The 144,179-nt window shown below is 43.8% G+C and overlaps 3 protein-coding genes across 7 annotated transcripts in view; 2 read left to right on the top strand and 1 right to left on the bottom strand.

Annotated features, from left to right (window-relative positions):
• EEPD1 (endonuclease/exonuclease/phosphatase family domain containing 1) overlaps positions 1 to 12,021 on the top strand; it is a 91,768-nt gene extending 79,747 nt beyond the window's left edge. Inside the window, exons 4-7 of the mRNA XM_045007311.1 lie at positions 1,529 to 1,663; positions 3,113 to 3,245; positions 10,976 to 11,170; positions 11,421 to 12,021. Of these exons, the coding sequence (XP_044863246.1) occupies positions 1,529 to 1,663; positions 3,113 to 3,245; positions 10,976 to 11,170; positions 11,421 to 11,620 (663 nt within the window). The 3' untranslated portion in view covers positions 11,621 to 12,021. The remainder of the gene's footprint in view (positions 1 to 1,528; positions 1,664 to 3,112; positions 3,246 to 10,975; positions 11,171 to 11,420) is intronic.
• Positions 12,022 to 25,119: 13,098 nt separating this feature from the next.
• On the bottom strand, positions 25,120 to 90,641 carry KIAA0895 (KIAA0895 ortholog). Of its 5 annotated transcripts, none has more exons than XM_045005516.1 (8): positions 90,537 to 90,641; positions 77,675 to 77,898; positions 52,810 to 53,498; positions 41,738 to 41,881; positions 39,931 to 40,063; positions 38,525 to 38,830; positions 37,806 to 37,903; positions 25,120 to 27,296 (listed from the first exon to the last, which is right to left on the bottom strand). In XM_045005516.1, exons 2-8 carry the CDS (start codon positions 77,697 to 77,699, stop codon positions 27,135 to 27,137), a joined length of 1,557 nt encoding a protein of 518 aa, XP_044861451.1. In that variant the 5' UTR covers positions 77,700 to 77,898; positions 90,537 to 90,641; the 3' UTR covers positions 25,120 to 27,134. The 5 variants fall into 5 exon arrangements, with proteins under 5 accessions (XP_044861451.1, XP_044861450.1, XP_044861452.1 ...); XM_045005515.1 differs by lacking the exon at positions 90,537 to 90,641 and adding an exon at positions 80,130 to 80,521; XM_045005517.1 differs by lacking the exon at positions 90,537 to 90,641 and adding an exon at positions 80,154 to 80,521.
• Positions 90,642 to 93,985: 3,344 nt separating this feature from the next.
• ANLN (anillin actin binding protein) lies at positions 93,986 to 143,658 on the top strand. Its single transcript, XM_045005518.1, has 24 exons — positions 93,986 to 94,211; positions 101,012 to 101,165; positions 101,748 to 102,044; positions 103,020 to 103,360; positions 104,133 to 104,352; positions 106,016 to 106,209; positions 106,367 to 106,474; positions 107,244 to 107,364; positions 108,360 to 108,476; positions 109,004 to 109,239; positions 111,000 to 111,151; positions 111,805 to 111,952; positions 112,690 to 112,825; positions 113,227 to 113,409; positions 117,008 to 117,134; positions 118,769 to 118,817; positions 118,899 to 118,958; positions 123,264 to 123,302; positions 123,663 to 123,684; positions 124,440 to 124,552; positions 129,780 to 129,866; positions 133,243 to 133,350; positions 142,087 to 142,259; positions 142,749 to 143,658. The coding sequence occupies exons 1-24, from the start codon at positions 94,194 to 94,196 to the stop codon at positions 142,870 to 142,872; spliced, it is 3,327 nt and encodes a 1,108-aa protein (XP_044861453.1). The 5' UTR covers positions 93,986 to 94,193; the 3' UTR covers positions 142,873 to 143,658.
• The last annotated feature ends 521 nt before the right edge of the window (positions 143,659 to 144,179 follow it).

Raw genomic sequence — 144,179 nt, 5'->3', positions numbered from 1 at the left:
AAAGAAGTTAAATGACCTGCACAAATCACAGAGGAAGTCTATGGCCAAACTAGGAATAAAAACTGTATCCGCTGACTTCTGCTGTGGTGTGCATTATCAAGAAGCAAATCTGACTATGCTACTGAGCCACTAGCTATACCAAGACATACATCCCATCTCTTAGCTTATTTAGTGGCTCAGGAACATAGTAAGATTTGAGCATTCTGTGCACACACAATGCAATAACATAGGCTAGCCATACGTTGTGTGGTATCTTTAGCACAAACTGCATCCCAAGACATTTTACAGTGTTTAATAATACAAAATAGTGGATGGGGAGACCCATGCTCCCACACAACCCTTTCATTTGACACAGGCACCTTCCATTGCGTTTGGTTTCTCAGCCCTTCAAATACTGATTTCTGGCTGTGAGTGTAATGAGGTAGTCTGAAGCCAGAGAATGGAGAGAACAGAGAGCTGTTTTTTCCCTCCTCATCTTACTTATTGATATGGAACAATAGTCTTGTGCCAGATGAAATAGTTGTGGTACTATTTTAAAGGTTTAAGCAGTGTTTAACTGAGCTAGCAAAGAATTTTAGTTAATCCTAATGTCTGCTTACAAAGCCTATGGAAATATAGCACAGTGGATGCTGCTTTTTTATTGCAGCCGGGAATGGAAAGCCATTTCTACGACTGGCTGTAGCAAGGATTCATTTGGAAGGAGGTGTTTAAAAAGGGTCAGGGAGAGCCAGAGGGGTGTGTGCGTGTGAGAAAGAGAGACAGACAGACAGTAGTGACCCCAGCAAGAGCTCCTGGAGATATTATATCTAAATCAGAGTCGTCTCCTAGAATACCCAGCGAACCGATCTCAGAGTTGCCCATACTATACCCTTTGAAAGGATGCATCTTACACTGCTACCAGCCCATATCGCATGCAGCCATATTACCAGTGGAATAGTTGAGGAGGTTTATTAAATTCAGAGACTGTTGACTAAATGTAGCAGTGCTGTACGTTACATGGGCCTCAGTTGGCCAGAAGACAGGTACAAGCGGCTGTAAGTAGTGCAAAGCTGTGTAAATTCAGCCCTTGGTGTAAGCAGTTTTCGCTGAGGTCAGTGGAAGTTGTGACTGAAGTGCCTTGCCACATCTGGGCTGAATTTGGCCATGGAACATTCTTTTTAGGGTGTTGTGGGCATAAATTCAAGTGACCGGGTAGAGGAGCGGTTTTACTCTCACATTCTACTGTTTGTAGCTTTGCTCTTCCTCCTCCTCCTCGCCTGGCGTGTGTGGCAAGTTAAACTCATTCTGCGCCTCCACTGGATGCTAAATCAGCACAAGTTGCCCCACATTGCCATGTGTCTCATGTTTTCTGAACAGCTTATGCCGCCGTTGATACTACTGAGCTTGAACCATAGACGCTGGTGGGAGTGACACGCTCCAGGCTGCGTTGGGCTGAGTATAGCCCTGTGTGCGAGTCATGGAATGATGAAGGGAACGGTGTCACAATGTTTCCGCTTTCGTTACCAGCTTTTTCCCTTTTTAATTGTAGGGTGTCGAATATTCTGGCTTCCTCTGGGACACGACGGCTGGCATCGAGCTGAAGGATGCCTCCTCCCAGGAAAACGCACACACTAATGGCAATGGGAAACACGCCTACCCTCACCCTTACCTTGCACATTTCAAGGTAGTGGCATCGTGTTGAGTTTACCTTTTTAATTATGCTTCTGTAAAAACGTTGTAGATAGAAAATCTAAAGGAGCAACATTTCCTTTCTAGTGACTAAATGTTGCCTGGCCTTTAATGGAGGCCAATACATTGACCTGTTGTATCATAAGCAAAGCAGCTTACTCTGACTGTGGTAAGGCATTAGCGGGCCTTATCCCTCTGTACTGAAGAGGTGAGAGCAAACGCCCTTCTGCTCCCATGGACGGGGGGTAACAACAATCAGCAGATCTCAGCAGCATGGAGGATGGTGTGGAATAGGCATGCTGACTCTCTGCTATGCTCCACTTCTTTATCAACCCAGGGGGAGCACCTCCACTCCCACTCCGCAGGCTATGCATGGTAGGAAGGGAAGGTATGGGGGGGCTCTGTATATGGCAGTGTCCTTTTTAAACTCCATGGGAAATGTTGATATAAATCTATGCTAATCTTGTTCCACCTTCACCTTTGAGGGTGGGGCAGGTCCAGTAGAAACGACCACAGGACCAGTGTAATTATGCCATAAACTCTGGAAGGGGTATGGGAAGCAATGCGGAAGCACAGCGGCTCCAGTAGTCCTGAGATCTGTAGTCTGAGCTCCCCAATGCCTGCAGGGGGCGGGTCAGGCTCAAATCTTTCCCTTAGTGGAGAAATGTAAAGTCAGTTCCACCAGTGAGACCTTACAAAGTTTCTAAGCTTTCACTGGCACAGCCCCTTTAGGAGTGTCAATAACTCTAGAAGCGTTGTCTGTCTGTCTGAAATGGGGTTCTGGCCTGTGTGTGTGTGTGTGAACACAGGAGACCAAGTGTCAACTTGATGCACCTGCCTTCACATAAAATAAACAGGGGTACAGAGGGATCATGGTTTGTGACTAGGATGCCTTTGATAATATTTTAAATGATTTCTAATATGTACAAAAAAGGTCAAAATTAGGGAAATTTAGGGATACTACTGCTTGCTTTTTACACACACCAGATGGTGATCTGAGTACCAGCTGCTAAGTACGTGTGCGCTAGGCAGAGAGACCAATGAACAGTTTTCTTCAAGGAGTTGCATTCCCTGTTTGGTCTCTGTGACATTTTAGTACTGGTCACAATACGAGATAATTAATATGTGTAATAACTGAACAAAGCTGGCATTAAGTGTATTTTCAGTAGTAACGTGTGTTGGGTTGGTACACAAAGTAAAGAAGCTTATTGCTTATGAAAAGCCGCTTGCTTCCCAAGGCCTGAAAGGCTAGAACTATATTGGAACTAGAGCTGCAGAATGTCTGCCCTATTTTTAAAAGAAAAAAATAAATCATACCCTCATCCAGGTAACCAGTCCCAAATGCTAAATACATGTGCTCTAGGTGGTAGTGACCGCATGAAAAGCTTATGCCTTTGTGAACCATCCTGATTCTTTCTTTCTTATGTTGTTTGCTCCTTTTTAGATTGGAATGAATGATCTAACACTGGTTAACCTTCATCTGGCCCTGTCACCATTAGCAGGAGAGAATACAGAGAAGAATCATGATAGCCACAAATTAGCAGCCTTTGCACAGACTCTGCAAGAAACACTGAAAGGTATGACATTTTTATCCAAGGATATGCACACAGGTTAGCTTATCTAATACAACTAATCTAAAACTAAGGTCCACAAACACCCACATCAACTTTATATTCTCACCATCCCCATTTCAGTTTAAAAGTTCTAAAGTATTTCCACCCCATGAGTTTCTCAGTATGACTTAAGGCATAAGCTCCTTGGAACTAGGACTGTCTTATTGTGCTGGGCAAATTGTTGATCCTTAACAATTACTGATAGTTAACAAGGGGCCTGATTCACTTTACACTGGTTTCCCATTGATTTATATGGAATTATTCCTGATTGTTAGCAAAGCACTATTAATAGAACATCAGGATTGGAAGGGACCTCAGGAGGTCATCTAGTCCAACCTCCTGCTCAAAGCAGGACCAATCCCCACACAGATTTTTGCCCCAGATCCCTAAATAGCCCCCCTCAAGGATTGAACTCACAACCCTGGGTTTAGCAGGCCAATGCTCAAACCACTGAGCTATCCCTGCCCCCCCCCAAGAAATCAATTTTCCCTGCTAGCAAACAATCCACCCAAAGCCACTGGTAGCACGAGGGGGAGGACCCAAGCTATGCATCAACCTCCCATTTTAGAGTTTACTCTCACTACCCTAGTATAGCACTTTCCATGTGAAGTAAGCTGGGGAAGCTACACAGGTAATAGAAACCAGTGTTCCAGGTAAGACTTGAACTCATAACCCCAGTAGTATTCCCCTTTGCACTAACCAGTTGCACCACTGCAGGTGCTTGATGCTAATGGAATACTCACATGCTAAAGTGTTTTGCTGAAATGGGGCTTATGTGAGATCAGAATCAGGGCTAGAGATTTTTCATGCAGAAATTGATTGTATACACTTTGGAAAAAAACAGTGCATCTCTCAAATCATTTGTTGTACATTTAAAAAGAAGAAGAAAGCCAAATCCTAAATTGTTGTAAATTCAGAGTACCGTATATACTCGTTCATAAGCCGAATTCTTTTAGTAAAAAAGGGAAGCACCAGAGAAGGGGGTTGGCTTATGAATGGGTATAGAGAGGGAGAGGTGGGACACAGCCCCTCCCCCCAACAGAGGGAGCAAGGAGAGGCAGCACAGCACAGAAGGGAAGAGGCGGGGCCAGAGTCTCTTCGCCTCTGGCCACGCTGCTCTCCCCCCAGCCTCCGAAGCAGTTGCAGCTCCGGGGCTGGCAGGCTGCAGCCGTGCCGCTCGGCCCCGCCCCCCAGAGCAGGCTGTGGCCGCGCCGCCCGGGCACCGGGGCACTCTGTAGCCGTGCGGCCTGGCCCAGCCCGCTGGACATGCTGCAGCCGCACTGCCTGGTCTGGCCCACTGGAGCAGGCTGCAGCCGTGTTGCCCAGCCTGCCAGTGCAGCTTCAGCCGGGCCAGAGATATCCTGCCCTGGCCCTCCCCAGATAAGGTGGGAAGGGATGGGATGGGGAGAGCGTGGGGGCCCGGGCTAGGGGTGGGGTCATGTGGGGGGTAGTCACAGGGGTTACTCCCCTGACTCCCAGCTTCTCCCCCCCCCCCACAAAAAATTTCCCCACCAGTTGCTGTCCCGGCCCGTCAGGGTAAGCAGCTGGCGTGCCGGGACACTTTGTTTACTTAGGTTTACCTCCATGCCTGCAGACGTTCGAGGTAAACAAACCATCTCGGCCCACCAGCAGCTTATCCTGATGGCCCAGGAGCCAAAGTTTGCTGACCCCTGAATTATAGGGTCAGCTTATGAACGGGTTATAAAAATTTTCCATTTTTACTTATCCATCTTGAGGGGTCGGCTTATAAAGGAACTGGCTTATATAAGGTAATAAGGTATATAAGGTAATTCCACTGACAGCATGTAAATCAGAGTAGATTTTGGCACTGAATATGTAATTTAATAAAGAGAAGCTTGATTCTGTCCCACTTCTGATAACCTGCCTGCTTCCTGTCTGGGTACTTGTAGGTTGGGCTCAAACAGTTTCTTATGAGGCTAAGCAGTGATTTTCCAGTACTTATTGTTTTTGATATTAGGGCTCCTTACAGGGATAAGGAAAGTGAGCATGTTGTTTACTGTTTAACAAAGACCAAACAGTTACAAGGTTACATATGTGATGATTTTCAGTTTGGCCCAGTTTTGCAAGGTCAGTTACATGAAAAGTTCAGAATCAATACCAATCTCCTATTCCAGGAGAGGTGTGGGTAGTTTTTATGCACACTCTCTTGTTTTCCTTTGAGGTGCAAGATGTCAGTCAATGTTTTTAAATCATACTGTGTTAAGTATTTGTTCACATAACTTGAAATTTGAAAGGATTCTTTAAAGAAAAGGATCGTTTATGTAACCCATGTGGGCCAAATTCAGACCTGGCATAACAAGATACAGCTTTATTGAAGCCAATAGAGTTGCACCCACTTACTCTGAGTCTGAATTTAGGTCATCTTGTTTAGAGTTTCAGTTTAGTTCTGTATTCACTTATTTTAACCCGGGTTTAATATAAGAAGGGCCATGCTGTGTCAGACCAAAGGTCCTTCTGGTTTGGAGCATTACAGAGGAATGGTACTGCTGGGGTGTGTTCAGTTTTTCACCTAAAGCAGGAATTCAGACTCTTTGTCCTGTGTGAAGACTGTCATGTATCTTCTCCAAACGTACAGCACACAGGTCCTCATTCATGAAGGAATTTAAGCACAAGCATAACTTTGAGCCTAACCCGGGCTGAATTCAGTCCCACTGAAGTCAATGAGATGGCTCATGTGCCCTTTTCCTTCCTTTTATCAGACCATAATATGTGGATAGTAAAGACAGGATTTCACCGGGATACTCAAGTCTGTCACTTAGTTTATGAGTTAAAATGAAGTAAAGTGGGACTTTAAGGAAAAGTTTTCTGCTTTCAGACTCCTTTTGTGAACAAATGGCAGGTTTGTCGTCTTGCACACGTGTGACGTGGTACCTGTGCACCGGAGGAAGCTAGTTATTAAGCATATCTCCCTCATGGAGCACCCTGGGTCCTCAGGAGCAATAGAGTGTCCTTGTTCCTCCCTCATCAGTGACCCTATGGTCTTAGGCCAGTGAGTCCTGGATTCTTTGTGCTCTTCCCTCCGGGAGCGATTGAGAAGTGTCTCTCCTACAGCCCCATGCACCCAACTCCCTTTTTTCCTCTCAAACACTGTGCCTGTCTCGGTCCAGTGCACAAGTCTGCGTGGTCCCACCCATATACAAGCCATCCTGGGCCAGCAGTTGGTTGTCCTAATATGTCAGTCAGGCTCCATGCCCAGTAACTCCCCCTCGCCCTTGCTGGCCAAGCCCCCACAGGCTGTCCATGTATTGGGCGCCCAGTTTAGACAGATCTTTGAGGTTCTGGGAGGGTCCTTCTTTCTGGAACCTCCTCATAGGTTCCCTGCTCCGTGTCATGCTCTTCTCATGATCAGGCCATCACTTCCTTCAAGATGAGGTCAGGTCTTACCCTAGCACGTGGTGGAAAATCTATTTAATTGCTATGGGACTGATCCAAAGCTCACTGAAGTCAATGGAAAGATTACCATTGAGTTAGGTGGACTTTGGATCAGGCCCTGTGAGACTGCTGGAAGGAAATGAGGGCGTCACAATTCTCTGAGAGAAAACAGCGTTCAACACTGCTTATTATCTAGTAGGAGATGGTGATTTATCTTTCTTTGACTATCATTGCAAGGGCTCTAGACATGCCTTCACTAATCACTTTGGCATACAGATGATCAAATAAAGAAATTGGGGAGGGGAGTAGAGCATTGATAAGGGTCTTCTTGCCCTGAAATTGCAATGTACAGAGGTTTTTTGCATTTCAATACTGTGGCTATCAGGTAGGCTAAGAAAGTGTTCTTCTCCACTGCCATAAAGTCAGCCAAGTAAAGCTCAGGGAAACTGTTCCGAGTAGTGGACAGCTTAATGAATCTGCTTTGTCTCTGTTTGGAAACAGAACAAAGTGGAATCTTTCTCACTAGGAAGACTTTTCCATCTATTTAATTAAGATCACTTTGATCTGGATGATTCTGGCTATGGTAACATGAGAACCCAGAAAACTGGACAAGCATGCCATCATCTCAAAGCTGAGTGCCACCTGATCTTGCCAGCTGAGATTCTGGAAGTGCAAGGCTCAGACTTGTGATAGGGACCTTTGTTACTCACAAATAGTGAAAACTGTACTGGTGAGGGGCTGTTTGGAGTCCATTTTTTATGAAGGTTACTAATACCTCCTTTTGGGGAGAAAAAATGTACTAGATTCTCTCAACTGTTAGCTTTTTGCTCAGGAAGCCATCACCGGACGATAGCAATCTTGCCAATTACGGCTCAGTCTCAAAACGTCTTTTCTTGAAGAGAGTGATTGGGAAAGTTGCAGCAAGATGCTTCTGGGATCCTTGTACTCCTTTTCAGTCTAGTTTCCAGCAGGGATGTTGTGATTGCGTTAGTTGTCTTGGCCAGTAACTTTGGCCAAAGGCTGCATCTCTAGGTGGATTCTTTTAGCTATTTCAGCAGTTTTTGATATCCTTGCCCAAGAGCAATTGTAAACCTCATATGAGACTGGAGAGAGGTGCTTTTGATGACTCTGTTCTTCCTCTCTAAAAAGGGGAAGGATGGTCCAGTGATTAGAGGTAATTAGCATGCTCTGCCACCTACTTCACTGCAACACTGTAACATCATGACCCAATGTCATCTCATTCATTTCCCTGCTCTTACCAAGACTGGGATCTTAGTTGGTTGTGGGACAGACATGCGAAACTCAGGACTGATGGATACCATCCTGTGCATCTTAGTGCAAGTGGTACCCAACCAGATTGGATATAGGCTGCAAGGTGGGAATAAAAAGGATTTAAAATTTAAAAGGATGCCTTCAAGCATTTGTTTCATAAGATGTTAAAATGGTGTTTTCTATTTGTAGTAATGAGTTAGAAGCATGAAAGTAAACCGATTACTTCCAGAGTGGTTCTGACCTCATCCATCAGGCAGGCATTGATTTCCCTCGTAATTCTAATGGAGCTGAAAATAGAATGATTTTTTCTTTTAAAGGGAGGAGGCACTGTCACAAACACTCTGCAGAGTAACTACTGAATATCATGTGGTTTGTGATACTCTTAGAAGATTGAAAATAATGGTGGTTTCTTGGTTTCATTATTTTTAATCAGGTAAAGGTTGATCCTACCACGCTCTTTCTTATGGGGCAGCTCGGTTTTGCAGTGGAGTACCTTTTCCCCTTCTAAAGCATAAGCAGAAAGATGAATGCAGTGTAGCTGTAGCTGTGTCAGTCCCCGGATATTAGAGAGACGAGGTGGGGGAGGCAGTATTTTATACTGGACCAACATCTGTTCATGAGAGAGCTTGTCAACTGCTTGTCTCTCTCACCAACAGAAGTTGGTCCAGTAAGCAAAAAGATAGGAGGGAAGAGATGAACAGGGTTTGTTGTTTAATTTAAGCTCCCTCTGCTGGCTGACTGCTTCTACAGCAACAGAACATAATTGTAACCAATTAGACCAGGGGCCTTCAGACCTAGGGGAGAGTTCAGCTACTGGTTAGAGCTGGATCTAGGGTGGGCACGGTCCAGAAAACAAGCCGAGGGTCAGTACAGGAGGGGCAGAAGCCAAATGCCACAGCCTGAGGGTAAACCAGAGTTTGTAAGCCAGAGGCAGAGCCAAGGACCAGTACCAGAGAGACTGAAGCCGAATCCAGAACCAGAGGGTCAATCAGAGCAGTAAGCCAGAGACAGAGCCTGGGATTGAAGCCAGAGGAGAGCAGGGGCTGGAACAAGGGCAAGCACAGCTGCAGACGTGGTGCACATTGAGCAGCCGCTGATCTGCTGTGGGAACCAGGCTTATAAGCAGAGTTGCGAAACCAGCAGCCAGTCGGGGATGTGGCCACTCTGTCAATCCCAAGGCAGGGCCGGTGCAACCATTTAGGCGACCTAGGCGGTCACCTAGGGTGCTGGCATTTGGGGGGCACCATTGTCTTCGGCAGTGACCACGGCCGGATCTTCGGCCGCCCCGGTTGCCGCCGGCAGTTAGGCGGAGGGAACTCGGGCAGGGGAGCGCGGGGAGGGCCGCCTGCAGCAAGTCAGGGGGGCGGGGGCGGCACGCAGGGGAACTCCCCACCCCAGCTCACCCCTGCCCCGCCTCCTCCCCGAGCACGCCGTGGCCGCTTCACTTCTCCCGCCTCCCAGACTTGCGGAGCCTAAGCTGATTGGCGCCGCAAGCCTGGGAGGGGGGAAGTGAAGCAGCCACGGCGTGCTCGGGGAAGAGGCGGTGCAAGGTGGAAGTTTTGCCTAGGGCGCGAAACATCCTTGTACCAGCCCTGTCCCAAGGCAGTACAATGGGCTCCCTGGCTGCCTAGCAGTGAAATTAGTCAGGGAGCAGGCCAGTATCTGGACCTAGCTGATCTGGTCTGTGACAATAGTTGTAGGATGGTACATCAATAGCAGATATTTGAAATAAACTCATTCTCCAAGAGTGGCAAATTCTAACAAACACACATATTTATAATGTGCACGATATTCTCTATCAGATTTTCTGAGGTCAAATTTCTGGCTATTTTAGCACACTTGTGTCCTTTTTAGCAGTTTACTCATAGTCATTCACCAGGTTATAATGCAATGACTTCTTTGGTTGGATACCAGCATCATTGAGGTCATCACCACAGCCCTGGTAGTGGTCTGAGTTAGGTATCAGAGGAGTCTTTTATCAAGGGATGGAAGAGACACAAATATCTAGAGACTGATTCTCTTCTTACATTAGCATACATCAAGGATATCTTCAGTGATAGCCTTGGAGCTACAGTGGTGTCAAAGCAGCAGGATATTTCAGGAATGGGGATGAGGTTTAAAAATAAAATATTTGGAATCTAGACAATTTTCCACATATATTTAAGGTGAGATTTTTAAAGGAGCCTAAAGAAGTTGAGCGCGTAACATCCTTAGTTCCTTTCCATAATCTCAACCTTAGACAAACTCTGAGGCATCTCAAAGTTCCACAAAATCCATTGAATCACATAGGCAAATAAATACAAGTTTCATTTCTTCTGTAGATTTATAGAGTCCTGGATTGTGAATTTCAAGGGGCCGTGACTGCTGCTTCTGCCACCAGTCTCACAGGCTGCTACACCTGGTGGTTTTTAAAAATTTCTTAAATCTACAATTTTAGAATGAATGTCCTGTGTTTTTCTGGCACTGATCCATCCTTGAGGAAAACAAACCCTTCTTTGTATTTTCAAAAAAATGTCTTGTTGGCAAAACTGTAAAAGGACAGCATCAGGGCATATTTGGCCCAAAATGTAGATCTTGTTTAAAACAAAACAAAACAACAAACAAGCAAACAAAACCCTCCCACCTTTTACAATGCTTAAGATTCCTAAGATCTACAAGATCAGACTTACCACCACTTGGTGGTAGGGTCAGTCTGTCATTGTGTACAAATGGATAGTTCCCCAGACATAGTTGTGATGAGGGAAATTCAAAAAGGAAACAAGCAGCATAAATTGTGCAATGTATATTGGATTTCCAGATTCTTTTTATGAATTATAATAATCCGCGTGGCTATTAGTAAGATAGGTAAGCTAATGTGTGTGTTCACAATAGAAGATTTTTAACCCTATCATGTCATGTTAAAAAAACAAACAGCGCTATGCAAAGTAAATTCAGCATCGCTACTAGTGATTGCATTTCTTTTCCCACATCCCATATTTAATCACTGATTTTTTTTCTCTGTTCTTTTCTTGTCCTTTTAATTTTTCTAGGAGAAAAAGATGTGATCATTTTAGGAGATTTTAACCAAGCCCCAGACAGCAGTGACCTCGATCTTTTGAGAAAAGAAAAGTTCCATCACCTGATCCCTGCAAATACATTTACAAACATCAGCACAAAGAATCCTCAGGGATCTAAGTCGCTGGAGAACATCTGGATCAGTCGAAGCCTGAAAAAGGTCTTCACAGGTAAAATGTCTCTACCAGCGGAAACAATGTTTGAAAACACCTTCTTTATATGACCCCTTCTAGACTGGCATCTTGACTCACCCATGGATAGTGTTACCTCAGCAGCAGCCCCATTGATGTCAGTCGGAGGGAGATTCCGCTTGTGCATAAGCGTTTGCAGAATTGGGCCCTAGGTCTTATGTGAATTAAGCTTCTTTCCTCTGGCCCCTTTCCATACTAATCTTTGTCTCTGCAATTGTTCTACATACAGGTCACTGGGCTGTTGTGAGAGAAGGCCTTACAAATATATGGATCCCTGATAACTGGTCCTGGGGAGGAGTGGCTTCAGAACACTGCCCTGTATTAGCTGAATTTTACATGGAAAAGGACTGGAACAGAAAAGAGGTGACCCGAAATGGAAACGGGGTGACCGTGGAACGCAGTGACTCAAACATTAAACATGAACGATGATGAACTAGAGGTTGACAGGATCCAGTCAGAAGATCCCATCGCTTGAGGCTCAACTGTGAAGCAGAACTGCCTTCCCCCCCCCTCCATTTAGAAAGCATCAGCCTCTGCTTCTGATGATGTCTCTCCCCTACCCTCCCCCCCCCACCCTCCCAGTGCCCCTCATGGGTGTTTTCGGGTATCTCACTGCAGCAGAGCGATTTGTAACTTTTTACGGACGCAACGGACGCTTTCACGCCTGGGGACTTGGAGGAGAATCATACAGAAAATAAAATGCACTTTTACTGCGGCACATTATCTCTGTTAAAACCCAGCGGAACAGGGCTTTTGTTGTTGTTGACGTTTTTAATTGATTCCTTGTAAAGTGAAGCAATAATGGAGACCATAAAAAGAGAAAAGAGACACCTTGGAAACTGTCAGTGATTTGTCGAGTATAGTTTAACACTTGCAAAAACTGCCATGACGTAACTTTTCTTTCCAACCAATACATGATCTGAACTGGGGATTACATAGGGCTAGTTTGAGTCCTTTGATCTCGGAGAGGCAAACGTATTCCCCAGTTCTCCCGTTGCTCTTGAAGGTGGAGAGTAATTTACTTCATTCTTTTTCAGATTCCAGCTTACTCCTCCTGTGCACCCAGCCAGCTACTCAAGCTGGCAATGAGTGGGCAGAGCCAAAGTTGCTGCTCCTCTCTGCCTCCTCGCTCACAGGGTAAAATATTGGTGGAGCAGCCCCTGCTTCCCAGCCTGCAGATGGAGCTGTAATCTGAGTAACCCTAGTCCGGCTGAGCAGAGAATTTGCGGTGGTTTTGGAGCCAATCTAGCCCATAGTATTTATCCATGAGTTTTTAACAAACAGCTGTCTCCATGGTGCAGTGGTGCACGTCAGTGGGCTGTGAATGCTAATGCTAACCAACATTCTCAGCCAGGACTAAATTAACATTCCTGAGAGAACTTTGAGTGCACACCAGCAGGGTCTACACAGGCCATTAGTTTGTGACACTTTGGTGCACATTAGAATTCACACCCCACTGAGACACACTACCACCTCAGGTAGGCAAGCCCTTTTTCTTTCCTGAAAGCAGAGGGAATACAGTCCTAGAATTGTGAAGCTTAAGGCCAGAAGAGACCACAAGCTCATCTAATCTGATCTCCTGTATATCACAGGCCACTAATACCACCCAGCACCCACACACTAAACCCAACAACTGAAATTAGACCAGAGTATTACAGCCCACTAGAGACTGGACTGTTATGGGCTGCAGGCAGAGAACAGGAGGGACTGAGGTGCACCAATACCCAAGGCCACCACCGTCTTAGGGGAAATGATTAAATGAGGTCTGTCTGGACAGTCCTTTCTTGAACATGGTGTGAAGTGTGGGGCAGTGCTGGGGGAAGTTTGTTTCCCTTACCTGTCCTGTGGCGAGAGGACTTCAGTCAACAGGCTGTCAATCTAGTGGCTGGAGCCAAGCACTACATTTGCACATATGCACAATTCTCAAAGTAATTATTGAAAAGCAGGAGACATAAAGCCAACCAGGATATGAAAGAGCAAATCAGCATTTACCGAAGGAATGTGTTGAGTTTGAAAGGAGCCCTAGCCCTGCCAAATGGCCTGCTAAGATGCACTCTGTTCTAGGCTCTAACAGATGATCCAGCACATTTTCACGATTCATGAAAAGAAAAGGTTTATAACATTGTGCTATGGAGAAAAAATAAATCACAGCTTTCTATCTGAGTGGTTTATTATCAGTGAGTGCTTAAAAGCAAAATACATTAATCTCCCCACACCACTTTCATTGTACTGGCTTTTGCAAATAATGTCTGAACACTTAGTTAGTAGTAAAGTGATATCACTCGCACCTTCACATTGTTCTTTTGCAGAAACAATTATTTTGAACAGATTTTCTTAAATAAAAAAAAAGGAAACTGGAATAAATAAACCTCGTTGGACCTGATTCTGAACTCACACCACTCTAAATCCTGGGTTAACTCCACTGAAGACCGTGAGAGGTATGTCAGAGTAAGTGAAGTCAGAACCAAGCTCTTTGTCTAAAGAGAATTTGCAACAGGCTGGCCAGGTTCTTAGAAGAAATTTGTTGTTGACTCTCCCTTTCCAGTTTTAGCTAATAGATACAGCTCAAACACGCCCAATTCAATTACACTGTTGGTTTAAGGTTGGGGAGAAAATAAACCCTACTCAGAAAAATGAACTTTGAATAGCAAATAGAAGATTACTTCATGAAGTATTCTTAATGTTTGTTACAGACTCTTCTATTAGCTTTCAAGTTAAGGGGGAAATGTTAAGCATGAAACATACTGTAGCGTAACCCTTTCCTAAATGTTTCACAAAGCAAAAGATTTAATACATAGTTTGCAGTTATATCGCACCTTCCATTCAGAGACACCCTGGTTCTGGAAACCCTGTGCACGTGCTAAACTTTCAGCACAGGGGTAATCCCATTGACTTCTTAAATCCATGCATGAATGTTTGCAGGATTGGGGCCATAGATCTCGGAGGATTTTACAAAGATATGTCCTTTGATTCCCATTTTCACACATACAGAGAAACTGAGGCACAGTGACTTGCCCAGAGTCACAAAGTGAGTGACCAGCAGAGTTTAGAATAGCATCCAAGAGGCTTGCTAACGTCTAGTGCTGCATGGACCTGATTCTGGCATCTTTACTCATGATGAGTGGCACCTAATCCCTCAATCCCACTGAAATCAACTGATCACTTGAAGAGTCAGGTATTACTCAGCATGAGTAAGGGTGGCAGAATCCAGGCCTATTTGAACAACCTATCAGCAGGAAAAGATTCATAGAGTTTTTCTTGCTTTTTTTTAGTTCTTAATATTTTCCTCCTGTAAAAATGGCTGGAGACTGAATTTACCTTTTAGCTAATGAAATAAAAGTTAAATGGGCCAGATCCTCAGCTGGTGTGAATCAGTGGAGTGGCACTGAAGTCAATGGAGCAATGTTGATTTATACCAGCTGAGGATCTGGCCCAGCATGTTGATGGCAGCCTTTAAACTGTGGTGGGTACAATCAGAAAAGTGGCTATAAAATGGCCTGGGAGGAATCTCTAGGGTCACAATGTGCAGAGATTGCAGGCAGAGCAGGTTTAACTCTAGCTGAACATTAGCCTTCCTGCTGTACAGGCACTCCAGGGAAAGTTGGTGAGGCAGGGCTGCAGGCCAGTGAGGTTCCCCAGGAGAAAGGCAGGAAACCAGGCAGAGGAGCTGTTTTGGAGCAAGGAAAAGTCTACAGCATGGAGGAAACAGCCCAGATGCTTTTGAGTCCTGGCTATGTACAGTAAGTGAATTTCAGCTCTGTGTGAGGGGGCATGTAAGGTACAGGTGGGATAGCTCAGTGGTTTGATCATTGGCCTGTTAAACCCAGGGTTGTGAGTTCAGTCTTTGAGGGGGTCATGTAGAGATCTGAGGCAAAACTCTGGGGAATTGGTCCTGCTTTGAGCATGGGGGTTGTACTAGATGACCTCCTGAGGTCCCTTCCAACCCTGATACTCTATTATGTCTCCATGGGGACTTATGGAGATATAAATGGTGCATAGGCCTCTTGCCCTCTGCACAAGGGATTGTAGCAGCCATTAAGGGGAGTTTGCTCAGTTTGTTGTACATGGTGCTCTCTAAACACGCTGCAGAGGATGGGGGTGGCATTAATAGCTTTTGTTTGGAGTGGGGGCCTTGGGATGTTTTGCTTTCCAACACTTTCACAGCCTGCTCTCATGTAGTTCTCCTCTCGATAGCGTTTCCATCGTGTTTGCTCCGCTTCCAAGCCAAACTAAACCCTGCAAATGCAGCCAATTGTCTCCAACTCACACTGTGATCCTTCCTGTTGCATTCATCTTAACCAGCAACTCAGAGGAGAGAAGCAAAAACGTAGCAGACAATTTTTGTGTGTGTGCCCCTAAGGCAGATGCAAAAGTAGCTCACCTTTCCATAGCCACGTTGGCTCCGCAGTGCTGACAGTAACACAAACTTGGGCCCGTCAGCAAACTAAGCAGATGGGATTCAGCCAGTGCAGAGAGGGGCTGGAACATGGTGCCATCTTTACAAGCCATTTGATTATACAGATAGGTCCAAGCTACAAACTTGAATAAAGATCTGGATTTTGACACCCCCCCCCCCAACACCTATTCAGGATGTTTAGCTATGGAGGGGGAAGGGGGAGTGTTTGAGCTCTTAGGGACACACAGGTCAGGTAAGACATTCAGATCTGGAGCCAGTTGTAGATTCTGAACCCATCCAGCCTTTGGTGGCGTTTTGTGGATCTGGGTTTGGTTGGAGCCTATCACTACTTAATCATTATAACCACACACTTTAATTCAGTTAGTGTCTGAGATGCTGTACTTTCCAAGTGAGCAGCTCATATGACTCTGCATTTTACCCTTTCAAAGGAGGCACTATTCTCAGAGCAAGTTGTGAAAACCAACAAGGCTGCTTACTATATATGTCAAGCTAGAGTAGCTCCGTTGGAGCCACTCTGCATTTACACCAGCAAGTGAGATCACAAGTGACTCCACTGAAAGTGAATGGAATTAGTGACACCAGTCTAAATACAGAGTAAGAGCTAAAGTTGGTCTACAGTTTTCTTCCATCCTCAGAAAACACAATCCATGTATTGGTGAGACCAAGATTCTCAACGTCTTTGTTCACTTTTAACTGAACAAATGAAAGCAAGATTTTTTTTAGGCAGCTATGAAAATGACCCACCTAGAGTGAAGGTATGTGGATAGCTATAGCTCAGAGCTATTCACCTCAGTTGATTCTATCTGCCACCAACCTTTTAGATAGGGGCCCAGTAAAGTTGTCTGACTATCTTTTGTAGTCAAGTTTGCTGTGTGATAGACACTAGTATTTTCCTTTTGGTTCCACTTTAGGGTGTGTCTATTGTTTTGTGAACCTAGTTTATACCCAGCTTTGGATCACAGTTAAGAAGAATTTCACTAGACAAGACTAATTATTGAGGTGTTTAGTTCTCTGTAGTATCATTTCTCTCTTCATTTCCTTCCTCCCACCACATACCCGAATTGACAGACATCTTAGAACACACAGGATTAAATTCTCCTTGATTTCTTCAGCTGCCTTGTCCTGTTGACTTCAGGATCTGGCCTATGCTGTGTATCAACAACATGTGTTGTGTACTGGTTACCAGCTTGTACAATTAGGAGTGTGTATGTGGTGTTTAGCTGTTGCTTGTAATTATTAGAACTGGGAGCACTGGCTGTTGGGAGTCTGAAAGGACAAGAAATAGGAAGGAGGGGGGAGGAGTTGAGGAGGCTGAGTGAGAGTTACAGAGGGTGCAGCAGCAGCTTGGTAAAGGGGTTTCCACTGTAAATAAAGTCCTGTTGAAGCTTGTTAGTACCTTGCCTGCTTGATACAACAGTGTATAATACACATCAATTGGTCAGATGACTTCAGTGACTTATATAACAACACAGGGTTCTAAATGGTCCGTCTCTGGGCAAAATGTTTCCTGGAAAGTCTCTCAGGCCAATATAGCCTAAAAGAGTGAATGCCAAAGAGTGATTAAATGGGTAAATCTGTCCTAGAGATGGGTTTTATCAAGCTGGTTGAGTGATCAGTGGCTAGAGATGAATCATGCCTAGATAAAGATCTAATGTTAATCAATCAAGCATATCTTCACTCTGAAAAAACCATCAGATTCAGTGTCCTTTCACAAGGCTTGACCATGGAACTGGCCTACTGATGCTATGTACTGCTATGTAGCCGATTCAGGTTTGATACCGACCATCACCTGGGTAGGGGATATGGGAGGGCTGCAAACATTTACTAAATAAATCATAAGTAGCTCGATGGATTTTAAGACTCTTGTGGGCAACTTGTATATTTCCCCCTTGATTGAAATGAAATATTTTTGATCTATGTATCTCATAGGACTTGAACGACAGTGCAAGAGATTGAAATTCTCTATGCAGAGAATAGGTAAAGAAAGCATGGCTAGTGCAAACTCCTCCACGGTACTGAAACTTTAAAACTAACGTTTTCTGGTCACTGTCAACCTTACTATATACTACATCAAAAAATAGCCTGTGTTAAAAGACCATTACAGTTGCAAAGTCAAGCACTCAAAAATAGTAAGTGATCATGTTAACTAAGACCTTACCATAATGCGTAGGCACGAGGGAGGCAAACTGATGTGGCCTGGGCAACCTTAATGTTGTATTTCCTGACTTTGGAATACTTGACTTTTGGGTCATCAGCACGAACCTCTACTGGCAGCAGTAGCAGGTATTCATCCTGAATGTGTCACTACAGAGGCACTTTACCAATGGGTTTCCCAGCTATGTAGGGTGGATGTGAGGATAGGTATGCTAGGTCTTTAAATCTGTAGCAGGAAGGCAGGCCAGAGGAGCCTAAGGAAGGTTCTAGGCAGAAGCTCTGCAGTGACACTGTAAGTGCAGCTTTAAGGACAATACTATTTCCTGTCTTCTAACAAAGTTCCTTGTTCAGTAGAAGAAAGTGACACTGTGATTCTTGTTCTCATGACTGTTGGCAGCAGAGAAGGAGACTAGTGCAAGGGGAGGTGGGGGGGGAAGGGAGACTTAAGAAGGGCTGGAAATGAATGAAGGGCAGAAAGATAGACTGGGGACAGGGAGAAAAGAGTGTAGTGAGGGGTTGGGGGGTGAGGAGGTGGAACTGAGGGCAAGAAATGAGGATTGGGGGTAGGATATAGATTCAAGGTAATATAGAGTGTAGAGTGGGAGGATGGAAAGAGATGAGATTGCAACGGAGGGGCAGGGGGAATAGATGAATTTAAGAGACCATGGCAGAAGGGAAGAATGTGAGACTAGCAAAGAACAGGTGGGGCAGGACCAGAGACTAGGAGAGGAAGAAATGAGAGATGGGGGAAGTGGGCAGGAGAATGGAAGCTGAGTTGGACGGAGTGGGGCAGAATGACAGCTCCCCCCACTCCCACGGGTGAGGGCAGAGAATGTGGTGTGTCTGTCATTGCACTCCTGGTTGAACACCGCCAGCGTGTGTCCATTGAAGAATCAGAGACATACTGGGGTTGGAACAGCTTCCTTCCTAAAAGCTCCAGAATCAGAAGGCAGGGCAAAACCCTGGGTGATTTAAAAACACACAAACCCCAATGTGATTTTAAGCCAGTCTCATGTGTTTTGGGTCTGGCTCAATTTTGGAATACTGGGGATTAGCAATCCTGCAGGGGCATGGAAGTGAGCATGTTTCAGGGGTGACAAAAGATTGGGAATGAACAAGTGCAGCACATGGTGTGATGGGCAGGTAGCAGGGAGAAAGGAAGGGAGGGAAGAGAAAAAGTGAGCAGATTGAAGCACAGGGATTGAGCAGTAACAGGTGTCCTGATTATTCACTTTGAAAATCTGATAGCCCTAACTAGTGGAAATTTGGCTACAGCAGGCAGCGTGGAATTACCTGAATTGGAATCAGGCCAGGACATTGGGGCAGTATTCCTAATCTTGTGACAGGGATCACAAATGACCACCAGTGACAGACTTTAGTTATGTCTCCTCAGATAGATGGCACCTCGCTCCAACACCACAGTGTCCCCAGTATCATGCTGGGGAATTGATACAGTACTGACTTGGAGAAGAGCGCCATCTGCTGAATCGCTAGCATCGTTTCCTGCATCACTTGTCTTTTTCTTGGTGTTTTCCTATTCAGACAGATCCTTATGTAGCATGATCCTGCATGCATTCCTATGATGGCTTGTTCTCTCACTGTAACATCACAATGGTGCCAGGGACCTCTGTATTTTCATCCCAAATGCTTTGAAGAGCCTGCAGATCCCCTGGACATTTGGGACAAAATAGTCTTAAGAGGAAGAGAATCCCATAGACACTGTGCACTTGTCAAAATGTTTGACCTTTTTCCAAGTCTTCATTATGTTGCTTGCTATTTTCATTCCCCATTATTTTTAGGTCTGTATGATTAAAAATGGGGAACATAGTTATTTTAACAATGTCAATAAGGAATTAATTTAGATAGGATTAAAGCTGGAGGCATAACTTTACATGGCTATCTCTTTTGATTTACATATTGTATATTAAATATAAACATGCCATTAAAATTCAATAGTCAGTCACATGCAGGCCTTAATTTAATATAGACCGTTTTGAGATATAGTCTATAATAGTACATAAAATTGCCTAGTGACCCCAAAATACGAATAGATATTTTTCTACTTGTGTCAGTCTTCCATTATGGTGAGTTGTTTTTTTTTTCCCCCCAATGCTACAATGCACCATCTGGGACTATTTAAATCTGAACCAAACTTGGTTCAATTAACTCATTTTATATTTATTTATTTAAAACATTCCCCTTTGTCTTTCTTTCTCTTCTCTCCCCCCTAGTCCTAAACTTGTTAATGATGACCCTTCAAATATCTTTTGCAAGAGATGAACTGACTTAGTCTTGTGATGTGATCCACTTAATCCAGCATCATGCCAAATATGTGGCAATGAGTATTTACTGTCTTTACATTGCTAAATAAGTGGACACCTTATATTATAATGTGTTTTGTAATCTGTGGTTGTGATGTTTCAATTCTCTTTCGTTCGACCTAAAAATATTGATACTATTTGTATGTTTTTTGCAGTGCTACTAATCTATGAACTTCTCCTTATAGCAGGTCCAACCTGTAGAGCAGTCTAGATTAGGATCAAGGGCAAGATTTTTACAAGTAACTAGTGATTCTTGGATGCCTTGGTATTTAAGTGTTCAGACGGAGACACCTTACAGGGACCTTTGTTTTTGCTAGAGGAACTTTCTTATTTTTATTTTGCTCTTCCAGGCATTTTTCTTGAAGACATCTTTGCACCTCCCAGATTCTGTGCTGCTTGAGGGGCCAGCATAGCCCTGGGCATGAGCAATCCCTGTGATTTACTTGGGCTATAGCTGCTCCACTGCCGATTAACATTTGGAGCATGGTGTGCTCCAGCCAGTCCCTTAGCATGCACTTTTGCTGCCCGTGCACGGTGCACCTTCCCCCCTGCCACTGGTGGTATTGTCGTAAGAGCCATTTCCACAACCTCTAAGGCAGGGGTGGCCAACCTGTGGCTCCAGAGCCACATGCGGCTCTTCAGAAGTTAATATGCGGCTCCTTGTATAGGCATCGATTCCAGGGCTGGAGCTACAGGCGCTAACTTTCCAATGTGCCGGGGGGTGCTTGCTGCTCAACCTTGGCTCTGCTACAGGTCCTGCCTCCCTCCCCTGAGCCTGATGTGCCCTCATTTTCCACCCCACCCCCCCCACACGCACACAGCCTCCTGCATGCCACAAAACTGCTGATCGGGAGGTGCAGGGAGAGGGAGGCGCTGATCAGTGGGGCTGCCGGTGGGCGGGGGGTGCTGGGAGCTGGGGGGAGGGCGGGGAACTGATGCGGAGCTGCTGACGTATTACTGTGGCTCTTTGGCAATGTACATTGGTAAATTCTGGTTCCTTCTCAGGCTCGGGTTGGCCACTCCTGCTCTAAGGAGTCCAGTGTGGTGTAAATGCTCCTTAGTGGGGGGATAGAGTCTGCCCCCTTACGCCTTTCCTCCTTCATGTCACTTTGGACCTTGTTCTCCTCTCACATACATACTCCAGTTTCACACTGACTTCATTTGAGTTACTCCTGATTGACACAATTTTATGTGAGTGGAGGTTCAGGCCCTTTGTTTTTATTTTTAAACTTGCCCTCTGTCCCCCTGTACCACTTGGCTCTGTGATTGCTGTCCCCTTACACAAGCTGAACAGGATTAGGGCAGCTCAATACTTGGCTTGGCGACCTCCCCAAGCAAACCCTGCGTGTTCCAGAAAGTGGGGATGGTGTCGATTCAGTAGAGGGCACACTACTGTTAGAGTTCCTACTGAACCAAGACCCCAGCCAGCTAAAAGCTATTTCCTCTATAAGGCATTTTCCATACAAGCTATTTGCACAGCCAGAGCTGTTTCTGTCATTGACAAAGGGGGTGGGAGGGACTACAGTGCTGCCTGCAAAAATAATTAGTTTAATGTTAGGGCTGGTCAAACATTTTCCATCAGAACTGTTTTTTCAAGAGAAAACTGGGTTGTCAAGTAAATGAAATTTTTGGTGAAAAGTGTCTGTGGTGGGCTTTTTGTCTAAATATTTAGAATTTCGACATTGTAGTGCCTGATGGGTGTTGTAGTTTGCTCCTTGTGTCCTTCATTCTTTTTTACTGGCCAGGATCCATAGCTGGACTACATCTCCCATAATGAACCACAACCAGGGACTCCGGCACTCACCAAATGGGGAGATTGTGAGCTTGTCTACACTTACAGCGCTGCTGTAGTGCTTAGTATGTAATGTCTTCAAGTGTGCAGTTAATCCACCTCCCCAAGAGGTGATAACTATGCCAACAGGAGAAGTTCTCTTGTCACCATAGTGCTGTCTACAATGGGAGTTAGGTTGGTATAACTGCCACTCAGGGGTGTAGAAAATCCAAGCAATGTAGTTATACTGACATAAATTGGGAATGTAGACCAAGCCTACAGTCTTACTGGGGATCCTGGCCATGGAGGAGACTAGGACGTGAGGAGCAAACAACTCCCATGAGGCGCTACAACTCCCATTTTTGGCCAAAATGTTTTGTTTGTGATCAATTGAATTTTTCTGTGGAAAATTTACGTTTTCATATTTGTTGAAAATTTCTAAGGGGAGGTGTGGGGGAGCACACTTTCAAACCAGAGCTATATAATAGTATGGGGGAGGGGAGAAGGTCTAGAAAGAAAGGAGTTCCTCTTTATTTGGCAGATTACTGGTTCCAAACTGGCTCGGGCCCCTAGGAGTAAAGCACCTAGACATTAGTATCATCGGGTGACTTGTGGCGATCAATGTAAAATCAATTCCTGTGGTCAGTCTAGTTTCCAGTGAGCAAGGTCCACATCCTGAAATCCACTGGACTTGGCTATACTGGTACCCTCTGGGCATTCTTGGCAGAAATGCCACAGATCAAATGGACATGGAAAACACCCTGAGAGATGGCCCCTCCAGAGCAACATTGGTGCTGCAGTGTGGAGAAGTTTGCACTGCTGTTGTCCGTGATGTATCTGTTGTGTGAATTAAGAATGATGGTTAGGAAGCTTTACAAACTGATGACTTGCACCAACACAACTCAAATGCTGTAAAAGAGATCTAAGATATGTTCTTGTTGTAGATTTGCCACTGGAGTGTGTCTAATGAATTTCAGATTGGTACTGAGAGCAAATGGGAAACATTCCACCATCTATGTTCTATCACACTGAATTAGAGTTGGTAACGTATACGCTGCTATTTCATGAGAGTACAGTATAGAGAAGAGGAGGAGAGAGAGGTATGAGAAATCCCAACTACAACTCCTGTGAGACAGAGTGGCTGCACTTTGCAACTGAAGTTTTGGCAAAAAACTCTTGGGTTTCAAATTTTGCCAAAAAGTCAGAATTTTGCATGGAAAATCTTTAACTTTTTTTAACTCATTTTTGCCAAAATTGTCCCCAGTTTAAAAAAAAAATCTGACTTGCTCTATTGCAGCGGTTGGTAACCGTTCAGAAGTGCTGTGCCGAGTCTTCATTTATTCACTCTGATTTAAGGTTTCGCATGCCAGTAATACGTTAACATTTTCAGAAGATCTTTCTATAAGTCTATAATATATAACTAAACTATTGTTGTATGTAAAGTAAACAAGGTTTTTAAAATGTTTAAGAAGCTTTATTTAAAATTAAATTAGAATGCAGAGCCCCCTGGACCGGTGGCCAGGACCTGGGCAGTGTAAGTGCCACTGAAAATCAGCTTGCATGCCGCCTTTGGCACGCGTGACATAGGTTGCCTACCCCTGCTCTAGAGCTAACAGGGCAGTGAGACCCACAACTCTTGTGTGTTTACATTTGCAACTTTTTTGCATCTAAAGGCCTTAAAAGTGATTTTAAGTTAGAGGTGTGACTTTTCTGATGGTGCTCAGGCTCTGAGTGTGAAAGGGGAGGGGGGAGAGAGAGAAGGAAGGGCATGTGGGACACTTTGGTGATATTCTTCACTTTTCAACTTAATTATTGTGGAAGCGGAGAAAGAACTGACAGGGATTTGTAGGGGATTTTAATGCAAGACAGTTTTGGTTAGCAAGAGTTAGGCTAGCTGTAATTTTAACAACGCAAAATTTGTAGAAGCGAGGATTGTGTGAGGTGGGTGGGAAAGAACTGTGTGAGAAGTTGTTGCGACTTTGTGTTGATATAAAAAATGTATACTTAATAACTAAAATTAAGCAATTAAAAGCATAAATCATAAACCAAGCAGCAACTCAAACCTATTAAAGCTCAGAAGTCTGTTTTCACATTAAAGACATTGTGAGACTTTCTGATGTGAGTTTCTATGCAGTATCATCCACATACTTTATTACAGAACTTCAATACTATGACAATAACAAGATCCATCACAATAAAAATTTCAAAAAGTTTACAAAACTACCATTACAAATCTGAAACACTGTTACAAAGGCGGCAGGACAAGCTTGGTGTTGAGAAACAGAGGTTGACATTTGTGCCTGCTACAGTACAATTGTTATGCTGACACATCATGCTGACACTTCCAGAATCTAAGCTTGTACTGGAGTACACCTATTCGCATAATTGAGAATGGTAGAAGTGGAATGGGAGCAATTTCTGTGGGGAAAATAAATCCAGGTCTTTTAAAGAAGAAAAATAAGCCCCTGGAGTTTACATCAGCAAACCCACAGAGCAGTAATGGAGTATCAGCAGGCAGTTGAGAAGGGGCGGTAACTATCATATTCTGTAACAATAATTACACATAAACATAATGTTTTCCAGTGACTCCATTATTGTAAATATAATATTCAAGACTATTCTCATGACTATATTGGGTTGCTTAAGCATATGTTTGTATTTACTACAGAAGTGATCGGAGAAATGCAGGGGCTATTTCAGTTAAGAAAAGTTCACCTCTAATTTATGGCCCTTTCACTCAGAATGGGACATATGTACCTCTGCTTCAACACAGTGGGCCAAATTCATCCCTGGTGTAATTCCACAGGCCTCAATCCAATTACCCCCAAGGGTGGATTTTACCTGGAATCTTCACATTCAACCTTTGACATGTGAAAAGTCTGATCTGCACTTCTGCTGCTCGCAGCAAAATAGCTGAGCTAACGCATTCTGAATGTCTGGGTGCATTACTGGGTACTGCCGTGCAAATATTTCCACCAGGTTGATGCAGTCATACAGCAGCTCCACAGTTCGCCTGAAGGGCTTTGAACAAAGCTAGGCAGGCAAGGTTAAGACTGATATTTTGGGTGCAGGGGGGAAGTTTCACCCACTAGAATGCAGAGATTAAAAGAGTTTGAAGCTGTTAAACAATACAAAATTAAGACTACTGTGAGGTGTTCTTGGTCCATGTTTTGTAAAACAGATCAGCAAATTTGCTCATTGAGTTCCTGGAGCAGCTTAAATGTTTTTCTTTTTCTTTTCTTTTTTTCAAGCAGGCAGCCACCACAGCACAGGCGTGTAATAGTACTTTAAAGGCAGCTGGTTTGATGGGTTATTCAAAAACCTCTATGCTAGGTGAGATTTCTTTTCCTCGCACTGGTCACAAAATGTGTTGTTTAAACTTTAAATCTGGAATGGACACCATCGTACTTGGTGTAAAGTCAGAGGCTTTGGGAGTTATTCCATTCCTTAATCAAAAGCCACTAAGTTCCACACAACTCGATGCCAGAGGCTGGATTGTCATTCAGCCAGATGCAGCCATGCCGGGGAGTCAGACCTCCCTGCCGCCATGGTTTGTCTGCATTAATGCGCCACATATTGCAGGCAGTGCCTGCTGTATGGGAGGAGGGGAAGATTGTGGCCAGTATTCCCTCCGCAAAGCAGGGGAGTGGAACTTTGGCTCCAATTCTCTTCCCCCCATCCGACAACACACTGACCAGCAGAGCTGAGCCCATGTGGGGGTAGGGAAGCAAGCTGAACCATTTTCACAGCTTCGGTACGGTGCTCCTGTCCCCACTCCCCATAGGCACAAGGGAAGGAGTTGTGAGTCTGGGACTCTTCCAGAAACCCAAGGGCCTAATGGCTGCATTTAGCCTTGGTAAAATGATCTGAATTTAAAGTAAGCCCAATACTTTAGGTGCAAAGCTCGATTCAGCATGTGCTAGGGAGCCACTATTAGTGCTTTCCTAATACTCTGGACTCAGAAAATGTGGTCTCTGCAGTGAACAACCCTCTTGCCTTGCCTAAGTTATTAGTTTGAATAGATGATCCTACAATTATGTGCTTTCGCTACTTGTTTTGTATGGCACCCACATTCAAAACAGAGCTCAGGATGCTTCAGATGTACCAGAACTCTTCAGTTGCTTTGAATATTGGAATAGGGCACTTGTGAATGTTGTCCCCTCCCGTTAAAGTTCCCAATCCAGCAGTGAGCTCCATGAGGGCAGAGCTCCTGGCAGCATTAGGGCCGAAACCACTCCAAGTAACCAAACCCACACAGGGTTCAGGCGTTAGAGCGAAGGGGTGCTTTTACTTTTTGAAATGAAATATGGCCCCCTATCTGGATTCATTGCGTACATTAGTCAGAAAACTCAGTTCATCCCAGTCCTTCTTCCAAACCACTAACACGTTCCATTTGCTAAACATGCTAAATGAGTCCTCACGGGCAAAAAAAGGCCCTTTCCTGCAGCTCATCCTCTTGAAACATGTACTGGTCTCAAGGAGGAGGACAGTGAAAGGCATATATTCAATGCTGCAACAGCACAACACCTCTTGGGAGGAAGAGGGCAACTTTCTAGTCTGTTCACAGCCATTTACACAGCAACCTTAACTGCTGCTATTTGAAATGTGAAGTGTGCAAATCACCTCTTTCTCGCATGTCCAAACGACAATGCTGTTGTGCAAGGGAGCATGTCTGCGCATTGTGATCTTACAAGGAGGGAAGCAGTATACAATGGGGTAGCGTTAAGAAGATGGTGGCATAGTCTATAGTAGTTCCATAATTTTGCTGCTGTGGGGGATTGTCGTGAAGGCCATGACCAGAAATGAAGCCAATGCGAGTGAGCCAAGGGGAAAAATTACAAAACGCAGACTTTAGAAAGAATAAAAAGCAGCATATCATAAAAGCAAGACATTTCAAACGATCCTGCTCAGTGTACAGACCATTTAGGGGACAATGGGACTGACCAGTTACAAGGGAAATCCTAAATGATGTGTCTATGTTCAATCCATAATTTAATTTGGAAGAGGCACAAAACCTTAAAAAAACAACCCCACCAATATATACTATGGGAGTGAGGAAAGAATCTCAAAACTTTTTTTCAAAGAAACATTCCTGAATCGATAGTCTGAGGTTTGTATTTTTTCTTTTTTTTTTTAAAAATTAACAAATCTAAATAGTCTAGATTTTTGCCAGAAAACAAAACCAAAGTTGATTCATTCTAGTTTTGCAAGCTGTGGTGAAGTCCAGTTCTGTATAACCGGCTGCATACAGAACAGATTTCTGGTAAAAGAGACTGACTGTTACACTATGAGATCCTGGAGCTCTTGGTCAGTCAGCTCATTCACCTCCATGATCTTTTCCAAATGTTCCATGTATCTGATATGGTCCTGCAAGAAGTGTGGTATTCTCATGTTCTCGATCACCGCAAATTCCTTCAAGCGATCCACATCCTCGTAAGAGACCTAGAGGAGAAGACGGGGTTAAGTCAAAGCTGTACCCATTTTGCAAATTGACATGTCTAAAACACACAGTTTCATTCCCCTCTCATAGGTGACAAAAGGATTCCAGGACAAAGGTGTTTTAAAGCATCTTGTCAGAATCCTTCTCTCGAGGTGATAGTAGAGTCTGGTTTTATGCATGGTCCAGTAAGGTGTGCATTAGAACATGATCCCGGGGAATTACTACATCCTTTCAAAGGAGGCCTGGTTCTGCTGCCACTGAAGTCAATGAACAGACTCTCAGGGCATGTCTACACTACAACTTAAGTTAGGTCAACGTACAGACACCACAGTAATTAAATCAACCATTGGTGTCCGCATTATGCTCCTTCTGTCGGCGGTGCGTGTCCTCATCAGGAACGCTTGCACCAACTTAAGTGGGGCATTTGTGGGCACTGACAGCCAGAGCCCTGCCGCACCAGGGCTGACAGCTGTCAAAGGCAGCAGCAGATGATGTAAGTAATGCAGTGTCTACACGGACACTGCGTCAACTTAACTAGATCGACCTGTGCTATGCCTCTAGCAAAGATGGAGCTGTTAGGTCAGTGTAGCGGGCAAGTTAAATTAGCAGGAGGAACATTGTAGTGTAGACGCTTACACAGTCTACTTACTCTGTAGTGTAGACCAGGTCTTAGTAATGTCAAAGGGAGCAGGATTGGTGGCTGTTAAGGATGAATGAACTAGTGTGGAAAAACTGATTTCCTTCCCATCCACAAGGATGGCCTTTCTTCTTTTTTGACAGTCCTGTTGTATGTACCAGCAGACATCCAGTTTCTTACACTGGGGCTCATTTCTCCTTGCAAACCTTATGTGCTCTGGAGCTTTCCTGACAGAGATGCAGAGTGTAATTGGGACACTGACAGAAGCCACCATGTGAGCAAGATGTGAAAGACAGAATGAGCTTGCGCACATGGAAGATCAGGGCTGTTGCAGGCCTCTTAGCTGAGGGGGGAAGGGATGGAAAATTTGCTCTTACGCATGTTCCCATGCAAGGGGAGGGGCAGGCCCGATGGGAGATTTGAGGAGGGAAGGGGGGGCTGTTATGGCCAAGGTTTGGGAAACTAGAAAGGGAAATGAAAAGGCTCTGTGGATGTATGGAGACTGCAGGGATGGGAGGAGTCCTTGTATGGTTCATAGACGTTTTGGGGAAGCAGCCAGACTATCAGTGCTAACATGACCCAAGCTTCCAAAGCTTTAGTTTCACCCCCAATAATTCATCTGTGCTTGTGCAGAGCAAAATAAAAATGTGTCTTTCTAGTACGAGAGTTGCCACTTCTGAGTTACAAAAATCTGGGACATACAGGATGATTTGGGGCCCATACAACTGGACAGCTGGCAGGGTGTACTTAGCTGTCCTAGGAAATCAGTATCTCCAAAAAGGAATGATACTAGGAAAACTTACATAGGTGGCAACCCAATTAGTAAGTAACTTGTTACAAATTATGATTGCAGTATTGGCAATCTAAGCATTCCAAAACAATGAGTGAGGTCTCAACAATCATGAGATTGTTACAAAATAATAAATTTTGGGTTTATTTTCTTAGCCTTCTGAGCCTTCAGAGTGCAGGGGGATCATTTTCAAGCATTTCTCCGCTACCATACAGACTATAGTTAATTTTTAATGACAGCTGAGATTCTCACATAATTACTACACTCCAGGAGCTGGGGCTTCAAGAAAAACCCCAAATATCCCAAGACTCATGATAAAATTGTGAGAGTTGGCAGCATTGTGATTGAATCGTGCAGGGAGAAGAGTGGAGGGATGCTGGCTTGGGTGTTAGCTACAAGAGCCATTGGGGCAATGTCCAGCATGATTGCCCCTGCATTGTTGTTCCACAGGCAGGCCTGAGGCATGGATGGTTCTATTAACTGGCACACCACATTTCTCTGAGACTGTGTTGTGCCAGATCCTCTTCCCTAGAAGTCTCTTAAGTACAAGGCTATAATCCTGCTCTGCTCCTGCATGGGGATGGGGAATGCTCTCATGAGCACTTTTGAAAGATCTCACCCTACACAACTACCTGCTTCTCTTTGCTAATCGATAGGGCCCTACCAAATTCACAGTTCATTTTGGTCAATTTCACAGTCACAGGATTTTTAAAAATTGTAAATTTCACGATTTCAGCTATTTAAATCTGAAATGACACGGTGTTGTAATTGTAGGGGTTCTGACCCAAAAAGGAATTGTGGGGTGGTTGTAAGGGTATAGTGGGGGGGGGGGGATTGCAGTACTGCTAGCCTTGCTTTTGTGCTTCTGCTGGCAGTGGTGCTGCCTTCAGAGCTGGGCAGCTAGAGAGTGGTCGCGGCTGGCCGGGAGCCCAGCTCTGAAGGCAGCACAGAAGTAAGGATGGCATAGTATGGTATTGCTGCCCTTACTTCTGTGCTGCTGCCTGCAGCGCTGAGCCCTCAGTCAGCAGCTGCCGCTCTCTGGCCGCCCAGCTCTGAAGGCAGCAGCACAGAAGTAAGGGTGGCGTGGCATGGTATTACCACCGTTATTTCTGTGCTGCTGCTGGCGGTGCGCTGCCTTCAGAGCTGGGCGCCCGGCTAACAGCTGCCGCTCTCCAGCCACTCAGCTCTGAAGGCAGCGGAGAAATTGGGTTAGGACCCTCAATTTGAGAAATGCTGGTCTCCCCCCTGAAATCTGTATAGTATAGGTTAAAAGTACACAAAAGATCAGATTTCACAGGGGAAGACCAGATTCATGGTCTGTGACGTGTTTTTCATGGCTATGAATTTGGTAGGGCCCTACTCATCGAGCATGTGCAGTTACTAAGTTAAAATAAAACTGTCTTTGTAAAATTAAAACAACCTCAGAAATGAAAATGTTTCTGCAACAAGGGATTTCAGCTAGAGCTTCTTTGTTTCATTTTTAAATAAGGAACAAATACAGTACGTACCATTTGTTTTTACAAAATGTGGTAGGGTGGCCAGAGAGCTTTGTAATATTGCATAGATTTCTCCCACTCCCACAATTCTCCCATGTGCTATTGCAGGGATGGAAAGAAATGTAGCTTCTGTAAGATCCAGCTTTAATCACAGAGGAACAGGCTGGCAGTGATGTAGTAGACTGGGAAAAGAGTTAAAGAAAGTTCTGCTGACTCCCTGAGGCAGGTGGCTTGTTAATCCATCTATACATAAGGGGGTGGGGTGGAAAGAGAGTTTAGACTGAGCAGTCTGGAGGAAGACTAGGAGCAGCCACGTCTGGGGAGCTGCTCTTACGTTATCCTGTTGCTGTTACTTAACAACTCCACACTCCAGGAAAGGGGTGAGATTGGACTTCATAGAGCATGCAGACTGTGTTTGTAGAGCAGGTTGGGAAAGGCACCTGTTTGTGCACAGATATGCCTTCTGAGCTACAGTGGAAAAACAAATCCTGATAAAGAGAGAACAAGCACAGGCTAATCCTGGTCAAATGGGAGACTTACTATTTAAGAGGACCACAAAAAGGGAAGATCTACATTACAGCCTGACTAGATAGATAGAAACATCTAAAAGCCAAACCCTAGCTCAAGTTAACTGTCTGTGTGCAGAGAAGCTATGTGGAAAGTGGCAGGGAATGGAATCTTTCCCTTCACGCTGGGGACACGGCCCTGAGCACTGCTGTGTACAAGGTAGGATGGCTGAGGTTAGAGGCCTACAAGATGTCACAAGTTGACTGGCTCCTTTTAAGAGGAAGTGGTGTCCAGTGCACATGTGGTTCATCAGCTACTTCCCACATGAGTTAGGTGAAGGCCTTGGGCCTGAGAGGGTTCCGGTAAGGAAAGAAGCAGGTGAGAGGTGCCCGCAATAAAAAACAGCTATGCCGCAATAAAAAACCTGCAGCGCCAAGTCTCACAGCCTGGGTCAACTGGCTCAGGCTCACAGAGCTTGGGCTGTGGGGCTAAAAACTGCAGTGTAGACGTTCAGGCTCGGACAGGAGCCTGGGTTCTGAGACCCATCCCCTCTGTGGGGCTTCAGAGCCTGGGATCCAACCCAAGCCGGAACATCTACACTGCAATTTTTAGTCTCTCAGCCTGAGCCCAGCAAGCCCAAGTCAGCTGAGCCAGCCTATCCACGGCCATGCTGCAGTTATTTTACTGCCGTGTAGACGAACCCTGAGAGAGCCAGGAAATCAGTAGGTGAGAGCTGCCAGAGACCAGGAGACTGAGAGGTCTCTGAAGGAAGTTTAGGTTGTTCCTGGGGGAATGCTAAAGACAGGGGAGCAAGAAGGGTTTGCTGGCTGGTCTTCCCAAGCCAGAGGGCTGAGGGCCCAGGGGGTATTAGGGATGTTCCCTATGTGAGGATGAACTCCCAGCAAAGAGGCTGTGGGGGATCCCACCTGGGAAGAGCAGGGTTGCACTTCAGCGGGCAGGGCTGGGATGGCTGTCCTAGTAAAAGGGCTGGAGAGGATCCAGGAGGAGCCTGGGTGTGGTGAAGATGCTGGAGCTTGGTATGTGCTATGTTGACGGACCCAAAGATGTGGGATTTTTACAGACTACACACACTGGCTGTGAGAAATGGACCATGTTATGGATTTGAAACTATGTTTTGGCAATATCCTGCCCCCCAGGAGGGTATCAGTGAGTCAAGAAAGCTTGTGTGGAGTTACTGGGGACTCCGAAGGAGGGAGACTGAAGCAGGCACACCTGTCATGCAGTGGCCTCTCACAGGAGAGTGCTCAAGGCAGGGCCGCTCTATGAAACCGCCTTTTCAGCACCTTGCCTTCAAATTTCAACCTCCTCCCTCCACAGGACAATGAATTTTTGTTTCTTACAAAAGGTCAGATTTCTATCTGACCTGCATCTACCCAAGTGCTCAATAGCTGTGATCAAACTATGCCCCAATCAAGCTGCATTTCCCCCAGCCACTGCCATCACTAAATACGGTATTTGGCAACATTTTAGGAGGGAAAGATATGACTCACTACATAGCTCTCTCTTAATAGGCTACTTTCACGACTGCGGGTAAGCAAACCTATTGTACTGGGTAAAAAGGGGGTTTTTGAGTTGATTTTGAAGCTGATTTTTCTGTCATGCTCGCCAGATTGTTTTCCAAAAATGTGTATTAGTGACATTTTACATTCTGACTTTAAAAATTATCTGATTTGATGCATGTAGGAATTATGTGCAAGGTATGAGCTCTGTTTCTATTGTCTAGCTGTATTTGTACATAATTATCACGTTCTGGGCTGTAAGGATTCCAAGATTTAATTCCTAGCTAAACCACTGCAAATCTCTAAAATGGCTACTTCTCAATATTATTTCTCTCCAGGCTTCAGCCTCTTTCATCTGTTTCTCCCCTCTGGGCAGGCCAAGCAGCTTGCACCAGCACATTAGTCTTACTCTATGCATTCCTACACACTGCTGTCTTCAAAATACCAAGTAAAATGAGAAGTAGCAAAAAACAGGACTTTTCCTGGGATTGACAAGGCTTTCAGCACTGGGGTAAGGGAAGAAGACTTACAGACACATTCCCATGATAAATCAGGGATTGATTTTACAGACATATTAATTTATCAATAAAATGTAAAAAGTAGTTATTTCATTTTGGACCCACATAGAACTTATATTCATGGTAGAAAAATGCCATAGGAAAATGCACATCTTGCGATCTGTCATCTGCCCAGAACAATCAGTACATTTGCTGCAATGAGCCATGAGAATGTTTTCTGATTTGCAGTGAGAATTTCCCAAGTGGATGGAAATCTTCACTATGATTGGATCCTAAACTTTTTCAAGCTCTTTCAGCAAAGCTTAATAGTCTTTTTGGAACATCCACATCCTCTTCTTCTTTTTTTAAGTTGGTCTCGTCATAACACTTCTTTACCATACATCAAATTCCAGTGGGAGCTTTCTGTTCATATCTGATGGGAAAATGTGACTTTCTAAGAATAGCCTGAGTCTTAGTTTTCTTGTAAAAGATACATATAACAAAATGTATTAACATTACATTACAAACCCACATTAAAAGAACACTAAAGTTGCAAATGCCAGAATGAAGGGTGTCTGTGTAACTGTACTTTGGCCCTTTGTGTACATACATTGTGATACAGTCTAGTTGCATGATCCCATGCTATGTTTTCCACAGGACCCCTGCCTCACAGTGCTTACTTATTCAATATTTCTTTTAATCCTCCTCCTCATTCAATATGTAGTAGCCGCAGGCTATATTTATTGCATACTATTTAAATCCTGCACCAACACAAAATTACTAATTTCCTCAAGGGCTTTTCTATTACATTTAATCAATGTCATAGCTCAAAGTGTTTCACAAACAATAATGAATTTATCTTCATAATATCCCTGTGACGTAAGGTGGTATTATTGCCATTTTGCAGATGGAGGAAAGGCACAGAGATTAAAACCAAAATTGTCAAACATGGTGACTAATTTTTGGTGCCCAATTTGAGGAATCTAGTGCTTGATTATTTTTTTTTCAGAGTACTTAGCATTTTTATTGCAGTTTATATATTCAAAACACAGCTTCCACTGACTTCATTTGCAGCTGGAAGTGCTCAGTTCTTTTGCAAATCAGACCTCAGGATCTCTAGTTGGGCACCCAGAAAATGAGGAACACACAGTTAGTGACTATGTGTAAAAAGGCTGGTTTAAAAGACTTGCCTAGCATCACATATGAGTTCTATGGCAGAGACAGGGACAGAATCCAATTCTCCAGGGTAGCATTCAGCTGCCTTAACCACGAGTCTCTCCTTTCTTTTCCTGCAAGCCCCTGTCTCATTCATTACACAGCTTCCAACTTCTGCAGCAAATGAAGGAGGGGTCCTCCAGGCACACTACAGCTTCACACATACACCAACTCCCTTCATTCCCTGAGCCTAACCCATCCTGTGCACTGAATGAGGCTGGGTCCTGGGAGGAAAAATAGTATGTGATTATGTAGTTGTATCCAAATGCATGCATGCAAGGGGGCAAAATTAAGGTTGCACAGGAAATCTTAATTCTGGCATATAGAATTACATGGGTCATGGGCATGGGACCTTTGGATCCAGAGCCCAGATTTTCATGGAGCTGTGGTAGCAGTAGTCGGCTATTATCCTCTATGTGGACCAGCCACTAGACACATAGGAGCCTAAATAATTTTGAGAATCTGGGCCTAACTTCCACTGGAATCAATGAAATGTGAGAGCCTAAATATCTTTGACGGTCTGGGCCACAGTTTGCTAGTGGGTTTCACACCTATTTGCTGACAGCAGAGAAATGCTGAACTCAGGACTCCTGGGTTCAGGTCTAGGTTCTGAAGGGTAGTGTTCAAAATGGCTATAGACCTTGCTGTCCTTGTCCACCCCAATGCCCCATTCCTACCCCTTTCTGCTTATCTTCTCAGTCTTCCCTCACCCCTTTCCATTCAAGTTAGTCTACATCCTCCAACTCTTCTTTGTTGCCTGGGTGCCGGTAAGCGGAACATTGAGAGTGCAAAGGGAGTAGGGTGGTGAAGAACTGGAATGGGTTACCTAGGGAGGTGGTGGAATCTCCTTCCTTAGAGGTTTTTAAGGTCAGGCTTGACAAAGCCCTGGCTGGGATGATTTAGTTGGGTTTGGTCCTGCTTTGAGCAGGGGGTTGGACTAGATGACCTCCTGAGGTCCCTTCCAACCCTGAGATTCTATGATTCTATGAAAATAGTCCCCCTGCTCTCAGTTCCAGTGCCTGATGCCACAGCGGCCCCTGGCAACCAGAAGAAGTGATTGCAGGAAAAATTCCTGGTCAGCCCCAGCAGTGCTATGACAGAGCATGCTCAGCTGCAGCCTTGCCAATACTCACAATTTGATTATTTTAAAGACCCAGCTACTGGAGTCAGCTTATTACCTGAAAAATCTCAGATTTAATTAAAATAAAAAAGTAAGTTTCTAGTCCTCATGTTTCCAAAGAAAACCATGAAACTATGAACCTTAAATGATCCAACCCCAGAAGACAAAAGGAACACAATTTATTATTTTAAAAATCTCATAATTTTTAAGCCATGATTTTTGAGGGGCTTGACTTTTTTTTTTTTTAATGCTGAGGGTTGGCAATACTCTGCAGGGATGGCACATGCTCAGTTCAGCTGGCAGACAGGAACTCTGGGGATTGAAGAAGGCCAGCACAGAAGGAACATTCAGAAAATAATGCTGCCAGCCTCTAAAATACATCTACTGAGTATGTGTGAACTGTGATTTTTTTTTAATTTTTTTCCAGAGGCTTATAACTTAACAGGGAAATCACAAGGACATCAAAAAGCACATCACTGATACCAGAGTGACTTCCTGTCAAATTTCACTTCTGCTCCAAAGCATGGAAGCACGGCAGCTGTAAGAATTTTTTAATATGGGCTAAATAACATTTTCCCCTAACCTAACAGCTGACCTATTTTGATAGAAACTTTCCCAAAAAAGTCAGCCTAAGGCAGACACTCACTGTGGACAATTTTAGCCCAACTGGTAAGGTTCAGCAGTTAGAAACAACTGAAAATAGATTCTTATCATGAAAAATGTTAGACAACCTTAACTATAGATATTGCTACCACTGTCACCTATAAATAAAGTCCATTTGTCACATGTCCACCCAATGTGACACATTATTTATACAGTTTAATATTATATGGACCAAATGTAACTGTGCTGGATTTGGCCCATTGTGTATTTCTGAAATGGTTTGCAAACAAGAAAGCCAAACTACTTGGTAACATCTGTATGTCAATGACTTCTCTGTTATAGTTTCCTTGTTTGTTGTATATTATTAACCACATCTGTTTTCTCTCCATATAAATAAAATACTTCCCTATAATTTTCTCTAGAGGGCAGGAAGCAATTTATGTCCTGAGTCACATGTTCCTGACTAGGCTTCTGAAATGGAGCAAAGGCCTTGGGTAGACCAAGGTCTTTCACTGGCTCTCCTAGATGTCAGCCCCTGACATTTCCAGCCCCTTCAAATATGAGGAACTTGTTCTAGCCTTCCTGAAGCTATGCAGAGATTGAGGTAACAGCAAATTAAGTTTTCAAGTGTGCAGCAAGAAGCCTGCCAGCAGTTATCGCTGAAGCCGTGGTGAAACCACTACATGGAAATATTACCAGTGTGCCCCACTACTGCAAGGTCCAGACAATGGATCACATGGCTAGCGACAGCTAAGAGAGGGGAACCTTATTTGCAGAGGACTCTGCTTAAAGTGGAACTCAGTAGATTTTTTGGGAAAGTCTATTTTAGTGGTTTTGGCAAAACTGGTACATTGAGGTAATTTCTACATTTTTTTCATGTAATTCCCCCTCAGCTGACACCCAAAGGGCCAACGCATTGGGCCTCCCAGACCAGGTAGACAGATTCACGCTAGCACGCTAAACATAGCAGTGTGGAGGTTGCTGCATGGCCAGACACTTGGGCTAGCAACCTGAGCTCTGACCAGGGGGCCAGGTGGGTCCTGAATGTGGCTGGGGCTCTAGATGCTATTATAATGCCATAATAATAGCATCCATTCATAGATGAGCATACTGAGACACAGAGGTTATGTCTACACTGCAGCTGGAAGTGAGCCTTCTTCTAGCCCAGGTAGACTGACCTACGCTAGCTTTACATGAGCCAATGAACTAAAAATAGCTGTGTGGATGCTGTGGCACCAGCAGAGACTCAGGCTATTCCCCCCCAGCTCAGACCCAGGCAGTTGGGTGGGCTTAAGAGCCCAAGTTTCCACCGGTGCTGCAACATTTTTAGCACGGTAGCTTGAACCCCGCTAGTACAAGTCTGTCTAGCCAGGATGGGAGTGTAGACATACCCAGAGATGTTAAGTGACTTGCAAAGTTGGGAGCAGAGCCCAGGATGGACCCTGTGTCCTTCTTCAACTACCAGATCACACGTCCTACTCTCATCTGAAAGTCAAATCCCACATTGGGGTTATGAACTGGTGGCTACTTCCCTGTCTGTGCAGTTAACGCTGCAACTGGGCTAAAGGAAACCCACTGACATAAAATCACACTTCTGTCTGCAAATACATTACCTGCCATTGTTACAAACACCTAAGGTAAAAATGACTTTGAGAGAGAGAGACATTATTTCTTTTTTATTTCATTTGTGTACTTTGTAGATTTGACAGGACTTTGTGTAAAGTCTGCCCATTGCTCCAGTTGTTGAGGTGCAAAAGGCCCATGCAAACAGGGAGGAGAAAAACATTTTTAAAAACCAGAGAAATGTGACTGTAAAACCACAAACAGGCAGGTATAAGGTGGTAGGAACCTGACAGGAAGGTGTAGGTCCTGAAAGTACGTCTAACTTACTCTTTGAAATTGACTATATTTCAAGTTGGTGGTGTCTCTATACTGTAATGTATAGTGATGTCTGATTTTACAGACAGTGGAGATTCAAGATCAAGGTGATGCAAAGGGCACCAGCACATTTTAAGACAACACCTACAGGAAGTGATCCTGTAAAGTTCATGCAACTTAATAACTATTTAGGAAAGCGCTTATTAAAATGATACTATTGTTTCTGTTCGGAGATTGTTTCCACTCACCTTTCCAAGAGCCATCAGCAAGTGGAAATCGATAGACTCCCTGTATCTTAGGATTTGGAGGATGCCATCCAAGTATACCTGATCCTTACTGAAGCAGCCTAAAGGAATCAGAGTCATGGTATTGTTTTCAGGCTTTTTCAAAGCAATGCATTTGCCAAAAGTAATTGTACACAAAATTATTTTATTTCCTGCTATTTAGATATTTTTGTCCGAGGACTTGCAAAATTTACCTGACACCCGTTGGCTAGAGGATTAAGCCTATGTGAAAGACACTAAGCAAAGGCACTGGCCGTTAGGCAGACTAGCTTGCTGGGAATCTGACAGTGTAAAGCAGGGAGCTGAGCAGCTTTAAAACCCCCGGTACCAGAAATTTGCAGCACTATTGTAACAAGCCCTGCCCAGGGCATAAAAATCAAGGGAGGGCAAACTGCAAACCTAAAGGTCTTGACAGTGTCTCCTTTAACATCCCTTAAAAATTCCTTTACCAAATTACTTTGAAAGTCCTGAAAAAAAATACTGTTTTTCATTTCAATCATGGTATTAAATGAAGGATCCTTGCCACTTCATAATATCCATTTTAGAAAACAAAGAGTTTAATTTTTCCACAACCCTTTGCACAAATCCTATCACCTGCCAACAGAGCTGCACAGGCCCCTTATTTCGAATACAGCTTTTGGAGAATGAAGATGGAATGTGCTCAAACTACATAGGAAACCAACCTGGCTGGGAAGTATCAGTCCACCCCCTCTTGGCTCGTACACAGTAATCCCACCTAGTGTTGGGGTCCTTGACAAATCGCCCCACATCCTGGAAGAGTTGACTGAAGGACATTTGGCTAGCTTGATAGACAGTGTAGTAGAGAAGGGCAGCCCTCCATAGAAAGGGGTCTTTTCGGAACAGGACACTGTGAATACTCGCCAGGCCTTCCTCGGTAGGGTTGATTGGCTTTAACCCAAGCTTTTTACGTCCATTCCAATTGCACCAAGGCTGGCTGTTGTTGTTAATACCTCGAAAATAATGAGTTCCTAAAAGGAAAGAAGCAGGGAGCTTAGAACAGTAACAACCAGTGTCTCAAATAATGGTACAATTAGCTACCACATGAGCTAACTAAGTTTAGGACCCAACTTCAGGATTCTCACCTATTGGGACAATGGGGGACTGGGAAAGGAGGTAACTTTGGCCTTGAAGAGAGTGGAGAATGTAATCAATGGTAATTAAACGAGTGGAATAGCACTCATCTAAGTGCCAACAGTGCAGGTGTCCACAGGGTGATTTCAAAAGGTCCTATGGGATTTAGGAGCACAAGTCCCATTGAACATCGGTGGAACTTTGTGCTCCTAAATCCCTGCAGGGAGATTTTTCAGAAGTGCATAAGCCACCACCATTTCTCTAGTGTAGACAAGGACTTGCTGTGGATGGGAAGTGGGGAGAACAGAGGAGGGAAGATTCAACATGCACTAGTATTTCTGTCTCCTGGAGGCTGATCATAGAGCATTACTGCAGTTGTAGAGGAGGCTGTTGCCCTGTAACAAGAGGGTACTTATCCAGTGGTGCAGGGCATTCACAGGCATACAACCTAAAACATGGTCAAACCTAAAACTTGGTCAAAGCCACTGGATTTCATCTGGGTTTGGACTGCTAAACTGGGGCAGGTTCACCCAAAACCTAGAAAAAGGTTAAGAAACTTTTTACCATCCTGGGCTAAATGTTTGTAACTATTCTATGTTATAGAGGTTTTTATATCATGCTCATCACTGTAGTGTCCGAGTGTCTTCCAGCAGTGCATTAAGCAATATGACTACTACACATATGTTGTGGTGTTTGTTCGCTCATCCTCTCCCCAGATAACTCAAAACCAGGGGGGACTTGCACAGATTTGGGGTTCACTGGCAACATTTCTCACATCTACATCTCTCAAGGTACTAGTTGGGTGTTTTAGTTCTACTGTATACTACAATTATAAATAGTCCTTTCTTATGCTTTACCACATCTACCTTAGCAGGGGCCAAAACTCCTTTTGGGTTTGTACAACGCCTAGCACATGGTCAGTGTTACTGAAAATAAATAATAAATAAGAATGCACATATTCTCTCCGGCATGAAGAATTCAAAACATGTGTCCATACCTATTTCATGCCTCAGCATCCCTTCTAGCCAGTGCTCACGTGCAGTGGAAACATTGATAGTCAGAGTTGGGCGGCCATTCACCACTGTCATTGAGGCACGAGAAAGCAGGTCCTCAGTGAGATGAACTACAATCTAAGGAGAAAGAAAGGCTTGAGGCATAAAAGAGTTCTTTTCCGTTCTGGCTTTTTGATGCTTCTATTCTCCCTCTCACTCCCCCAGCATTCTATCTGGACTCAGTCACATGCCTCTCAAGGCTCTTCCCAACAAGACACAAATTACCCCCGCACTACGTTTTTGTGTCTCTAGAAAGGTTCTGTTCCCCTGTGCCTGTGTGAAGCCTCATTGACTTCAGTGGGACTTCACATGAACATAAGGGTTCAGACATGCAAATTAGATGGCAGAATTGAAACCTAACTGTCCTAGAGGGGAAACAGTGAATCTGATTGAACAAAAAGTGTGGTCAAATGCACTAAATTAACAAACTGAGAAAAGAGAAAATAATTCTCTTTTAAGTCATTTATTGGAACCTTGCATTTTACTAGTAGCAAGAGATGGTAAATTAAAAAAAACAATAACCTGACAAATAGGTACTTAAATTGACGGAATATATATACTCAGTCAATTTAAGTACCTATTTGTCAGGGGTTTTTTTTTAAATTATAATATTTTATATATATACACACACACACACACACACAAATACACTGAAACTAAGATTTATTTTAAAAAAAAGTAATTTAAAATTTTAAAGGTAACCTACTGAAGTGGGAAGACTTAGTATACTATCTTGCTGCACTCAGGGGTGGCTCTAGGCATTTTGCCACCCCAAGCACGGCAGGCAGGCTGCCTTTGGCGGCTTGCCTGTGGAGGGTCCGCTGGTCCCTCAGATTCGGCGGCACGCCTGCAGGAGGTCCGCCGAAGCCGCGGGACCAGCGGATCCTCCACAGGCAAGCCGCCGAAGGCAACCTGCCTGCCGCCCTCGCGGCGACCGGCAGAGCGCCCCCCGTGGCTTGCCACCCCAGGCATGCGCTTGGCGTGCTGGGACCTGGAGCCGCCCCTGCCTGCACTATGATGCTTAATGGGCCACTTAATACTCACTTAAATCCTATTCTAGTGGATTGCTGTGGTGCACGGTCCTTGTGTGGACTCTTTCCACAGGAGTAAATTTCAGTGTGTGTGTGTGTGTGTGTGTGTGTAATAGTCATTCCTGACATTCAGGTAAGACTAGACAAACCAATGAGGTCTATCCGGTAAAATTTAAAATCCAGCAGAGCTCTCCTGTTTAAACCTAATTCAGCATAAATGTATACAACAGGAATAAGAAATATAGGAAGCAGCAAAAAAAAGCTTTGCAATATAAGATGATTGCAAATTAGAGGCGTTTGTAGTGTGATACAGCATTAGAAAAACCCAGCGCAGGTTGGGGCAGACATACACATAAGTGACTAAATGGGGCTGTGCTACTCTACAAGTCACTGAAGGGATAAGGAAGGAGAGTTGTTATTTCAGGTACACCTCCAAGTAATAGAATGGAATTAAGAATGGGAACACCTAGTTCAGGTAGCAGGAAAGCTTCCTGATGAGATCTATTACGCGATGCAATAATCTCCCAAGAGAAGGAGTTGGAAGCCACATTGTTTAGATCATTTAAAACTAGAATGGACAAACCCATTAGAAAATATAATGTAAGGAGCAAGTCTACATTGACAAGGGATGCGCTACTAGATAACCTTATAGGTCTTTTCTATCTCTAATTTCTGATTTTGTGATTAAAAAGCTTTTCCCTTGATCCTGTGTGCATCCTACCTCACCAAGGCAGCCTTCTTTCACCATGTATTTCCTGACATGATTCCAAATGCGACTTTTTGGTAGCAGGCTGCCTCCTGTAGCCTGCTCAAACTTTTCATAGCTTCCATATTTCTGCAATGTCCGTTCCATAATACTGACAGACTGTAAAAGACAAAAGAATAGCAGACATAAGTGCAGTAAGATTCCAGCTGCAGACTAGCAATTGTATTACCTCTGCAGCTATGGGACAAATGGTTGGTTTTTTTCCCTTTAACTCTTACGGGATGCATTACTGAACTCCTGTAGTTACATATAAGCTAATACCCTCAGTAATCAACTTCTGTCATCCTCAGAGCCACGTATGAATGCAAATACATTAAGAAAAAGTTGCTGGAACCTGGTTTACTCATATTAGACTCCTATGGATACCACCATGCTCCACACACCTAGTATTAGCTCAGTAAATGGAAACCAATTTCCTCTATGACTTTGGGAAAAGTCACTTAAACTCAGATACTCAATGGGAGTTAGGCACCTAAATACCTTTGAGGATCTGGGCCTCTTTGTCTCAATGTTCCCATCTGTAAACCAGAGATGAAAATACGTCCTTTCCTACCTCACAGGGATGATCTGAAGGTTAAGGAGTTATCACTTCTCTCATTCAATGTACAAATGTTAAGCGTTATTACAATCTCTCTGTTTATTTTTGGATAGTTTTTAATTTAGAACTGCTGAATCATGACTGAGCATTCCTGATATTTTAACCCCTCTGTATAATGGATGCACGTGTTTGGAGAGATGCAGGGTGAAGGACTGAGAAATCTGTTCAGTTTTCCCATTTACATATGGAACTATTTTTCTCATAAGCACAAGAAAGGAAGCAAAAAATGCTTGGCACACAAACTGATATTAAGTGTATTTACCTGGAAATGCTTATACTTTTGCTGAAAACAGAACTGAATATAGACAGCACAGTGTTCAGCCCTGTATGATGGGAACTGAGGTTATTGTGGCTGAAGATCTTATAGGAGAGATGGGGATAGCCTACCCCAATTTATTTTCAAATATGCCATTTAGTGCACTCCAAAGATAATAAAATACTTATGATATCCAGAATATGTCAACTTTAGTAGGGATGATTTAGCAGTAGCAAAGCAGGGAAGAGAACTCCTTCAGAGACAGGATGGCCAAGGAGAATTCAATTTGTTGGGAGAATTTTTACAAGGAGCTCCCAGGAACTCCATCCAGCCAGTATTGCCAACCACAAATGTTTAAAAAATCATGAAACTGACGTAACAATCATGAGATTTTAAAAAATAGTTTGAGTTCTTTTATTTCCCTGCAGTTTTTTGAGCCTTCAGGGTTCATTTGGGTCACATTTTCAAGCTTTTCTCTATAACCATCAGGGATAGAAATCTCCTTTAAAAAAATAAAAATAAAAAAATAAAATAAGAGGAGATTCTCATACGTTCACAAGACTCCCAGAGCTGGAGCTTTCAGACAAACATGAAATATGAGACTTGCTATAAAACTATCAAAGTTGACAATGCTGCACTGGACTGTTTATAGAAAACTAACCATCTAAGATGATGTCACATTTCAAATGTATTCCTCCAATATTTCTTGTTGCTCCCTTATTTCGGGCCTGATCCTACTGCCCTCAAATACAGTTAATATGAATGGGATTTCAGGGTCTGCACCATTTTACAGGATTGGGCCTTGAGTAAGTATCTCTGAGGCTAGGACTAGACTGCAGTCACTGGGTGTGATTGTGGTTTGTGTAGACATACCCCGAGGTAGCTTTAATCTAACTCGCTCAGGTCCCAGAGTAGTGAAGCGTAGCAGTGCACACTTTAACGTGGGCTAGCCCCACAGTAATTACCCATGGTTCCAACTGACGGGCATGCTGCCACAGCTTCACTGTTCCAGGACCTGGGCTAGCTACATTAAATCTAGCTCGGGTATGTTGACTTGAGCTGCAATCTTGAAGTGTAGACATAGCCTCAGTTTCTTGCAAAAATGAGATTTTAATGATGAGAACTGCATCTGCAAACTGTGGTGTTGGTTATAGGCCTGCTCCTTCAAGATGCTGGAACCTTCCTGAAGAAGAGCTGCATGTCTTCTATTCACATTGAAGTTAGGAGGAACTCAGCACCTTCCCTTGGGGAGAGGATCAAAGCAAGAAGGAACCATACTTTACCAATGTTAGTCACATTGCTAAGCCTTAGTGTACTACTGGAAGGTGCCCAGATGCTACAATGATAAGGGCACTATAAGAACTATATAAAATAGATTAGAACAGGACTGAGCCTTACCATATGAATACTCCCTTTAAAACAAACTAGTGCATAATCTGTCTGAGGTCATTTTTAAATTAGGCAAATTGACCTGCCCTGTTGCAAGAGAAATAACTCAGTCAGGCCATGGTAAGAGCTGCCCGAAGAGCCCAGGCCACTGTGGGGAGCCTCAGACCCTCCACCAGCCCTGGGTGGGGGGAACAGGGTGCCTAAGAGCAGCCCCTGGCCCATGTCCCCCGCCCCTCCCCCCCTGGATGTGCTGCCCAGGGCAGGTGGAGGATCCAGGGCTCCATTTGTGGGTGCAGGATCTGGGGTGGGGTTGGGGATGAGGGTTTGGGGTGCAGGAGGGGTCTCTGGGCTGGGGCTGTGGGGTTTGGAGTGTGGGAAGGGGCTCCGGACTGGGGCAGGGGGTTGGGATGTGGGAGAGGGTGTGGGGTGCGGGCAGCGCTGACCTCAGACGGCTCCCAGGAAGTAGCGACATGTCCCTCTGGCTCATATGTAGAAGGGCGGTTGGGGGCTCCGCGCGTTGTCCTCACCTGCAGGTGCCAATCCTGCAGCTCCCATGGACCACAGTTCCTGGCCCATGGGAGCCTGCGGAGCCAGCGCTCGGGCCTGGGGCAGCATGCAGAGCCCCCATGGACACCTAGGAGCCAGAGGGACATGCCGGACACTTCCAGGGAGCCGTGCAGAGCTGGGCAGAGAGCCTGCCTGCCCCACTGGCACAGCAGCCAACTGGACTTTTAGCGGCCTGGTCAGCTCTGCTGACTGGAGCCGCCAAGATCCCTTTTCAAATGGGTTTTCTGGTTGAAAATTGGACACCTGGCAACCCTACTGGCACCGCCCCGTGCCTCCAGCAGGTGCGGAGCAGTGCCACAGAGAATTTGGGACAAATGCTGTCCCAGAGTCATTCAGCCCGGGACTGGGACTTGAACTCTGCACTTCAGGACTGTCCCACCCAATTGGGGAGCGGTGGTCACCCTACAATGAAGTTCCCTTTAAGCACAATTGGTAAGTACACACAGCCCTTGTGCCAGTTGAGCACTATGTTTGCACTTCCTCTCTCACGTGAGGCCCAGTCTTTGTACAGTGCTAATTTCAGTTACAACTGCTGGCTGTTAGCAACTCTCAGGATCAGGGGATAAAAGCAAAAAAATAAATCTAATACTCCTGAGAGCATTCTGTGCCAAAAAGTTAAAAATTCTGCAAATTTTAAAATTCTACAAATTTTATTTGTCAAATAAATGTGGAGGCACAAGGACCAGGCCTGCCCAAGAAACACCCCAGGGCCCTGCCCCTCCATACCAGGTGCACCATGTGCAGGCAGGCAGGCTCAGCAAGGGAGGATCCAAGTGTGGAGTGGCTTAGTGGGGAAGATCCAGGGGTGGGTTGAGAGGGTTCTGTGTGATGCAATCTGGGTGCGGGCAGCTCAGTGGGGGATCCAGGTGCGGGGGGATCTGGATACACAGGGGGTTCTGGGTGCAATGGTAATGGGACTCAGCGTGTGGGGTCTGGGTGTGGGGTGGACAGAGCTTGGCAGAGGGGTCTGAGTGAGGGGAGCTCAGTGAGGTGGTCCAGATGCTGGGGGAGTGGGGCTCAGTGGGATGGGGATCCTGGTGTAGCTGGTTGGGGCTCGGTGGGGGGATCTGGGTGCAGGTGGCTAGTCGGGGTGGTCCAGGTGCAAAGGGGGGTGAGGCTCATTGGGAGGGTTTGGGTATGAGGGGGTCTGGATGCACAGGGGTTGGATGGATGGGGGAGTAGTTTCCAGTACAGTGATCCCTCCCTTTGCAACTGTGGAGCAATGGATGCAGAATGCATGGGAGTGGGGGAGTTTGCAGAGCTTCCTACAGCCAGGGGAGAAATCTGGGGGTGGGTCTGACACAGCCTAGGATGCTTTTTGGGGAAGAGGAAGTCTTGTCCTCCCCAGCACAGCTGGACCTAGCAGCTGAGCCTGGCACAGGGTAGGAGCCACCAGTTGAGTCTTCCCCAGTCCCACCCCCTCCCCCACAGTGATGTCTCTTTCTGCCGTCTGCCTCGGGCACCCAAAACATACTGCTGGGGAGGGTCATGTGACCACTCTTGTGGCTTCCCTTTGCTTCCCCGTCAGAAAATCATTTTTCTGCAGGGAAGCAAAGAAATATGTGGAGCACATAGATTCTGCACATGCGCAGTGGTGCAGAATTCCCCCAGGAGTAATCTAAGCAACATTTAGTTCTTAGTTAATAGCCCAGTTTGTTTATTAGTCAGAGAACCTGTGTGCTTTTTCCAAGCTATTTTTTTTTTAAGGCTAAATTATTAACTTGTTCTAGCCATCTTCTGATATTCATTTTAAATGGATGCTTTCCTATTACAGTGCAGATTCTGATGTGTGCGCTCATGCTTGTATACATCACTTACAAGAAAAATAAGTTTCCTACTTAGTTACAGGAGTGCAGTTTACTTTCACTGAATAACCTGAATAATTCAGTACAACAATTCTTCATTTTCTCTTATAGCTTACCAGATCTTTTAAGATATTCATGTTACCTATTAGTTGCTATATATATCTGGTTTCACTGAACAATAAATTTAATTTCATTTAAACAGAATGTCTCCTTTAATATTTTATCCTTTGGCACAGACTTTTCTTCACTGCTTTTTAAACAAGGAAATTCAATGAAGGCTGTTAGGTAAGCACCTGAAATGCTAAGAATTGGGCACCTTTGAGGCTCTGAGGCTCAAATCCCTGTGAACATGCAACAGAGATTTGCATTCACAGTGAAACTTAATTGACCAATAGTCTCTTATTCTGATTCCCAGCCCTCTTTTCTTCTCTCTTTCCTACCCCAACATCTATTCAATTCCATGTCTCAAAAATGAATAGTGGATGGCTTTTACTAAAATGCATTAAGATGTTGAAAATAAGAATTTAAATGAAATTTAACAGGCAGTTCTGGTAGGTGAAATTACTGCACTAATTGATTAGTGAAGGCCAGGGGCGGCTCTAGGAATCCCGCCGCCCCAAGCAGGGCGTCGCGCCGCGGGGCGTGCTCTGGCGATCGCCGGTCCCGCGGCTCCAGGGGACCTCTTGCAGACATGCCTGCGGAGGTTCCGCTGGTCCCGCGGCTCCGGTGGAGCATCCACTGGCATGCCTGCGGGAGGTCCACCCGAGCCGCGGGACCAGCGAACCCTCCGCAGTCATGCCTGCGGGAGGTCCACTGGTCCCACGGCTCCGGTGGACCTCCCGCAGGCATGACTGCGGAAGGTCCGCCGGAGCCGGCTGCTGCCCTGCCGGCAAAATGCCGCCCCAAGCGCGCGCTTGGCGCGCTGGGGTCTGGAGCCGGCCCTGGTGAAGGCCCAACTCTGCCACCCTTACTCACACTGAATGAAGTCCTTGCACATTATAGTACTACTCAGCATAAGGGTAGCAGAATCTGTCCCGGAGGATACTATCCAGTTCTCATAAATGCCAATGAGAGCTTCTCAACTGAGAGCTAGATCAGGCCCTAAAACTTTCCGTCACAACTATGTTAAACTTCATAATTTAACCACAACAGTAATACATTCATGATATAATAATCACAGTTATATGTTTACAGAATGAACAATAGGGAGTGTTCCGGGCGAGGATCCTGCCACGCCTTGAGTGGGTTGTTAGTCATGAGGCCAAAGGCAGACCAGTGCAACTCCCCAAGAAGCCATAATATGTCTAAAGTTACCCTGTGCAATTATTTATTATGACTTTGCCTTTAAAAAGCTCTTAAATAATTTGATCAAAATTGTAATAAATCCTCATGAAAAAAGTTTCATATTTTCAATTCTGTAAATAGAAAAAAATGTTAAAATCATTACTTTAATAGTCAAGTCAAAGAGCTTCACACACATTGCTAAAATTGGCCTCTCTACACTCTTGGGGGGACTCAGGGAGATAATAATTGTCCCTATTTACTAGCTGGGAAACTAATGCACAGATAGGGTAAGGCCAACATTTTCAGAAGTGGCTGCTGGTTTTGGGAGCCTCAGTTTTTGGAAGCCCAACTTAAGATACCTCAGGCCTGACTCTCAGAAAGTACTAAACACTCACAACTCCCACTGACCTCACTTGTAGTTGTGGGTGCCCTGCACTTTCAAGCCCTGTCAGTCTCAAGACGAGCACACCAAGAATGGAGGCAGACAAATTAGTAGCCACTTTGGAAAATTTGGTGGTAAGTGACTAGCTCAAAGTCACACAGCAAGTCAGTAACAGAGTCAGGAATGAAATCCAGGAATCCTGACTCCTGTCCCCTACTTTGATCACTCAACTTATCTTAAATAAAAATAAAAACTTTACAAAAATCTTTATTTTACATGTTTTAAGTGGCTTCCTACTCCCAAGACTTTCTCCAAGTCCTTTTTTTCTCTGCTTTTTCCACCCTAACCACCACTCGAGGACTCTCTTTTTCATTTAATTTTTACTAGATGCTGAGTCGGAAGCAGCATGTGGCATCAGAATCATCTCTGTTGCTGGGGTGTGAAAGTTGGAGTAGAAGGCAGGCCTACCCTCATTCTACAAGCTGCTGAGAGATGTGTCCCAGCAGTGGTTCCAACATACTGTTTCTGTCAGAACCAAGTATCTCATCAGGGCTTCAGAGAGACGCTTCAAACACGAAGGGCAGCCCACACTAATCCCAGTTCAACTTTTTAAAAAAATTAAATGAAAAAACAGCTCTTACTGGTGGGGACTAAGCCTTGTTAAGAAACAGAGATAAATAAGGAGGAGGGAGAGCTGGAAGGAATCTTGAGAGCAAAGTTGGGCAAGAGGAGTGGCAAAGTTGATGAGAATAAGAACTAATCTCTAAAGCTAGGGAAGGGTTGATATATGAAAAGAGCACAATAAATTAGAGTGATGACAAAGGACAAAGGGATTGAGAAGAGATTTGAGGATGTGGATGAAAATATATGTAATGCCTGGTGCTGAGTAAGTTTGTTCTCTACATGAAAGCTCATAGATAAAGGAAAATGAAGAGGTTTAGTAAATGCAATTACAGGTAATCTTTAGTAGATAATCCTGCATTTTGACATTGTTTATAGAGGAATGTTGATATTACCTGTGATGCAGTTTAGCAAATAAAAGCAGCTCTTACACATAGTGCTATCCCAGAAGAATGCTCTGCCATTTAACTAACCAGAATGCAATATTGTCTAATACTACTTAATTATAAATAGCAGTGAGGAAATTTCTTTAGAACACAGAACACAAACAAAGCTCTCAGTGACAGGAAACTCCGATCACTAATGCTAGGCCTGGGAATCTCTGTAAACCAGTGGATGGAGCACTGGCCTCAGAGTCAGGAGCCCTGGGTTCTATTGCTCGTTGTGTGACCTTGGGCAAGTCACTGAACCCCCTCTATACCCTATCTGGAAACGGGGCTTGTGATACTTACTAACCATTGTAAAGTGCTTTGAGACCTATGGATCAAAAGCACTATGTAAATACTAGGTCCTCATTCCTGTGAAGAGGTGGACAGAATCCTTTGAGGATCATGAGATGCACCCTTCTTAGCTAGCTGAATTCGACTCCAATGGAGAATAACCTGTCCAAATATGTAAAAGTGTTAGGACAGGTTGAGGACACTAACAGCAGCCTAACCCATCCACAGTGCAAATACAATCATTTTTATGCTCTCACCTGATCCAGTTATAATAAACATGGGTGAGCTGTGTTCAGGACACAGCCATGTGTCAACTGAGTTTGTGTGTCCACAACTACTACACTATCTGTGCAGGCTGAGGAAAACCTGGACAGTTATCCCAGTGCCAAAGTAAGGTACAGAGAACCTAGTACATAGGCACACAGCAGTACCTGCAAAGATGGGACAATGCACTGTTTTCCTGCACAGAGCTGAAAGAAAGGAAAACTAGCCAAATCAGTTACAAAGGCATAGTCAGGGGATCCAGTCAACAGTGTTACATTCCAGGAAGTCAACCATGTGTAAGTTGTTAGAATTTATTTGGTATCTCTTGTAGAAAGAGAGCCTTTCCAGAATAATTATGGTAACCAATCAAAGCCTGAGAATGTTGCAAAAACACTGGGGCCTATGTCCTGTTATAGGGAAAATGCTTTATGTACTGTATATAGCAGTATTTAACTACTTGACATACTGGGTACTGTTTGTTAACTAGTTCCAAGAGTTGAACTGTCTCTTCAGAATGTATCAGTCACTATAAAAGGCTATAGAGTGTTCCCCCTTCTCGTCCCAATTTCATTTTTCAGTTCAGACTTTCAGTTCACACTGAAGTGAGGCAACAACTTGGCCCACGTCTTAGCAAGAATATACAAGTTACTGATTGTCATTTTAGATAATATGTTGGTCCATCTGGACAAAATCTGTAAGAGTCTAAATTCAAATCTGCATGAAGATGAGATTTTCTACTGCTAATGAAAAGAAATAGTGCCATCTGCTGGGATTGGTATTATTTGAGTTATGACTGCTCATATTTTGTTTATTTAAAGTCCAGAATCTGTTTATTCAATTTCTTAACAAATCAGACTTTGAGATGGTTACTCCTTACAATTTCAATCACTTGAAAATAATTCATTTGATCAAGCCGTTTGCAGCTCTATCTGGGAAGAGACATTTTCCCTTGCTATGTGTCTGACTAAAGAGAAACCATCAGAAATATCACGGTTCACTGGACAGAACACAAACATACTGCATTACTTTTGTATTATGATATTAAAAGTTGTGTTTCTCTGCATTTAATTTTAAAATAGAAAAGCTTAAAGTAACATGTCAGTCCCTAAAACCAGACAGCATATTGCTGAGGAACCATTCACTATCAGAAAAGGCATCTATTCATTATTACAGTGTTTCGGTTGACTGAAATAAGCTGAAAGAAATCAAACCTTTAAACAGATATTTCACAGGTTTCTGTATATGCGATCTTCACATAAAATGTTTTTAAGGTCTCATTTTTAAAAACAATTCCACCATAGCAGGCTAAATTGTGTTTTTTCATAATATCACTAGCTCTTTTTGAATTTAAGTGCAATCTGCAAAATTTATTTTAACAATAACACTATTTTATTAGTTATAGAAGGAAAAAAGGACCCGAATCTGCAATCATCTATTTTTAATACTTCTAAAATTATCCAACGAGCAAAAGGACATTTGTTTAAAAAAAAAAAAAAGACAGAAAGAGGCAGAAAAAAACAAATACATGCTCCTCAATAAAGGATTTTTTCCACTTTTTAGGACAGAGCAGATAAGTTATAAATTCTGTTTTTCATAATGGTAATAATAAAACAAAGCTAGTGGGTTACATTAATACATATTTTTAATTTACATCTGCAAACTACACCTTTAAATATCATGAGATAGCTATATGAATCAATAAAAATGCATCTCTGAACACGTCCGTGGCCACAATATTCTCCCTAAATCAGATGTTAGAATCATGGGGGCTTGGTTTTTTGTTTTCAATTTTTGCACTGAGCTTCTTTGTTGTTTTGAAGTGAAATAATTTACCTACTCATGCTCACAAATCAGAACCTACTACACAATGTCAGAGCTTGTAACCAGGGCATCACTTACAATATTGGATTCTCTGTTAAACACATTTTCCAAACACCCTTTATTTCCTAGGCTAGTCAAGGAACTTAACAAAAAAGCACTAGTGGAAAGAGGGTCACTTCTGAAACTGGGTAGATAAGCACTGGCTGTGTCTTATTTGTTTACAGTTAAAATACACCTCCACCCCGATATAACGCTGTCCGTGGGAGTCAAAAAATCTTACCGCGTTAGAGGTGAAACTGCGTTATATCGAACTTGCTTTGATCCACCGGAACGCGCAGCCCCGCCCCCTCGGAGCGCTGCTTTACCGCGTTATATCCGAATTCGTGTTATATTGGGTCCCGTTATATCGGGGTAGAGGTGTAGTTTAAAGTTAAAATAAAACCATTTTGAGCCTGAGAATACATAGGTAGGAAGCCACATTACTAAAACAAATGGAAAATTCTGCAGCTTACTGATCAGACAAACAACATTATCCTAATAACCCACAATAATCCACACTGAAATTAGGCCATGTATCATAGGAAAACTGATTTATGCAGTTTTACCTGTGCCGGGAACAGAATTTCAGTCACAGTCAAGGGCACGGGCACTGATTTGCTGCCTGACTGAGCCTGATGCAATGTGAAAATCCTTCCAAAGCTAATTAAACCAAATGAAGTCAACACATGCTTATCCAATATTCGTGACCTTAAGGCAAGCAATAATGAATGTATGATTGCCCCCTAAATCCTCATGTCATCAAGAGGATTGGCAGGTTTTCTAGGCTCTTTCCCTCGCTCCCTCCTTCTCTCCCTCTGGCGCCCTCTTGAAACATATACAAAAAATGTAATTACTATGTGGCCCCTTTCATGCTTTAAATGGGGTTAGAACCACAAAATGTTATAGTAAAATCTTGATCCGTAGAGCAGGCTAGTCAAAGAAAACAAGAACTAAAGAAAGACATCTAGTAATTAACATTTTGTGGACACACCCTTATAGATTATGATAGTATGTTTCAGGTGCTTTAGTCCTGAAAAAGATTTTTAAAATCAAAACACATTCAAAGTGAAGAGACTGCTATAATACAGACGTGCATTCAGTACTTCTAATGTGGCATATAATTTCTATTCTGTTGAATGCCATATTTTCATACTCTGTTTTAATGCAGCCTGTTAAGAAAAATGTTCTCACCTCAGCAAACAAAGCCAAATGCTGTCTTTATAAGTGGAAAAAGGTACTACAAAGACGAGTGAACAAGGAGCATGTGTAACAATTACTATACCTGTTTAAGAAACTTGTTGGATGCTTGGCTGTGCTTAGCTAACACATTTGGCAATGCAGGATTTGCATATTCAAATTGAGGATTATAGGTAAAATCGGACTTGAAGAATTTAATCTTCTCTTTTTCCACATTGGAAGGCTTGATGGCGGTTAGTATACAGAGTTTTCGGCCAGAGACATCTACCTCTTTACCATGGCTTTTTGACAATTGAGGCTGCTTTGGCTTTGTTAGACTAGAAAAATAATGTCTCTTAGCCTTGCTTTTGGGTCGAGGTGGCAGTCCTATGCTGTTCCCTGCAACAGAAATACTGTGTGTAAACTTTACACTGCTAGACACTGGGCTAGCGATAAAGATGGATGGCTGCCTGTTCGTGCAATACCAGCCACTGCTGAGCAAAGGCAGTGGGACTTTGATCTTGCGGTGCTCGTTGCTTCGCGAGGTAGTAGAAGACTTAGTGGACTTTCTGTGCCTCTTGTGGTGGGCAGATGACAGCTTTTGAGAGTGGTGTTTTTTCTCCTCTTTGCTTTGCAGAAGGACATTGTAGCTACTGGTTCCTGTTGTGAAAATATCCTTAAGGATTCCAGAGGACAGGTGCTGAAGACTGCTTTCATTCTTAATGGTCAGCTTATGTTCTTCTGGATTTAAGATTGACTTTTTAGAGAGCTCTTGCTCAGGCCAGTGAAGTTTTTCTGCATTTAAAAAAAAAAAGAAAACAGAAATCTTGATTTTAGGATAAAAGGAAACAGGCATTTCTCTGTATGTGTGTAAGCATGCACATATTGTTAAACAAGCTAGATGTGGAATTTCAGGCCTAATTTGCACAAGCAACCATAGGTGCCAACTTTCCCCAGCGCCGGTGGGTGCTTGTGCCCCCCCCACCTGGCTCCACCACGACCCCACCCTTTCCCTACCCCCTCCCCATCCCCATTCCAACCCCTTCCACAAATCCCCACCCTGTCCCCGCCTCTTCCCTGAGCGAGCCGCGTTCCCCTCCTCCCCTGCCATGCGAAACAGTTGTTTCGCAGCGCAAGTGCTGAGAGGGAGGGGGGAAAAGCAGGTAGGCGGCGTGCAGAGGAGGCAGAGGTGAGCTGGAGCGCGGGGGGGAGCTGCCAATGGGTGCAGAGCACCCACCAATTTTTCTCTGTGGGTGCTCCAGCCCCAGAGCAGCCACGGAGTTGGCGCCTATGCAAGCAACTATGCCCATCTCCATCTGTAGTTGCCTAATATGGGTGTACAAACTCAGTGCACATCTCAGCAACTACCTTGTTTAAATTCAGGTGCTGTGCATGTGTATACACATTTAAATAGTTCAATTATGTAATCAGCTTTTCTACTTGTGTTTATTTTGAAGCAAATTATGATTATCTTTAAAGATCCTTGAATTATACAAGCAGTAAGGGACAGTGTGTAGGTGCACCTCACCAAAAGTAAGACATGCCTCAGAAACTCTCCTCTTACGCTATGTCTACACATAGAGCAGCATGTAGAGTACATTCACTGTACGCCCCACTAGCATGGGTACAAATAGCAGTGAGGCACAGGTTAGGCAAGTAAAAGAAAGATACACCAGAACCTTAAGCTATATACCCCTTCCTGGCTCTCTACATGTCCTAGCAGTGCCTCTCCTGTCTACAACTGCTGTCTTTAGCCATGTAGTGTCCCGCTGACTCCCCACTGCTGGAGCTTTCCCCACCATAGGGAGCTGCCGGAACCTTTTCCTGCTGCAGCAAAAGACTCAGCAGTGGGTAGACGCTCTGGCAGGCAAGAGGCAGAGGGGAAAGGCCCCTGCCAGAACCTTTCACTGTTGCTTTTAGCTACACACCACCATATAGCTGCGGTATGTAACTACATGTACCCTACATGTCACTGCCAGTGAAGACAAGACCTTAGACACCGTTCCTCAGGGACTCCTCTGTTGTGCCGGAGAGGAAAATAATGTGTAAAGTCCTTTAAGAGTGTGATTTATTCTCCCACATGCATCTAGTCTGCTCTGCGAGACATTGAATAGTAGGAGCAGAACCACAGATCTCATCTGCCTGCTACTCTCAGCCCAGTTGCTCCTGGTGTGAGAAAGCCACAAGTGCCAAGGCTGCAATGCAAGCAGCCCTAATGTTACCACACAATGGAGTGAGGGGTGCCTTAGCACTCCCTTTTCCACTGAGCAGCTGTGTTAGGCCTGCTAGCAATCTAGCCTATAAATTAGCCCCTTCGTTTTCAGTTCAAACCGATTTTGACTGAACCCCCCCCCCCCAGTTTACAAAAAGCATTATTTGTTTTTTTCTGATTTTCACCCTACTTTTGTATCATTCAAATATATAAAAAGTAACTGGTTTTAATAGGAAAATACAATATATTGCATTAGTTATATGTATTATGATAATACATTAGTCTGTATGTATATGCAAAGCTACCTGTTGAAGTAAGGCTACATGTATTAATCTGGAAGGTACATACAATAAACAAACAGGCACGCATGCAAGCTCTGAAGTGCATGCACATCTGAACGTATTGATGAATCTCACACCCATCACGTACACACTTCAAGCTGTTAACAGATAACGGTTTAAATATTTGACAAACTGAAATGAGAAGAAAACAAAAATCTGTATCAGAATATCTTTCAGAATACAAGGAAGCATTCGAAATTAAAAAAAAACAACAACAAGAGAAAAGGATGAACTTGAGTGTATGTGCTGCAAATGGTCTGGCCCAATTCTTAAATGCAAATATTTATAGGTAAACTGTTTATTCAAATGAACATTTTTATTTGGGGATTAGAGATGCATTGCTTTTTAAAGTCAGAGGTGGCATTGTGTTTTTAGTTCTGTTTTAGTTCTGCAGCAAACCACATTGAATTCCATTAATCAAAGCATTAATCTACTGAATACTTTCCCCCCGTCCTTCTGTCTACCAAAATAAACCCCAATATTGACCCAGAAAAAATATTAATAGTTTTTTTCCACCAATTTTCACCTGTTTTTATTGTTGTAGTAATAAACACCAATAAATTCCTGGCAAAAATTAAAATAACCAAAAATGAAGTTCCCTACCTATAAAGAAACTGTCCCTCTCCAGAAAACTCTCCAGAATAAGCGCCCAGAGAGGTGAGGAATATCTAGGATGTGCCAGCCCCTGTGAACAAATTTCAACACTACAAAAATGGTAGGGTATATTCATTTTTAGTTGCCGGGGGGTTTATCAGCTATCACTTAAAACCCTCCATTAATTAAGACTATTAAGAAAAGAGAGCAATTAGTACCAAAGCCATTTCTAAGGAACTTAATCCCATATTTTCAAAACATCTACTCAAAGCTGTACAATATCAACACTCAGCTGGGTTTAAAAAAATGTGCTTTAAAGTATAAACATGACAAACTAAACTAAATTCAGCAGCCAAATAAAGTTCCTTAAGGACTGTGTAGCAAAGAAGTGTGGCCCTCCGTCCAAGGAGGAAGAGCCACAGACACCCTGGTGGGTGGAACCAGGAAGTCCACACCAGAAGCAGAGAGGCGGGACAAGAACAGGAAGTATAAAAGGCGGGCCTTGTGGCTCAGTTGAGTGGAAACTGTTGAGTGAGACAGATATGCCCTGCTTGCTGCCGGAGCCTGCAGGAGACTTCTGTGCAGGAGGCCCTGACCTACCCAAACAGCCAGACATGCCTGACACCAGGAGTTGCTGGGACTGCTGCTGGCAGTGTACCCTGGGGAGATGGAGGATGACCCTTGGATGCAGGTACACCTGATGGGGAGTATAGGAAGCAGCCCAGGGAAACCAGATTACTGTCTGGCTGTGGTGCTGCTGGAGACACAGTCAGCGTTTTGCAGATGGAGTCCTCGCTGACCCAGTGACAGACCACTCTGCCCTGGGCTGGGATGTGGTGGAGCTGAGTAGGCACATGTCCCCCCGCCACCCTACCTGGGGGGGGGGAGTACTCTCCCCTCCTTAGGCCAGGAGGCCTGCGCTCCTCAGACACCCCCGCCTGAGCCCCATAAACTCTGCTTGGCGCTCCTCCGTAGACTGTGGTTGGTGCTTGCCCCTTGTGTTGGCCCCTCAACGAGTTGGTGCTCGCCCCTGCCTGAGGGCTAGAGTACTAGACTGCAAGGTGCCTTGCCCTGCCCAGGGGCCTGGGTCCCTGCACTGTCCCTAAATGCTTTACCTCGCTGGTCTCCCTTTCCTGAGGGTTGAGCCCAAGTCACTGCTAATTCCTCCCCCTCCCCCTTTGACAGACTGCTACTCCAGGAGCGTGACAGCAAAGAGGTGTGGCCTCCCTCAGAGACTGACTGTTCTCAGTGGTAGCAGAGGACAGAACAAGGAGTAGTGGTCTCAAGTTGCAGTGTGGGAAGTCTAGGTTGCATATTATTAAAAACTTTTTCACTAGGAGTGTGGTGAAGCATTGGAATGGGTTACCTAGGGAGGTCGTGGAATCTCCTTCCATAGAGGTTTTTATGGTCAGGCTTGACGAAGTCCTGGCTGGGATGATTTAGTTGGGGATCGGCCCTGCTTCGAGTAGGGGGTTGAACTAAATGACCTGAGGTCCCTTCCAACCCTGATATTCTAAGTTAGAAGTACAGTAGAACTTCAGAGTTACGAACTGACCGGTCAACCACACACCTAATTTGGAACCAGAAGTACGCAATCAGGCGGCAGCAGAGCCAATAATAAAAAGCAAATACAGTACTTTGTTAAACATAAACTACTAAAAAAGAAAGGGAAAGTTTAAAAACATTTTTTGACAAGGTAAGGAAACTGTTTCTGTTCTCATTTCAATTACGGTAAATTAAGATGGTTAAAAGCAGAATTTTTCTTCACATAGTAAAGTTTCAAAGCTGTATTAAGTCAATGTTCACTTGTAAACTTATGAAAGAACCACCACAATGTTTTGTTCTGAGTTACGAACAGTTCAGAGTTATGAACAACCTCCATTCCTGAGGTGTTCATAACTCTGAGGTTCTACTGTATTAGGTTATTTTCCCTGTTCTGACAAGCAGATATTATGTAAGATTAGTTTTGCTTTATGGTCAATTTGAGAGGCTTCCTTTACACTTGGCACAGAAACAGCTTCAGGGCATTACAGTTCAAGTTTAATAAGATCAGTTTAATCAATGCAGGACAGACTGCTTATCTAGCTTATTTTGCTTTGGTGTATACTGGTGTGAGAAATCACAATTCCCAGCACAAAGAAAACAATATCAAGTATCAGTCCCACAGAGTATGGTGCAGTCAGGATACTCTCCAGTGGGCTAAAGTTCACAAGCCACATTAGTATACATACATTTTGCTACTCAGTGAAAGGTACTTTTGGCAACAAGAAGAAAAGGATTGTTCTCATCTTTCTTGGGGAGAGGGTGAAAGGAGGAGGGTATGGAAACCTACCTTCAGGCATTTATTAAATCTAATAGTGTGAGGCTCTTTGCCTTTAAGAAAGGTGGATGCTGTTTAAGGGCAAGTTTTCCAAGTGACCTCAACCTAGTCTCTAAATGTGGGAGTGCCAATCTAAGTGCTGGATCATGTTGATGGGGATTTTCAGGGACCCCCACATACCCCAGATTGTGTTTACCCTGAAACTGTGTCTTGTCTGCCCCAAGCTAAGTTAGCTAAGCATAGGTAACAGAAGGCCACTGCAGGCCAATTTGACCTTAAGGCATAAGAAAGATTTGTAAGAGCTTGTGTGACACAATTAGAAGCCTGTATGGCATAATCAAAAGGCCAACAGGAGAAAAAGAAGAACCCACGCCTACTGGTAATTGGGTAACCTGACCTAAAATAACAGCTTATTAGCTATGGAAAATTAATAAAAGCAGAAGAGTCTTGTACAATGGAAACCGCAAATAGGTGGGCATACAATTAGGAAAGTGCTTATTGTACAACTCTATTGGAAAATAATTGCATTAGGTAATTTAGTATGCAAAATAATGCATGAGAAGGTATCGCAAGAAGGGAGGGACGTGGCGAAAAGCAGGAGCCTCTAGAGACAACAGGAAAACCCCTAGATGGTAGGGGGTCCGAGTCACGGCCCCAGAGGGGCTCTGATTGGCTTGCTGATAAATATACCAAATAAGGCTGATAAGATATGTAATGTGTGATTACGCTTTGTGGTTTTAGCCTTTATAAGCTTGGTGAAAATCTGTTAAAGACAAGGCGGCTGTCCCCCCCTTGCTTGGGGATACGCCGACCTTCCCTTTATGCATAATTGTATTGTGTACCCTAATAAAGGTGCCTTGCGTGTCTGACCCAAAATCAAAGGTGTGGTCAATTTTTCCACGACAATGTGAAATCTTAAACAAAATTTTGGGCACACAGTTTTGGTTGTGCATGCAAAACTGAAAGTGTATATTTACTGACCACGTTTGAAAATTTAGCCACAGTATTTACAAAACAATTAAATTCCAGCTATCTAACAGTGGAAATTTGTCACCTTCACTATGAACCTAACCAAAACAGTGTTGGGGTAGAGAAGGGTTTTCTATTGCTACAATGTAAGCAATTCCTTGGAACTGAAGTAGCATGTCACAAGCATGTCTAAGAAATGGTAAATGTGAAATAGAAGTAAAATGCAGAAAACAGCCCAAAATAAAATACAACCCCAGAGATTCTTGCATAGGGTGACCATATAGTAAGTGTGAAAAATCGGGACACTTATTTTCGGCGGAATAGTTGCTTATAGAAGACAAAGCCCCTAATACTGGGACAGTCCTGATAATATCGGACGTCTGGTCACCCTACCCTTACATCAATCTAATATCATGTGCCTATTTGGGGATGCATGTGCCAATGGAGCTTTTCGATTCATAGATTCTAGGACTGGAAGGGACCTCGAGAGGTCATCGAGTCCAGTCCCCTGCCCTCATGGCAGAACCAAATACTGTCTAGACCATCCCGGATAGACATCTAACCTACTCTTAAATATCTCCAGAGATGGAGATTCCACAACCTCCCTAGGCAATTTATTCCAGTGTTTAACCACCTTGACAATTAGGAACTTTTTCCTAATGTCCAACCTAAACCTCCCTTGCTGCCGTTAAAGCCCATTGCTTCTTGTTCTACCCTTAGAGGCTAAGGTGAACAAGTTTTCTCCCTCCTCCTTATGACACCCTTTTAGATACCTGAAAACTGCTATCATGTCCCCTCTTAGTCTTCTCTTTTCCAAACTAAACAAACCCAATTCTTTCAGTCTTCCTTCATAGGTCATGTTCTCAAGACCTTTAATCATTCTTGTTGCTCTTCTCTGGACCCTCTCCAATTTCTCCACATCTTTCTTGAAATGCGGTGCCCAGAACTGGACGCAATACTCCAGTTGAGGCCTAACCAGCACAGAGTAGAGCGGAAGAATGACTTCTCGTGTCTTGCTCACAACACACCTGTTAATGCATCCCAGAATCACATTTGCTTTTTTTGCAACAGCATAACACTATTGACTCATATTTAGCTTGTGGTCCACTATAACCCCTAGAGCCCTTTCTGCCGTACTCCCTCCTAGGCAGTCTCTTCCCATTTTGTATGTGTGAAACTGATTTTTCCTTCCTAAGTGGAGCACTTTGCATTTGTCTTTGTTAAACTTCATCCTGTTTACCTCAGACCATTTCTCCAATTTGTCCAGATCATTTTGAATTATGACCCTGTCCTCCAAAGCAGTTGCAATCCCTCCCAGTTTGGTATCATCTGCAAACTTAATAAGCGTACTTTCTATGCCAATATCTAAGTCATTGATGAAGATATTGAACAGAGCCGGTCCCAAAACAGACCCCTGGATCTAAGACTAAGTACTACTGTCATGGCAATCCATTAATGGATCACCCGATTGTCTGCCAATCTCTGCATAACACAGGGCAGCAGCAGCAAACAATCCCTGCTGTGACTATAATGCCTATGTGGGTGTTGCAGTCTGGGCTGTAGATTCCCAGATCCATACAGCTCAAATATATAGTAAATGTTTCACCAACTGCCACCTCCAAATCTGTAGTTAGATTTAAATGTGCATTTTGTGAGGAAAAAGCCTTACAACCAGCTGCCAAACACAGTATGGGCTCTTTAAACATGCTCCAACCTAGATTTACAGAATATAACCAGGATTAATATTGTGTGAGACATTTGTGTTGGAAGATAAGGGTCAATGGATGAGCCAAAAGATGTGAATTATTATAACAGATATTATTTTCCATAGATTATACAAAGGTCAAAAAGCATGTAACTGTTGTGCTGAATCCTCTATCTGATACTGTAATCTTCACTATTTTCCAAAATAAAGTGGAAGAGACTGACATTTTGAGACATAATGGGCAAAACATCCTTGAAAAAGTGTCATGAAAATTCAATTGTTTTGGCACATAATCAATTCAACTGGTGACTGATAATGATTAAAACATTTATGATATTTTACTTGCCCTGGGCCAGTGACAGGTATATATTAAACCTGTTTTTTATCAGTGACCTATTACCTCTGTTGTGCCATGTCGCTGCCGATCCATGGCACGGTATATTTTTGGTCTCATGACACATCTGAATAGTAAGCATGAGACCAGTCTGTCAGTTCACTGCTATACATGCAAACAGGCCTCAAAATGGCACAGTCCTTGCAAAATAAATGATCAATTTGCTGTTTTCTGTTTTTCACATTGTTTTCAACAATGATACAAAGAAAAACATACCCATTTTGCTTCAGAAGTCTGAAATGTCAAAAGATGATGCTAAATAACACTCTCACATACCTGAATTTATTCAGATTGAAACACATTAATGGTTTGAAATGTCATTATGTTTGTTTAAGACATGGCTACAATGTCTCTTGAAGACCTGCATGTGGAAGCAGGATTATATCTGCCCCAAACTGTCAAACAAAATTCTTAATGGCACTAAAAAGCCTCTAGAGGATTGTTCCCAAATCCACATGATGTTCTTAAATGCTAATGTTAGAGCCTTCACCAGATGTGGGGCTATACATGCAGTAGGCCTGATTTCCCTCTCACTCACACCACTGTGTATTAGAGTAGCTCAACTGAAATCTCTGAGGTAGATGAGAGGAGACTCAAATGCAATAATCTTATCTTCTGCCTAATGCCTCTACATCTGCAGAGGCCGACACACTTCAGTTGCTCCATCTAAGAGAGAGAATATCATTTGGGCCTGAAATGTCCTTCACTGCAGCAAATATCAGAAAAGTCAGTTTTGCAGATCTGTTAGACTGACTGAGGACATGGTGCACAGCCATATTTGCTCTATATTTTGTGTGAGCTGTACCATTAGGCGTGCAAGCAAAAATGTACAAGCTATGCACAAAACACTGTCCTTGACCCATATGTTCCCAACTCCAATACATTGCAACGGGAGTTTTCCCATACCAGGCAGTATCAGATCTTAAAGGAAAACTGTCCACTTGAAATCTAGTAAACTTTTTAGTTAGATACAAGTAGTTGCAGGCCCTATACCACCCCCCAAATCCTTTTGCCAATTGTTACAACCACCTTTTAAAAAAAAAAATTTCCTTCCCCTATTACTGCATGAGACCCACACAATTAATAAGGAAAACTGACAAGGAAACAATGAAAGTGATTTGAAACATTGCTGTCAAATGCACACAGTGAGTAAACTAATGTTATTTTCCTCTAATTTTTTTTCATTTTTAGTAATCCTAAGAGCTACAAGTAGCAAAATAGGCCAAATAAATTTAGACAATGGTTTTTTTCCTTAGTTTGATGGTGTCCCTTTTAAGTGCACAGTTTATATATACACCATTAAAAACATCCCTCTTCCTTTTCCTGACTGCTAAGAGGGAACTTTCCATTAGGGCTGCCACCCATCCAGGTCTTACCCAGAACAGTCTGATTTTTGGCTTCTGTGTTTGGGTGCCATTTAGGGTTGCCAGGTGCCCAATTTTTGACAGGACAGTCCAGTCGAAAAGGGGACCTGGCAACCCTAGATGGCACCTGAATGAAAAGTCCAGTTACCGCGCGGTGGGAGGAAGGCGCTGGGTCATTAACCCACACTAGCCCCTGCTAAGCCGGAGCTGCCTCCTACCTGTAGGCAGGCTCTTTCAGATGATCCAGCAAGTGATGGGAAGAGGAGTGAGTGATGGGGGCAGGGCCTGGGGGGAAAATGCTGAGCCTGGGTGGTGCCTTGAGGGAAGAGGCAGATCGGGGGCAGGGCCTTGCAAGGAAAAGGCAGAGCAGGGGCGTGGCCTTGGGGGAAGAGGCGGGGCAGGGCCTTGGGACTCCAGTTACCAATGATTTGAAAGGTGGCAACCCTACCTTCCACCTTCTTGAATGCTAGGAAGGACTGGGAGCTTCCTCCCCTATTTGATTCTGAGATCTTGTCTACACTTACAGTGCTGCTGTAGCATTTAGTGAAGATGCTACCTGCGATGATGGGAGAGCTTCCTCCATCAGTGTAGGTACTCCACCTCCCTGAGAGGTGGTAGCTGTGTTGACGAGAGAAGCCCTCCTGTCGACATAGCACAGTCTACACCGGGAGTTCATTTGATATAACTTCAGAATTACTATTGAGATCAGTGTGAATTTTTGGTTTAAAAAATTACATGTAGCATATGGCTGTGATACTTTGGGGTTCAATCCAGGCCAGTAGAGAGTTGTGTTCCTGCCTGCCCTGTAGCCCTGGGTGCCTCTGTGTTGTTTAGCTTTTGCTCAGAGCCCTGATACCAGCAGCCAATTTATAGCACAACAGCTTCACTTCAGGCTACAGCGCAGGTGGTGACACAGAGGGTATGGCTACACTTACAGTTTGCAGCGCTGGTCATCCAGCTGTGCAGGGCCAGCGCTGGTGTGTGGCCACATTTGCAGTATTTGCAGCACTGTTGGGAGTGATGCATTATGGGCAGCTATCCCAGCGTTCAAGTGGCCGCAACCTGCTTTTCAAAAGAGGGGGGTGGAGTGGGGTCTAGTGTGACAGGGAGCGGGGGGAAAGAGAGAGGGGATTTTTGGAGCCAACACTGTGTGTTTAGCTTCCTGCATTGAAAAATCAGAACATGTTTCTGACCCCTTAGTCTTAACTCTTAATTGCAAACAGCCTGCAGCCAACACGACTCCCCGCTGTTTCACTCCCTCCCTGCCTGCCTCTCATTTGATTGTTTACAGCCAGGTACAGATGATCACAGCAAACAGGAGCTCTGTTTGTTTTTTTATGCAGCCTCTCTTTGTTTTGTTATGAACGAGCTCGAATCAGAGCTCCGTTGCTTATCTAAAAAACAAACAGCTCCTGTTTGCTGTGATCATCTGTACCTGGCTGTAAACAATCAAATGAGAGGCAAGCAGGGAGGGAGTGAAACAGAGGGGATTTTTGGATCGGAGCTCGTTCATAACAAAACAAAGAGAGGCTGCATAACAAAACAAAGAGAGTAATTTATAAAAGCATTCTGGGATACACCTTATACCCTGGAGGCCAATCACAGCGCTGGTGTGTGGCCACACTTGATGACCAGCGCTGCAGCACCAGCGCTGGAATCCTTATTCCCCATGCTGAGTGAGGTGTACGGCCAGCGCTGCAGCCAGGGAGTTGCAGCGCTGGAAGTGCCCTGCAGGGGCTTGGCTACACTTACAAATTTGCAGCACTGCAGCAGGGTGTGAAAACACACCCTCTCCAGCGCTGAAAATTGCGGCGCTGCAAAGCGCCAGTGTGGTCAAAGCCCCAGCGCTGGGAGCGCGGCTCCCAGCGCTGTCCGTTATTCCCCACAGGGAGGTGGAGTACGGACAGCGCTGGGAGAGCTCTCTCCCAGCGCTGGTGCTTTGACTACACTTAGCGCTTCAAAGCGCTGCCGCGGCAGCGCTTTGAAGTGCTAAGTGTAGCCACACTCCAGGTGTGGCCACTTACTAATTGCAGCGCTGGTGGAGGCTTTCCAGCGCTGCAACTCGCCAGTGTAGCCAGAGCTACAGTGAGAGGGGCTGAGCATGAAAGAGGAGATGGTATGAAGGAAACCCAGGGCTGGAAAGGCTGTTGGTGTCACCCTGCAGGGAGTAAGCAGGCTGGTGGGAGCCAGGATGAGGTGACTGTGTTGTAATCAGGCTGTTGCTATCGGGGCTCTGAATGAAAGTTGCACAGGACAAAGGCACCCTGGGCTAAAAGGCAGGTGGTGACACAACCCCTGACTGATTTGGGCTGAACTCCAAAATGGCCAAGTTCTATTTGATTTAATATGCTTCCACTTTGTTAACCAAGGTAAGTCTTACAGATCTGTTTTCCCAATAGCAGCAGGGCCATGAGCTGGCAAATCAAGTTTACCAGAAGCAATGTCTTAGTGCTACAACTACACCAAAGCCTCTCAAGAAATCAACCTCTTTGGTCTGCTTGACCTTTATCAGATGAGATTGTTAAAACTAGTTGGTTTTTTCACTGAAATGTTCTGAAATACTTGAAAATACCTTTTAATAGTGTGCCATACAGGCAAGTTTTCATCCAGCATCCATGTGGCCTCTAATTTGATATATGCAAAATCACTCACTTGTTATGCACATATAGTAATTAGCTGCTTAATTACTGCATATGCACACACAATTGCCTTCATGCATTAAAAAGCCTGTAATTGTGAGTGAAATTCACTCCAGTGCAGAGACCAGCACCAGTGGCAGAATATATCAAAGCAGCTCCATTCCTCTTCAGGCATCTACACAAAGTGGCCAGATTTTTAAAACTCAGCATTTTTCTCATTGTTCTCAATAGGAACAACCTGGTGCTGAGCACTTTTGAAATCTCGCCATTTCAGTTAGGTGTTTGAAAACCTAGCCCCAAATGGGGGTGCTGAGCACTCATGGAAATCTGTTTCTAGGCCTCTGCACCATTTAAGTTCCATTCAAGGGGCCATAAGTGGTGCATAGGCCATAAGCTGATACTGTGCACAGGGATGAATTTCACCTTGTATGTGATAGATGTGCACACTGAGGTTGCCTTTGGGGACCACAAAGCCTAAGGCAAAAGCCCCAATAAAAACAAAGCTAATCTTGGCTTTCATGTGAAAGTAAAATGCTTCTCTAGCTCTTTGTGTTCCAGAGAGCCTTGAAAATGAAAAAAAAAACAAAACCAGTCAATTGTTGGGGTTGTTGGGGTTGTTTTTTTTTTAATTTTGAAATATTTAGTAAAGAGAGTAACTTAGAAAAGCAAAACATGGTAGCGCCCTCCTATGAATTTCTACTAGCTTGATGACGTGGCCTTGAATCAATAAAATGATGTATGACAATCCATTTAATTGGTATGTGTTATCTAATTTACAACTACAGGACCTTCTCTGCTTCTCTTTGAAACCATATAAAAACAAATTAGGATTTGCAATATATAAAAAAGTATAAAAGAAAGATGGTTGCTGAAATATATTCACGTGTTGTAGGGATTTGTGTGGTGAAGGGTTATACTACACCTCTAACCCGATATAACGCGACCCGATATAACACGAATTCGGATATAACGCAGTAAAGCAGCACTCTGGAGGGAGGAGGCTGCACACTCCAGCAGATCAAAGCAAGTTCGATAAAACGCAATTTCACCTATAACGCAGTAAGAGTTTTTTGGCTCCCGAGAACAGCGTTATATTGGGGTAGAGGTGTACATCGTTTTAAATCCAACTGCAGCCTACCAACAAATAGCTTTATCCAATCAAAAAATGTGTTGGCTTCTAAGAAAACCAGTTCTATTAAACAGAATCCACAAGAGGTTGCCTGTTTTAAATACAAAACTGCTAATACTAAGATGAAAACTTCCATAAATTGGCCCCCTCACGCATAAGCGAAGAGTTGACACCATACTGTATATCACATTACTGTACATGGTGCCAACTTTTATGCCCTACCGTCTACGTGCAAGGGGACCAAGTTACAACTGTTCTCAGAAGTATAATTATGAATTTCCTGACTTTATTTTATTTATTTCAATTTATACAACAGAAAATAAAATTAAAAACAGCATCTGTTCCAGACTCTGGGCAGCTCTGATGACCTCTCTATAACTCTGTGATATACACACAGGTTCTCTCAGTTGATCCCACTGCACAATACCCAGCAACTGAAACTGTATCACAAAAACATAATACTTCTGACAAAAAACCAGTAGAGTCCCTTAAAACCACATTATCCCAGTTTGGCTTTCTCCATGTTTTTTGCTCCCCTCTGCAACACACAGCAGCTGCAAACACTGAGGCCCTACCCAATTGTGCAGTCCCTTTCTAACACCTATGGATTAACTTGTACATTGACTGGGTAGTTTTCTCCTTATTCCCCTTTTCCTGCTTTTATAACCAACCTGCAATTAAATGTGAAATACTTTCTGCAATATTATGGCTAAGTTCTTAACACACAAAAGTCAGGAAATCGTCAGGATTCCTACAGCAGCTACAGCTGGCACACTGAAGGTTCATAGAACAGCATGAAAATCAACACCATACACTGTATAGCAATAGAAAATATACAGGACTTGATTCTGATTTCTTTTACAATGGTTTTATACTCCTATAGCTCCATTTACTTAAGTGGAGTTACATGTGATTTATCCCACTGCAAAAGGAGACTCAGGCCCAAGACGGGATGAATTGTGGTTGTTGTGGGAGCCATAATTCTGCCTTTTGTTATTTATGTATGTGGAACCTCATCAAAATGTTGCGTTAACATATATTTTGCATTTATAAACTGCATTTAATTTTAACCTATACCTAGCTTCAGATCATGTAGAAACACAGTGGCAGCAAATATTTGTTGGAGGTTATTAGAAATTATTAATATAGATTTAAATTTCATATAATTTCTTACTGAAATTATTTGCTTTCAACATCTTGAAACTGGCATGTTAATAGCATCATTTATTACATTAAAAAGAACAAGGAGTACTTGTGGCACCTTAGAGACTACCAACTTTATTTGGGCATAAGCTTTCGTGGGCTAAAACCCAGTTCATCGGATGCTAATCAATTAAGGCGGGCTATTATCAGCAGGAAAAAAAAACTTTTGTAGTGATAATCAAGATAGCCCATTTCAAACTGTTGACAGGAAGGTGTGAGTAACAGTAGGGGGGGAAATTAGCATGGGGAAATAGTTTTTAGTTTGTGTAATGACCCCCTGTGGAGTTAGGCCTTTGCTACATAAGGGGCAAATTCTGTCCCACTCACTGTACTGATTTTGGGGGGAGGGGGAATCTTTGCATGGAGGTCCTCGGAAAGATTTCTTCCCCAGCCTACTCTCCTGTGTGTTTAATTGTGGGAAGGTAAAGATATAGCCGTGATTTTTTAATTTTGTGACTGTCATTTTAGAGCATAACTCTCAATAACTTACCCTAATATGATTTTTTTTTCTATTCAATAACAGCAACCACACACAATAACAACATGTGTTTGGCTGGCTATTTTGCAGAAAGGCCAAGTAGTTTACAGCATGTACAAAATAATAAAGTAGCAAAAATCTAAAATTGAAAATTGTAGGGAAGATATCTCACTAATTTCTTTAGGACTGATGTCCTCCCTCTGACTCATCCCACAAATTTGCAGTTTTGTTTTTGGGGGTATTTTTAAACTTGAAAACAATTCAGTATTTGTCATGAACATTTAATAGATGGTACATGCTCTGACTTTATTGAAGACTCAAGCTAATGTGCATTGTTTGTGCAGAGGGCTGCAGAATCAAAATTCTGATGGCTATGCAATATCATAAATGTGTATGTGCACCATATTCTTATTTAGCTCAAATGACAGAGGCCAGTGCTTTTGAAGCCTCAGCTTCTGACTCCTAAACCCTCTTTCACTGTGGTGCTCAGTGACCATGGTTTGCAGCACAGTGACAATAAAAATATCCTGTCTGGCCATCCTTTTTTTATAATGATAAACATATTCCAGCTGACTCATTATTTATAAATTACATTGCAGTAGCAACCAATCTCTGCAGTAAGCAAGGGGGAGACTGATCCAAGGATGGGTGCAATAAACAAACAGTGTTTGGCTCTGTAAATGCACATATGAAGACACAGGATGTGAGTCACTACCCTAGGGCAAGTATAAGGCCTCTCTGGGGAACAGCCCCAGTACTGGGGAACCCTATGCAAAGCATAGAGCGACCTGGTGCCCCCCACTATAGGGAGCATTCTGAGGTGGAACAGCGATGTATTGGGTGAGTATGGCTAAGGCAGATCTGCATTCTGGTGATTCTGTATCAGTGCAAAAGCTTACGGGGCTGCTGAAACAGGGACATATCTTAAGGTGGCCTTCTAGGCTGCCCTGATCTACACGGGGTCCGTGCAGGACCAGATGTCCCGATAAAATCAGGACCATCCCGATATTTAGGTGTTTGTCCCACGTCCTGACTGATCTTTGGTAGGGACGCAGTTTGTCCCGATATTTCGTTCTGCCGGCAGCACTCGCCTTTATTTATTTATTTAGCTGCTCCGCCAGCAGCACTCGGCTTTTTTTTTCTTCCCCCTCATTGTTCTGCCACCAGCACTCGGCTTTTTTTTTCCCCTCGCTGCTCCACCACCAGCACTCGGCTTTTTTTTTTTTTTTTGCTCCGCCGGGGGACCCCTCTCTGTCCCATTGTGTCCCGATATTTTCTCCCTCTCATCTGGTCACCCTATGCAGGACTCTGATTGACCATGAATAGGCTAGGCTTCAGCCACCTCCACTTATTCCCTGTCCTGGTGATGAAGCTGGTCCATGATCCCTACCTGAAGAATTTACAATGTACAGAGACTTCATATGTAAAGGTGCATATATAGTACATCTGACATGGGGGGGGACTATGTTAGAAGAACAATTGGGTTGCAAAGTAAAGGACTCAAAAGATGCCTGTGCAACCTTAATTCAGCCTCTGTATGCATTTGCATTATGATACAGTCTTTATTAATGTGAATTATATGTATAATTGTGTGTATTTAGCCAATATTTCTTTTTACACTCCTCATTCAGTAAGCCTCAGGAATTATTTAATGCACACCATCCTAATCCTGCACGTAATACCAAATTATCAATTTCCTCCTAGGCATTTCTGTAGTGCTCTCACAATGATAGTATCCGGGTGCTTACAGACATTAATGAATTTCTCTTCACAGTACTACTGTGAGATTAGATGGTGGTACTGGGGAACTGTAGCACAGCGAAGTTAAAGCCAAAATTGTCAAATGTCCACTAATTTTGGGTGCACAATCTGAGACACCTAGGACCACACTTTTCAGATACTTAGCATTTTTAGACAACTTTACAAGTGTCCAAGACACTCTCGTGTCTGCTAAGTCTCTAGCTGTGTGAAGGGAGATTTTTCCGGAGGCTAACAATGTGGGTCTTACAATGGAAAGTGTTGGGAAACCTTAGCCATATAGGCAGTGTGACCAGCTCTGCCACTGACTGAAAATGGTTTTTAATTGTACAGCTTGTCAGTAAGCTCAATAAAAAGTAATTCTACTGAGCATGCATAATGGCTAATTTTCATGCCATCACAATAGCTCAAAACAGATAATTGCCTATCTACAGGGTCTACTCTGTGTTACAAAATGCCTGCAAAATTAAATTTTAGAAGTCAACGCTGGTTGCAAGATTCTTTAAAAATTCCACTTTACATTTGTATCTTGCAACCTAATATCTGCTATTCAAAGTGTATTTTTTATATTAAAACTATAAATTTAGCTGCAAGGGTAAGTTTCAGCCCAGTGGCTTCAACTGGGTTCCATTGAGGCACAGAGTTTCATAAGAATGACCACTTTGGGTAAGACCAGTGGTCCATCTGGTCCAGCATTAGTGGCCAGTGCCAGATGCTTCAGAGGAAATGAACAGAACAGGGCAATTTATTGAGTGTTGTTCAGACCCACCTTCTGGCAGTCATAGGTTTAGTGACACCCAGAGCATCAAATTGCATCCCTGAAATCTTGGCTAATAACCATTGATGGACCTATCCTCCATGAACTTATCTAGTTCTTTTTTGAACTCATATATACTTTTGGCCTTGACAACATCCCTTGGCAATGAGTTCCACAGGTTGACTGTGTGTTGTATGAAGTATTTTCTTTTGTTTGTTTTAAACCTACTGGCCTATTAATTTCATTGGGAGACCCCTGATACTTGTTATGTGTGAAAGGGTAAATAGCACTTCCTTATTCACTTTCTCCACACCATTCCTGAGTTTATAGACCTATATGTATACTCCCTTAATGATCTCTTTTCTAAGGGTATGTCTACACTACAGGATTATTCCGATTTTACAGAAACCGATTTTTGGAAACAGATTGTATAAAGTCGAGTGCATGCGGCCACACTAAGCATATTAATTCGGCGGTGTGCATCCATGTACCGAGGCTAGTGTTGACTTCCGGAGCATTGCACTGTGGGTAGCTATTCCATAGCTATCCCATAGTTCCCGCAGTCTCCTCCGCCCATTGGAATTCTGGGTTGAGATACCAATGCCTGATGGGGCAAAAAATTTGTCGTGGGTGGTTATGGGTAAATGTCGTCAGTTAATCCTCCCTCCGGCAGACAATCATTTTGCACCCTTTTCCCTGGATTGCCCGGGCAGATGCCATAGCACAGCAACCATGGAGCCCGTTCAGCCTTTTTTCACCTTTTTTGTCACAGTATGTCTACTGGATGTTGCTAACAGACGTGGTACTGCAGCGCTACACAGCAGCATCCCCTTGCCTTTGCAAGTTAGCAAAGACGGTTACCAGCTCTACTGTACCGTCTGCTGCTTTGCAAGTTGACAATGATGGTTATCAGTCATACTGTACCATCTGCTGCTGTCATGGGTGCTCCTGGCCAGCCTTGGTGAGGTTGGTCGGGGGCGCGTGGACAAAAATGGGAATGACTCCCCAGGTCATTCTCTTCTTTAAGTTTTGTCTAATGGAGAGTCAGTCCTGCCTAGAATATCAGACAAGCCTACTAAAGAACCAGAGAGGCAAATGGATGCTCTGGGTCAGAGCCCCAGACATCCCGCAGAAATGATGAGCTGCATGCCATTCTAGGGGGTGCCCTTGCAACAATGCCACCCGTTGCTTCCCTCCTCCCCCACAACTGCCACGGTAGCCCAGGAGGGATCCCCCCATTTGTGTGATGAAGTAATAAAGAATGCATGTGTAGTGAGTTGGTGTGGCTCCCCTCTTGCCCAGCAGAGGGAGCACCGGTACAGACACCCAATTGGGCGGAGCTACCGCCACCTGTACCCGCCCCCCGGAAGTCAAGGGGCGGGACAGGAAGTATAAGAGCGGGTCGCCAGAGCTCAGTACAAGCCCAGCCACCGCCGGGAGCAGACGTGCCGGCGGGAGTTCCTGAATGGGAACCCTCCAGGACCCAAGGCAGCTGTCCTGACTGGCCGGAGCTTCCTCGCGCCCGCTACGACGAGGAGCCACCGGAGCTTCCCCATGACCGGTACCCAGACGGGCCGCTGGAACTCCCCCACGCCCACTACGAAGGGGGGCCGCCGAAGCTCCCTCAGCCCTGCTGCTACCCGGAGGAGCCGCCTGAGCACGCCTGGCCGGACTTCCCGGAGGAGCTACTGGACCTGCCACCAAGCCCTGGTCCCGAGGCGCTGATGCAGCTTGAATGGCCTGGATCCGGTGCAACCGACGAGGTAGGCCCTGAGGGGGATATGGAAAGTAGCCCGGGGGTAGCTGACCCCTGTCAGGCTGCCGGCACCGAAGTGCCGATGTCAGTGTGTTGCGGTCAGGACCCCACTGACCAGCAGCGGTGATAACCGCTGTCAGGGCCCCGGGCTGGGACACAGTGGAGTGGGTGGGCCTGTGTCCCCCCTGCTACCCCACTCACAGGTGGCAGTCTCCCCCTCACACCAGCGCTCAGACATAGCAGTCTGGACGTACCTGCTGTTTGCTCAGCTCCTGCTTCAGGACCTGAGCCCCTGAACTATTGTGTTGCTCAGCTCCTGCCCAAAGACCTGAGCCTAGAACTGCTGCTTTGCTGCCATGCCCGGACTGAGGGCTTGGGGCTTAAATTACTGACTCTGTGTGCTCAGCCCCTGCCTGAGGGTCTGAGCCTAGAACTGCTGTTTGCTGCCCCGCCCTGACTGAGGGCCTGGGCTTAAATTCCTGACTTTGTTTGCTGCTCAGCCCCTGCTCCAAAGGGCCTGAGCTCCTGATTGTACTGTTTGCTGCTCAGCCCCTGCTCCGAGGGCCTGAGCTCCTGGTACTGATTGTTGCTCAGCCCCGGCACCAGGGGACTAAGCCTCCTGACTGTGTCTTTGTCGCCAGGAACCCAGAAGGGGATCAGCCCCTGCGAGATAGAGGACTTGTAGTGAGTCAGTGTGGCTCCCCTCCGCCCTTGGGAGAGTTGAGCCCCGACTCACCCGGTCACAGCATGAATAAGAAACAACACTGACTTTATTGCCTCTGCAAGCAGAGATCAAAGGGGGGAGAGGAGGGCAGCCTCCAGCTGCCATGATATTCCAGGCAGGAGTGAATCTCCATTAGACAAAACTTAAAGAACAGAACGACCTGGAGTCATTCCCATTTTTGCCCAGGTGCCCCCGGCCGACCTCACCGAGGCCAGCCAGGAGCACTCACGGGACAACGGTGACAGATACCAGTCCTGCTGTATCGTCTGCCATCCGCAAGGGAAGGGAAGGGAAGGGGATGCTGCTGTGTAGCACTGCAGCACTGCGTCTGTCAGCAGCATCCGGTAGACATACGGTGACACTGAAAAAAGGCGAGAAACGATTTTTTTCCCTTTGCTTTCATGGAAGGGGAAGGGGGGCTGATGACATATACCCTGAACCACCCGTGACAATGTTTTTGACCCTTCAGGCTTTGGGAGCTCAGCCAAGAATTCAAATGGTTTTCGGAGAGTGCGGGAACAGTGGGATAGCTACAGTCGCCAATTGCCCCACCCTCCGTGAGCGTCCATTTGATTCTTTGGCTTTCTGGTACGCTTGTCTCAGCTTCTTAAGTTTCACGCAGCACTGTGTTGAATCCCTGTTGTGGCCTCTGTCCATCATAGCCTTGGAGATTTTTTCAAATGTTTTGGCATTTCGTCTTTTAGAACGGAGTTCTGATAGAACAGATTCATCTCCCCCATACAGAGATCAGATTCAGTATCTCCCGTACGGTCCATGCTTGAGCTCTTTTTTGATTCTGGGACTGCATGGTCACCACGCTGGGCAAACAGGAAATGAAATTCAGAAGTTCATGGGGCTTTTCCTGTTTACCTGGCCAGTGCATCCGAGTTCAGACTGCTGTCCAGAGCGGTCACAATGGTGCACTGTGGGATAGCTCCTGGAAGCCAATGCCGTTGAATTGCGGCCACACTAACCCTAATTCGAAATGGCAATACCGATTTCAGCTCTACTCCCCTCGTCGGGGAGGAGTACAGATATCGATATTAAGAGCCCTTTATATCGAAATAAAGGGCTTCGTTGTGTGGACAGGGGCAGGGTTAATTCGGTTTAACGCTTCTAAATTCGAGATAAACCTGTAGTGTAGACCAGGCCTAAGATGAACAGTCCCAGACTTCTTTATTTCTCCTCATATGGAGGCTATTCCACTCCTGTAATCATGTTTGTTTCCCTTCTCTGTACTTTCTCCTATTCTAATATATCTTTTTGGAGATTGGTGCTCAGAACTGCACCCAGTATTCAGGGTGTGAGAGTACCATGGATTTATATAGTGGCATTATGATACATTCTGTTGTATTATCTATCCCTTTCCTAATGGTTCTTAACATTCTGTTAGCTGTTGTGACTGCTGCTGCACATTATGCAGAACTTTTCAGAGAACAACCCACAGTGACTCCAAGATCTCTTTCTTGAGTGGTAACAGCTAATTTAGACCCCATCGTTTGGATTATGTTTTCTATGTGCATTGCTTTGCATTTATCAACACTGAATTTCATCTCCCATTTTCTTGCACAGTCACCCAGTTTTGTGAGATTCTTTTTAACTCTTAGTTAAGTTCAAAGCCGACTGAAATCTTGAGTAATTTTATATCATCTGCAAACTTTGTCACTTCACTTTTTTTATCCATTTTTCCAGATCATTTATGATATTATTCAGATTCAGTAGCAGAATCAGAACCCAAAAGTGATACCTTCATGGTTAACTATAATTTAAAATGATTATTATTACTGTACATTTCTAGGGGAGACTTCATCTATTCTCCCCTCTAATCCTTATTTCTATTCCTTTAACTTCCCCAAGTACTGATATTTTCACCATCCCTCAACTGACAGTGCCACTACCAATCTGAAGCCATACACCTTTAAAAAGCCTATAAAGCTATTCAGGTTAATGCTAATTAAAAGCAATCCTAATAATGAGCATAACAATGTCTTGTGACAGTGCACTTACAATCAACTCCATCATGCCCCTTCATTGCTGGACAGGTTTCCCAGTGGCGGGTTGTATTGGCCAGAAGCACTTTAAGAAATGATGTACAAAATGACTATCTTTTAACAAAGAAATTGTACAGGGAAAAACAAAACACAATTAGTTTCAAACTACAGGAAGTTAATGGGATATCCCTGTAGTTTAAAAGTAATTTTATACAGTACTGTACATATATTTATTCCTATATAATGCATTTATTATGTAGTAGTTTTTAAATTGGTATTTATAGTCTATGCTGCTTTCTCTATTATTGATGTTTTATATGGTAACTGTTTGCACAGTTCTCTAAGCATATTAGTGGCAAAGGGATCAGAAAGATACTGAAGAAATAATTGTCAATAATTTTTACTATTATTTAATGCTTTATTTGCTTCTTTTATTACTTCTCTTTTATGTTTTCATTAAAATGCTGTAGTTACATTTTAATTCTACAACTTCTTAGGAACGAAGGGTGCCTCATAAGCAAAATTATTAGCATTCTTGTTTAGTGTTTTATTTGATTTTTACATTTCATCCTTTGTGCTCTCCCTTTTCTCATTAAATTTACGCTGTTTAGGTGTGCAGCACCGCAAGTCACCTTGTCACTGAACACCCAGGAAGTGAGGGGTTTATAAACTAAGTGAGATCATTTAGTATTTTATTTGGTTGCCATTTTACAGGTTTTTTTCTGTTTTGATATCATTTTAATCCATGTTGCTAGGAAATGTTTATATTTTTGCAAGGCTGTTCCTTCAGCAGGTGGAGATGGCCACAAAATTATGAGTAATTTAGTATTTAATTTCAGGTTTGTTTGGTTTTACTATTGCTTTATTCCAATGTGACTGTTATTCATTATAAACATTATAACAGTGCAGCATCCCAACTTCATCAGGGGAAGGAAGGCACATCAGAAACTAAATATTATCAGTTATTTAATAATTTAATAGGGAGAGGGGGTATTTTATGCCATTTTTATCACTTTCCCTGCTTAAACTGTTGCTTCCCTGCTGTAGTTGGCAACTGCAGGAATAGGATGGGAAAGGAAGGATTGAAAGCTAATGGTAATCATGATAATAATGAATAGTAATACTCACCAGTGACACGGATGGATTCAAGCATCATTCCTCTTGCAGCCTGTGTGTGTGTCTACCTCTCCTGCCCTAATACCCTAAATGTGCCCCCTCTGCATGGAGAGCTGTGAGACACAGGCAAGGAGCAGGGTGTAGACAGTATCCTCCTTTTGTTTATCCACAGGCTGGTGAAAGGGGGAGGCAGGAGAGGAGAGGGCTGAGGTGGTTGCAGCAGAGGGGAGGGTGCACTGCACACCTAGCAGCAGCTGCTGCCTCCCCTACTCCCTGCTTCAGGGACAGCAGGAAAAGGGCTGACTAGGCCCTGTTGCCAGGACACCCGCCAGCCTTCCATGGCATGGCACGGCACGGCACGGCCCTAGGGCGAGACGAACGGAACAACAAAACCCAGCACCCGCGCAAAGAGGGAGACAATGCGGTTTTCCGGATGGAGACTACAAGTCCCAGCATGCAGTGCGCCACAACGATTCCCAGCAGTCCTATGCACAGCCGGGAGCGAGGTGACGCGTTGCATCCTGGGATTTGTAGTCTGGGAGGGAGGTTAAGCAGCGTTGCCGAACCCAGACATGCCAAATTCACGCGGCAGTGCTTTGTACGACGTGGAGATCTGCACAGTGGACTGTGGCTCACACCTCCCTATGACATTTCAAGTGGGCAGAGTTGGGCCAGTACCCCTACTTTTATTTTTCCAGTTTGATCTCTTGTGATTTTACTCTAGTTGATGTAAATGCAAATACTGGACCAAATTCAGCAATGAAATAAATTATAGTGTAAGTTACACCTCGGGTATAACGTAGAAAAATGGATATAAGTGCCCCAGTAATGAGACTTGTGCCAATTTAACATTCAGTGCATGTGCAAACTGAGTGTGATGTATACCACTATGAAATCTCTGGGGCCCGAATTGAATCTTAGTGTAATCAGTGTCAACTCTCACTGAAGTTATTGCCAGTTGTATCCACTTACACTAGGGCTGCATTTTGGCATCTGAGTTTGGATGATGCTGTGGAGGGAGGGAGGCTGTTGTATGTTAGAGCAGCCTGTTTGCCTTTCTTTTTATGACACCCATCCCCCTCGACATGTAAGTTACACAAATTTTAAATACCCACTAAATGTCAAATAGCAGCTAGTTACACTGCCTTGACACATAGATTTGTTTGACCAACTAACATACATTTGTTCTGGGAGGTTTTTGTTTTCTTTCAGACTTCAGAATATTACTGAGATAAATATTTTTTGAATCAGACTCTGTTGGAATACACTTTGTACAGTAATACATTTTGATTTTCTAACTGGTCAGCATTGTGTTTACACTTTCAGTCACTGTTTTCCAATTATGTACATCTAGTATTTGAATTAACCATTTAACAAAAATATACAACATACTGTATATGGACTTTTTTCTTAAATCGTAATAATACAAAATCATGACATCTGATTCTATTATGATGTAACAGAAAATGAATGTCCAAACCCCGACGCTACAGAAGTTAAAAATCTAATTCTGAGTCCTACCTGAAAATGTTTCATGGAGCTCCATGAATCCTCCTACTGGATATGTTTAAATATAAAATACAATGGCTGAGTAACTGGGCTCTCCCCACATAATGCTGATCATATAGATTTGTATCTTCTTTCTATCCCTGTTTATAGGCCATGAATCTAGATAGCAATGTGTCACCCATCCATTTTTGGTAGTTTTCTAAATTCTTGACACTCCCAGGCTATGTACAAGGAACCTAAGAAGAACAATAGGATACAAAAGCGATGTTTAAAAGCCAGGGTTCAGATTGTACCACAATACAAGCAGTCACAGTTTAAAAAAAGATAGCCTTATGCTTTATGTTACCATCACCGCAGCTTCATACGTACTCAAAAGCCGGGGTATTAAAACTCAGAATCTATACTAACATGAGAGCTAGTACTGAAATACAATTACACATAGTTGAAGGCTGACAGACTTTAGATCCTTTTTAACTTGAATTCTTCTAGGGATAGAAAGGATTTGCAATCTGTCCAAAGCAAATCTAAGTTTAACCTATAAAGAAATTGATCTAATTTGTATATTTATAATAAAACTTGATAGCACTGGAGTATCGGAACCCACAGGCTTCTCTACAAGTCAAAAAAATCATAGGAAATTAATAAACACATTTTTAAAATATAGATAGACCAAGCTATCCGTGGTAGGTTAGAGTCTGCTCACAAGCCAGTTATCACTTCACATGATACCTGGCAGTTATAATAAAAACAGCAAATCAGTTCAAGCAATGCAAATCAGAATAAGAGAATAACAAATTGATTGGTGTTCATCAATGCACTTGGGTAACATGCTAAATTAGCATATCTCTCATATGGTGTTTGCTGATGGAGCTCCTACACAGCCCCATCCAAAGTATTTAAAGAGCTGTCCTCCCCCTGCAGAACCCTGAGGGCCATGGGGAGCAGAGAAACAGACATTGCCTTCTCTTCATCAAGGGTGAACTTCCTTGGGTGCAGCAGCCCCCAACGGCATGGGTGCAGTTTTCAGCAAATACCAGTGCAATGTGTACTCACTAAGGAATCTTGTATCAGAGGGGTAGCCGTATTAGTCTGGATCTGTAAAAGCAGGAAATTCCACTACATGCATCTGATGAAGTGGGTATTCACCCATGAAAGCTCATGCTCCAAAACATCTGTTAGTCTATAAGGTGCCACAGGACTCTTTGCTGCTTTTAAGGAATCTAGCCTACTCTCAGGAGATATGAATGAGTTCTGGATGTAGTCAGCTAAATACTAAGCTCGCTAAGCTTGAATCAGGTCCAGTTTGGAGAAGTACATGGATCCTGCAAATGGTAAGATGAAGTCCTCAGTGGTAGGTAGTGGATATCTGTCTGGTAAAGTAACTTAATTAACTGTCTGCAGATTGATGTAGACTCAGAGTTCCCTGATTTTTCTCTGTTTTACTGTGAAGATGGGGATGCAGGGAGAGTCCTGAATTGGTTCAGTGATCCATAGATCCTGAAGGTAGCTTAATTCAGTGGAGTCTTGGGGCCACAGCCCAAAGTCACTGGAAGCCAGAGCATTTGAAAAAAATAAATAGTTTCAGTTCACCTTCCTCCCTCTCCCCACCAGATGTCTTCCCATTCTTTTTTGGCTACCTGCCATCCATGGTGGTTACCTCTCCCTCATGCCTCATTTCTCTCACATTCACACTCCTGCTTGCATTCAGTCATCCCAGTGTAAGCAGAATTAAGGACTACATAGGGTCCCAGTGGTTTCTGGAGGTAGGGAGCCCCTGAGACCTTAGTGCCAGTTTTCCTGCTGGTAACAGGAGGTGGGAAGTGGAGAAGGCTGCTCAAGGTTTGGCATTTTCCCTGCCAGCAATAGAAAGCAGCAGTGAGGAAGCAGGGTGCTTAGTCAAGTGCCTGGATTGCCTTTGGAGTGGCACTGATTGCGTTCTGTACAGTGTCTATTAAGCAGGGGTCATTGCTGCACATGAACTCACCCTAGAGAGAAATCTGGCTCATGTAGTCATAACAAGAATCTAGTGCATTTAAAAATGTACTGAAACCTGATACAGCACCGCAAAAAGACTGTGCTCTCCCTGGAAAGTCAGTACAGTTGGAGAGTGGGTAAAATACTGCAGGGCTCCCCCACTTCCACAGAAAAGACATATCTAGATAAATTGGGGGTGCAGCTATCACCTGTTTGGGAGAATGGATGTTATTGTGGGGAGAGGTGGGGAAGTCTTGTACTCTGGGGGCTGATGTTTGGGATCAGATGATATTCATAGGAAACTATCTTAAATAGTAGGATTCCTAAAAACAAACAAATCTAAATCCCAATTTCAACATATTCACCCATTGTTAAAAGACAGAATTAAAGCTAACATGGGAACAGAACCTGGGATTTACAATCTCCACTTCAACATTGCATTCATTCCAGAGATCATTTCACTTTGTTTTGTCAGAAATATAATTTGACCTACTTGCATATTGGAAAATATCCTTACAGGAGCATTATTGTCTGCATGTATGATCCAGAAAAGCAGAAAGATATTATGTGGTTCCCTACTCTGTATCAATTTAAGTAATGCTGCCAAATCACGAGCTTTTTTTTTTTTTAATAATCTTTGCTTTATTTTGTTCCTCTCACTGTATTGGTCCCTGTGTTTGGGCTAATTTCAGTGGTCCATGAAATCCTACTCTGCTCAGAAAGATTAGTACAGACCCAGGGTAGTTGAAATAAAAAGTTCACATTATTTGGCACAAACTCAGAGCAGTCGCAGTGGAAGGGTTTCCCCCCATTATCTGGTTTAATGGTTCTGCTAACTGCTTGACTAGTTTCTGACCAAACAACTTCACTAACAATCTGCCTCTAATTGATTCTCTCGTCTGTTGCACCTTTTCTAGAACCTTCTCCTAAAGTCTCTATGACATCGCTGTCTGACTGACTGGATTCTAAAGTTCTCCCTGTAAACAGTGACTATGTTACTTGTTTAGAGAGGGCCAAATTGCCTTACTTACACAAACCGTCCTATTCAATGGGACTACACCTTTAAGGTAAGCAGGTACTGTGCAGATCTTTCTGAAAGAGTAAGACCTGAAGCAGGGCCTAAGTTAGCCTGAATACAGGGGCTAAATTCAGTGCTGGTATATGCCAGGGAACTGCATGCAGCCAGCACAGCCTGTAGTGAGTGGCACAGCCTGGGAGCGATCTGGTACCTAAAGCTGTTTCCTGATGGAATCATGAGGGATGGTGGCACTGGAAATACTTCCTGTCCCACCTGACTGTGAATCCCTGGAATGTGGCAGCCATTGCTAGTACAAAATTCCACCTTCCTACATCTGCAGGAGTGGATCTCATCCAGAGACTTCAATTGGTTCGCACAGGTGTAATTGACTGAAGAATTTGGCTTTATGTCCTTTTCCTTCCCATTGAACTTAGATCATTATGTTTTACCAACTCTGGACAAATCCTGAAGTCCTTCCTTGGTTTTTGTCAGGGGCGGCTCTAGGCACCAGCAAAACAAGCTGGTGCCTAGGGCGGCCAAATCTAGGGGGCGGCAGGCTGGGTCAGCGGACCTGCCGCAGTCATGCCTGCGGGAGGTCCACCGGAGCCCCGGGACGAGCGGACCTGCCGCAGGCATGACTGCGGAGGGGGCGCTCGTCCCGCGGCTCGGCTGGACCTCCCGCAGGCATGACTGCGGCAGCTCAAGCGGAGCCGGCGGACCCGCGAGCCGTCCGCAGCCGCGGGAGGTCCAGCCGAGCCACGCGGGACCAGCGGTCCCTCTGCAGTCATGTCCGCGGGAGGTCCGCTGCTCCCGCGGCTCCGGGGCGCCTCCCGCGCATGACTGCTTGGGGCGGCCAAAAAGCTAGAGCCGCCCCTGGTTTTTGTTCAGTCTTTTCTGAGGCAAAACTCTCTCTGAAGGCAGTGGTAGTCTTGATTAAGTAAAAACAGAGTTAAGACTTCAGGATTTGGGCCTAAAAAAACTCTCTATCCTTTTCATTTACCATACGGATTTCCCAGGTGCGCTTCAATCTTGTTGGAGAGCAATAGTTCAAATCCCATTTTGGCTACTTTTAACAAATCAGATTTTTAAAAGAGGTAGGGACTTAGTAATAGATGACCACAAAGAGCCCCTGAGCTTTCTTTGCATGTGGATCTCAATGCTCTCCTAGAGCTTGGTCCGGCGCCATGGAAGCTTTGCCATTGACTTCAGCGGCCACTGCCTCAAGCACCTCTAACAGGAAGGGTCAGCTGCCTCTGCAGCGATGTCTCATTTACGGAGAGCCAGTCCCCAGAGTCAGGATCTGCATGAGTGGAGTGGTCTTTGTCTAGCCTGGCCAGGGTAGTCTCCTCACCGGTCCTGTGGAGTTCCTCAAGGGCAGGCAGTACAGCCTGGGAGCTCTGACCTTTTCAATGAGGGACCTCCGTGGTGGGTTATCTCCCTTTCACAGGGTCTCAGAGGCAGGTGCGGCAAGGGGAAGTGTTCAGCATTCAAGCATAAGGTGAGAGGGAGAGAGAGAACCAAGACAGTGCACCATTCAAGCTTTATTTGCTGCGCCACATATATACTCCTCTCTAATCTAGCACTTTTTGAAAGTAGACTTCCCTAAGTGCCTGGATATTACCCTATATATAAGCCTAAAGTACTATCATACTATAGCACCCTCCTGTTGGGAAGCTATCTATCATACTAGGAAGCCCTGGTATCAAGGGAGTAGTGTGGAGCTACAGGGCCTCTGCACAGGTAACAACACTGGCCTCCTGTGGATTCCCCCTCGGATCTGCAGGGCTTTTGTATCAGACTTGTAGAAGGACAAGCAGCCCCTCTCCTCCCCTCACCCAAAACAGCACCACCAAAATGATGGGACTCCTCTGAGGAAATCCTTTTGGTGTTTTCTTCCTTTGGGTTTTACTGCAGGAGGAGGTGATCCTGCCCATTGTCCATGGATTATATACGACTGCATTTGTATTACACCCATGCATTATATAATACTGTATTTGTATTAGACCCATACAATATATAACACTGCATTTGTGTTACATATTAGTTTTATGTATTATTTTCAGAGGTTTTTGCTTATGCATTGATGTGCATGCCAAACTCTCTATTCCATGTCCCTTTAGTTACAGTTAATCTATTTTCCGTTGACTCAATAATATTTATAAAAGCAGGACTGAAATGTTTGGGATATTTAGTCATCTCTGGCAACGCCTTCTTGTGTTTATCTGAGTAGCTTAATACTGCAGCAGAGATGGCTATGTTAACAAAGTCTCTTCAGCGTAGAGATGTGAAAAAATATTTTCTACATTATAGTTAGATTTGATTTGCTCACAGCATGGTAGCAGTTTACCCTCTTACATAGCCTCTTGTTAATTTCAGTGGTGCTTATATATTTTAATGTAAAAAATAGATTCCCAGTTGCAAAACGTTTTAAATAATCTTAAAAGCCATTAGTTGTTTAAGTCATGCCCTCTAGTGTAAACATGTTGTTATTGCATAAAAGATTTCAAGGTTCACTGCACTAACTTGTTAGAGTACAAAATGCAAAAGAAATGATAGAGAAAGCAAGTTCATAAGCCAATATTATATCCATAAGATGCAGATCTTAGGCCCTGATTCAGCAAAGCTTTTAAGCTCATACTTGTGTGCTTGGTATTCAGCAAAACACTTAAGCACATGCTTATTGTGTACTGTCAAACAGTAATTCAACATGACAAGAATCAGTCCTTGGCAGCAATAGAGTACTGAAAATTATTAGCTTTTGAATTTACTCCATGTTGTGTCACTAGATTGTAATTGGTTTAAATTTTTCATCAAAACAAATTTTCAATTAAAAATAGCTTTTCAAATAAAATCTTCCAGTTTTTAAAGAAAAAGTTATTTTCTCAGTTTTTCAAAAACTCCTTCCAAAATACAAAATAAGATGCTATGTTATGTGGGATATAATTAATGATGTGATTTTGTGTCATTATTGAGTCATTTCACATAACCAGCAACCACTGTTTTGTGCAGGTTTGAAGCCAGATCCTCAGTTAGCATAAATAAGCACAATTCCATTGAAATACTTCCATTTTTGCCATCTGGCCGTTGGTCTTTGTCAGGAGTTTTATGTCAGCAAAATGTCACAGCTGTATTGAATGGCAAAGGATAGACGAGAAGATATTTAATAAATTAGACCAAATGAAAGCGGTCTTTGTCTTCTGCCCCTCCTCTGCCTTTCTACATCAATGATGAAGTCAGAAGACTCAATTCAGAGAGGTCCTGGGAAACCTTCTATGATTTTTGTAATACAATATTACACTGAAAAGATTAAGAATGGAGCAAAGTTTTTCAAATTCCAGGGAACTGTTTCTTAACCCTCGTAGCCCTGGAAAGATGCAAAGTTGGATTGCTCTGACAATGTTTTTCTTCAGCAGATTTCAGTTTTGAAAGCCTGCCGTTGAGTTGCATGTAGCATTCATTTCACAAATTTGAGATGGTGCTCCAACAATGACAGAATTTGAAAAGTATATATCTTTTGGTTTCCTTACCTTGGGTTAAATGATTCAGCCCTTATTCCTCTAGAGTAACTGGGTGGGCATTAAACTAATATCAAAAGAGGAGGGTAAAAAGAGGGAAGATCTGAGCACTCAGTTAGCACAAAATTGAGATTTTGAGAACAAAGTTAATCAGGGACTCAAACAGGGTGACCAGACAGCAAGTGTGAAAAATCAGGATGGGGTGGGGGGTAATAGGAGCCTATATAAGAAAAAGGCCCAAATATCGGGACTGTCCCTATAAAATCGGGACACCTGGTTACCCTAGACTCAAAGGACATGAAGAGAAGAAATTCTTGGATTGCTTATACACAAAATTTAGGAGTCTGGGTGTAGTGAGGCAGCCTGGCTCCCGACGGCCCCAGAGAGGGAGGAACCGGAACAGCCACCTCAGTGGGTGGAGCCATTGCCACCTGTTCCCGCCCCCCGGAAGTCAAGGGGTGGGACAGGAAGTATAAAAGCCCGGCCTCAGCGCTCAGTTGGAGCCCAGCGGCCGGAGAGGACAGACATTCCTGATCGGGCTCCTGCTGGACCGAGCCTCCCTCGAGCCAGGTACCCTGACGCGGACGGACCAAGCCTCCCTCGAGCCAGGTACCCCGAGGTGGACTGGCCGAGCCTGCCCCGAGCCCGGTACCCCGAGGAGCGGCCTGAGCGGCCCCCTGACCCGAGTCCGGAGGAGCAGCCCGACCTAGACCGCCTTCAGCACGCCGAGGAGCCCATGGTGTGGGACCCCGTTGCCGAGCCCAGCGACGAGCAGGTACCCGAGGAGGGGGAGATGGAGTGTAGCCCGGGGGTAGTCGAACCCTGTCTGGCTGAGGGCACTGACGTGCCCATGTCAGTGTGTTGCGGCCAGGATCCCCACTGACTGCAGCGGATCCACGCCGTTGCTAGGGCCCCGGGCTGGGACACAGTGGAGTGGGTGGGCCTGTGTCCCCCCTGCCACCCCACTCACGGGTGGCAGACTCCCCCTCCTACCAGCGTTCAGGCAGAGAAGCCTGCACTTACCTGCTGTGGCTCAGCACCTGCTACAAGGACCTGAGCCCCTGTATTGTTGTGACTGCTCAGCTCCTGAGACAAGGACCTGAGCTCTGAGACTATTATTCCTGCTCAGCTCCTGAGGCAAGGACCTGAGCCCCTGAGACTACTATTACTGCTCAGCTCCTGAGGTAAGGACCTGAGCCCTAAAACCTAGTACTAAGTGTTTGGTGTCCCGCCCTGACTGAGGGCCTGGGCTTGCTAGTGCCCCTGTGTGTTCAGCTCCTGCTGAGAGGATCTGAGCTCAGAACTGCTGTGTTACTGCCCCGCCCTGATTGAGGGCCTGGGCGTAGCTTGTTAACTTTGCTGTTGCTCAGCCTGCAGGAAGGATCTGAGCCCCCTGGACTCTTGTGTGCTGCCCCGCCCTGAGCTAGGGCTTGGGCCTACTGACTTTGTGATTGCTCAGCTCCGGCTACAAGGACCGGAACTTAAAACTGATTGGCTGCCCCGCCCTGACTGAGGGCCGGGGCCCATTGACTTTATTGGTGCTCAGCCTGCAGGAAGGATCTGAGCCTAGAACTAGTGTTTGCTGCCCCGCCCTGACTGAGGGCTGGGGCTCATTGCAGTAACCGTGTGCCTTTTGTACAGCCCCTGCCTGAGGGGCAGAACCCTGAGACCTTCAGAACCCGGAGACTGATTTGGGCCGTGTAGTGAGGCGGCCTGGCTCCCGACGGCCCCTGAGAGGGCACGGCCCCAACACTGGACTATTACACTGGGTCACAAACAAAAAGAATTGGAATTGCTCATTTATGAGCATTAATTTGATCTAACTGGTATTGCTGAAACTTGGTGGGATGATTCATACTATTGGACTGCTAAAATAAATGGTTATAATCTATTTAGGAAGGATCGAGGGAGCAAAAGGGGAGAGGGAGTGACACTGTTAAAAATAGCATTACCTGTTTTTGAGTCACTGATAACTCAGAAGACAATGATCTCGAATGCTTATGGATCAATATCGTAACCGATAAAGCACAAGGTGGGGTATGAGTTGGTGTCTGCTACAGATCACAAAATCACACAAGGGAACAGGATGACTGCCTTCTTACACACCTATTTATAATGTGTATGATAATATAATATGGCAAAATTTTATGATGATGAGAGTAGTCAACCAGTGGAAAAATTTGCCAAGGGCTGTTATGGTTTTTCTATCACTGACAATTTTGAAGTCAATATTGGATGTTTTTCTAAAAGATACGCTCCAGGAATTATTCTGGGGAAGTTTTATGGCCTGTGCTATGTACAGAAGGTTACACTAGTTGACCACAATTGCCCCTTACTAACTGCGGCATGTAACCTGTCATTTAAATCAGCTCATGTACCAGATGACTAGAGGATAGTTAATGTGACACCAATTTTTAAAAAAAAAAGCTCCAGAGGCAATCTTGGCAATTACAGGTCAGTAAACCTAACTTCAGTACCAGGCAAATTTGTTGAAACTGTAGTAAAGAACAGAATTACCAAATGCAGAGGAACACAATTTGTTGAGGAAGAGTCAACATGGCTTTTGGAAAGGGAAATCATGCCTCACCAATCTATTAGAATTCTCTGAGGAGGTCAACAAACATGGACAAAGGTGATCCAATGGCTATAGTGTACTTGGACTTTCAGAAAGCTTTTGACAAGGTCTCACCAAAGATAAGCAAAGTAAGCAGTCATGGGTTAAGAGGGATCTCCTGGATCAGTAACATGTTAAAAGATAGGAAACAAAAGGTATGAATAAATGGTCAGTTTTTAGAATAGAGAGGTAAATAGTGGGGTCCTCCAGGGATCTGTACTGCGACCAGTACTGTTCAACATATTCATACATGATCTGGAAAAATGGGTAAACAGTGAGGTGGCAAAATTTGCAAATGATACAATATTACTCAAGATAATTAAATCCAAAGCTGACTGCAAAGAGTTACAAAGGGATCTCACAAAACTAAGTGACTGAGCAAGAAAGTGGCAGATGAAACTCAGTGTTGACAAATGCAAATAATCCACATTGGAAAACATAATCCCAACTAGATTCCAGAAAAACCTTCAGAAAGACAATGTAGGTGTAAGGAAGTGGCACGACCAAGATTAATAGGTTCCAAGGCCTGAAGAACATAAGAATGTCCATACTGGGTCAGACTAATGTCCATCTGGTCCAGTATCCTGTCTTCCAACAGTGGCCAGTGCCAGATGCTTCAGAGGGAATGAACAGAACAGGCAGTCATTGAGTGATCCATCTCCTGTTGTCCGCTCCCAGTTTCTGGAAATCAGAGGCTAGGGACACTCAGAGCATGGGGGTGCACCCCTGATGATCTAGCTAAAAGTCTCGTTCCTTTAACACTACCTCTCTTATTCTATTTTGTCTTCTGATTTCTTCTTTTCCTTTTTCTCTTCCTGTTCTTCCACTTCCTTCTTCTTATCTCCTCAGTGTTATTCATAATTCTCCATTCTTCATCATCTCCTCTTATTCCCCACCACACAACCTTCTGTTGTTTTTATCTTCCAACCGCTGTTTCCTCACCACTTTCTCCCAACCATTCTTAGTGTCTGATGATGCATCTGACCTCTAACCATAGCTGTGCTCATCTTCCTAGATGCTTCTATGGCCCTCATCAACATAGACTGTGAGCATTTATGTGGTGCTTCTAATGTGTAATATAAGTGGTGCTACCAGTGATACTTGGTGAGATAGCTTTGCCAGAGGCCAGGAGATTGGGGATGGGGGTGAAATGAACTCTGTGCATTTTACCAATTTTGAAAATGCAATGTTTGTCCTTTTTTGCAAAGATCAGATTGAAAGCATATGTTGTTCTTTTGATACTCATCAGGCTGGACTAATAAACAGATGCTGTCTTTTCAAATCTTTACATTGCAAGAGTTAGGGACCTCATGTTCTCTTACTGCGGATGTGCTGATCACATATCTCCCACTAAGGTTAATGAGAATTACTTCTGTGCTCTGAGCATAGGTAATTTAAAGCCGTGCAACACGTCAACGTCCACAGGTTACTTATTTGCATCCCTCACCATTGTCATAAATAAATATCCTTTCTGCCAAATTTGCCAATATATAATGCCAAGATGATTTTTCACATGTATTCAGAAAATGTATGATGAGCTCTGGTTCTGCAGAGAGAACAGATCCTAAGGCCTTGATGACACTGGTGGTGCCATAGAGGGCATGCCTAAACTGCAGTGAAAAGCAGACTGCAGCCAAACCACAATGTGTAGCTACATGCAGTAGCTGAAGGCTCTGGCAGGCTGTAAGGAAAGGTTCTAGCAGCAGGGAGCTGCTAGAACCTTTCTGTGGCAGGGAAAGGCTCCACCAGTGGAATACTACACTGCTAGCAATAGCCATGTAGATGGGGGAGGCACTGCTTGGGCACGTAGAGAGCCATGTAAGATATATAGGGCAGTGGTTCCCAAACTTGTTCCGCCGCTTGTGCAGGGAAAGTCCCTGGTGGGCCAGGCCGGTTTGTGTACTTGCCGCGTCTGCAGGTTCGGCCGATCGCGGCTCCCAGTGGCCCCCAGTACATTCCTCAGCCCGCGCCGCTTCCAGCAGCTCCCGTTGGCCCGGAGCAGCGAACTGCGGCCACTGGGAGCCATGATTGGCCAAACCTGTGGACGCGGCAGTACACAAACCGGCCTGGCCCACCAGAGGCTTTCCCTGCACAGGCGGCGGAACAAGTTTGGGAACCACTGATCTAGGGGACGTGCCGCGTATGTACTCTACCCACTGCTGTAAGTGTAGATCTAGCCTAACTGTTGGCTGTTAGTAGAACTGGTTGAAATGTTTCTGTTAGAATGCTTTTCTGTCCAAAAATATCCATTTGTCAAAAATCAACATGAGCTGTAATAATTTTGACACTTCATTTAAAATAATACAAAAAGTACTTTCATAAGGTCAAAAATGTTCTGTTTAGATCGTTTCAAAATATTTCATAGTGAAATTTCTTGTATATTTTTTTTTATTTTTATACCAGAGTGTATTGTATTATTTTTATTTTTAAATGTTTGTTTATATTATATTATACAATTCAATAAAAATATCAAAATAAAAAAATTGGATTGATGCAAAATGAAAAATTTTCACAAATGTTTTGTGGGAGATTTCAAAACTTTGATTTTTCATTTGAAATCAGAATTTTTTTATGTTGAAATTTCCTGCAGAACAGAAATTTTGAGTTTCTATTTGTTAGAAACGTGCAGCAACTCTCTGAGGCAGCAAAGCCTCCCATACAGGTAATACAGACTCACAGACGCAAAGGAGAAATAGGGGCAATAAGGGAAAGAAAAACATATATTTGAATTATAATTTAAATTCAAAGGATCAGTGTATAAAAACAATAGCATTGGGAGTTAAGGCACCATATAGCACAGCGTATGTGGAAACAACAGCAAAAACCCCTTGTCCTGTAAATACAATTTTTTTGTGATTTATAACCTGTCTTTTCTTCATTATTTGAAGACTATTCAGCCCCATAGCTGAGGTATAACCATCTTTTTTTAACCTATTTTTTGTTTTTCTGAACCCTATACACTCTTGAGCTACAACCTCTTTTGAACAACTCCACTGGCACAGAAGGTTGCAGACTTGGTGATCTGGGGAATTTCCTCTGGAAAGGGGATTCCTTGGATAGCATGAAAGCAGTGTACTATCAGCTTGGACACAGCAGAACTGTAGGATGATTTGGGAATACAGTTAAGATACCAACTGCATTAGAAAATGGAGCCATTTATTAACATTGTTGGGAGTGATCCCCTGGTATGCTCATGTTTGTAGTGTTATGGGTTAGTCTACACTGCAATTTGTACAGATCTCTCAAAATTAACCCTGTCCGCACTGGACAGGAGAAAACTATGTTCCAGGGCAGAAGCCACACTTTGTCATCTCACAGCTACCACAGAGCTTTCTCAGGAGAGGGGTACTACAGTCTGGTGGTGAGGAAACTCCCTATATGGAAAGCCTGGTGGGAGCTGTGGCCAAGGGAATCCCTGGTTGTGGGGGCACAGAGTTGGTGCAGAGACATAGGTCTTCCATGCAGATGGTCCTGGTCTCCTTTGCATTCTCCAGGATCCATAATCCTGGAGAATGCATAATCACCTTGATGGAACAATCCCAAATAAACTCTGCAAAAGGATCCTCCCTCTTAGGCTACATCTACACTACAGTGGGGATCAAAGCTCTGAGATCGATCCACCGGTGGTCGATTTGGCGGGTCTACTGAAGACCCACCAAATCGACAGCAGATAGCTCTCCAGTCGACCCCTGCACTCTACCCCCAACAAGAAGAGTAAGGTAAGTCAACAGTGTAGACCCCGTGGTAACTCACCTTAAGTTATGTCGACTCCAGCTATGTTATTCATGTAGCTGGAGTTGCGTAGCATAGGTCGACTTACTGCAGTAGTTTACACCTAGGAAAGGCTATGTAACTTGCCCAATTTTGGAATCAATGTCAAAGCTGGGCTCATTTAGAAGATTGTGTCTCCAGTCCTGTGCACTAGACAATGGCCTGACTCTCCTCTGCCATGCATCTGGAGTGAATGTAAAACACTGCCAGATCAGAGTGGGAGTGTTTTATACCCCTTTAGCACAGATGTAAATGATGGCACAAGGTGCAATGCTGTGGAGAATTAATCCTTGTGTATATCAGCTCTTCAGTTTCAGCAGCTGTTTCAAGCACTGTGCTATTTACACTAGCTCTTAATTGGTTTAATTGATGGCAGCTTTAATTGACAGTACTGAGAACAGCAGCCAGAGTATGAGTCATCCATATTAGAGTTCTCACTACAGCAGCTGACTCAGCATGAATTTTTGTAAAAATGATTTAGCGTAGACAAAATTCTACTGCAAGTAAACATTATAAGAAATCTTTTTGAAATGTCCTCAATACTTAGATGCAAATAACTTCAGTGTAAGCTTTCACTTTGAATTGTGTGTGTTGTATCTATTGTATAGAAAGGGAACTGTCCTCTATTGTTTGGAAGTAGTCAGTTAGCTAGGATTTGTCTCTCTAATGCATGGTTCCTCTAAGTTTGTCCACAGAGCTAGGGAGGCACTTTGCATGCATGTATGTGAAGTTATGAAGTTTGGCTATGTATGTGTTACTGAAACATGTTGTGAGGTCGAGAATTCCCACAAGCAGCCTTTCAAGTACAACAGTAAAAAGGCCAAACAACGTTAATGTCTTATTGAGGAAATGCACACAAGGATTACCCCAGGAACTGTGTACAACAGTAACCTCTCAGAGATAGCACTACACAATGGGAAGTGTTTGGCCCAGGTCACAGCAAAAGAGCTTTCCAGCAAGTGGGAAGAAAATATAATGAAGGGACCTCACTCTCTCTACAACCGCACACCTGAAAACACCTGAGGATTTGACCAGGGCAAGACAGTACTGCTCTGGGTTCCTAACCTGGGAAGCTGTATGTGTCCCTACCTGTGTGAATGCTGGTGAAAGTGCAAGCTTGGAGGGCTTTGCAACTTGTCACAGCAGCACAGTATGATCCATCTTCCCTTTGGATGTTTCATGTCCTGCTATCTATACTTCTATCCTTTATGGAGTCTTCCAATATTCCAACTAAAGAAATTGATCTTTTACCCCCACAAGTAGTGGCTTGTTCTCAGAGGTGAAAGTAAGCCGGTGCGGTCCGGTACAGCGTACTGGCAAGAGCCAGTACACAGTGCTGGACCGCATTGACTTCCATGGCGGGGACTGAAAGGGCTCTGGGCTCCCCGCCGCTGGAGAGGAGAGATAGCAAGAGGGCAGGGTGAAAGAGAAGAAATTGTGGATTGGAAGTGGGAGACAGGACTGGAAGAATAAGGAATGGTGGGGTGGAGGAATGGAAGTAGGAAAGAGTGATAGAAGTGGGGAAGCAGAAATGAATATTATTCATTTGGGAAAAGAAATCAAAAACAAGAAGCAAAACTCTTACAGATCTCAGCACCGAGCTTACAGGCTATTTGAGTAGCTCAGCACAGTGCCATGTGCCAGCCTAAGGCAGATTCTCATCAAATACAAAATTAGTGACCATAACCTAGAGGAGGCTGCTGCGAGAAACATAGCATGGGATGGGGTACATCTAGAGAGGAACAGTGACAAAGAGAGGAGATGGGACAGAGAGCCACTTTCTACTCCAACTATAGCACAGTACAAAAGACATCTCCATACATGCCAGCTGAAGTGACAAAGGACTTCCCATTTCAGTGCAACAAGGAAATGCTGCGCTTGACTTTGGGGAAAGATGGCAACAGAGCTGGAATAAAGCCTGAGCATTATTGTCTGCGTATTTCAAAATCTCAGCTTTCGTAGCGTAGTAATAGCTCTTGTGGGTGTGAAGAAAAGTTTGAAAACATGAAGTGCGTGTAAGCACAGCAGCACTAGCAGCCTGAGGCTGCAGAGAGCCTGAAAAAATTGCTCTGAGGGAAGAGTCCATGCAACCTATCAGGGTGGTAATGCCAAGCTGCTGTGCTTTGTTCTGCAGAACGCTGCTGTGAGCCGAACCACTAGGCAGGATGGGTGGAGGACATCAGTTAGGGCTAGGGTTGCCAACCCTCCCGGTTTCACCAGGAGTCTCCTGGAATCGGGCTCTATCTCCTGGACATTAGGGAAGCCAATCTGAGCTAGGTTAGGTTGCTAAAAGTCCGGCGGCGCAGCGGGGCTAACGCAGGCTTCCTGCTGCCCTTGCCCATGCCGCTCCCGGAAGTGGCCAGCACATACCTGTGGCCCCTGAGGGATCTCCATGCGCTGCTTGTGTCCCGAGCGCTGACTCCGCAGTTCCCATTGGCCGGGAACTGTGGCCAATGGGAGCTGTGGGGGCAGTGCCTGCAGGCCGAGGCAGCGCTCAGAGCCCCCTTCCCATCTCCTCCCCGGTTCCAGGGGCTGCAGGGATGTGTCGACTGCTTCCGGAAGCTGCGCAGGGCCAGGGCAGGCAGGGAGCCTGTCTGAGCTCTGCTGTGCCGCCAACCGGGAGCTGCCCAAAGTAAGCACCTCCCGGCCGCAGCCTACACCCTGCATCCCAATCCTTACCCCAGCCCAGAGCCCACTCCTGCACCCAAACTCCTTCCAAGAACCTACACCCCTCACCCTCCCTGCATCCCAATCCCTACCCCAGCCCAGAGCCCACTCCCTCCAAGAACCTGCACCCCTCACCCTCCCTGCACCCAGCCCAGAGCCCACTCCTGCACCCAAACTCCCTCCAAGAACCTACACCCCTCACCCTCCCTGCATCCCAATCCCTACCCCAGCCCAGAGCCCACTCCTGCACCCAAACTCCCTCCAAGAACCTGCACCCCTCACCCTCCCTGCATCCCAGCCCTGAGCCCCCTCCAGCACACACACTCCCTCCAAGAGTTTGCACCTTGCACCCCTTTCCTGCACCCCCACTCCCTGCCCCAGGCCCAGCCTGGAGCCCCCGCCCATACTCCAAACCCCTTGGCCCCAGCCCAGAGCCCACCCCCCGCACCGCAACCTCCTGCCCCAGCCCGGTGAAAGGCAGTGAGTGAGGGTGGGGGAGAGCGAGCGATGGAGGGAGTGTGGCAGGGCCTCGGAGAAGGGGCGGGGCAAGGGGGTGTGTATGATCAGACAGTTGCCAACCCTCTCCCCCTTTGCCCCTACAGTGAATGGGCGCGCTCATTGCCCGCCGAACGGCCAGTGCCCATGTCAGTCACAGCTTTTATCCCGCCCCTTTTCCCCCTGCACAAGCAACAAGCATCGGGATTCAATCGGTGGGTTAGGTTGCGCTGAGACTTCTGACTTCTGCACATGCGCAGGAGGGAGCCTGGGGTGGTTGGTTCCCTTCCCTGCCCGAGCCCGGCTATCACGTGACCGCGCAGGCGGGCCTGAGGGTGGACTGGTCTCGTGTGGCGCGTGCGCAGTGGAGGCGGGCGCTGAAATTCAAAATCCAAAGAGCGGTTTGGGGTGGTGGTTTAGCCACTCCCGGAGCAGCGCGAGAAGGGACGGAGCGGGGGGCGCCGGGCAGCAGCAGCAATGGACCCCTTCACCGAGGTGAGCGGCCGGTCCCCTCCCCCACAGCGAGCAAACGACCGGGGTGGGAACGGCCCCCGTGGGGTGCGGGATCGGGGCGCTGGGATGGCGGACCCCGTGGGGTGGGGGGTCGCGGGCAGGGAGGGGGGGATCGGGGCGCTGGGGGTCGCTGCTGTAGGTGAGCTCGGTGTGACTCGATTCTGCCCCTTCTTCCCCCGGTCCCGGCCCAAACCGTTGCTCTTTCCACAGGCTCCTGGGCTGCGAGGTGCCCTGTTGGGGGGGGGGGTGGCCTTGACAGTGTCTGGGGATGGGGGGGGGGGCGCCCGGTGGAAGGTGAGACCCCAACCCCCCTCCAGCTCCACAGCCGGCAAAGCACGATGAGGTTCCGCCCCTGCTGCTGCAGTGTCAGTTCGTGCACGGTTGGCGTTACACAGCCTGTAAAAACGGGGCTGTCTCAGCGGCACTGCGGTGTCCCGTGTGTAGGGGGGTGCGACGGGCTTCTCGCTTGGAGCACGGGAGAGACTAGAGGCAATCGGGCAGGGCACCCCCGCGTAGCGCCTCTGGCAGAGGGAGCCACCCGTGTGGAGCTTCTCCCTTTCCTGACTTTATCATGTGGTCAAGGCGGCTACTGCTTCTGAGATGATGGTTAGACGTGGCTGCGCTTTAGGTGACGTGTGGCTTCTGCATACGAAATGTGAAGTCAAGGTGAACTGAGTGAGGTGGCTGCAATTGATCTAAATGTGCTACTTACAGAAAATAAAACATCTGAAGAATTGTTCTCCTAACTCCAAAGAGATGACACTGAGGTACCAATGTGGAGCTGACTTGTGTGGGTTGTTAATATGTTTTACTGAACACTAATGGTCTCAAGAAGTCCAATTTACCCTTTTTAACCCCAAACATTTGACACTCTTATCAATTATATATAAATTCAAAATGAATGCAGATTATCAGATTTTCTGCTATGATAAAATTTGAAATCTTAACTGAGACTGGTCTAAACAGTTTGTGTACTGATGTAACTGAAGTTTAAAAACTAATTCTATATTGGTTTTAGTTAAATTATCGCAACCCCCCCAACACTTTTAAACTGGTTGAAGAGTATCTGAATGTTTTACAGAGATTTAATTTAAATGATTGAAGAGAGCCTGCACAAAGAGGTAGCACTCGTTTAATTAAATTGGAGCAGAAACAGTAGTTCTGCCTTCAGTTTATGTTAAAACTGAGTCCATCTAGTCTCTATGTATGTAACGCTTGTTATATATAAACAACTTAACATTGCTTCCTTAATTGGTAGTGGGTGACCTGATGAGACTTGTCTTAAATTCCTTTTCAAGTCCAAACTACTGAACTGAGTTTAAAATTGTTTTTGCATGCTGGGAAGTATTCCAATATGCACACAACCTTGTTCATAATTGAATTTTGAGAAGTACAAGCTGGAGCTGTTAGGTTGTTCCTTAGAGTAAACTTTAGTCAAATATTTCACAATACTAACGGGTATCTCTCCAGGGCTTCAGAAGAGAAGCGTCCTTCAAGTAACAACTGTTTGGAGGAACTGATTCCATTATTTCTGGAAAGGAGTATGATATGCTAGTATTGGTCAGCCTTCAAGCCTAACACAACTTTCCTTGAACTAAAATTAAATACCAAGCACCATCTGTTTAATATTTTAGTTACATTAGTTGTATAATAATATATCTCTTGATAAGCCATAGGCTATGTCTACACTGCGTACCTTACAGCGGCACAGCTGTGCTACTGTAAGGTACTCAGTGTAGCTGCTCTTTGTTGGCAGGAGACAACTCTCCTGCTGACAAAATAAAAATCACCCCCAATGAGGGGAGGTTTGTTGGCTGGAGAGTGTCTCCCACTGACTAATTGCTGTCCACACTGGCGCTTTCCATCGGTAAAACTTTTGTTGGCCGGTGTGTTTTTGTTTTTTTTCCCCCACACTCCTGACCGACAAAAGTTTTACTGATGAAAGTGCAGTGTATACATAGCCTTAAGATACAAAAACTAACACGATCTTGACTTCTGAATGTCAGCTAACAATTTATCACTGTCTCGTCTACACTACAGACCTATATCAATATAAGTACGTTTACTCAAGGGTGTGAAAAATCCACACCCCTGAGTGACACGGTTATGCCAACCAAACCCCCTGTGTAGATAGTGCTATGTTGGCAGGAGAGCTGCTCCTTCTGACATAGCTATCACCTCTCTCCCATGGGCTTAGAGTGTCTTCATTAAAGTGTTACAGTGGCGCAGTTACGCCTATGCAGTACTCTAAGTGTAGACATGCTCTTAACAATGTTTAGCTGTGTAGGTGAGAAGTGAGATAACGTGGAGCCCTACACTTGTATGCCCCTTTAAGATACGATAATAGATCATGCATGGACTATGTACACAGTTAGTTTGTTATATATTTAGGAAGTATGTTTTTATGGCAAGTACTAAAAACTGCGAACATTCTAATTAAACTTCTAGCCCTTGGCAAAACCCTTACACAACACGGTAAGACTATCTTCTTTCCCTCTCCCTCCTCCTCTTCCCCCGCCCTCCTCAAATGCCAGTGGGCTTCAAAACTAATTCTAACGGTCACTTCAAACTGTGGCTTATTCATCAAGTGTGTAAGAGCAGAATTTGAGTTATGACTATTACTTGGAAAACTTGAGCATGCTGCAAACCAGTAAAAGTTTGAGTTCAACAATGGAGCTGCACATTCTTTTAAAATGACATCCTAGCTGCAGCAACTGAAACTTCACTCACACTGGGCTAACGGAACAGAATGGAATGTGGATGCGTATTTGAATAACTCTGCGTGTCCCACCGTACACATGCTATTTAACTATTCCTTTGCTGCATATTTATTACTTAATCTCTGCATCTGAAAACTTTCTCACACATGCATGGTTCCCTGTGCACTTCACTTTTTTGTGGGGGAAGCGGGGTAGAGCAAGGGAACAGGGAGGAGTCCAAAACTGACATGCAATTTGTCAGTACAGGCGCTCCTGGCTTCATGTAGTTTTCCAGAGTCCTCCTTTGTTAGTTACAGAAATTTAGAGTCAGCGTTTTGCTTTCACACAGAACTGCTGAGATTGACATTCCATTAGTCATACAACAAGAACATAAGAATGGCCATACGGGGTCAAACCAGTGGTCCATATAGCCCAGTATCCTGTCTTCTGACATTGGCCAGTGCCAGGTGCTTCAAAGGGAATGAACAGAAAACAGGGCAGTTATCAAGTGCTCCATCTCCTCTCACCCAGTCTGGCAGTCAGAGGCTTGGGGACACCCTAAGCATGGGATTGCATCCCTGACCATCTTGGCTAATGGTCGTCGATGGACATATCCGCCATTAACTTATCTAATTCTACTTTTGACCCCAATTATACTTTTGGCCTTCACAACCTGCCCTGGCAACAAGTTTCAGGTTGATTATCAGGGTGGATAAAAATCAATGATTTAAAAAAAAATGGATTTTTTAATTTAAATTGGAATTTTTTTATTTAAATAGGATTTTTTTTTATAAAATGCTTTTTTGAGGAAAAAGCCTGTCCAAAGATAGTTTTAATTAAGCTATATTGTAGCTCAAAGAGAGTTCCTCATGGAATAGGGATTATACATTCTAATTCCACAGTATGAGACAATATATTCATGTAATGTTTAAGAAAAGTTTTGTAAATGAGTTCCAATAGTTCATGGATTAGGGAACCAATTTTATGAGGTTCCGGGGCTTCTGTATAGATTATTTAGGTTAATCTTTCTATCTACCCAATGGGACTCAGTGCTGAGTCTAGAAGATACCATCAGAGATGCTTAGTTTTGCAGTTCTCAAACTATGGATTTGTCTCCAAAGATAACATGCTTGTTAACAGCAAAAATGTTTTTAAATAAATATATAGAGGTGAAAAATAACATATCTCAACCCTATTGTCCCTCTGCAAATTTGTGTACACAGAGTCAATCATTTACCTCTCTAAAAGTGCAAAGTTTCAAAAAGTTCAAAGTATAGAAGATTGTTGGGGGTGGAATAGATCTGGACAAGGAGAAGAAGTCTGGAGGTAAATGTGAGAAGGGAGGGACAGGCAGTAGAAACAAAAGTGAAACTGTTTGAGCAGCATATTCCAGAAATCTTTCTGAGTGTAGCCTTACCATACCATTCTCTCACTAGAGGGGAAAACCTTTAATGGCAGCAGACCCTAAAAGAGACCCAGTTTGGGTGGTCTCTATCTCTGAGTTGTGAAGAATATGTATTAAGGTTATAACAATCAACAAGAATGCACTTTTATGTAGAAATCCATGATTAAATCGCATCTTCCTGACTAGTGATTTAAATCACTATTTAAATCAAATCCCCCCTGTTGACTATGCACTGAGTGAAGAAGTACTTCATTTTGTTTGTTTTAAACCTGCTGCTTATTAATTTCACTGGGTGTGAACCCTGGTTCTTGTATTACATGGAGGGGTAAATAACACTTCCTTATTCACTTTCTCAACATTATTATTGATTTTTATGAATCTCTATCATAGCCCCCTCCTTAATTGTCTTTTTTTTTCCCAAGATGAAAAATCCCAGTCTTTTTACTCTCCTCATATGGAAGATGTTCCATACCACTAATCACTTTTGTTGTTGAGTTGGGGGCGATCAGAACTGTACACAGTATTCAAAGTGTGGGCATATCATGCATTTATATAACGGCATTATGATATTTTCTATCTTATTATCGATCTCTTTCCTAATAGTTCCTAACATTCTTCTAGCTTTTTTTGACTGCTGCTGCACATTGAGCAGATGAAACTTTGTCTAAGTATCTGAAGTGTTTTAGACAGTTAAAGTCTGAAATTTATATTTGACTGCTGTGACTCAGGGAGGATAATGGGTTACACAGCTCACAGAATTTAACTACTTAGCGCTGTGTTGTGGTGATAGCACAAAGTGCTGCCTTTTCAAAGTGAACTAGAACTTTCATAACTGAACTTTTTTTTGTCTCAAAGTGCTTAATTTAGCGCAAAGGAGTTTGTCACATTTAAAAATTGATTAAATCAAGCAGTACTGTATTCCTTAAAGTATTTGTATTAGATATTGCTTAAGTAGTACTTGAAGACAGAGTAACTCCAAATATCACTTGTTACAACTTCTAAACCAGGGGTTCTCAAACTGAGGGTTGCAAGCTGTCAGCCTCCATCCCAAATCCTGCTTTGCCTCCAGCATTTATAATGGTGTTAAATATATAAACAAGTGTTTTTTAATTTATAAGGGGGGTCGCATTCAGAGGCTTGCTATGTGAAAGGGGTCACCAGTACAATAGTTTGAGAAACACTGTTCTAAACTTTCATTGAAGTGATTTATACGTAATGGAGTAGGTCAGTACGCTCAAAATGGCATGTGAACTATAACAATTAGATCAGTGGATCAGAAGAAATATCCCATATATTTGGGGATGTAACTGATATATCTTTGTTTAAATGGAATACTTATGTCAGTATAAAGATAAATATTGTGATGGTGTGGTTTTGTGTGTTTTATTTTTTGCCATCTAAACATGGGAGTACAGATCTCTTTTTAATGGCATCCTCTGCATCAATGACATCTTCAAAATGCTCTTCTTTCATCCCTCTAATCCCTACATCCCTTCAGAACCTGTTAATGGTGCACCTCAGTCAGCTAGAAGGGTTGCTGTAGAGCAAGGGTCGGCAGCCTCTGGCACGCAGCTTGCCAGGGTAAGTACCCTGGCGGGCTGGGCCAGTTGGTTTATCTGTCACAGTTTTGGCCGATCGCGGCTCTCACTGGCCGCGGTTTGCAGTCCCAGGCCAATGGGGGAGGTGAGAAGCCGCAGCTAGCACATCCCTCCCCTGTGCCGCTTCCTACCTCCCCCATTGGCCTGGGACTGCAATCTGCGGCCAGTGGGAGCTGCGATCGGCCAAAACTGCCGACGCGGCAGATAAACAAACTGGCCCAGCCTGCCAGGGTGCTTACCCTGGCAAGCCACGTGCCAGAGGTTGCCGACCCCTGCTGTAGAGAATGCACATCTGCAATGTAGCTGGCATGTACACCAATTTTGGCAACTTGGTTTAAAAAACCCCAAACTAACCAAAAAGTTGACTGTTTTAGCAATGCTACTGTCACCTGGCAGTTTAGAAGTCAGTTGTCACTAATTCACTATTAGTCACTGTCATTACTTATGAATTTCTTTAATTAGAAGGATAGTGTAATTAGTAAGCTTGCAACAGCTGAAAGATGTACAGTCTTTTGTTTCCATAGTGGGAATCTTTTGTGTAGGACAGTGGTCTCTAAACTTTTCAGCGTTGCACCTCCTCATACTTCTGTCCACATCTCCTCCCCACACCTGTCCGTGGATCCTGGGGAGGGGGGAGATACTGTGGCTGGGCATAAGGGGGCTATGGCCATAGATCGGGGTGAGTCTGGGGGCCAGAACTGGAGCTGTGGCCAGGGACCGAGGCTTGGGGCAGGGCCGGGGCTGATTGTGGAGCCATGGCCAGGCCGCAGTCAGGGGCTGAGGCTGGGGGCGGTGTCGGGAGCTGTGGCTGTGGCCAGAGCAGACATGGGAGCGTAGTGGGGCTGGGTGGCGCTCTCTCTGCATCCTCCATGGGGTCCCGCTGCACTCCCTGAACGTTCCTCTGTGCCCCCCTGCAGGGCGCACCTGACAGTTTGGGGGCCTCTGGCGTAGGACGTTAGAAACATGTAACTGAGAATTTACTGTAAAAATTCAGTGTTTCAGTAATTTATACTTTATTAGTAACGTGTTTCCACTAGAATACTGAAGTATGTAACAATCTGTGCCTTTCTAAATATTTAGAAACTTCTTGAACGAACCCGTGCCAGGCGAGAGAACTTGCAGAAGAAAATGGCTGAGCGACCCACAGCAGGAATGAGGCCCACGATGCAGACAAAGAGAGCTAGAGAACCTTTGTCAGAAACTAGTAACCGGTCACCTTTGCCCAGTGAAGAAGGTATCTTGCATAGGCATAGTACAAAAATAAAAAACCTCTTGAAAAATCATATGGCTCACTGTTTCTATGTGAAAACGCCCATTTACTTCTTTTGACACATACTACTTTGACTAAAAAAATGATACGTTTTAGCACCAAAGTTTAACCCTCTTCTTTCTAAACTCAGCAGTAAGGGATGCTGTTGCCTGCCTTTTTAATTAGGTCCAAAATGTTACTAGCCTCTAAACTGGTAGCAAATGTCTTGCAGATGACTAAGTAACTTAAATGTAGTGCCCACTTAATAGTTTAAACAAATCACTGCTATGAAAGTCACTCTCCTTAGTTAGTAATACTGAAACACATTTGGGAATGCAGAGTTTAAAGGGACAATCAAGATTTGATGATGGACATAAAGACTGGGGGAACTATTCTTCCCCCCCGCCCTTTTCTTTTTTTTAAAGGAACACTTACATAAGACATAGGGGAGGGCTTAAAAATTGAAAAGCTGTTTCAGAAAGATGGAGTATGTTCAGTGCTTTTAACTGCAGGCTGTGGAGATGATGGCGGATAACTGACTGGTTCAAATACTTTTAACTTTTACAGTGAAACCTAGTACAAAGCCATCCCCATCAAAAAGGCTCTGTCCTGACAGCATGGAGGTTCCCGTTTCTAGTTCAGAGAATAGACAGCCAGTTAATTCAACGTCCATGAAACATCTTCCTACTGAGATGGCTGAACAGCCACAAGCAACTGCAAATAACAGGGCTCCCTCAGTTCAGCCTGTTCCACTGCTTGTTGAGAAGGAAGAGCAGAACTTGAAATCTGAAGTACCTGTAGCCCTTACAGTCAAAACACGTATGCAGAAACTGGCACAACAGCGACGTTGCTGGGATGATAATGGTATGTCCCACTTCATATAATTTAAAAATTAAACGATTTGTCGTGACAGTGGTGTAAGTAAGCACTAGAGAATTTTTTTTCTCAGTGACTGTTCCTGATACAGGATTTCTTTAAATTCCTGACTTTTATATTTTTTTTGTAATATGAATACGGTGGGAAAAGAAATGGGTGCCCAAAAAAATGGAAAGTCATTGAGAATACATCTTCTGTACACTCTACCAAACCCCGTCTGATTTTTACATCATTGTTAACTTGGTGTAATCAGTTTTTAGAAATTTAACATTTCTTGGGTTCTAGTGAAATAATCAGGGCCACCCGGGGGGGGGGCGGCAAGTGGGGCAATTTGCCCCGGGCTCCACAGGGGCCCCCAGGAGAGTTTTTTGGGGCCCCTGAAGCGGGGTCCTTCGCTCGCTCCGGGGGCCCCGGAAAACTCTCGCAGAGCCTGGGCCCCAGGAGCTGCTTCTGCTGCTACTGGTCTTCATCGGCGGGGGGGGTCCTTCCGCTCCGAGGCTGAAGGACCCCTCCCCCCCGCCACCGAATTACCGCCGAAGCGGGACCCGCCGCCGAAGTGCAGCCGGGTCTTCGGCGATAATTCAGCGGCAGGGGGCTCTTCCATTCCAGGACCCGCCGCTGAAGTGCCCCGAAGACCCGGCTGCACTTCGGTGGTGGGTCCCAATTCGGCGGTGGGGGGCCCCCGCCGCGGGTCTTCGGGGCATTTTGGCGGCGGGTCCTGGAGCGAAAGGACCCCCCGCCGCCGAATTACTGCCGAAGCGGGGGGCCCCTGCTGCCGAAGACCCCAGGCCCCTGAAATCCTCTGGGCAGCCCTGGAAATAATCTGCCATTGTCTTTGCAAAATAACCTAACAATTGTAATTGAGTTGCATAGGAACTTTATTTTGACAAAAGGTGGACTCTTTCTAGTGTCTTCTGTTTCAAAAAGTGCGTGTAGCTCTTAACTACCTGTCTTAATTTTCAGATCCATCTGAAAGTTCTCCCCTACCTCCACTCCTGTCAAAAGAACAGGCTGTTTCCCCACCCAAACAGCCATCTCTCGCAAGTGATACCCCAGTTGGGAGAAAAGGCCGTTTAGCTAACCTTGCTGCTACAATTGGTTCCTGGGAAAATGATCTAAGTCATCCATCTGCAAAGCAAAACAATACACAAGAACAGCCTGGCACTACTTGTTTATCCAAATTGTCCACTACAAGTGAAGCATCTGCTCGAATCAATAGCGGCAGTGTAAAGCAGGAAGCTGCATCCTGTTCTCAAAGGGCTGTTGAGGTATCTGTAAATAAATCAGCAACCTCCAAGATATTGGTGAGTGATCAAATTTAACAACTAACCTGATGTCTTTTTTTGTGGGATGGATGTTACCCGTACATGTCTAATCTGAATGTTAGTGACAAATGATCATGACCATTTTAAAATGAGTAACCTTAATTATTTCTTGTTTATCATTTCAATCTTAATACCGTTGATCTGACACTTAAAAGGTATCAGAAGCTTCTTCTCTTTTCATTGCAAAAATTAAGATGGACCATATGAGCAAGAGAGGGGAGCAATGACTTCCGAATGTATGTGAATTGCACTCCTTTTTAGTCACCAATAGGGATTTGTAAGAGTGGCACGCTCCCTGAGTAAATTGGCAGGCAGGAATTATGAGGGTCTGGCTTTTAGAAATCAATTGTTCATGTGGTTGATTGCAAGTCTCAACTGTAAATGTAAACATTTTTATAAAATTCAAGTCAGACATCTGAAAGTAGTAGCATCTGTTATGAAAATTATCCCATTCATGAACTTGCAGTGTTCCACTGAATTTAGAATTAAGGATACACATATTCTTTAATATTAGTCTAACAGGTGGCAAATTATATAATCCAAAATAGAAAAACTGATGTATTGGATTTAAGGGTGTCATGTAACTTGTTTTGCCTTTTCTATTGTTCTCTTGGGAAATAAGAGTGTTCAGATTTCAAACAGTGCTGTATGCGACATTTCTTCATCTAGCTTTTTCTGGGTGAGTGAAGAATGTGTGGTCTTCCCATTTAATTAAGATCATCGCCAAATGTATATTTCTTTTTCTCTTTAGGGACCAAATTACTTAGCAAAATCCTCTAGAGTAACCAGTCCCAGTCCTAAGGAACCTGAGGTACCACAACTATTAAAAAAGAAGCCCTGCAGCCCCCAGAAAACAGAGGAACTTAAGCCAACAGTAAAACCAATCTTATCCCAGCCAGTTCAGTCCAAAGAAGAGCCAATCAAAAGAACACATGTGCAACTTGAATATAAGGATAAGCCTACAACACCAGGTAAGTGACCTATTTTTTTAAACCAATGAGTGATATCGTTGCTTTTTAACCATTAACTTCAGTTTTAAATTTAACTTATTGTAAATGTTTCCAACAAACTGTACTAATCTTTTTTCCTTGAGGTCTAAAACTACCTTTTTAGCTAATGCTGGTCTATACCATGTAATGATTAGCTGTTCATATTTTGAATTTCTTGTAACTTTTTACTAATAGAATTCTAATCAAGCATCCTAGTAATAATTTAAGAGAACTTCCATAAATATAGCTTCCATATTCTCATCTTTCTCTGAACATAGTTTTGGTAGCTCTCACTGGAACCATTTTAAGCTCTGAACTAACTTCTTTATATATAAAGAATATTTCAATCCCTTTAAAACCAGGTGTCACAATTTTGGTGTTTTTGAACCCTCCCCGTGGTCTGCTGAAGGAATGCTCTGCTCGCTCAGGCCTCTAGCAGTTTCCACTCTGGGTAGGGATCAGTCCCTTTCCCTTCTGACCAGGGGTTTAGGCTTACAGCACCTTTGACCGTTGGGATCATAATGAATTGAATCAGTTCAAGCTGGCCTTTTATACCCCAAATTCTTTCTTTGTCTGCTGTGTCTTTTGAGCCTATCCTGAACCAGTATATGCAAACCACCCCAAGGGATGGTACTGTTCTGGAGCTGTTTATAGTCCCAGTCACTGCAAGAATTACCTCTACTGTTTCTAGTTCTTGGATGAGCTGCAGTAACCGTTCACTATGAGTAGAACGTAATCCCTGGCCTGCAACTATACATATTAACTTTATGACGGTTATACAATACTCTCCAAAGATACTGCATATGGTTGTGCTATGTCACACTAGCCAACTTGGTACATTTAAAGTGATTTGCAAATTATTAAATCATATAGGTTCTTGCTGCACATGGACCAAAGAGGTGTTCGGTAGATATCTTACACAGGAGTTACAGCATGAAACTTTCATCCATTTCTCAGTTTCTAAAGATGTGTGTAATGTTTGGATTTTTATGAGAGCACTTCTAGTGACTCTTAATGATGTGACACTAGAAGATTAGGGAAGACTACTTGAAAGTAATCACAGTCTCATGTACCTAGTTGATCAGCTTTACAAAGAACTGAGCTGGACTGGCATACTGAACTTTGTTTCATTTTTTTTTTTAAAGGGTAGCTCTACAGTTTTGCTTCACTAAGTTTCTCTTTCCAAGACTCACTTAGAGTAGAAGACAAATCTATGCTATTATACTCAACAATGCTATTTTAAAGTAAGGTAAATGCCAAGCAGCTTCTCCACCTTCTATTTCTCAGCCACTTTGTACTGACTTGTAAGTGAGATCTGGTTCTCACTTACTGACTTACTGACTTGTAAGTGAGATCTGGTTCTGGAGAGAGTAGGTGAGGAACCAAGCCATTTTAACTATCAGTTGATGGACCTTTGCATTGAGAGACGTCTCTCACTCTAAACTTTGATTTGCACTGCTGTAATGTCCATTCGTCTTCTGTTTGGAGAAAGAGCAACAATTACATGCTGAACATGTTCAAAAGATAGTGGAGTACGGTATGCAAAACATTGAAGGCTTTACAAGAAAGCAACTAATATGTTTATGGTCTAAAAATTGTTAAAAGTGTGTGACTCTTACAAAGCTAAAACCATTGTTTTTTGTAGGGGGATCAGGAATCAAACCCTTTCTGGAACGTTTTGGAGAACGCCTTCAAGAGCATAGCACTCAAAGTCCTGCTACAACTACTACTGGATACAGAACACCCATTATTACCCCAAACACAAAGACAATCCAGGAAAGACTTTTCAAACAGAATGAAACATCCTCCACTGCCAGTCTAGCACAACAGCTCAAGCAGGTATGGTTTGCTAAATTTTAATAGTTTACTTATAATCTTCAGGAATGTTTCTTAATGCTCTAAAACTGCCTAGGGATTAAAAAACAACAGCAAAAAAGTTTATAACATATATAGCTATAGCCTACAGTATGTTCTTGTATATTTCTCTTATGCTTAGGAACGTGAAAAGGAACTTGCTTGTATCCGTGGCCGGTTTGACAAGGGCAGTCTGTGGAGTGCTGAGAGAGGTGAAAATTCAAAAAGCAAACATCCAGAAATTAAAATGGTAATATACATCAGAGTGTATTTTGACGTGCCCATCTATAAATTGTCAGGGAACCCAGAACACATAGATAAGCATGTAAATGTACAATAATCTATATTAATCTTTGCTTGGGGACAAGCATATATAGGCCTGTACAAGACTTTATTCCAAGCAGTTTATATAATAATTACTAGAGTACCTCTCCTTTTCCCTTTTCTCCAAGAACCATAACTGTTTGTTGAAAGGGAAGGGGAAAAGATAGTATGAGCTTATCAACTTTATGATGATATGCTTTGGATTTAGCACTTTCTTACACGCTACAAAATCTTAACTTTTTTAAAGTGCTTGAAAGAAACAACTTAGAGTGTATGCGCTCTTGAGTATATTATATCTGCCAATATTTTAAAGGAAAATATTCAGTCTTCACTTTCATTTATTTATTACTTAAATTCTAATAGTATCTCAACAGTAGGTTTGCCTCACCTTCAAGCTAGGTGCTATTTTGCAATGTTAAAAATTTGTCCTTCTGGATATATAGTTTTAAAAACAAAAAAACTTCTCTCCATGGAATCTGACTTGCTGTGTTATTGCATCTGAGTAGGAGCCTCAGAGCTGTAACTTTTATCTTCTAGTCTTTCAAAATAAGACTGATATTTTTATAAAATTTGGTTTGAGTCAGTAATAAGGTTGTGGCTCGAATGTTCAAATATCAACTAGTTCGTTTAGTTCTACAAGCCACAAGTTATAGTACATTCTGAGACTGACTTTAATGTAATTTTTTCTTCTTCAGGAAAGCCAAGCTCAAGCTAGTTCAAAACAGCTCGCTAGTTCAGATGCTACTTCGCTTGTAGCAGCAGAAAAGACCACAGGATCTGAGATACCAGTAAAATCTCTCTCCTCGGAATCTTCAGGTGAGAAAAATCCTTCTTGAATTGATATGATTAATATTGGTGTAAAAGGTTTTGTGTTCATACTTTTGTTATGAACATTTGGGACTCTCAGCCCGGGTTAGAACTGGGCATAATGTATAGGCATACCACTTCCCCATGTGCTGCCAATGCATCTTGATCCTGACATGTAACATCACTGCACTTCCAGTCCTAGGCTTCTTTAACAGACTGTCAACAGATAATGGCATTTCTGATACAGGCAGATGTGAATTAAAATCACAAAAACTGACTGTAAAATATTAATCTGACATTTGTGTATGTAGGGAGTGGAGACAATATGTGTGAGGGCTGTAACTACCCATACTGGAATAATAAAACTGTGGAGTAACCCAATTGGGTGTAAGCCTTCCTTCCTGACTTCTGAGAAGCATCCCCTTTCCTTCAGTGTGATAGGCATCATGAAGCAGCCAAGTGTCTATCACCATAGGGGGGGAGGAGGAGGAGCAGTAACAGAGGGCTCCCTGAATCTGGCAGGATCTGGGAGGCTTATAGGACACTCCACCAAATACTTAACAGTCAGGGAATGAGAACCTAGGTGCCCTGCCCCATAGAGGAAAAAGGGACAACGTCCCCCTTATCACCCTTGTGCGTAGAGATGCTGGGCTGGCTCTGCACACCCAAACACAGCTGTTGAGGGCCAGGTGATCTTCTGCCCTAGTTTCTTTGTAGTGGGGTGACTCCTATGTCTTCCTTTGGAGTAGAGTGGAAGTCTGTCAGTACTGTTCCCATCCAAGCGTCTCTCTATTCATGAAGTAGGGGAAGGAGTCTTCCCCTTCCATGAGGTTCAAAATATTTCAGATTAAAACTTAAAATCAAAACAAAAAAAACTTACAGTACTATTTTGTCGATTATTCTTTTCTTCCACTTGTAGGTTTATGGACTTCTTAAGAATTAGAAATCAGACACAGTGCATACTTGCAATAATTTTACCTTACTTTTTTTTTAAAACTTTCCAGATGCTTCAAAATGTGAAGAGACTGAAAAACTCAATCCTCTGAAGACCACGTTGCTAAAGAATCCACTAAAAGTAGTATCTGTCTCAAAGCTTGAGCAATTTACAGAGAACGAGAATGGTTTGTAACACTTCATTAGCTAGTCCTAAATGAGCTTGATCACTATTATTTTGTCCAACAATACATCAATTTCCTGCAAATTAAGTGGGCTTCTAGTTCAGCAAGTGTCTTTTGCAATCAAAGCTTATATTTGAGATCAAATTCATATAAACATTCCTGGATTTCTTTAATTATTTTATCATAATTGGAAAATAGAAATATATTGTGATATTCAGGCTTCAAAGGAACATAAGACTTATGCTTATGAACTTATTGCAATGAAAAAATAACTGGTCCTACAGTGGTGAAACACTCACTTAATTTTAAGACCTCAATTCCAAGTTGGGATTTGTTTGCTAAGTGCATCTTTAACTGATTTCAAATGCCAATATTTCATGTAGTTATAGAAATAAGCCAGTACAGAACTACTTGGAAAATATTACTGCCTCTTCTATTTAATTACTTCCGCTTCTGTTTTAATAAAGATCAGTGCTTTAAAGGTACTACAGGTATGCTTATAAGTAATCTTGGGATCTCTGACTTTTCAGATGCAGTATGTGAAATTGAGATGAGTGTGAATGATAAAATGAATAGCTCAAAGGTAATAAATGACATCTTTGATGAAGTTCTTCAAGAGGATGGACCAGACATAGAAAAACTAAAGAAAGAAATGAGTATGAACCTGGAAGCTGAGAGTGATGATGAGCAGGAAGAGTCACTGAATATTTCATCAATGTCTCTGCTAACGCCATTAGCAGAGTCTGTTGGTGTTGTAAGTCCAGAGGTAAGAACAGATATTAAATACAGGAATCTACAATTTGACTGTACGCCAATAATGCTATTTCACAAATGTTTGTATTTTGTATTGTGGTCCCTGAACAAATATGAATAAAATGTGAGACTTTTCTGTTCAGTCAGTGAAATACTTACATTCTCACCAAAATGCCTCCAATTTAAGCCACTGTGCTTAAACACTTGTTAAAATAGCATGCAATCCTGTTTAACCTCTTTTCATAAGAGAAGCATCATATGCCTTGGGCAGTATGACTATCCCCACTTATTCCATGACCTAATCACTGATGCAGAATTTTTTTTTCACTGGGTTTGCTTCCTAGCTTTAACACTCCCACACTGTGAGATCTCCTTGAAACAAACAGCATCAGTTTGAAAGTTTAACTCAGTACCTACTATTCACTGCTGATACTGCGAAGGCAAGGGGAAAATAGTAGTTATCCTAAACTCTTTCCCTTCCTTTCTATTTTAGTGTACTTCATCCATGATAAACTGTGCTCTGTGGCTTGAAAGAGGTGCACACCAGCTTTATTTTTCCTATGACTGTCAGTTAGAGCTGCAGTTCTCCTGGTACTTGCCCTTCTGTGGTGGTGTGGGTGTGGTTGAGGGTCAACTAAATCACTCTGGCAACATTGTAGCAACTGTCTGCCACCCCTCAGCAGTTTAACAGCTGCTGTTTTATGTGTGAAGTGGCTGCATTTCAGTAATATAAAGCTTTCCTTTCACTTCTTAACTTTCATTTCTTCATAACAATCAACTTTGTGGAAATGGAACAGCCAAAAGATTATTGATGTTACTACTTCTTGTTTTCTAAAGAAATGATAGGGCTTTGCAGGTCAGAGGTGGTGGGGACAAACCGATATGTAATCTACTTTTTTCATCTGCACATCATACTGAACCCTGGATTTCCTCAAACTCATCTAGTGAAATCACTGTCTAGCGGTGGAAGAACCATAACAAACATTTTGGCAAATCTTCCTGCTGTTATGTGATTCTGGGGTTATAGCTTACAAGATAGCTGCAGCTTGGTGTTTGCTTAAATAACAAAAACGAACAAAAATGCTAAAGAAAGATTAAACTCTTATATAGCGTTTAAAAATACAACTAGAAAAGGAATGTTTTGACTCACTGCTTCCAAGAAGTTGTTAAATTACATTACCAGTCAAATACTTGCCTTTCCTTGGAGATGATGTTTCTATCCTGAAGTCTTTACTTAGCCAGAACTCCCATTAATGTCATTGGGAACACTGGCTGCATAAGGATAGCTGACTCTCATTCTTGGCCATCAGTCAGAATCTAGTAAATTGTTTCTGGTCCTATATACAGTGCCGTCTCGTAGAATAAAATATAACAGAACTAATTATGCAATAAGATACTTCATCTTCCCTTAAGATATTTTAAGGGTTTGTGTTTCCTGCTAGTGGATCTCAACTTAATGTCAAGCTGACAGCATCGTGTTCTTAAAGACTAACTTTATGTTCAAGTTTCAACCCACCTGTCAAAGTACCGAAAGGGATGGCAAGGAACAATCAATTAAACTGTCATTGTATATCCTAAGAGTATTTGCAAAGTACAGTTTAAATAGTTCTTCTGACTTTTATGGAAATGTAAATATAGGCAAGGGGTTGCTTACTCAAAGGGAATGCATGGGAAGAGTAAATAAGGGTGGAGAGAGAAGTAAAGGTGAGGGAGCAGAATAAGCCACATTTAACTGGCCACTTATTTATGATCCATAACTCTATTTTTTTCCAGGTTTTTGTTTCCCCTAGTAGGTCAGTTGCTGAGAGCAGCAGTATAAGTGATGAAAGTCCAAAGTCTGGCAAATTCCAAAGGACACGGGTCCCTAGAGCAGAATCTGGAGACAGTATTGGCTCCTTGTCAGAAGATCACAACCTTTTATATAGGTAACAAATTTTCAGAGGCTTTGGCTCAACTTTAAACATTCAAATCAAGTCACTGTGGAAATATTTGGCTTTATTAAACTGGGTACCTCCTGGAGAGGGGAAAGAGAGGCTTGAAAAAGCTTCAATCTTTTGGCCCCCAACAACAGACTATTTCAGTGATGTAGCTGTGACAGGGCTTTATCAAGAATTTCTCTTACTGTCATAGAGTTTAAGGCTAATATTGCAGGCCATTAAATTCACCCAGATACGTCTCTCTTAAGCCTCTAGTTAGACCAAAACATTTCAGCCCTCAGGGAAATTAAACTGTGTGCCAAAGGTAGAGAACAGGGGAGAACCAGATGCCACCAATGCCAGAGGCCCCTGCAATGGCAATGACCTGATAATGTGAAATGCCCAGATCCCTGCTGGCAATTGGTGAAGGCTTAAAGGCCTCTTCTACATCTTTATTTTTTTTTTTTTTTTAAAGTCATCTTTATATTGCCACAACCTTAATCTGGACAAAGTTGCAATACAATTGGTCCTATCTAAATGTGTTGACTTGGGCATTCTTCAGAATGTGTGGGCCAAATCCCAAAACATCAATGCTTTAATGTAAAAAGCTGTGCTGGACCCTAAAATGTTAAATGTATCTAACACTTTTTTCTTTTAAAAAGCATTGATGCTTATCGATCTCAAAGATTTAAAGAAACAGATCGTCCTTCAATAAAGCAAGTGATCGTTCGCAAAGAAGATGTTGCTTCTAAACTAGCAGTAAAAAGGAATGGAACTTCTGATCAAGTTAATATTAAACAGAAAATGCAGGTATGTGTAACTTAAAAAAAAAAACAAAAAAACCCACCTAGTCTCCCACTTACTGCTTTCTTGTGGTTTCTTTTTTTGTTTTGTTTTGTTTTTTGTTCTGTATGTGCCACAGACAATAAATGTTGCGTAGACTTGCAAAACTTAAGGTTTTTGTCCAAATTTAGGACTCTTATATTAAAGACAGGACAAATGATACATGCTAAGTACTTTGGTTCTGTATAATTTAATAGAGGCTATTGTGTGAGGCCATTACTTGTGGGCCAATAGTCTGGAGAGAGCATGGCTCTTCTATTGGGTACTCTTGCTTGTTCTCACTAATCTACGATATTGCCATTTCCAGGTCTATGCAGGAATTGTAACTATAGCTTTAATCAGGCTGTGTTCTGACCTTCCTCCCTTGCCTACAAATCCATCTGTATCTCTCTCCTCCATGTATCTCCTAACTGTGGTGAGCAGCTCTATTGAAGGTGGTAACTCCTTCTAGAACATTGCCCACTTGTTGCCTTGTCACATCTGTACTGTTGTCAGCAATGGTGGAAGGGAAGAGAAACCCGTGTGACAGTAAAACTTCATACTGTAAGCTTTATAGTTTGTCTAGCTAAGTTTCTACACATTGGAAGAAACCATTTAAAGAAAATACTATTCAAAAGGCTTTGCTCTTGGATACTAGTGCAAAGAGTAAAATTCTTTTGTAACTTCACTATTATCTTTTTTTAATTATTATGGAACTATATTAGGAGCTGAATAATGAGATCAGTTTGCAGCAGACTGTGATTCATCAGGCCAGCCAAGCTCTGAACTGCTGTATTGATGAGGAACATGGAAAAGGGTCACAAGAAGAAGCTGAAGCAGAGAGACTTCTCCTTCTTGCAAGTATGTCTTAAAGAATGGCTAATATTCAGACTAATCCTTTAAATTACAGAACAATTTCTGAATGGTTGAAGTTTCAAGATGATAAGCCCAGGAAAATCCAGTTCTGATGACACTCTGTTGTTCTCTCTGGTTATTAGGGATTAGTTATAATCTCTCTTCTGAAAGGAAGAAGCGATTACGTGGGTAAAGGTTACTTGTCCCTCCATTCCCCCACATCCTTCTATCAGTCCACTATACTCTCTTGTACAATTTCCTCTTGCATTTTGACACTCTGTCCTCAGAAACTCTTCATAATGGTACACTTACCCAATAAAGGAATTGATAGCAAAGGGTACTTAGCTACACCCTCTCTCTCTCTACACTTTTTCCCCCACTCCAATTTAAATAATCTCTCTTTACAGCTGAAAAGAGAAAAGCTTTGCTTGAAGAGCTCAACAAATTGAAAAACGAGGGACCTCAGGGCAAAAAAAATAAAGCTGCTTCTACGCCCCGTGAATTTGCTCCGTCCAGGGGATCTGTTACTCTTTCAGAAATGCGACTACCTCTGAAAGCAGACTTTGTCTGCAGTACAGTTCAGAAACCAGGTAAGATGCTTAGCTGTAATTTAGAAAATATATTTAGCCTGCTTTGCTTGCATTTTAATCATTATGGTTGTTGGTGTTTCCCACAAATGTCATGGTATTTGAAAAGGAGATTGTAGGGACTAATACAAACCTGGTTTTAGCTCAACTTTATTCTAAGTTCTCTTAGCAGCACCTGTCATAGTATCTGAGCACCTCCCAGGAAACAGCCTGAGTACCTTGAAGTAGGGAGAAAAAAATGAGACTTCTGGCCTATTTTGGATATTGTAGTTCCCATTGCATCACCTTTTCTCACCCATTTTTAAAAGCTAAAGTAAGTGACTTAAAAAATCCAAAATAAATGTCCCATGGATGCTCATCCATGGGAATGTCTACACTACATAGTAAACCCAAGTCTGTGACCTATGCCTGCAGATTGTTCTTTCCAAGCTTTCTCTTGAAGAAATGCTGTGTTGCTACATGAGTCTCATACGCATGCTAACACATCCATACTGTGCTGTGCAGACATGATTCAAGACCCTGATTCTGGGGATGTATCCCAGGGCTTGGTTCATGGTGTATTGTGGGAGAACTTGACGGTCCATCCCACAGAACTTGACTGGCAGTGCTCTTAGCCCACCAACAGATCCAACTGAGCCATTTTTGGATCGGCACATTCCCTGTAACTGGGGTTAGCAACATGGATCCAGCACTGCTGGAAGAACTTCTCCTGCTTGCACTTTCACTATTATTTCAGCAATCAGGTAGAGGATTTGGGAGATGCTAGTGGACATTTCAGAAGTGGTATTTGTCCTATTGTAGGCACTTCTCTGCTGGGGGATAAAGACTCTGCAATCAGGGCCTTGGGAAGCATAAGATTTGCTCTAGCTGCGCTACATGTGCCACTGCTGAGTCATCTCAAGACCACAACTCTCCTTTTTATCTTTCTGGGGTTGTGGGAGAAATATTCCTAGGATCAGGGAACAAAAATTCCCAGACCCTCTTTATAATAAAAACAGGGAATTCGTATTAAGGAAACGCTATAACACTGATTTCTCACAGGAATAAAGTGGCAATATTATTGAGTACCCAGCTGCCTAGTCTTTGGATGGATTGCTTCCATAGTGTGGTTTCTCAGAGAATAATGTTGTTTTGAGATAAGGTAATGCCTGGAAATTATTCATATGCAAAGAAAATCCTGAATGAAACCTGTTGTCAAGTCCTTTGCAATAGGCAGAAGTTGCAGATTTAGGTGATCCCCAGCAGTTTGTAAAAATGTGCCCAAAAATGCCTGTCATCAAAGTTGAATTTCAGAAAACCTTGATTCTCTTTAGTCTGGTGCCTGCACTGTATTCTTCCAGTAAGGTGAGAATAATATCAGAAAATAAGCCTATTTGGGCCCCAGTCCTACAAATTAATTTGACTGCCTATGTGGAATATTTAGGTCTTTAATTAGTATAAATTAAGAGAAGAGACACTAAAATTGATGCATCCAGAACTAGTATAGTGAAAATCCTCTGGACTTCAAGCTGTTCTGATCAATAGACCAAGGAAATGTAAAAGTAAGCTTCCTCCTTTTGATAAGGTACCTCATGACTCACTAAAAATGTTCAAGAAATTCTGATTTCCTCTAAGTCCTGGTGGTCAAAAAAAAAAAAAAAATCTGATCCTGTAGTTTTCCCTGATGTATTGGGGGAAAAATCTTGGAATTTAGTTCTCTACTTTCTGTGCTGTTTGAACTTGCTGTATGAATTTCTTGACTAATATCTAGTATTAGCCTTGTATCAATGTGGATGTTGATTTGAGGGACTTTTTTATTATTATTTTATTTTTTTAATAATTTGCTTAGTACATGTTTAAAGTAGGGTTGCTGAGAAACAGGAAGAGTTTTATGTTTCAAATTAAAAAATAATTAAATACTCTTTCTGAAAAGTAGTCATCTGTCTGCTTGGTGTGTCTAAATCAAATGAGTTGAGAAGAGTTAAGATCTGAATTTGTTAAAAATGGATCTGGAGGAGCAATATTTCATCTAGCCAAACTAACATTAAGCAGATATGATTTTAAACTTTTTGAAGGTTTTCGTGGCAAACACTTGAATACCTGAAATTCCTGTGCCCGGTGGTGGTTAAATCTGTCCATTTGCAAGCTTGCATTAACCAGCACGCTTTATCCAATGTCAGTGATTTATGTAATACTGCCAGAAACTTCAGTGGTTTCTAATGTGTTACTACTTTTTGCAGCACTAAATTGTGAGGGCAAGATTTGGTTTAGTAACTCTTATTGACTGCATGAGATATACAACTATCTTTAAACAGCCTGTTTTTACATATAATGAATAAAAAAATCTAAAATGTGATTTCAGTTAACGTTCTCCAATGTGAATCTTGGCGGCGTGGATGCACATGTATCCAATGTGATACTTGCTTTCTATCCCCATGTGTTACAGACATGCTGCTGTATTTTATTTCCTTTTTAGTGATTCTGTCAACTGCGTTATGTAAATTGACCAAAACCATTTTTCATTTTGCATCTCATTTGCAGTCAGGTCACTACGTATTGCACAAATGTAGAATTTGCCATAATTGTGCTTCAGAAATCTCAGCTTTCATTTTTTTGGTGGAAGTGTTCTACCTCTATTGTTGAAGAGAACCTCAAATGTGAAAAGTGTATAACAGGCGTTCTCAAACTGGGGGTCGGGACCCCTCAGGGGGTCCTGAGGTTATTACCTGGGGGGGTTGCGAGCTGTTAGCCTCTGCCCCAAACCCTGCTTTGAATCCAGCATTTATAATGGTGTTAAATATATTAAAAAGTGTTTTTAATTTATAGGGGGTGGGGTCGCACTCGGAGGCTTGCTATTTGAAAGGGGTACCAGTACAAAAGTTTGAGAACCACTGGTGTAAAACATTGTCTGAGTCTAAGTGCTTGACCCGATGTCTCTGAGAGAACTGTTCCAGTCATCTCATTTTGGGTCCTATGGACTCTATGCAGCTGTGGAGCTTGGTGTTTTTCCAAGATACCACTGAACTCAGCATTTTTGCTGTAGTTTGTTTGCTGCAGCCAGATACCCAGGATTCTTGTTTTGCCTCCTTGCCCTGCTCAGATATGCCTGCAGCTGCCTCTTACGCTGTACCTTTCCCCACAAGGGGGAATTAACGGGATGACAGTATATACGCTGTCATTGTTCTACAGATGTAGGCAGGAAGAAGAGGGTTAATGAGCCATGGAGCAGAGGAAGCTAGTGTGCAGCTTGGGTAGTCAGTTTGTTCAGAGAACAGAGCAGCAGCAGAGGCCTGTAGAGCTAAGATAAGGAACTGCTGAATTTTGACTACAAGCTCCCCTCCATCCTCTGGCATGTAGCGGGTCACGGTAAGACCTAGATGAACTACCCAGACCATAGTTCACCCAACTGCTGAAGCCTGGAGAGCTGGACTGCCTGAACGTAGTGGAGAAGAATTAATCACTGTTTAATTCATCAAGTATTTTTGACTGAAATGTCTGTGGAGGGTGGGGATGAAGGGTATTTTCACGGCCATGCAATAAGCTAACTTTGTAGAATTTGGAGTCCTTGTTCTATGGGGTGCACAGACCCTACTTACAGTGATCATCTCAAATCTGTCCACAGAAGCAACTAACTACTACTACATAATATTGTTGAGATCGGGAGCAGAAAACATGGTAGCAACTCCCGTAGCAAGCACTGCAAATTCCCTAAATGGAGACGCTCTTACTTTTACTACAACGTTTACTCTGTAAGTACAAAGAAACCATTTCAGAACTCAACTAGTTGGCTTTTGAAGAAGAGCATATCTGAGAATCCTGTCTAAACTAGTTAAAAATGTTAACCTTTCTGTAAGGGTATTGTATTCCACAAACATTCAGAGGTCTTGTGGCATGACTTTTCTTCTAGAAATATTTGGAACAAACCTTTTTCCATAAAGAACAATTTAATCAATGGATTGTTTTTCTCCTGTCATTATCTCTTGGACACCTGCAATGTCTGCTTAGTTACTCTCCCTGAGAGAGAGTTTTCTACTGGCTGTAATGACTGACATTCTACTTGGCCATTTTTGTTTTTTGTTGTCTCTGATGACAACGCTGTTTTGGACTAAAATTTAACTACATACCTGTCAAATGTTAGAGGAATAGCTGTCTTAAAGGCATTCTTTAAAATAATGTGAGTTTAGTTGGATGTTCAGGATGAGATATATGCTACTTTAAAAAGTAGACTAGGAATGATAAAACATTTTTTGGTACATGTCTTCTTCACTATTCATGCACAAACCAACAAAGAAATGCTGCTTGAGAACTTATTAGTTTTCTTTAAGCATATTTATTTTGTATATTATTTTGACATGTGATGCTGATGATTTGTTTTAATTTGTTATATAGCTTTAACTTTTTGAATCTCAACATCTGTCATTAAATAATTGTCCGATCTCTTCCCTCCCTGCGTAATTTCTTTAAATTGAAAACTGACTGAAAAAATGCTTAAATATCAATATCCTTCTAAATTATAAAATAAAAATTCTGCCAACCCTGTTAAAAGTGACTATAGTCTCAAATTTTAAACCTCGGAAACTGAGGAGCCATGCAAGGCACTGAACCTATTTTGAGGTGCTGGTAAAGGTAACTATTCTGAAAGGTAGTAGTCTATGTAAATTTTGCTCTGGACTGCTAAATCAGCATTCTGGACATATTCTTGTCCTGCTGTAGATGGAACAGTGTTTGGAGGGAGTATATACAACCTAATGTATATTCATAACCCCTATGTTATGAACTAATTGAGGACTGAGAGTTCATAAAATTGAACATTTCAAAATAACGGAAGGTCTGATGCATGAATTGCAGCACAGTGCATTGCATCACTTTCTTGTACTTCAAACCACTGCAAAGAGATTTCCAATGCACTGAAGGTTTCAGAATGTGAAGGGATATCAACTTGTTCTTTAACATCTCTTTTATCTTTTTTCCATTGGGGGCGGGGGAATGATCATATAATCAAGGTTCTTTTGTATTTCACTTTCTTTTGCTTCTGACATCTGGAATCTATCTCAAGATAGCAATGTATTAGTCTCAAATATTCTAATGTTTCATGTGCTAGAATCCTTTGTTTCTTGAAAACAGGTTCATAGTAGAGATGGAAAGGACTTGACAGACCACCATGCTTGCCTGGAAGGGCAGTGCTATGGTGTACTGATAAAGAATATCTGCAATTACATTTTATCTTAGATTCACACCCAACACTTTTGACTACTGTAGATGTTGCTTTCAGAATAACTAGTTACTGTGAACTATTCTTCTGTTTTGAGGGGATAACTAACTTTTTAAAAATATTACTGGCATTATTAATGCTTTTAACTGTAGTCTACCCTCTTTATTTTAGGCAAGATGTGTCCAATGACTTTGAAATAAATGTTGAAGTTTACCATTTGGTATGTACTTGTCTTTTTATTAAAAGGCCACTTGGGGGAGCCAGGCACTCTACATTTCTCAAATGCTTTCTTGTCTTACAGGTACAGAGGAAAGAAGGCACAGGCACTACTGATAAGAGGAAAAAGGCAAATAAGTCAAAGGTAAACACAAGAACTGATACACTAGTTCAATAAGAAGGTACGCTAGGAGCAATTTAAAGCAAGGAGAGAAGAATTGAGCTACAGTCTGTTTTTTAATTCTGAAAATATTGAAAGTGGATGCAATTTCCTCTAACTGATTTGGTTACTGGGAAGTTTTTCTTTGTTCACAAAAAATCTATATCCTTACCTTTCATCACTTTACCTTTTCTTTTGATCAGTCTGTTTAATGTGTGTTCTCGTTCTCTCTCTCTCTCTCTCTCAATGTCTTTCTATTTGGAGTCCTTCAACTGAGTAGAATTGAGACTTGGCCATCTTCACATGGCACTTAACTATGTCAGGTCTGAAAGTTCGTTGTTTTTCTCTTCCAGCACTTTGCAAAGTGGCATGCTTTCCGAGCTTTCATCTAGTACAAGACACTTTTGCCTCTTTGGTAATGATTCTTAGTGTGCTTATTCCCTTCTCTACCTCCTCAGGCTCCCAAACATGTAAACTGTGTGCCAGTGCCCTATACTGCAGCCAGATGGGTAGAGCCCTGCAAATCCGCAGATGTCCACTTTATAGCCGCAGATATCTGCATCCATGGACCTTTTTTTGGATTGTGGATGGATGTGGATCTAAATTTTGTATCTGTGCAAGGCTCTATAGATTGCTCAATGGAAATGTATTAAGCACTTAAAGTTATAAAAAGAATGTTGCCAATCTAGTCATTGGGCTAAAGTAAGCAAATGCTATTTTAACAAGATTATCATTTTTTTTTAAAGCAAATAGAAGCTAGTATAGAGTGCAAGCACTAATTACAGGTCTATGCACAGGACTATGATAAGCTACAATATTTAATAAGAGAATAATTAGTTAATTTCCCTATTCTTTCAGTAAGTAGAGACACACATGTTGGCCATTCCTGAAAGCCTATGAGTCTTTTGTTTTGTTTGTGTGTTAAATTTAAAAAAACAATTTTTTTTTTGCTCTCTTCATATTTAGGAAAAATATATACTTCTGTGAGTTAACCTTTGGTATTTTGAAAATGTGTATTTTGGGGAAAGGGCGGCAGTATATCACCACTGTAATAGAACAAAGATTGAAACCTTAACTGTGGTGTTTTTCTATGACTAAACATTGGTAAAGATTACTATAGATTTTCCAGGACAGATGAGACCTGAACTTTGTGTGACTTAAAAAAAGGGTTTTTTTTGCGGGGGGTTGGGGAGGGAGAGCTTTGAACCCTCTAATGCAGGGGTCGGCAACCTTTCAGAAGTGGTGTGCCGAGTCTTCATTTATTCACTCCAATTTAAGGTTTTATGTGCCATTTTAACATTTTTTTAGAAGGTCTCTCTCTGTCTATATAATATAAACTAAACTATTGTCATATGTAAAGTAAACAAGGTTTTCAAAATGTTTAGGAAGCTTCATTTAAAATTAAAATGCTGATCTTACGCCGCCGGCCTGCTCAGTCCGCTGCCGGCCTGAGGTTCCGTTCACCTAGGCCGGCAGCAGGCTGAGCGGGACCAGTGGCCGGGACTCCAGACCAGCAGTGGGCTGAGCGGCTCAGCCCGCTGCCGCTCAGCCTGCTGCCGGGCTGGGGTCCCGGCCCTGCCCACATAGTTACCTTCTCCCTGGTTCAAGCCCATTCTCTTCCTCTCTCTCCTCTGCACTGAGCTCAGGGTGGGAATGCACCTGAGGGGTGAAGGAGCAGGCTGGGGGTTGGAGTGTAGGGTCTGGCCAGGAGCTAGAATGAGGGAGTGGGCTCAGGGTTGGGGCAGAAGGTTTGGGTATGGAGTGCTTACCTGGGCAGCTCTCATTTGGTGCGAGGGGTGCAGGTGGGAATGTGGGGGGGGAGGAGCAGTGCAGGAGCTCCCATTTGGTGCGAGGGGTGGGAGTGGGGATGTGGGGGGTGCAAGAGTCAGGGCATGAGGTGTGGGGGGGGCTGGGTATGGGTGGGGGTGCAGGAGTCGGGGCAGGAGGCTGGGGGTGTGAGGACGGTGCAGGAGTCAGGGCTGGAGGCATGTGAGGGGGTGCAGGGGTCAGGGCAGGTGGTTGGGTGTGTGTGTGGGAGGGTGCAGGGATCAAGGCAGGGACTTGAGGGGTGTGGGAGGGGTAGGGCAGGGAGCAGGGTGGGAGTGCTGGGAGCGAGGACTCTGGATTCCTGGGCTCTAGTTGTTCAAGGGGGTGGGGGGCAGATAGAGACTAGGGCTCCGGACTCCTGGGTTCTGTCCTCCATGCTGGAGGGGAGCGGGGTCCAGTGACCTGGGTGGAGAAAGAGGCGTGACTCAGCTGTTCCCAGGGTCCAGCAGGTGGCGAGCCGCAGCCCCCAGACTCGGGTTTGGGCTGTGGGATGCGGCCTGCCCCAGTACAGAGCCGAGCTCATCACGGCACCAGGATTCCAACCTCGGGGCAGCCTGGCTGAGCCCAGGGAATGGAGCCTGCTGTGCTTGGGCGGGTGGGCGCACGGCGCAGCTGGGACCCAGGACCCTTCCTCACTTACAGGCCTCGCGGGTGCTGCAACTCCTGTGAGGCCAGGTCCCTCTTCCTGCCCACGCTGGCGGGCCACTTCTTGGCTGCTCAGACTCTGCGGACACCAAGTAGCGGTATGGACACGCTAACCCGGAAACACAACCTCCCGCCGGAAGTGACGGAGGTCAGGAAAGCATGTGCAAATGCTGGCTAGAGGGGCAGAGAAGAGCAGGCTGGGCAGGATTTGTAATGGCACACTGCTGACTGCCAGGGTCCCGCCTGCCGACCCTGCTCAGCCCACTGCTGGCCTGGGTTCGGCAGTGGGCTGAGCGGGGCCGGCGGCCTGGACCCTGGCAGGCAGTACCGTGCCATTAAAAATCAGCTTGCATGCCGTCTTTGGCACGCATGCCATAGGTTGCCAACCCCTGCTCTAACGTAAAACAAAGAACCAAAAAGTTCAGTCTCTTTTCCCCCATCACACCTGCCCTGCCTATGTAAATTAAACTCCTACAGGACATAAAAGGCTTGCTTGGGCTCAGTTCCTACAAATATTGACCTTTGGATTTCAGATTTCCTTTTCCTTCAAGTTTCCACTTCTTTTCCCATATAAAGATGATCTTGAGACCTCTTTTTATGTACTCTTCTCTCCTGCCTCCGGCCTACTCTGTGGTAATCTTCAACTGTACAGATCCAGGGTTGGAGGTGTGAAGTACATCCATTCAAAGCACCCAATATTGCTTCAACTCCTTAGCTCTGACTTCTGCTGAGGAAGTTGGTTGCAGCAGGGAGAGAGGAATGATCATCACAGAACTAAGATCTTACTTTTTAAGATCAGTCTTCGCTTGTTGAAGGATTTTCATTGTGTTCATAACTCACTGAATAAAAACATTTGAGTGTCTTGATACTTGCCACAGACTTCAAGAGTGGAAGGGAATGTCTGATTCTCTCTCCCTCTTCCATCTGATGCAAGCCTGAGAGTCTGAGATCCTGGGTCCACCTCCCTCCCGTGTGCTATAGTTTCTGGGGTGCTTCAAAGTTTGCCAGGAACCAGCCTTCTTAAAAGCACTGCATTGACTTGTTAGCTGGAATGGCAGTTTTTCTGTTGTCTAGGGAAGGGAGAACCAGGACCATTCAGTAGGTACTTTTCAGTACTCAATGAAAGTTTGCAGGAATCAAGTAATCTAGAAAACTTTCTCAGTTCCAGCCTCCTGGCGATTGGTCTACTGTATCTGCTTTTGATGACAAATTATCTGTTGTGTATCTTTTTCCATCAGGATACACTTGTCTTGTTCTTAATTACTGTTCATGTATTTTTGTCTTAAACTAAACAAAGCCCCAGGTAATATATTTATGTTCATTTGATAAGTTATAACTTGGCACTTGTCAATATACAAGAACACAAACATTAGGCACTCATTTACTTACAACATTATGCATTATTTGATACTCTAGTAAGTTTAGCAGTTAATTGAAATGAGAAACAGATGCAAGTTGTGCTGCTAAATGCACCAAAAATTTGCACATAAATGGAAGGCTTGGATATTTGTTTTAAAACACCTGCCGTCCAGACCTAATTAATGGATACTTTTACATTTCAACAAATGTAAACGTGTTTTCTGCCTCTTGGTCTGTGTATTTTATTACATGCTTCAGTGGAATTATTCAGCCTTGGGTCTCAGGTATAGGAAAACAAACCTGGCTGACTCAGGACAAGAATTAATCACCAGTCAGAATTGCTGTAGACTATAAAACTTGAATGGCATTTTTATCACACATATTAAAACTATACTTGGTTTTAACTAAAGTGTGCAAGCTGAAATGTACTTGGCCTTCATGCTGTCTTGTTTTTCATAGGTTATTACTCCAAAGAGATTATTGACATCTATTACTACTGTAAGTACTAGTGTAATACTCTAATGACTTCTGGAAATTAAACTGCCTTTTCTAAAGGCCATGTTCACACATGCTGAACAACATTGTTTCCCCACTTCAAACAGCTTGTATCTGCTTTCGCTTGAAACTCGAAACTACCTAGCTTTCTCTCAAGCCTTTTCAGCACATAACCATGTGCTAACTGAGCATTCTAAATACATTAAAAGGGATAAAATTATTACATATGCTTTATTTTTAAGAGATCTAGAATTTCAAGTGCAGTGTTTGACTTAAGACCAGTCTTAATTTACACAAAGCAAGCTTCTAAAATCCGTTGATTTCTCTGTTTTCTTTCCCTAATGAATCTTTCTGTCGTTCCAGAAAAGCACCCTTCTTACACCAGGTAAGCAAACCCTAAACTTCTTGTACCAAGGGGAATATCTTTAACACAGGGTAGCAAAAGCAATAATAATCTCTCAACAGGATTGTCTTGTACTTAATCCCAAGCTATGAGTCATTCTCAGTTGGTGTGAGTCATGAAGCTATGTCAGTTTACACCAGCTGAGAATCTGGCCCTAGGTTTACATGTAAATTATTGCTGTGAGTAGCTGAATTTTACTGTACAACTCCAAAATTAACACCTAGCATCAAATATTTATAGCATCCATTTCTTACCTGGAAAAGGTGTGTTTAAGTAAACTAACACTTGGTGGTTAATCTTTTTTTAATCCATATATTGGGCTCCATTGTTTTCAACAGATGCAATATCACATAACATAATTTTGTAACAGTCTTGTTTGTTGGGACTAACTCTGAGAACCAATTATAAGAATGGATTTTAAAGTATCATCAATGTTCATTTCATTGGCGCTTCTCACATGTCTACATTCCTCTCTTTGAGGAAGTCATCTCTACTGTATGGCTTCTTCCCAACTCTGCATAAATGCCCAGTGCCTCTGCCTTTCACAGGGATGAGGCACAGCCCATTCATGCAGAATCAGGGGAGAAGTTGCTAGCAAAAAAACCATCCTTCCCTTTCCATTCTTTCCATCTCGTGCTTAGTATTGTAGTGTATGAGCCCAGCAGCACCTTTATATAATTTTGCATGTGTTACATTGTGTTAACTTTTTTTTTATTTATTTTTTTAACCCAACACAGTCATGGCCAGTCCAAGTGGCCCCAATGCCGTGCGCACTAGTAACTTTGTACTTGTTGGATCTCACAAGATTTCCCTGTCTTCAGTAGGAAACTCCAAATTTACTTTGGACAAGGTAATGGAACCTGTTGCTCTCTACTACTTAAAAGATATCCGTGTGCTGCTATGAAAGAATGGAATTTTGCCTGGCCTAGTGTTTCTAGGCAATATTACTACTTAAGATTTTTAAATGATTTTATCTTTCAGACAATACCACTTGTAGTTTTTAGAGGACTGAAGTACAGGTTTGCAATGCAAAAAAATCTAATATTTGGCACTGAGAACCACTGTTACTGTAGCTAAATGTAATATACAGTAGCATGTGGCCACCAATGCATTGTATCAGTTCTAGATTAATGAAATTTATCGGAAGTAAGCTCATTCATGCAGATCTTTTTAGAATTGGCTGTTTATAGATCATTCTTAAAGTAGGCTATAACCCGAGAAATAAGCCACTTAACTTATCAATTATTGTCAGAAGACACATTATCTGAATTCCTCTGCACTGAATTTCATTTGCAGTTGACTTAAACAAAAAAAAACACCAAAAAACATTCTTACCATGTAAATATAGTCAGGAGTATCAGTTATCTTATGCAGATTTAATTTAGGTACTAATTAAAACTTTGGTTAGCATCCATGTTCTTCACGATGATGGATTTTTAAAAACTGGAGAGCTGTTGTCTGTAGAACTTGTCTTGTGTAAATATGGTTTTGTCACAGTTACATTCCACAGAAGTGCGTGACTTTGGAATTTGTAAACTCTAACTGCATAACAAAGAGAAAACAGACCCATCACAATGTAAATACCCTGTTAAACAATTTTATTACTATATGTCAAGAGCTATTCTAGTCTGTTTGGTTTTTTTATATATATTTGTGCTAGTTAACTCTTGTTACTTCAAGAGCTCTCTAATAAACTTTGAAATGTCATTCCGAAGTCTGGTTGAGAAGGATTGGACTTAATCCATTCACTTCTGGAGTAAGCTATCTTTATAGACCATGACTGGCTAGGGATTTGCAAACAAGCTCCAGATACCAACTCTGTTCCCCTTTGATGCTTCCTTCAACTCTTTTTATTAAAAATATTTTTTTTTCCTTTTTGACTTGGGCCTCTTGTGGGAATTGTTCTTGGATTATTAAGCACTTGATTTGGTTATTGGAGTCTTCTGGTTCTTGGGGAAGTAGTGTCTTTTTTTTTTTACCGTAGTGCTCAGTGCTTTATGTGTGAGTACTCTCCTTTTTTTTGGATGGGAAAAGTATATTATAAAAGCCATGATGATCATCTGATAGTGTTTGAATGAGTTTATGGGCCAAGCTGGGAAATACAGATTTCCTAGAAATCCTTCTAGGAATATCATGTTAAGCTATCTAGTTTCTCAATAGCATAAATGCACATTGTTTTACAGGAAGAGTGGAGATCTGACACCGCTTACAAGCATGTGACTTTTTTTAAAGCTTTAGCTATGTCCTGCCCCTCTACTGCACTGAACTGCTTTTTAATTTGCTTTATACTTCCCCTTATGGGGGCTTAGATGACCACCAGGGTGATGTTACAAATGCTTCTGCCCAGTGATGAGCTGCCAAAAACTTAACAACTGGTTCCCTATAAAAAGTTCTGATTTAAGGGGGGGGAGTTGGGGTGGGGGGAGACATACCCGTGGGGCTGGGGGCCCCTGCCTGGCCAGGGCCAATTGCCCCACTTGCCCCATCCCCTCTCGCCAGCCCTGGAGCTTGCAGCAGGACACACACACACACCACCCGACACCTTGCCGGGCCTCTCAAAAAAACGGCAGCAGGATGACTCCCGAGCTCAGCTGAGCTGCCCAGCTGGTGCCGGCGGCTGGCCACGCTGCAGCTGGGGGGAAGGGCCGGGGGAGCTTCAGCCTCCCCAGCTGGGAATCCTGGTAGCAACAGGATGGTCTGGCCCGCAGACCGGAGTTCTTTGCCCAACTCCTGGCCCTTTAACAACCGGTTCTCCACGGAGGTCTAATTTTAGCAACCGGTTCTTGAGAACCTGTGGGAACCTGCTCCAGCTCACCACTGCTTCTGCCCTTAATATCTTATAATGCAAGACTGAATGCAGAGAGGAGTGAAACATACTCAAATGTAATTGTATGCCGCTTTTTAAAAAAACTTCATTTCACACCTAGTCACATTCAGCATATTTCTTTTTTTCCCCAGATAAATTATGGAGGGAAGGAAAGAGAGCTACTGGACTTTATGTTCCAGGACAAGGTTGCTATGTTTACTTGCTTGTGACTAAAACTTAAGACACTCTTTTCCTAGTGCATGATGCTCATGTCTGTTGCTCTAAGCTTCTGCAGTAGTTAGAAGTTGAAATCTTTCTAGAAGGACACCTCCAAAAATTCTCCTATAAACTTAGCAAATTGACAAGTGAGATATAATACAACTGAATCATTTAAAAAGAAATCTGCCGTGTCAGTCTGTCCAGCATGCTAAACTCAAATTTGTTTAAATGCCGCCAATGCTTTTACCTAATACCAAAGCTTCCAAATTTAAAACTGTGTGCCTCTTTTTTATTTCTTTACAAACTAATGCTGTCAAGTGATCCTCCTTCCACTTTTCCACACAATTCCATCAAAGGGATACGGTTAACTGTTATGCTTCTAGAATAGAAGGAATTAGAAAACACTTAGCATCCCACAAATTCTATGGTGTATATAGTGATCAGATAGCTTTTTTAAAAGCTAAAGTATTGTTTTTCTTTAAATCCTTTTTTCTCTAAATACTTTTCTCCTACTGTTAAACAGTCTCCACATATATCTTAGCCTGCTTGGCAAGCTTTTAGGTAACTTCAGACACCTCAGCAGGTACTTGCATCTTAGTCTAGTTCCCATGAACTGCTCTCCCCAACTTTGAGGTGTATGGGGAAAGGGGTCTCTTCCTGTCCTGGCATTGTCTCTTAAGCCCTCAAGTATTTGTGGAGAAGTGACTTATCTTGAGACACTCTTTTGTTTTCTTTTTGCTTGGTTTAGTTTACTAGGGTCTATAAGGGAAAAACAGTGTATTCCTACAGTCAACATGCCAATACCCATGTCAGCATACAGTATTCATAAACTACAGAGCAGCTCCAAGTCCATCAGTATAAAAGGAAGTCCCAGGCTAGCTAACCAAAGATCATGGACTAGAGTTTTCTCTTTATGCATTTGTCCCGCAAATCTACCTCTCATTCAACGAAACTTCAAAACTGGGGGAGACTTTGTCAAGAGAAGCATATTTCTCCCACACAAGAGGAGGTCTCAAAGAACCCTCCCACACACACACAATAGCTGGCAGTAGTCCCCAACTCTTAGTCAATTGATAAATCTGTGTCAACTTGTTAGTCACATGATCAAGAGCCTTCATTAGCTGCCATGCAGCTATATTTGATAACTTTCCTATCATTTACAAAGTAGATGGTAGCTATGATCCTTACTGGAAATGTTATTCTTGCTGCTATAGAGACCCTTTCTACTTTAATAAGGGAGACAGACTACTTGCTTAAACTAACTTTTAAAGTGGATTTTACTGTAGTTTGATTGAATATAAGTAATTTTCTCGTGGCACATAGTAAACTGTGGAGCCATGGGACTTCTGTTGTTGGAAGCAGAAATCCAGCATTAGTGCTTTTTCTTTCCAATCTGTAATAGTCTTGCTTTTTTAAACTGATCTGGTACCCAAAGACCTCCTCTCTGCTGGTGCTCAAGATACATTTGCCATGGTTTCTATGTTCCTTAATGTACCTAGTGCAGGAATTAAACAACACACTTCACCTGGGATAATCTAGTACTCTAAAAATGGTCAGATCGCTTGCCTCTGCAGATGTGCCTTATGTATCTGGGCTAGCCATACCTACTACCTAAAAGCTTTTCAATTCAAAGAGTGCTAACATTTCTGACTACCGATAAAAGCATGTTTTAAAATGTCATCTTATTTAGGAAGTTTTCTCCTTGATATTTTACATACCCCCTTAAGCAGTAAATATGAAGGACCTGATCTTGTTCCCATAGAAGTCACTGGCAAAATTTCTATCAATTGTGATGGATGGCATTGGTTCCGTTGGATGTTTCTTCACTTGATATACACGTAAAGTCATCTCGGGGAGAAGGGACTCTTCTTGTATAGTAGTGAGCACACTGGTGTTTCAATATTGGTATATCTGCTGGAAGCATGGGCTTTTTTGCTTTTAGACATTGCATGGCTACATTGGATCTCATCAGTAACATGAAAAACAAACACTAGTAAACACAATATTATGTTTCAGAATAACACACTTCGGTTTTGAGTTACCAAATCATTCCAATCCTGGGGAGATTCTGTGAACCTCTTAGCTTTTATTGCAAGACGTTCACCCCCCCCCCCCCCACTGAAACAGCTTCTACAAGGCAAAATTTGAGGTTTTAACAGTTGTCTTGTTATAAACAATTTATCTGTCCCTGAAATAGAGACCTGTTAATAATATGGGATGATGATAGAATTTAGATATAAGTCTTCATGTTTACATGGAATTGTTTCAAGGCTTAGCGTTTTAATTACCCTTTAGTTACGCAGAACCTACTTATGTCCTAGTTTAGCTTGGTAATGTTTTAATAGGTTTATACAAACAACTGTTAAAACCTATTTTATCTCATGGCTTAACTGTAATGAATACTCTAACCAAGGTTTTTAGGTTTAGCTAAAAAACACTATTGGTGGATATATTGTCTTGTGGTTATGTTTTCCCCTTTACCAGGGGACATAGGTGGGTGGGCTAAATACATTCGTAAGCAAAGGAGAGTTCAGATGGCATCCAAATGCCTCCTAATACTGAGGACAGTAGATTACGTGCACATAGCCAAACCGTGAACATGAATCTTTCTAGATGGCTATACAAATAGCATCCCTGCTCATACCCCAAAAAAAGTAAGGGCGTGTCTATACTGAGAAGTTAATTCAGATTAAGGTAGGATGTGAATTTAAATTGGAGTAACTATTCCTGATTATTCCTGTGCAGACTTTGGGAATGGATTAATTTTATTTGGAATATGGCACTCTTATTCCAGATAAGAGCATTCACACATGGAGTTAATCAGGAATAGCTCCTTGTGTAGATAAGTGGAGTCTGAAGATCAATAACACTTTTGACAGCAAGTGGCTGTTGGCCCTGGTATTTAGGGATCTCTGGCCACTCTTCCAATGACAGATGTCAAAACCATTCTTTGCTAATCTCTTGGTGTTTGTTGATTTGTTTGTACTGGGAACAAAGCTGTTGAGATGCATCAAAATTAAATAACTAAGTTTGGTTTTTTGGTTTTTTGCAGGTTCCCTTTTTGTCTCCTTTGGAAGGCCATATACATCTAAAACTAAAATGTCAAGTAGACTCCTTTGTGGAGGAAAAAGGATTTTTGGTGGGTAATTTGTTCACTGTTTGCTAAATCACTCTAACTTAAATGTGCTTGTTTTACTTAATGTATCTTGTCAGTAACCAAACCAGGCTTAATAAGTGTTCAGGTTGAAATGATTCCACTCTACCCATATCTTTTGATTTAAAGTAGTTTGTAAGACCAGTTTAAGGTATTTTATTTGCCTAGCTAAACAGCAGAGCCTATTGAATCTGCAAAGTTGTCTTAGGCTGAAATTGCTTTGTATCAATATTGCCTTTTGATAGACTGATTTTTGTTGTTGTTGTATGGTTGTGCCCAGATGTTTTATTGTCATCGTGCCTGTCTGTTAATCTCCCTTTGAGGGAGCTAATCTGGCTAGTAAACTACAGACACATTGGGTGAGAGTCTAGAGGCTACCGGAAGCTTTTTTTCTGACAACTTGGACTCTTTTTGACCTATTAAAAGCAAATCATATATAATAGAATGTATTCTGTTTTGTGAACAGGCAAAACTTTTTTAATATACTCATTATGCTCCCCTTCTAGCTTTTGGCTCATAGCAGGCAAGTTACTCTCATTGTGTCAGAAACAAATTGTTTAAAATCAACATCTGTATAACCAAACCTTAATCAATCTGGCCGTGGTTGTTTAAATGTAGCTGCCATTCTAGCCTAGTGAAATGCATTATTACATTTGTATCCAGCAGATGGCACTAAATGTGTTGCAAAAATGCCTTTGCAAAACACTAGTGTCTACTATAATTTGATTAATTCCTAGTCCAAGGTCTGTCTTCCTTTCCTCTCTATATAGAAAAAAACTGGATCTTACAGTCTACCTCTTGGAATCCCCTTCATCATTTTGAGCTGCAAATTGTTGCATGCTTAGTTATCTATGCCCCCACTTTCCTTAACCGCCTCTTTTGGGTTAGCATTAAACTTCTATTTTCATGTACTTAAATGGACTGCTATACTATGCTAAGCACAAACAATAACATTTAGGTTTTCACTATAGTCTTAAAAGCCTTCTAGAGTGGGCTCTTTTACACTGGCTTCCTGCACTATTGAAATGTGCTGCCTTCTGACTTGCCTAGGAAAGGATGTCTAATGTGATACAGGGAAACTGTCAATCTTGCCAAGAGAAGTAAATGCTCTGTATAAACTAAAGAAATACAGGGGCATAGGCTAGCCCAGTAACCTGTCTTCTAACAGTGGCCAGTGCCAGGTGCTTCAGAGGGAATGAACAGAACAAGTAATCATCAAGTGATCCATCCCTTGTTGCCCATTCCCAGCTTCTGGCAAACAGAGGCTAGGGACACCATCCCTGCCCATCCTGGCTAAATAGCTGTTGATGGACCTATCCTTCATGAACTTATCTAGTTCTTTTTTTAACCTGTTATAGTCTTGGCCTTCACAACATCATCTGGCAAAGAGTTCCATAGGTTGTATGTGTGTTTTGTGTGAAAAAAATATTTCCTTTTGTTTGTTTTAATCCTGCTGCCTATCAACTTCATTTGGTGACCCCTAGCTCTTGTGTTTGAGGAGTAAATAACACTTCCTTATTTAATTTCTCCATACCAGTCATGATTTTATAGACCTCCCTCCTTAGTCATCTCTTTTCCAAGCTGAAAATCCCAATCTTAATCTGTCCTCATATGGAAGCTGTTCCATACCCCTAATCATTTTTGTTGCCCTTTTCTGTTCCTTTTCCAATTCCAGTATGTCTTTTTTGAGGTGGGGCAACCAGATCAGCACACAATATTCAAGATGTGAACGTACCATGAATTTATATAGAAGCAATATGATATTTTCTGTCTTATTATCTATCTCTTTCCTAATGATTTCCAGCATTGTTAGCTTTTTTTTAACTGTCCTTGCATGTTGAGTGGACATTTTCAGAGAACTATCCATAATGACTCCAAGATCTTTCTTGAGTGGTAACAACTAATTTAGGCTCTATCGTTTTGTATGTATAGTTGGGATTATGTTTTCCAATGTGCATTACTTTGCATTTATCAACATTGAATTTCATCTGCCATTTTGTTGCCCAGTCCCTTTTGTAACTCTTTGCAATCTGCCTGGGACTTAACTATCTTCAGTAATTTTTAATAATAATTGGAGGTAGGTATATCTCCTAGAACTGGAAGGGACCTTGAAAGGTTATCGAGTCCAGCCCCCTGCCTTCACTAGCAGGACCAAGTACTGATTTTTACCCCAGATCCCTAAGTGGCCCCCTCAAGGATTGAACTCACAACCCTGGATTTAGCAGGCCAATGCTCAAACCACATTTTGTAACATCTGCAAATCCCCCTCCAACTTCTTATTTAAGCTTACTTGACTCCTCACTCAATTTATCGTAACATGGCCAAATTCTACATAATATGTTAAATTAGCTTCTGATTTTTGTATAACTACTGGTATGTGATTGGTTAATGTTTTTAATGACTTCTATATTACACTCTTAAAGTTGCATTTTGCTAACCTTTTCAGCCAGTGTCTGTCCTAGGTCAGTGGTTTTCAACCTTTTTTTTTCTTTTTTTCCCATTTGTGGACCCCTAAAATTTTTTTTAATGGAGATGTGAACCCCTTAATTTGAGTCATAATCTGCGGACCCTCAGAAGTCCACGGACCACAGGTTGAAAACCACTATTCTAGCTAACACTTGAGATGCTTGCAATTCAGTGCTAGAATATAAAATGTTTATAAAAAAAAGTTAGTTTAAAACAAACTTCTTAACTTTGTTTTTTTGAAATATTGGGGGTAGCAGCACTCTAAACCTAGAATTAACTTCTAGATTGCAGATGTGTTTTTAAAAAATAAAGCTCAATTTGCATATGAAGAGCTTTTTCACACAATAAAGCTTATTACATTAATAGATGTGACATCCGTGGAAGGCAACCTCGTGTCACATCATGGTCATTACAAATGCCAGCTTTTAGCAGTGAATCGGATCTTGAGAAAAGCCCTATACGAGAATTAAGTATTGTGAGAAGACAAAGCATATTTTAATATTGTGGGAGGGGGAGGGAATGGGAGGAAATGTCACATGTATAGTGAATTCTAAATGCTGGTGGTGGCCAATCCTATCCTTTGGTTCCTAAATGCATAGGGACACCATGACACTGCCAGATTTCAAAACCTCAGCATGCTGAACTCTTGAAAATCTGTCCTACTGTGTCTAAAGGCAAGATCTAGCCTCTGATTTACTACAGCCTTGACTATACACAAATTGAATATACTAATATCATTAAAGTGGTATGCTCCCTGCTCTCTTCCTGCAAAACAAACAGTGGTCGATATAAAGGTGCTTATACCAGTATGATTAGCCAACGTAATTTAAACCAGGATAAACTAGGTGTGCAGAACATGTCTAAGTCACACAGGTCACTTAATTTTTCTTTTTAGACAATGTTTGAAGATGTTTGTGGATTTGGGGCTTGGCATCGGCGCTGGTGTGTACTTTCTGGAAACTGCATCTCTTATTGGACATATCCAGATGATGAAAAGCGAAAGGTGATGTAGTTTATGATCCACCTATTATATTGCTTAATGTGGGGGTTCTTAATCTGCACTATTTCACAGTATCTGTTTTCCCTTAATCCTGCATTCATTTTTTACTGATGCAGAGTTAGTCCTTGGAAACCTAAGCTCTTAAAGCTTTTTGGGGTACGGTGTGCAAGATAATTCTTCTCTCAATTTGATTAAGTTCTTTACAACCCAGGACAAAAATGGAGAGTCAGATCCTGAAGTTGGTAGCATTTTCCATGGTAGTGAAGTAGGAGGTCCTTATTTTCACTATTTAATTTTCAAGATTTAAAGCTTGATCTTGTGTGATGATTGATGTGTCTTGTTCAATTTAAAAGAGGTGATGTAACATCCCCTGACAACTCTAATAAGCAAGTTTCATTTAAATGATGTGTGGATTGCCTCACAGGTTTGTCAGAAAGAACAGCATCCTTAGTCTGACAAACCCCATCGATAAAGCTTATTTTTAAGCAGTATGCTTTACCAAAGTAGTACAGCCAACTGTATTTATAGCATGATTTACTGCCTATGGAATTCACCAAACCATGTTACAACTATGGCTTGTAGTCTTGCAGCTCCTTAATGTGGTTGAGTGTGTGGTGCTTAAACACACATCTTGTAGACAGTTTGAGTTACTCTTTAGCTAATAGCCCAAATCAAAAAGGTTAATCTCTCATTGATTTGGACCCCTCTTGGCTCCTCAGTCAGGTTCTACGTGTGTGTGTGTAAATGTTTTCAATTCACGAGGGCTCCCTTCAAGGTGCTTTCTGACTCACTTAGGTAGTTTACCATTAAAAGATTAATTTATTGTCAAAGCACAAATTTCCGCTTAAACTTCTGGGGCAAACACTGAACTTCTTGGGCTTTCTATGCCAGTCCACATGCATAGATAGAGCATCTCCCTGTTAGCAGAAGAAGACAGTACACTGGCCAGCTTTGCCATAATGTATCATATACTCTTCCTCCCTGCTGCCTGGGAGAGATTATACTCTATTTTACAGCCTGAAAGATGGCTTGGATAGGAAAGTTCTCTGTACCTTGCTGTCTAAGGACTTTGGGATTGCTTCCCAAACTTCCTTGTATCAAGTCTTCTAATAACTGTGGGCAGGGCAGCAATGGTAATAGGTAACATTATTAACAGCAAGTAATTTTTGTTGTCACTGTTCTTCCTGCTGGCCTATACACAAGACCTTGTGTGTACCATGGCAAGAACGCCTAAATTCCGTGGCAGTGCTATCTTACTCTATCTCAAAGTCATTCATTCCCCACCAAAACTATGGCTCCTGGAACATTAAAATTTGTCAATGATTACTTTAAACAATAGGTCGTCTTAGAAAACATATCTCCATAGTTTCAGAGAGGTAGCCGTGTTAGTGTGGATCTGTAAAAAGCAACAAGGAGTCCTGTGGCAAATCAGCTGCTAGAAGAGGACCTCATCCTCCCTGATTGAACTAACCTCGTTATCCCCAGGCTGGTTCTGGCCTGCATATTTATACCTGCCTCTGGAAATTTCCATTCTTCTTCGAGTGATTGCTCCTATGCATTCCAGTTAGGTGTGCGCGCCGCGTGTGCATGGCTCTTCGGAACATTTTTACCCTAGCAACTCCGGCGGGCCGGCTGGGCGCCCCCTGGAGTGGCACCGCCATGGCGCTGGATATATACCCCAGCTGGCCCGTCCGCTCCTCAGTTCCTTCTTACTGCCCGTGACGGCCAGTTGGAACAGTGGAGTGCTCCCTTTCCTCCACAGCCCTAGCGTTTCTCTGCTCTTGAGTGTACATAGTTGTTTAGTTTACTTACTTGTTAGTTTAGTTGAATAGGTTTAGTTAGCTATAGTATAGAATAAGGGAATAAGTGGGGTTTACCCCTCTTCTTCCGCAACCGGTGCGGGCTTATGCCCAAGGCACAGGGGTTTAAGCCCTGTGCGACTTGCCAGCGGCACATGCCTGTCGGGGACCCGCACGACTCCTGCCTGCGCTGCCTCGGGGAAACCCACCGTCCAGATAAGTGTCCTATCTGCACGACCTTTAAGCCTAGAACAAGAAAGGAGCGGGACAGTCGTTTAAAGCAGCTCCTTATGGAGGCAACGCTCCAGCCTCCCACACTGACTCCGGCGGTGCCGAAGTCGTCATCGGCGCGCAGCGCACCGGCGGCCCCGAGCCGCTCCGGTACCGAGGCTCCTCGACCTCTGCAGCCGGCACCGGCGACCCGGCACCGTTCCCTCTCCCCAACGAGGAAACGTAAGCCGGCGAAGACGGCTTCGAAGCCGCATCCTCCGGGACCAATAGCCTAGCCACCACCGACGCCTCCAGTACCGGCTGTGGCGGTGCACAGACCGTGCACGGTACCGTTGACTCCGGCGCCACAAGGGCCGTTGAGTCCGGTACCACCCTGCTCCCCGGTGCCAACTGCGGTCGAGCTACAGCTCCCGTCCACGCCCGAGACGTTCTCGACGGCGAGAGAGCTCATTGAGCTCACAGAGGCACCGAGCCTCCGGCCCCCAGCACCGGCGGTGCGGGCTGTTAAGTCAGCGGGTAAGCCGACTATGATGTGGCCTCCTTCCCCTGACGGACAGGATAGACGGCACTCCAGGTCTCGGTCTCGATCCCGGTCCCAAAGACGGTCACCGTCACGCCGCTCCAGGTCCCGGCACCGCTCACCATCGCGGTATCGGTCGCACTCCCGGAGACGCTCCCGGTCCCGGTCGCCAGCCCGTCAGCACCGCAGAAGGTCCGGTTCCCGGCACCGTGACTACCGAAGCTGCTCCTGGCACCGCCGGTCGAGATCCCGGTCGAGCTCCCGGCACCGCGGCAGTCGATGTTCCCGCTCTCCATCTCGGCACCGCGACGACCGGCACCGATTGACGGTGCAGTCCGTGAGTGCCTCCGCCCCTCCGTGGCCGTCTCGTCACTCTTTGGTCGCTTCGCGGGCAGACAGCTATGGCCATCTTCAGGCTGCCCCGCAAGGACAAGTCCACGGTGCGCAGCAGTGGGGCTTTTGGGTCCCCTGGGCCCAGTACGAAGCTCAAGGGCTCCCTTGTCCCCCGCGGACCCCAGCCTCTGAACACAGGGTGCCAGAGGCCACAGTGAGCAGGCCGCCCCCATCACCACCAGGTGGAGCCCAGTCGCCTCCTGGTCCTGCGGAGCATCCGCGCTCCGAGACAGCTGCCCACTCCATAGAGGAACTACCTTCGGAGGCCGTGGTCCAAGGTCGGTCCTCGTCATCCTCGCCAGATGAGGCGGGGGCGTCTACGGCGGACCCTCCACCTATTGACTTGCGGGCCCACCAAGACCTTCTTCGCCGGGTGGCGAAGGCTATCAACCTCCCCATGGCGGAGGTCGTTGAGGATAATGACCCGGTGACTAATGTAATTGGGGCTGAGGCCCCAGTGCGGGTGGCCTTACCATTCATCCGTACCATTCAAAAGAACGCCACTACCATCTGGCAGTCACCGGCGTCCGTCCCTCCCACCACGCGCGGTGTAGAAAGGAAGTACTCCATCCCCCCCACGGGGTACGAGCATTTGTATACCCATCCTGAACCAGACTCACTCGTGGTCCAGTCAGTCAACGACAGGGAGAGACATGGCCAGCCAGCTCCAGCGCCGAAATCCAAGGAAGCTAGGCGCATGGATCTGTTGGGCCGAAAGGTCTACTCAGCGGGGGGTCTCCAGCTCAGGATCGCCAACCAGATGGCCCTCCTTGCTCGATACACCTTCGACATCATGGTGTCCCTAGCGAAATTCTCGGAGCTGATCCCGACAGCCTCACGCCAGGAATTCTTGGCCCTCCTGGAAGAGGGCAAGAAATCCTTCAGGTCCTCCATCCAGGCCGCTCTGGACTCGGCGGACTCGGGTGCCAGAACCCTGGCCTCAGGAGTGACCATGAGGCGCATCTCCTGGCTGCAGTCCTCCACCCTGCCACCGGAGGTGCAGTACACTTTACAAGACCTCCCCTTAGACACTCAGGGTCTGTTTTCGGAAAAGATGGATTCCAGAATTCAGACCCTCAAGGACGGTCGAATTGCCATTCGCACTCTGGGTATGCACACACCGGCTACCCAGCGAAGGTCATTCGGGCAGCAACCCTACCGGCCCTTTAATCAGCCCAGGTCGCGACCCTATAATATCCGGCGACCTGGCCTGAATCGCCGTAGACCGTCGGGCAACAGGCGCAACCAGATTCAGGCGCCTTCCAAGGCCCCTCAAGGGCCCAAACAGGCCTTTTGATGGGATGCCCGAGGACTGCCCATCAGACTCTGTACCGGATCCTTCCTGATTATTTTACAACCGCCTTTCCCACTTCCTTCCGGCGTGGTCCCAAATAACAACGGACAACTGGGTGCTTCGTACAATCCAGTCTGGTTACCGCCTTCAATTTGTTTTGCCCCCTCCCTCCCACCCGCCTTCCCCGTCCCTCTTCAGGGACCCCTCTCACGAGCAATTCCTCCTACAGGAGGTCGGGACTCTGTTGAGCTTGGGTGCCATAGAGGAGGTGCCTCACGACATGCGGGGTAGGGGATTCTATTCCCGATATTTTCTCATCCCCAAGGCGAAGGGAGGTCTACGTCCTATACTGGACCTCCGGGAGCTCAACAGGTACCTGCTCAAGCTCAAGTTTCGCATGGTCACCCTGGGGACCATCATTCCCTCCCTGGATCTGGGAGACTGGTTTGCCGTCCTCGATATGAAGGACGCGTACTTCCATATCGCGATTTACCCTCCCCATCGACGCTACCTGCGGTTCGTAGTCAACAACGCGCACTACCAGTTTGCAGTGCTGCCATTCGGCCTGTCCACCGCGCCGAGGGTCTTTACCAAGTGCATGGCAGTGGTTGCCGCAGCCCTCCGCCGTCGTCGCATACACGTATACCCGTATCTCGACGACTGGTTGGTTCGCGGGACATCCCAACAGCTGGTAAAGGACCAGATGTCAGAGATACTATCCCTATTTCGGTTCCTTGGCCTTCTCATCAATGCCGAGAAGTCCACCCTAGCTCCATCGCAGCGGGTGGAGTTCATCGGAGCGGTCCTTGACTCCAGTTTGGCCAGGGCCTGCCTCCCTCGATCTCGGCACCAGACGATGGTCTCCATCATCCAGGACCTTCTCACCTTTCCCACGACAACGGTTCGGTCCTGCCTGCGCCTCCTGGGCCACATGGCGTCCTGTATGTTCGTCACCGCATACGCGAGGCTCCGCCTTCCCCCTTTTCAATCTTGGCTGGCGTCGGTATACCGCCCGCACCGCGACTCGATAGACATGGTAGTCACCGTCACAAAACCGACACTCGCTTCGCTCAGCTGGTGGCTGAACCCAGAGGTCATGTGTGCAGGAGTACCGTTCCGCCCTCCTCGCCCATCCGTCACCCTGACCATGGATGCCTCAGTGTTGGGATGGGGGGCTCACCTGGGCGACCTTCACACCCAGGGTCTCTGGTCGCCCCAAGAGCTCGCTCTCCACATCAACGTCCGGGAGCTGCGAGCGATCCGTTTGGCGTGTCACACCTTCCGCGCCCGTCTGCAAGGCCGCTGCGTGGCAGTCTTCACGGACAACACAACGGCAATGTTCTACGTGAACAAGCAGGGCGGAGTCCGCTCCTCCCTCCTCTGCACGGAAGCGCTGCTCCTGTGGGACTTCTGCGTGACCCACTCGATTCACCTGGAAGCGTCATTTCTTCCAGGAGCGCAGAACACGCTGGCCGACCATCTCAGCAGGTCGTTCCTCGCCCACGAGTGGTCCCTTCATCCAGATGTGGTACACACGATTTTCCAAAGGTGGGGATTTCCCCAGAGAGACCTGTTTGCCTCCAAAGAGAACAGGAAGTGCCACCAGTTCTGCTCCTACCAGGGTCGCTCTCCGGGCTCCCTGTCGGACGCATTCCTTTACTCATGGACGGATCACCTCCTCTATGCCTTCCCTCCGTTCCCACTCATACACCGTGTGCTACTCAAGCTTCGGAGGGACAGGGCCCACCTAATACTCGTCGCTCCGGCCTGGCTGAGGCAGCATTGGTACACCCTGCTGCTCGAGCTCTCCGTTCGGGATCCCATTCCCCTTCCATTATGGCCGGACCTCATCACGCAGGACTTCGGCAGACTCCGCCACCCAGACCTACAGTCCCTCCATCTTACAGCTTGGTACCTGCGTGGCTGACCCACGCAGAGAGGGACTGTTCGGCGGCAGTACAGCAAATCCTGCTTGAAAGCAGAAAGCCTTCCACTCGCTCCACCTATCTCGCGAAATGGAAGCGCTTTGCACTCTGGTGCGACCAGCGCGGCCTTAATCCCTTCCTAGTCCCTATCTCTACAATCCTGGACTACCTCTGGTACCTTAAGGAACAAGGACTCACAGTCTCCTCCTTGAAGGTGCACCTGGCAGCCGTGTCCGCCTTTCGTCCATCCATAGAAGGTCGATCCATCTTCTCGAACCAGATGGTTTCCCGCTTTTTTTTTTTTTTTTTTAAATTGGAGATATACCAATCTCCTAGCACTGGAAGGGACCTTGAAAGGTCATCAAGTCCAGCCCCCTGCCTTCACTAGCAGGACCAATTTTTGCCCCAGATCCCTAAGTGGCCCCCTCAAGGATTGAACTCACAACCCTGGGTTTAGCAGGCCAGTGCTCAAACCACTGAGCTATCCCTCCCCCCGCTTCCTTAAGGGCCTGGACCGGTTGTACCCGCCGATACGACGTCCTACCCCGGCCTGGGATTTGAACCTGGTTCTGGCCAGGCTTATGGGAGCCCCCTTTGAGCCCTTGGCCACGTGCTCCCTGCTCTACCTCTCATGGAAGACGGCTTTCCTCGTCGCTATAACGTCGGCAAGATGGGTGTCCGAGCTCCGTGCCCTCACGGTTGGTCCGCCGTATACGGTCTTCCACGCAGACAAGGTGCAGCTTCGACCACACCCGGCCTTCCTCCCTAAGGTGGTGTCGGCCTTCCACCTCAACCAGGAGATCTTCCTTCCGGTCTTCTTCCCGAAGCCGCACGCCTCCCCTCGGGAGCAACAGCTTCATACCCTGGACGTCCGCAGGGCTCTCGCTTTTTATATCGAGCAGACGAAGCCCTTCCGGCGTTCGCCACAGCTGTTCATAGCGGTTGCCGATCGCATGAAAGGCGAGCCGGTCTCCTCTCAAAGGATTTCCTCCTGGGTGACGGCATGTATCTGGACATGCTACGAGCTTGCTCGCGTGCCTGAATGCCGCCTCACTGCTCACTCGACGAGAGCGCAGGCCTCATCTGCCACCTTCCTGGCCCATATTCCTATCCAGGACATCTGTAGAGCGGCCACCTGGTCTTCTGTACACACCTTCGCTTCCCACTACGCGTTGATGCAGCAATCTAGAGACGATGCAGCCTTCGGCTCAGCAGTCCTACACTCTGCCACGTCTCACTCCGACCCCACCGCCTAGGTAAGGCTTGGGAATCACCTAACTGGAATGCATAGGAGCAATCACTCGAAGAAGAAAAGACGGTTACTCACCGTAGTAACTGTTGTTCTTTGAGATGTGTTGCTCCTATCCATTCCAGACCCGCCCTCCTTCCCCACTGTCGGAGTAGCTGGCAAGAAGGAACTGAGGAGCGGACGGGCCGGCTGGGGTATATATCCAGCGCCATGGCGGCGCCACTCCAGGGGGCGCCCAGCCGGACCGCCGGAGTTGCTAGGGTAAAAATGTTCCGAAGAGCCGTGCACGCGCGGCGCGCACACCTAACTGGAATGGATAGGAGCAACACATCTCGAAGAACAGTTACTACGGTGAGTAACCGTCTTTTACATGCGTCTGACAAAGTGGGTATTCACCCACGAAAGCTTATGCTCCAATACATCTGTTAGTCTATAAGGTGTCACAGGACTCTTTGTATCTCCATAGTTGTTTCAGTAGCCCAGCTCAGAACCTTCTTCTCCATGTGTCAAGGGAAATGCCTTAAGGGGCTCATCTGCTCAGCTTATGAGCCCTACCCTTCTTGTTCTCCTGGCTACCTAGCTGCAAACCTAGACTACAGCTCTGCCTCTGGTACAGTGCAGGGATCGTACAATGTAATAAAACTAACTTTCCTTATTCCAAATCCTGTGGCTACTCATGCTGTGCACTAAAATGAATGATGCAGTTTACATCTCAGTGCTACTGTTTCAGGCTTTCAATAGATTTGGGCAACCATCACTGCATCAGTTTTGGTTCATACTTCCAAAGCTATCTTTGTGACTAATGAGTGGGTTTGGAAGGATTTGATTTTTAAGTGTCAATTTCACAGTATGCACGCGCGTACACACACACACACACACACACACATATATACTCTTTTTGCATAGATGATAAAGTAAGAAAAATGCTACTTGAGAACTTAGTTTGATTTAAGGATATTTATTTTGTATATTTTGACATGTGATGCTGACAATTGTCACTCAATAATTGTCTGACCCCTCCCCCCCCACCCCCTTATGTCATTCAACTCTGAAAATTTAAATAGATGCTGGAGCATAGTTCTATAGCAAGTGTTGAATTCTGCAGCCATGGAGTACATGGCAGGGTAGGGCTTGCTTATTCCACTGTAATATCTGCAGTCTCCCACTCCAGATGTGGCTGTTTCAACTTTTTGGGTGAACTGAACTCTGTTCATGTATGGGTGGAAAATCTGTTCTGGGTGCATGTAATAGGATACTTTTTGGCTAACAGTGCTATGTAGCATTACAAATCCTGTTTGCTATAACCAGACTCTTCCACTAACTTTCAGCATCCTATGGGCCGGATAAACTTGGCTAACTGCACTAATCGTCAGATTGAACCAGCCAACAGAGAGTTCTGTGCCCGACCCAACACTTTTGAGCTAATCACTGTCCGACCTCAGAGGGAAGATGATAAAGAGACTCTGGTCAGCCAATGTAAAGACACTCTCTGTGTTACCAAGTGAGTGAATACATATGACTTTCTTGTGCTTTAAAGTGCTGTAACCTTTCTGCAGAGTATTAGGATTGATATTAACAGGCTATGATGCTGTTGGTCTTCAGAATTTGAATAGGACCATTATCAACTGCTATGTTAAGACACTGAATGGGTTAATCTTGAGCCATTTTGTTTAGTTCTGTTTTACTATTCTGCTCGCATCCAGTGTTGTGAGAATGAGGAACTGCAACTCTCATTTTGAGAGCAGTACTAGTGTCCTGTAGTTTGTCTGACAGCACTTTGCATAGCTATGTTTTATGTGGCAGACTTAAGGTTTTTGGGTTTTTGTTTCTGGTTTTTTTTTCTTTTTTTTCCTGAGCTTTGCATCTTGATTGGTTGGAGGATTAGCAGGACTTTTTCAGAAGGGTGGTTGGCCTTAGTGACTTGGATGGAGAGTGGGAAGGATGTAGCAACAGACTTTTTATTAATTAAAAAAAATATTTTTTTTTAAAGGAACTGGTTATCTGCTGATACTAAAGAAGAGCGTAACCTTTGGATGCAAAAACTCAACCAAGTTCTTGTTGACCTTCGTATGTGGCAGCCTGATGCATGCTATAAACCTATTGGAAAGCCTTGAAACTATGAGGAAAATTGCCATGAGATTTTATGTACAAGAAAACAAACACAAACTACATTATAAATCCTTATATATAGGATTGTCTGAGGGCCTCTGGGTTACTTATTATACTTCATGCTTTAAATCTGGAAGAGTATGTGCCATTCATTATACAGGACTATATTATGCAGTATTTCTCTGTTAGAATTTTAACTGATCTTTTTTTTCCTAGCATTAATGAGTGTGATAGGAAGCAATTAAGTTCTTTGTGCTAAATATTAATATAAACTTCCACTTTTTGGAAATCTATACAGCTTAGTATGTTCTCTTAAAATACCAGTTTATTCTGAAACAGCTAAATCAGGACTTAGGTTTATCACAGGAAATCAGAAATTTCTTGTAAACCACAAGTGTACTAGTTAACTGCATTTTCCTTAAGGGAACAGCAACTCATCAGAGTACACATAGTTTACTAGTTAGGGTGCTGAAGCAGGACGGAACTTCAATGCTTGAGGTTGTTAGTAATTCTTCCTTAGGCAGAAAAGTTGCCAGTTTTGTGCACTTTACAGAGCGCAGTATAAACTTTCACTTGTGGAAACTACTTGTGGTCAGAACAAAAAATGTACAGATACATCCATAACTGTTTCTTACATTCTTAATCTTGTCTGCCATTTCTTATGGACAAGTGCATGGCACACGCTATGTGGTTTACAGGAGTTGAATTATGTATGCGGTATGTTGCACATTTTCATAGAAATAAAATGTCTTGAATATTTTACTAGGGTTTATAAATTTAGTTTCAAACTGCCCTAATTGTGGTTCCTGAATCTCATGATTTGTACAGACTGTAATTCTCACATTGTAAAATTTTGTTTTTTTTATAAAACTCAACAAAGCTGCTATATACCAACTAATACTTTTATGGCCATAAGTAATACCATAGAGTTGGCTGTAAGTGCAGGTAAAACTCTCTACTTCAAACCATCAGTAAAATGGCAGAACTATTCAGTTAAAGTCCAAATATGAAATGTTCACAAGCTTTCCACCGCGCTTAGTATAAAGTACTATAGCATTTTAAATTGCTATAGGCTGTTACATTTTCACACTTGAAACACTAAATTCTGTCACCTATACCTTTTTCATCCTGTCATTTTGTACTATCGCTCTTGAATCTAGCTTTTTTTTTTGCGGGGGGGGGGCGGGGTGTCTTTAAATATTTCAGATTCATGTATTAAGATTTATTTTATTTCCTTTTATGTAAAGAATAAAAACACTGAGTAAGCTTCTCAGAAATGGGTTGTCTGCAGTCATAGAAGTAAACTTTGGAT

Source organism: Mauremys mutica, chromosome 2, assembly GCF_020497125.1.
Source record: "Mauremys mutica isolate MM-2020 ecotype Southern chromosome 2, ASM2049712v1, whole genome shotgun sequence".
Lineage (NCBI taxonomy): Eukaryota > Metazoa > Chordata > Testudines > Geoemydidae > Mauremys > Mauremys mutica.
Note: the sequence above shows the minus strand (reverse complement) of the source record. Positions and strands in the feature narration are given on the sequence as shown.

Coding starts and splice junctions, on each gene's coding strand:
- KIAA0895 (XM_045005512.1), bottom strand. CDS start 55,308: ATGTGCATGCACTTCAGAGCTTGCATGCGTGCCTGTTTGTTTATTGTA. Junction 40,064..41,737: donor AAGAAGGCTGCCTTGGTGAG/GTAGGATGCACA, acceptor CTTTCTCCTTAG/ATTGTAGTTCATCTCACTGA. Junction 27,297..37,805: donor TGCTGATGGCTCTTGGAAAG/GTGAGTGGAAAC, acceptor CTTCTCCTCTAG/GTCTCTTACGAGGATGTGGA.
- ANLN (XM_045005518.1), top strand. Junction 108,477..109,003: donor ATTTACAGAGAACGAGAATG/GTTTGTAACACT, acceptor CTGACTTTTCAG/ATGCAGTATGTGAAATTGAG. Junction 123,685..124,439: donor AAGCACCCTTCTTACACCAG/GTAAGCAAACCC, acceptor AACCCAACACAG/TCATGGCCAGTCCAAGTGGC.